The sequence below is a fragment of the Alligator mississippiensis genome, chromosome 13, assembly GCF_030867095.1.
Source record: "Alligator mississippiensis isolate rAllMis1 chromosome 13, rAllMis1, whole genome shotgun sequence".
Lineage (NCBI taxonomy): Eukaryota > Metazoa > Chordata > Crocodylia > Alligatoridae > Alligator > Alligator mississippiensis.
Window position 1 is genome coordinate 12,173,796 of NC_081836.1, and position 137,347 is coordinate 12,311,142.

Sequence of the window (137,347 nt, forward strand, 5' to 3'; positions counted from 1 at the left end):
TTTTCTCTCTATGCTAATGGCAAACTCTCCCTTTCATATGTTCATCAGTCAAACTATTTCCTTCCAAGGATGCGTGGATTCCACTTGGTGGATCGGTTGGCAGGGCTAGCTTTGGAGAGAGGGTAGCATTGGCAAGGCACCGATCTCCAGCAGCCAGTCGGGGGATGAAGAGAAGGCTGCATCTGGAGCGGGTCATTGAGGCCTCAGCATTTTACTGCTATTTTGGCTCTATCTCTGTTTCCCTCTCCCAGCAGGTGTCATTAGGGAGGGCTGCTCTGGTTGCGTATGCCAGAGAGCTGTACACCGCTCCCTCCCACCCCCATATTCATATATTGCTACCTCATTCATTAGCATATCCTCTTGTCTCTATAGTTTTGGGGGTTTTTTTGCTTGTGTGAATTTTTCACTCTAAGTCATAATGAATGCAATCTTCTGTGTACCTACAGCAGTGGGTCAGTGAAGGCAGCTTCCCCAACAGGCCTCAGCCTGATGGTCTTGAGGGGGAAATGTTTGTTGTCCACTCTCTTGGCCTCTCCATATGCCCATTGAAGGGAACGCTTGCCTAGTGGTTAGGTATTAGTTTGCAAGGACTAGATTGGAGTCCATCTTCTGCCACAGACTTCCTAAGTGACCCTGGGCAAGCCACCTAGCCTCTCAGCTCTGCATCTAGAAATGGGATAGTAGCACTGCCCTGCGTCTCATGGTGCTGGGAGAAGAAAGACTAAACAGTGTGAGATGCTCACATACTCCCGTGGTCGGGGCAACGAGCTGCTTAAGCGCAGAAGTTGGAGAAGGAGGGAAAGGTGGTTTGGAAACCAGACCCAAACCATTTCACATAGAGCACTCAGCCGCCACGAGATGGTGATGAGGCTCAGCCCGTGTCCAGCTGGGCTGGAATTACTCTGTCTATCTAGAGGCTCTTTGACTTCATCATCTGAACCACCTTGCCCTCCACACCTCCTGCTTGACTGGGCAGAGATCATTTATTGTGTCTGGACAAACCCATGTGAGTGAGGGGCTGAGGGTAGGCCAGAGGGTGTCGGGAGAGGCGGGCAGCCTGGCACTTTGTTCAGGAGAGCTCTCCTCACAGCAGGCAAAGCTGAAAGCTTCAGGGAAACGGGAAGTGAGTTACTGAAAAACAAGACTCGCAGAGGGATCAAGGGGTAAGTGGAGAAGGAAGAAAGAAGCAGTGACAGTGGAACAAAAAGAAAAAAGACAGAAAGTCCTGATTCTGGATGATGCTAGGCCTTTTCTGGGAGCAGCAAGCTGACCGCAGCTCCCTGCGACTTCAGTGGGATCATGTATTGTTTTTAAGCGACCTTTACAAATAGGACTGGGGCAGGGCAGGAGAGGCCCAGAGCCTGATAGGAGCAGCCCCTAAATGGTAGAGGATGGGGGGAAAAGCAGCCGAGGGGAAGGGGTGAGGGAGAGTCCAGGAGTGCTCTGGCCCTGGCATCCCAGCGCCTTGGAACTTGTGCCAGACTCAGGTGCCCAGGCTGGCAAGCGTTCTCATGTATAGGGGAAGACACTCTCATTTTTGAGTGTCCCTACTTCAAGCACCTCTGGGTTCGCTCAAGCTTGCTGCTTTTACCAGGGGCACTGTGGCGGGCCAGTATGGGGCGCTCCTGCTTTGAGCCACCCACCTCGCTGCGCCCGACCACCTTCCAGGCTCCGAGTGCCTCCCTGGGGGTGCCTCATGTCTGGCTGACCCCCTTCCTGGAGCACACTCATGAACTTGGGGTCACCACTGCCACCACCCAGGAGTCTCGGTCTGTCTACGGCCCTGTGCCCCCTGGGGTACACAGGCCTTGTAGACCTTGAGGGTGCTTGACCACAGTGACTATGGTAGCCAAACTGACAGACAGGTAGTAGAACAATGGCAAGAAAAAACCTGATAGCAGAGTTTGGGAAGAGACTAAGGTGGCATTCTGAGATGGGCACAACCAGGAGCACACGCCTGGGTGCGTCCAGATGAGTGTGCTTGTACAGGGGTGCATGTTTCCCATGGCACAAATAGCAGTGGCACATATTTCTGCTCTTGCATTCACCAAATTGTCCTGGGTGGGGTAGAGGAGGCTGGGGCCAACACCTGTGCTGACCTTAGCAGTCTTACCTGAGGTCCTGGGGGCCTCCTGGGGCAGCAGCAGCACCAGTACAGCCACACGGAACCTGGCCAACAGCCAGTGTGGCTGTGGCTGGCCAGGCTCCATTTCTGGTGGCACATGCTGCTGCCGTGTGTGCCACACTGCTTTTTTTAGCAGCATTTTTTTATGTAGGGATCTCCCAGTGTCAAAATTTGGTACCACGCTGCAAATTAGCAGTGTGGCGAATGGGTGCATGTGCACTGTGTGCAGCTTGCGGGGCCTCAAACAGCTCTGAGACACTGCAGACCACATGTGCACACTTATCTGGATGCACCTCTGGAGTGCAGCCTCCTGGATCATTGCTGCAAGCCCACCCCCCCAGGAGCAAGAGAGCAGAAAGCAAAGGAGCAGCTGACATGGCAAAGAGTGGGATCTACTGGGATGTAGCCTGTGGAAATAACGTAAAAGAATATTAATCTACCCTTAATTATTTAGAGCCAGAGCTAATATTACAGTTCTCCTGGTGCGGGTTAGTGCTTTGGGAGCTGGCTCAGCTCATTCCCAGCTCTCTTGCTATTGATCAGTCTCTCTCAGGCTACCATGGCACTGGGTGGGGGGAGGCTGTGCTGCCTTGGGGCAGATGCTGAGCAAGGTGAAATTTCCCTTCACTCCTAGACTTTACTTTTCTTTCTCCCCTGCCCTCCAGAGAGACAATAAAAATAAAGACACGTAAACCCAGATAGAAAGAATAAAGGCTTCAGCCTGCTGAGGGACTATATTTTAAGGGCTTGGCTGAATTTCACTGTAAGGGCTGCTGACTCCAAGAAATTCTTTTGATCATCTAAATCCTGGCTGGATTAATTCTCCGAATCCCGTTAAACTCCTTCGGATTTACAGGGGATGTCAAACGACAGATCGCTCCACGGCCCCACTGCCCTCAGCCTGGCCATTCAGACCTTGCCAATCCCCAAAGCTGGGGGCAGCCTTAGAGGGATCAGCTTTAATCACTCAGTCATTCTTCAAAGGGCTGAGACATGCCACCCTGGGCACAGGGAGGATTCTGAATTTCTATTCCCCCCCACCTTGAGAGCAAGCCAGGGCCCTTCCCTCAGCTCTTCCTGTGTATAACTAATCCTACTGGGGGCCGCAGGTGTAACAGGGATAGACAGGAGTGTGCGGGGCAGGGTGGCAGTCATTAGACCCAGCATTGTCCCTGCAGGTCTGGAGCAGAGCGCCAGGAAGGGCTAATGGTATTAAGCCCAGTAATGAGTTCCCAGGCTCACCAAGGCATTACAATCCACAGCTCCATTTCATGCCCTGTTTCCACTTTCCCTGGCTTGACTTTTCTGCTCTATTTGTCTGAAATGAGCAGAGATGAAGTGAAATGAATTACAGTCTCTCTCTGCTGCTTGCGCTCTCTCTCAGGGCTGAGCACGGGCATCGGGTGCTGCTGTGGCTGGCTCCCAGCCTGCGACTCCTTCGCTGCCACAGCGCAGAGAGACTCAGCCAGTCGGGGGTAGTGTGTCTCCGCAGCCACTCTCGTGGCCTCCCCTCCTCCTCCTTTTGCTGTTCCTTTCTCCTGCCCCTTCTGACTGTTCCCCTCTGCCATTCCTAAGGAAGGAAGGAATGAGAGAGGTTGGGCTGTCCTAAGTCTGTCCCAAAGGCTTGATCCTGCCAGGTGCTGGGTCCCGTCTTGGAGTATCCTCTGGTGCCGTATGCCCATGGAAGGCAATAGAAAGACTCTGGATGACTTCAGTGGGCTTTGGATCTGGTCCTGAGGATGCTCATCACCTTTTGTGAGTAGGCCCTGAGGTGGCATGGCCCTTTTCTTGGTTCCTAATGCTCCAGCTGCAATAACTTGGCTTGGTCACTGTCTAGCACATGCCCATGTGCCCCTGGACTTTTTTACCTGCCTTGAGGGCTTGGCACCAGAGCTGTGTGTGTCTGAGGCCCATTTCTTTCTTTCTGCCACAGATTTAGCAAGCCTGGAGCCTAAAGGACAAGAAGAGGATGGTCCGTCCCAAGTCTGTCATCCCTTCCTGGCTCCTGGGAAGGACTCCCTCCCCCCTCATGTCCCTGACCAGGCTTTTGGAACAACCAAAGGAGAAGTCATTCCTAGATGCTCCAGCCTAGGTTTTACTGGGGGCTGCTGGGACAAAGGGCTGGGAATTCAGGCGGGGCTGGGTGGTAGCTTGCACAATACACCTCTGGGCAGTGAAGCCAGCAGCTGGGTGCCTTGTCACTGAGAGCCAGATTCATAAAATCCTAGTGACACAACAGTAACCCTGGTGCTGAGGACTTCTCCCTTTGGAATCGGGTTCAGTGCATGCATACTGCAAACACCAGCTAGCTAAATAGCATTGAGCTGTGACCAGGGTCCTCTTATGGGCTGAGCTGTCCCTCCACTTTTGCTATCCCAGCTCCTGAGGCCATGTTGGGAGCTCTGCTGGCAGCCAGGTTACATCAGGACCCCCCCCCCTCCCCCCCGAGTTTTCCAAGCTGCCTTCTCATTTGCAGTGAACACCCACTATATCTTCTCCTCTGTGCTCTCCTCTAGTGGAGGATTCCTCCAGCTTGGGGTTTTAATCCTCTCCATACCAAGGCCTCCAGCTGGGGCAGGCTCATTCCTCCTGCTTGGCTAAATGTGTTTTCAAACGCCAGCCAGGAACTTAGCGGCTGGTAATTACACTTTGACATTAATATTTAAACCACAAACAGAGTTAACACTCTAATACCATCCCCAAAGGCTACTGCTCATTTAAGTTTCATCCTTATGAGACTTAATTATTGTCAGTGATGAATCCTAAAAGGCAAGAGAGATTAAGGCTGGGAGACGCAACCTTCCCTTGATCATTAGCGCCAAGGGATAAGGGCACCATGTCTGAAGAGCACCTGGCTTGTAGTGGAACCATTCATGCTGTCACTGAGGCTTTGGGAGAGTTTTGATCATCAAGCCCGAGTTTTAGGGGATAATTAAAATCCTGGGCACTTACATTGTACCCTTTGTGGAGCTCAGTGCTCTTTGCGGACATCAATGAATTCAGCCTCATGAGAGCCCTTCAAAAGCCTGAATGGCATCATTCCTGCCTTACAGCTGCAGGAGGGAGTTGGGGGATAGGGGTTCAAGTGATTTGCCCAGGGTCTCTTGCATTTCAGCCCTACCCTGCCTCTTAACCATTTTTTGAGTCATGTTTCTAGTGGATCCTCCTCTCAGATCTTCTGTAAGAAGACTCTCACATTTTCAGACCCATTTGTATTGCCACAATTAAATTAAATTACAGGGGCATGAAATAGCCTGCCATTTTAGATGTTCTTTGGCTTTCTGAATGACAGTTTATTGTTTTCAGTCCAAGGGTATGTGTGTGTATAAATGCACGCACGCGCACACACACACACACACACACACTCTCTCTCTCTCTCTAAGCATGCTGAATTATGGCTATTTAAAAAATTGGCTTTCACAAAGGCCAAGTAAATTTGCTCCTCATCTATTTTTACTCTGGACATCTCTATTAACAAGATCATAGTCCCAATGACTGATCGATAGGATAAATGTGAATTGGTTCATCTTGGCCCTTCTGGATGATTTACCTGGGTGTAAGAAGTACCATGTTTATTCTGTGATACTGATACTGCCTAACTCTCATGCAGCTCTTTCTATCCCTAGTCTGGAAGTACTTACAGAAGAGGTCACAATTCACCAGGGACTGGGAGAGCATGAGAATGACTCTTTCGTTTGGTGGTTAGAGCCCTTAGATTGGTCACTCAAGTGCCAGCCCCTCCTGCAAAGAATATTTTGGGGGTCTTAAACAAATCTCTCCCACAGGGCAGATTAAGAGTCTAGTTTAAGACACCCAAAAGTGTGGTGCCTTGGGCATTACCTCCTAGGAAGTGGAAGATGTGGCTTCAGGTGCCCTTGGGCAGGTGAGGATTTGAACCCAGAAGAGAGTCCTAACCACTGGGCTATTGGCAGAGAGTGCTCACGGCACCTTCATTTTGTGAATACTGCCTACGTCTAGCCCTTCATTTCCCTTCCTTTGCGTTTCTTAAGAAAAGCCAGAAATAGAAATGACCTGGTTTCTTGTGGGTGGGATGAACAAAGCATTTAGCTCATCTAAAAGTGAAAAGTTTCACTCTCTGTTTCAGTGAGAAACAAACTAATTCACCCTTCCCCTCTCCCCACCTCCAATCATTTCCAGCCTGATCAGAAGAACTGGCAAGCATTTTATTTTATTTTGTTTTATTGGTTTGGCCCCTGAGCTGGAAAACTCAATGGCTTATGCCACCCTTTTCCTTTCATTATTGCTCTTTTGTAGATGGGCAAACTGAGACACAGGTGAGTGAAGGACCCTGTCCGAGGTCACCCAGGAGAATAACTGAGGACCAAGGAACAAAACCCAGTTGTCTCAAGTACCAGTTTATTGAAGCACCCTATTTCTCACTGGCCCCAAACATGGCAGCTTACTCCAATAATAATGTAGCTTCTGATGCTATTATGGTAGGATGTTGCAGCAAGGAAAAGGAAGACTTTTGTGATTATTTTCCAGGGGTTAGTGTTGCCAGTCTGTCTTCAGTAGAGGCTTACTTGGCATCAGGCAGAGTCTAGGGATCATATCCTCTGGCCTTGCCTAAGCTTATCTCAGCGCAAGGTGTGCAGAAAGAATGGGGTAAGGTAGATGTGCAACTGGGATTGTGCGGAGACCTCTGATGCACACTAGACCAGCCAGCACCAGGGGCTTAAGGGAGAGAGGGCTTCTCATAAGGCTGCATGGTGCAGAGCAGAAATAAGGATCCAGCCCTCCCCCTTGCTGGGGCATTTGTGTCACCGTCTCATATTTTTTCAAGATAAGAACACCCTCAAGATATCTGTGAGGCCAAGGGAGCTAGCCACCCAACCCACCTGACACTGCAGCTCGTTGGATGTTTTATGGGGTGGGTTCTGGCTGGACTGCTCTGAACCCCAAACCCTGAGTGATGAAGGTGAAAGATCTCATACCTCCCTGTGAAGAGCACTGCAGTGTTCTGTAACGGAAATACAACCTCGCTCTCCGAAAGCTCTGTTGTTCAACCCGAGAGCTTCCCTTTTACTAGAGATCTGCTTCTCCTCCTCCTCCCTCCTCAGCCTTCTGTTCCATCAGAAGCCAAACCAGCAGCTTCAGCTTCTGGAAACGAATCCTGTGAATCTCATGCTGCTTGCCAAACTGCATGGAAAAACCCAGCCCTCTCCCGACACCTTCTGTTGTATAGAACATTAATGCCAATAATGAAAAGATAAATAGATGACTCTATCAGGGCTCATTAAACAGCTGCAACTTCAGTAATAACCTCCTGGCCCAAACCCTCTCAGCTTGCCACGTCCCCTGGAAAACTCAATGTGAGTTTAAAAGTCACTTTGCTCTGATGAGGTTTATAGAAACTTGTATGGGGTCGATTGGAGTCTTTTTGAATCTGAAGGGGCAGCTTGTGCAGAGGGATCCCCTCAAGGGGTTTGCAGCAAGTTGGTCTTCCAGGAGTGTGAGACTCAAGTGAGGCTGTGCTAACACCTGTCTCTTGTGTTGGCCTTTGGCATAGGAGAGTTTCTCCCAGCATGAGTCACCTCCAGCTTCCTCTGGGAAAGAATTCATTCCCAGTGCTTTTCCAGTGTCTTCAACTGGGTTCACATTGCAGATGAACATGGCCCAAAATATTGGTCTTACAGATAGGATCCAGGGAGGAGTGTAATCACCTCAACTCCTATCAGCCTGAGGCAAAGCCTTGGTCCTTCCTTCCAGTTCTTTCAGCATTAAAATCTCCTCTTGAGCCAAGTGTGTTTTCTGAGCGTAGAACCGGCCTGCTGTGAGCAAAACAGTGTGAAGAGGGAACTAAATGTTATCTGAGATCTGAGGTGAGGGCTGTTGGGCATTGCTAGAGGGATCTCTGGCAGTCTAAAATAAAAGCACCCTGAGTGATCAGTCATCTGCATTGCAAAATCACTACTTGGCCCAGCATCTTGGGCAGCTTCACTGCACAGAGGAAATACAGTAGAGTGAATGTCCCTGGATGATCTGTTATGGAAACACTCATACTGAAGAAACAGCAGCAGAGAATTTGTCTGACTCCACTGCCACTTCTGTGGATTTACGTCAGTAGCAAATGTGCCCCAACACCTTTGGGCTGATTCTTGGTGACAAATCACTGTTCATTTACGCTCTGAATGCCTCATGCCTCTGAGTGAGTGGCAGTGCACTGGGCAATGATTTAGCAGTCTTCAGGAGCAGGGAAGGAAGACTTCCTAACAGATTTATTTTATTCAAGTCTTCCAAACAAACACCAGCCTCCAGACCTGGTGGCAGTGGGGAATTCAAAGTGCCTGCAAAGAGGTGCCTGGGTGCTACTGATTGAGTTGTTAGAGTCACAACGTCTGAGTCATAACAGGAAATATCTTTTAATATGATGGACCAAATTCTGTCTTGACAGCCCAACAGGTGCCCCCTGAATCTATGGACTTAGGATTGGGTCAGGAATCATAAACTCAAAGAATCAGAGAAAATTAGGTTTGGAAGGGATTTCAGGAGGTCATCTAGTCCAGCATGGGGGGCTCAAAGCAGGACCATCCCCAATTGGACCATCCCAGCCAAGACTTTGTCTAGTTGGGTCTTAGAAACCTCCAAGGGTGGAGAGTCCACCACCTCTCTGGGCAATCTGTTCCAGTGTTTTACTACCCTCCTCGTGAGAAAGTTCTTCCTAATATCTAACCTAAACTTCGTTTACTGCAACTTGTGTGCATTGCTTCTTGTTCTGTCATCTGCCACCACTGAGAACAGTCCAGCTCCATCTGCTTTGTACCACCCTTCAGGGAGTTGAAGGCTGCTATTAAATCCCCTCTCAGTTTTCTCTTCTGCAGACTACATAAGTCCAATTCCCCCAGCTTCTCCTCGTAAATCATGTCCCGCAGCCCTCTAACCATTTTTGTTGCCCTCCACTTGACTCTCTCTAATTTGTCCACATCCTTTTTCTAGTGGGGGGGCCCCCAAAACTGAACACAGAACTCTAGATATGGCCTCACCAGTGCTGAATAGTAGGGCTGTGCGAAGCTTTGGGTGGTGATTCGATTCAGAGGAGATTCGGCCCAGTTCAGTGGCTGATCTCCAAATCCAAATTGAATCAGGGGATCAATAAAAAGGTTTGAATCATTTTGGAAAAGATTCAGAGAGTTTCAGTGATTTGGGCAGTCCCCGATGGCTGCAGCAGGGATCTGGAGCCCGACTCGGAGCTGGTAAGTACTAGGGGTGGAGGAGGGGAGGCTGGGGGGGTGGCAGGGAGGGGACCATGGGGGGACCCCTGCCAGGCCCCATCCCCTGCCTGCTCCCCCAGCCCCCCTGACCCCCACTCAATCCCCAGCCCCCCCATGGCTGCCCCTGCCTGACCCAGCTCCCGACCATTTAAAAAAAAGCCCCCACTCACTGGTCGCTGCTGGGTGGGGGGTGATCCTTACTGCACGCCACTGCCCATGCTGCATGGGGGTGGTGCACAAGCCCCCCAACCCTCCCCCTCGCTCCCCCAGCCCAGGGTTTTGGTTGTTTTTTTTTTCTTAAAGGTCTGGAGCTGGGGCAGGCGGGGCAGCCATGGGGGGACTGGGGGAGTGAGTGGGGGTCAGGGTGCTCATGACAGAGCCCCCCATGCAGCATGGAGCAGTGAGGGGCAGCAGAGATCGCCCCCCACCGGGCAGCACCGGGTGAGCTGGGGCTTTTTTTTCCAAAGTGCCAGGAGCTGGGGCAGGTGGGGCTGGGAGAGCGGGCTGTGTGATTCAGAGATTTGGCCAAATCGATTCGGGACACTGATTCGAATCACCGAATCGAATCACTGTCCCCCAAATCAGCTGAATCCAAAGCGAATACTAGCTGCTTTGCACAGGTCTACTGAATAGAGGGGAATAATTACTTCCCTTGACCTGCTGGCAACACACCTACCAATGCAGCCCAGGATGCCAATAGCCTTCACAACAAGGACACACTGTTGGCTCATATTCAGCTTATTGTCTACTGTAACCCCCAGGTCCTTTGTTGCAGAGCTGCTGCTTAGCCAGTCAGTCCCCAGCCTGTACCGGTGCATGGGATTGTTTCATCCTAAGTGGAGGACTTTGCACTTGTCCTTATTGAACCTCATGAGATTTCTTTTGGTCCAATCCTCCAGGGCAGAATAGGGTCCACACTGTGGTTTTTCAACCAATATGTTGTGGTCAGACTCGGCTCTAGGTTCTGCTGCTGCCGACCCAGATTTAGTGGAATCATACATCAGACTGGAGTGAGAGGAGAATCAGGTTTGATGTTTATTGCCCATGAGGGCAGGGATGACTCTGCTTCCAGTCAAGGCTGCCTTCTCTGGTTCTTGTCCAGGTGCAGTTACATCAGTGCTGCCTGAGTATGAGGTTTGAGTGAAGGTGCATGGAAATACCTGTAGTGGAACTCAGCTGAAATGGCTAAGTCAATCTGGTTTTATTCAGGAAAGCTATGAACCACCTGTTCCCTCGAGTCTGGAGGTGAACTTATGAATCTTTTGAGCTTTGATCAAAATTGGAGCTGGTTTAAAACTGGACACATTTGTTCAGAACTGGGCCTTGGGTGACCTTGGTACTGGGCCTAGGTTTATTCAACAGGTCCACAACCTGTAGCAAACGTGTGGCTGATCTTCGGAGTTTCAAGTTAGTGGGGAAACCCAAAAGCCAGGGAGCTCTACCTGCCTTTGAGATTTTGCCATTTCTATTTTGCATGAATGATTAAAATCAAAGTCAGAAAGCTGAATAACCTCTCCCCGCCCTCCCCCCCAGCCCTGCTTCTCTTGTTTTCATTTCTGAGCTGTATTTTCCCGGTTGTAGGAAACTGTATCATTTGTGATGGGAAACCCAAGCCCCAGGATAGGAGAGAAATCCTCAGACACAACTCTTCCAATTAATTATGGGCTTTGCTAAGAGTCTCAAAGCCTTTAATGAAGGGCAGTGCCGGCTCTACCACCTGCGTCTGAGGGAAGGCAAAGCTGGTGCCATCTGCTCCATCAGCCTCCAATTAATGAGCACATTAACTTCCAAAAAGAGATCCATAAACTTCCACTGCCTGAGGACATGGGAGCTGCTGATGTTCAAAGAGTAGCCTCCACAGATTGCTTTGGCCAACTGCGCTCTATTATCCTCTGCAAAAGCCATCAGAAGGTGCTCATTACTCATTAGCAACACACATGCCATCTTCCAGGGGGTGACGGCTGTGTGGGAGCAGCTTAAGCGCCTCATTTGTGTGGAGGGCACCTTGCAAGTGAGGAGCTCAAAGCACTGCGTGGACAGTGATGAAGCCTCTTGTAAGGCCGGTCCGCCAGATGGTGGAACAACAAACAGTGCCCGTAGCTGGATCCTCTGTTATGCTGCACCATGGTAGCTGACACCATTGCAAAGTGGGTGCCAAATGCTTGTATCCAAGCGATGAGCTGTTCACACTCACTGTGCGCCACTTTAAGTGACAGCACAAGGTGCAAGGGGGCCAGGAGAGTCTATGACTCACCCAGGGAGTCAGTGACAGAGGCAGGAGTGGGACCCAGGAGTCCTGCCCTTCCACCCCTCTTGTCACTGTGAAGTGTCCCTGTTTCATTCTGCCATTGCACTGCATTAATTTTCTCCATATCCTCCCAGTCAAATTAGATTTGTCCTCCCTTTGAGTGTCTAATTAGTCTGTACTTAACATGCACACAAAAAAGCTTGATTTGTGGATACAGGCATTGATGCCCAATCTGTATTTAAATTCATGGGCAAACAGCCTGTGGACAGAAACACAGGCTGACAGAATCAGTCAGGTTCCCACTTTGGGCTGACACTGAGGGTCTGACTCATCCGTGTGGTTGCTCAGTAGGTGGATGGAGTCACACTGGCATGCAGCTGCAATAAAACTGGGCTGACTCAGGCTTTGAGACTTGGGCCCACGCAGTTTTGTTGGAGAAGAGTCGGGGAGCACAGTGGTGTGTTGAGTGCCAATGTCCTAGCTACTGTAGGAGGTCGGTCTGAGCAGAGCCAGTTGCTCTCTCCAGAATTTGCATGGCAACTCTTTAAATTCTCCAATTAACTCACTGGGGGGGCTGGTCACATCACTCCCATTAAAGATGGTCACGCGGCTGAACCCATGTAGCTGTCAGGAGCTGTGCTGCTTTTCTGATGTTCACTGGGAGTGGGGTACATTTCCAGGCTGCTCTGTCTTGTTTAACGTGGGGCTGTAGAAAGGTGCGGGCTGCTAGCATCTTCAGAAAGGGAGAAACAGGCTCCCCAAGTAAACTTGGCATGATGAGGATGGCCAGGTGGAAAGAGGAGGCCAAGCAGGAGAGATGTAAAGTGCTGAGTCTCCCAGGATTGGGGCCAGACCCAGACACAGGTCCTATACAGAGAGGGGGCCTGCAAATGCAAAAAAAAAATACAATTGCAAAAAAAGTTTTAATATTGTGTATATATGTATACCTAATCCCCCCGCTGTCCTATTATTATTATTATTATTTCTGGTGGGGGGGAGCTGGATACTAAAAGTTTACCCGGGGCTGCCAGGAGTCTAGGTATGGCACTGATTGGGGCCTTGTGCCAATGGTTTTGTGAAATGAAAAAACCAGGGGAAACGGGTTTTTGCAGCAGTTGTTTTTAAATCGAACGTTTCCCTGCCAAGTTCAATGTGAAGCACTGATGCAAAGAGCTGCACCCAGGAAGCTGTTTGCAGTGCATCTTTCTTACTGTGAATGACACAATATTTTCTGGAGCATGAACTAGTGGACTGTGTCTATTAACTCACCGCACACGTACCGTCATTTGTTTTGTAGAGCACTCTCGTAGCACAGAGACTTCAGCGCTCAGGCCTGGGGCTAGTACAGGACGACTGGAAAGTGCTGTAGACTACACAATGAGCAGTGTAAGGCCTAATCCTGGGAAGGGCTTAGCCCCCTCTCTTAAGCATGGCGGCAGCCTTGCCTCTCAGCTGAGGGGGCTCAGTCCTTCATGTGAAGTGGCTGGCATCATCTGGGGGTGGTTGCCCTAGGAATCTTGCTGATGGGTGAAGGAGTCAAAATGAAGGGCCACATCTTGATTCAGTACCTCGCTTTTCCAGAAGGCCTGTTGAAATCAATGGGATTTTCTTGCGGGACATAATACATCTTGCTGCACATCAGGGGAACTGTAATTGGCCCTGAGTGAATCGAAAGGATGTAATAAAGAGTAAAAACAGCAACAAAAAAACTTGTGTTTTTTAAAATCTTCATTTCCAGTAATCTAAGCTGGTTTTAGTAACACGAGAATGAATAACTTTGCCTGTCAGTGGAGTTATGCAGAGATGAATCTGGCCCATTGCTTTAATCTTTCCAGAGTCTCTATACATTGAAGCATATTGATCTTTTTTTAATGTATTTTTTGTCCTGTATTTCCTGCAGCATGGGGCAGTGGTGCAGCCACTGGAGCAGTGGCCTGCCAGGGCCTGCGCACTGGTTGATTTCTGGGGGATATAAGCCAGAGCCGCCTATCTCATACTCCAGAACATCTCGCTATTGTCTGTCTATCCATCTATCTTTTTTCTTGCCCTGAGAATTACAATAGTAAAATTACACTTGAACTGAGACGTTCTGGGCCAAGTTACAGCACAGAAATAAAATTCTGTGCGGAGCCATGAAAAGGAAAACCTGTGGGGAAAATACCGAAGCTAAGATTGAAGTGCTGATACGACCTTAACTTTAGTGTCATGCACAGCAATGCTTTAATTTATTCAATCAATTCCAGGGCCCCTAGGCTGCGAAGGGATAATGTGGGGATATTAAATCTGTCCCTCTCGCCAATCTGTCATCAGAGTGTCAGCACGCATTGATTCTTCTAGTCCTGCTTTTATTAACTGTCTCCTCGATGTGGCTTCTCAGTCTATCACACACTAACCTGCAGGCACCTGCCGTGCACTGGACCTTTGGAGAGCCACTAGATTCCCTGCTGACACCAGTCCCTGGCACTGGCAGGGCAGGCACAGATGCCTGCTGTTACATGTGAGTTGTGCATCTAGGAGCTTCTGTGGAAGCAGAGATCTGTGGCTCGTCATGTCCTCTAGTTCCTTGGAATAAGTGTGATGGGTTTCTTCAGAGGAAGGTGCCATGTGTACCTGACAGTGCAGTGTTATCCCATGGCGGGGCCATTTTTCCTTGATAACAGCTGCTGAACTGCTTATACCCCAAAGCCTGGGAACTATTTTCAGTCTTCTATGAGAGGGGTACTTGCAGCTCATTGCAGTGTCAAGCTCTGGGGCTAGTCCTGCTGTATGAGGGATTGACAAGAGTCAAGCCAATTCTGAATGAGGCTCATTTGACCCCAGGCAGACTGTTTGGAAGCAGCCTGTGGTTGAGTTTCAAACCTGCCTAGCTGTTATGATCCCTAGTTTCTGGATGCCCAGCTCCAAACCCTAATTCTGCAAACACTTATACACAAGCTAAGCTTTGTGGTTGCTGCTTATGTTATCTTGTACAGTTACACTTGTGTTCATAGGTTTTAAAGCCAGAAGCAGCCACTATGATGATCCTGTCAGACCACCTATATCACATGCCTGAAAGAACCTCCCCCAGGGAGCTGTGCATCCAGTTCACTGCTCCAGTTTGGCCAGGGCCTGTCCTATAGAAGGGTATCCAGTCTTGACCTAAAGCCTGACAGGAATGGAGAGACCGCCACACCCCTGGGGAGATGTATAGACTTTGATAGAACTTGGTCTAAGACACTTGAAAGTGTCTGTTAATTAGAAAGTGAGAAGCTTTACCCCAGAGCTTTCTGAGATGGGGCCATGTGAAGTGTCTGTAGTGAGTCATCCCAAGCCACCTGGCAAACCTCATCCCTGTGCCTGTTTCCCAGTCCCATGGCCTGTAGCCTTATTGTAGGCAGAAGTCCTTTGCGCCAGTGTGTGAAGCTTACAAGTGCAGCTCAATAGAGCTACAGAGATGACTTCAGGATGTGACACTTGGCTTAGACAGAAGTTAAATTTTTCGTGCAATTGGGCCCCTGAAAGTGCTCTACAGTTGTACCATGACACGTGCAAAATTACAGTGTGCTTTTAAAGTGACCAATCGTGCAAAAAAGTAACCCTCCTCAAATGAGGTATCAGATGAAAGTGCACTTTAGAGTGCCTTAGGAAACTTGTGTTAACTTTTCTTGCTATCAGGGCTGGGCTGATGCAGCCCAGCTGGGGTACTGTGGGGAGCCTGGCTGGGCCAGGCCCGCAAGGCAGCGGGGCTCTGAATCACACCCCACCCACTCCAGGTCAAGCCGGGCAAGCTTGTTGCTTGTGAAAGGAGCAGCTTGCTGCTGCTGGCTTGCCCTCTCTCCTCCCTGCAACCTCCCTCCTTGATGACAGCCCTAGAGCTAGGGGAGGAGTGGGGTAGAGCTGGGGAGAGGGGCTCCTCTGCTTGCTAGGTCAGCTCAATTTCCACCTCCCCACACCCAACAGGCAACTGTCTGTTGGGTTAGGGGGTGGGGGTGCTCTAACTCATGGTGCTTTAAGTAAAGTGCCATGAGTTAGAGTGGTTGGCCTAAACATCTGTCAGCGCTCATTGTGACACTTTGCAGTGGGAGGTGTGGGAGCCCTTTGACATGCAAAGTACCTTCTCCCTGCATTTTGCAAACCCTTCACTTGCAAGGAGTCTTAATAGCCAAGGCTCTGCTTTCCTCCCCTTTCTCTCCTCATTTGTTTGCCTGTGAAATTCCAGGTGGTTCTCACCCCATTTTATCTCCTGTGACTTAAGCAGATCTTTAGGAGCAAGTCATCCCCTAAATTTCATTAACGATCTGTTTATACCAGAAACCTCTGAAATACCAGTAATGTCTGGTCTGATAGCTGTAAAATCCCTCAAATAAAATCAAAGAGCTCCCACTCCTTTCAGAAAGCAGCCTAGAATCAGAGATTTTCTTTGACTTCCCTGCATAGAGAAGATTTTCAAAGTTTTTTTCCCCTCCTATTTGAGGTGAAGAGAGCTAGATACAGTAATAGCATTTCATTTCCCCGTGCTGTACTTCCTGATAGAGTGATAGCTTTGCAAGGGTAGTGCCAGTGTATTGGGAGGCAGCTATGTTCCCCTCGCTGCAAGCCCAGTGGTGGCAGTGATTTACACCAGCTGAAAACCTGGCCTTCAGGAGGAGAATGAGGTGACTCAATTCTGCAGGACTGGGAGCTGTCTTGGCTTCTCAGAAAGATAGATCTTACTGCGGTGGCACCTGATGGACAAGCCCTGATGTGCTCCCCCCCAGTCCTGTCTGTGCTGCCTCCTTCCTCTGCTGTGGCTCTGAAAGAGCGAGGAAATTAGTGGAATAGAAGACTTCCTCATTTGTTTGATTAAAAATTAAATATTAATGGTGATGGGGGATAGTGCTGCCTGCCCAGGTCCCCCCTGGCTTATTGATGGGAGCACCCATTGTAGCCCTATCTCTGCAAAGCGCTGGAGCAGCCAATTAGGTGCAGGCCAACACAGCGCGGGTGCCATGACTGACATTGCCCTAAGGGAAGCACCTCAGACCTAAGCTTTCTCCTAGGAATCTCCCAGTCATTTGAGAATCATTATTTTCTAATTGGCAATAAGGACTCTGGTTGGGAGGCACCCTGTCACTTGAGTTGACCCATTTCCTTTCTCCTCCCCTCTCATGGTCTCTGACCTGCCTGGAAGAGGTTGTTACTCTGAGCACAGCCCAGGTGAGAGTAACTGTACATGTCCGAGAGGATGAGATTGTTGCCCTATCCAGATCTTTTGCAAATACCCCTTAATTGTGCTTTCTGCTAGGGCTGTGCAAAACAGCACCGTTCTGATTCGACTTCCATTTCGACAATTCGACGGAACGGTGTCTTGTTTCGAGTTTCGTTTCGAAAGCACTGTTCCATTTTGTTTCATCAAAACTGTTTTGCTGTTTCGATGTTTCACCCATAGGTTATTATAGGGAAACATAAAATTCAGCAGGCAGGCAGATTGGGGGCTCGCCCGCACCCCCCAGGAGGGCTGCAGGGATTATGCCAGAGTTCTCCTGGGAGTGTGAGGCCCTGATCTGCCTGCTGAATGAGAGAAGTCGGGTGCTGTGCCACCTAGGACCGGCGCTGGGAAGATTGGTGCTGTCGCTGGCCCCAGGCGACAGCACATGGCTCCTGTCATCTGGCAGGCAGATGAGGGACCTGCACCCCTGGGAGGACTCTGGCACAGCCCCTGCAGACCTCCCAGAGGTGCCAGCAGGCCCTGATCTGCCTGCTGGCTGACAGGAGCTGGGTGCTGCCACCTGGGGCAGATCAGCTCATGTGGGGACCCACTACCCTGATCCCAGGGCAGGGGAGGGTCCTCGCACGAGCTGATCTGCCCCGGGCCCTGCACACTCTTCAAGCCGGCACTGGTCCGGGGCCAGAGCAGATCAGCTCAAGCAGGGACCCTCCCCTGCCCCAGGATTGGGGGCAGTGGGTCCCCGCACAAGCTGATCTGCCTCGGCCCTGCTTGCCCCACGCAGCAGCACCTGGCTCCTGTCAGCCTGCAGGCAGATCGGAGGCTGCCAGCACCCCCAGGAGGGCTGTGGAGGCTGTGCTGGAGTCCTCCCAGGGGTGCGTGCCCCCAATCTGCCTGCTGGGTGACAGGAGCTGGGTGCTGCCAGCTGGGACCTGTGCTGAAGCCAGTAAGCTTGGCTTCAAAACTTGAAACGTTTTGAACCTGAACCTTTTGAAATGTTTCAAGTTTCCTTGTTTTGTTTTGAAGCTGTTCAGAAGGCTTTTGTTTCGTTCCAATTTCGCTGTTTCAAGCTCAAAATGCATGGAAACAGCTTCGAAACAAAATGCCGGGCGAAATTTCGCATAGCCCTACTTTCTGCCTTAAGCAACCCGCTGGCTTAAAGCAGCCATATCCCCAGGGCTTGACTCACATCCCATTCTCACTATTGGCTTCTGTGGCCTTTGGGTCCAGCCCTAAGCTAATCAGAGGCTGCAGCAACAGCCCTCAAAGACATTGCTTTCTGGTAAAAGTTGGTCACAACCACTTCAAGGCAAGGACCAAGAGTTAAAGGTGGTGGCCACTCTGCTCGCAGAAAGGCTGCCACAGGCTAGGCTCATGCCAGCTCATATAAGCTACGCAGGGCCTGTCATGGCGTGGGACTGGGGCTGTCTCCAGTCCAGACTGTGCAGATCTGTCCTCCTGCTTTGGTGCCTGGCTATTTTTCAGGGAGGGTCTGACCCAGGGGTGGGCAATTATTTCAGGTGGAAGACCGCTTACTGAGGTTTGGCAAGGTATCGAGGGCTGCATGATAGGCAGCCAGGAGCAGATAAATATTAACTTTCTAAATTTTTTAGGGGCCTCGCGGGTCAGATAGAATGGCCTGGCAGGCCACATGCAGCCCACGGGCTGCATTTTGCCCAGCCCAGTCTGACCAGTAGCAAAACACCGAGGGAGCTCAGTGGGGCAGGAGCTGGCTCATGCTTCCCTGAGCCTTGGTGGAGCATATTGCTGTGCAGAGCTCAGCTGTCAGGTGGCACCGGCTGTGGCTGCATCTCAGTGGTGAGTCTGTGGACATTGCAGAGGGCAGTATTGTGCCTCATGGCCTTCCATTTACTTCCATGGGTTTTGCAGCAATCCCTTTCAGTGTAGCCTTGCGCTGCACCTTGAAGAGGCAGCAATGCCTGCTTCTCTTTGTGCCTGGCCACTGCCTCTCTGGGGCCGTGTCCTGTCCCCGTTGAGAGGTTTGTAGCATTTGCCTCCATGCAGTCTTTAAGTCCCCTGAGACCAAAAGCTGCTATTGGGCCTCATTCCCAACACAGAGCATCCTGCTGGGTCTGAACTGTAAGTGCAGAGCCGCCCGGAGCTGTACGGGGGTTTTGGCACTCTGTATTCACAGCCATCCCTTGTGCAAGGAGTTCACTCAGCCACCAGTCTACGGTGCAGGCGGGCAGCATGACCATAGTGGCAGTTCAGGATGTAGGAGGCATTTGCAGCACATCAATCTCTCACATATAAAATATGGCCATCAGCAGGAAGCAGATTTCTCGTCTGGCCACTTTTTCATCTGGGAAAACCAGCTGGTGCAGAAGTCCCCAGGAAATGAAACATGGATGGAAGTGTGCTTGCCTGGGAAGGGGGGGTGGGGGACCATGCACAGGGGGAAATCAGGTGACAGCCACTCCCTGGCCCTTTCCAAACTCAGTTAGAGGAGGGAGGTGGGGATTGGGATCGGGCTGTTTGCATGGGGAGGGATCAGGGGGAATGAATTTTGGTGTCACAGAGGAGGCCATTTCCAGTCAGTGACTGATGAGAATGGGTGGGGGACTTGTGTGCGCGGCTGTGATGGGTCTGGTTGCTCGTACATTTTAATTAGAAAAGATGCTTCCTAGGAAATGATGCTAGTGATGGGATTTCAGGAGCAAGACATCTGCCGGGCACCAGTGGAGTCTGCAACATCCCTATGACTGGTTAATCATATGGTAATTTGCTTGTAGAAAGGCAGGAGTGTCCCATGGTAGCTGAGGCCTAAGAGACTCGTCCTCAAGTCTCCACTGAGTCCACGTCTGGGCAGGGTACTCAGGCCCAGATCCACAGAAGTGCCTAGGCACCTCTCTTCTCTTTAGGTGCCTGTCTATCTGTCGGTTTTGGCCCTTGTTCCCCATGCCTTAGTTCCTCATCTGTGTTGTGGGGAGAGTGCCTCAAGGACTCTGAGCTTCTCGGAGATTGCAGGAACCGGGGTTGTGAAGAGACAGACTTTGTATGATGGCTTTGGCATGGTTGGAGCCTCACCCCTTTGGTCAGGTGTGATGCTGCACTTGGGCTCAGCTAAAGCCCCTGCCTGAAGTTCTGCCTTTCTTGGACATCAGGGCTGCAGTGTGGGCCCCAGTCCTGTGGATGCCACACTCAGGCTAAATTTCCAGGGGCTTTGATGAGACCAAGTTTTAGTCTATTCAAAGCAGCATCTCCAGGTAGATTAAGAAGTGCAGGATTGGGCTATGGTGCTATAACAGATGACCTCACTGGACAGGGATCACAGAGCATTTCGGGGGAGAAGCAATAACTGGTCCTCGTGCTTCACGCAAGACCGAGATGTGGTGGATGGAAAAGAAGAGCAAAATTCGTATGAGCTCCTTCACTCTCTCTGACTGGCTGATATCCTTAGTACAGGATGTGGCCCTAATTGTCTCCCCTGAGAACAGTTGCAGCCCCAAATTGAATTGCTTGGTTAGGTCATCCCTGCATCTCCTAATCATGTGTGACATTAAGCATTTATTCAATGAAACTCTCTTCTGCAGTGCTAATTATTAAGCATGAAAAGTTGATATTGAACGAGGCCATTGAGCCAAGACAATTCAATAACTAGCAGGGCCGAGCAGAGATTGTTTCAATAAAATAAGTCCTCTGGAGCCAGATGGAGCTCCCAGGATGCCCTGGGTGAACATGACACATGAGACTGTCCTCTGGCTTGTGTTGGCAACTCTAACTGTGCTATTAAAAAGCCATCAAGACACCAGAGTTAGGGGCAAAGAGAAGCAAGAGAGTGAGATGGAGGGAGAACTGCAAGGGATTTCAGACACCAGTCAGGTCAGTGGGGACACGACAAGCAGCAGAATTTCAAAGAGGCTTGTGTGTCTCTGTCATCCCAGTCCTATCAGAGCCACCACAAAGTAAAGGGCAGCGCTGTGCGAGACAGAGAAGTGTCCTGCAGATAGTGCAGCTCAGAGCAAGGCTGGCCCCACATTTCAAGTGTAGTCTCTGACGCCAGCTGGCTCTGCCCCCGAGACACCTGTTCGAGGCATCTTGAACTGTCCCTGAGAAAGTGCCTCACCTGGCCCTGGCAGACAAGGTTCCTTGGGTGAATCTGATATCTTTAATTAGACCAACCCAAATAGTTGGAGAATAGTTAGTAAGCAAGCTTTCGGGTTCAAAAACTCTTCGTCAGGCTAAGGAAGTTTCAGCAGTTGGTGTGTGCAGATTCACCCAAGGAACCTTGTCTGCCTATGTCCTTAGACCAACACAGCTACAACCTACACCCCTGTCACCTGGCCCTGTGCACTGGAGATGCTGCTCCCTGCCTGCTCCTGCAGCATGCGCTCTTCTGGGCATACTCATTCAAATTCTCAGTGCTGCAGCCTCTTGCTGGATACATGCCCCCCCACTTCTCCAATGTGTCTGATTCCCTGCCCCTTCACCAATTGTTACCCCTGCCACCTCCCTAACTATCCTAGACACCCCCAAACACCTCACTAACTACCCCACAGCTGCCTTCAGGAGCAATAAACAGGAGATCTCAATCCAGCCTTTGTGAGGCAGAGATGGTTGATTGGTGCCACCCACTTGACAGCACAGACTCGCAGCAGTGACTGGAGTTTTGGGTGCCCACCGGAGGTGCTTTGAAGGGGCCTCACCCTCAAGAAGTACCGACCACCTGCGCTTTTATCTTAGACCGTATCGTATCAGTTTGAGGGTGGTCACCAGCGCCCCCGGTTGGCGATTGGCCGCTGGTGCCCCCCCCAGACTCAGGAGGCACCAGTTGCCCATGTACACACTCTTTCTTCTGACTTCTGCTTTTGTTTTCTGTATAGCGTCATTGTCTCTGATTATTTTTAGTACTCTTCCCCTCTTGACCCAATCCCCAGAGCAGCTGTTCATCCTCTGCCCCACCTGAAGTCTGCTGGATTTGTGGGTTGTCAGCAACACTCTGAGTCCAGGCCTGGCTTTCTCCCATCTTTCCTCCACACCATATGGGACATCAGCTTCGTCCCCTCTGTCCCAGGGTCTCACTTCCCATTGGGGGTCTGGAAGGAAGTGCCATCCTCTAGCGAGTCGGGTGGCATGTGACATCCAATTACCCAAACAGAATATAATGTAATTTCACCCATGGGCAGTGCTGAAAAGAATGAATTTCCTCCGAGCGTGATGTATGTAGCCGCCTCTGCTATCTCTGTTTGCCGAACCTCCTGCTTCATTCCCGGCTCTCTGGCAAATCTCTAAAGCTCAGAAGACGCTGGAGCACAGCACGTTTCACAGCTGAGGAACCAAGATAAACCACAGACACAGCAGCTTGTTGTTCAAATCCCAGGGCAAACACAGGGAAATTAATGGGTCTATCTATATCCCTCCCTTTTGCTCTTCTGTTTGTCTTTCCCTTTCTTGTTCTCTCCCCTCCTTTCCCCTCCCTTTGTTCTCTTCCTTCTTTGTTTCTTGTTTATGATAAACATAATTCATGCCACAGTGGCATTTAGCCTTGGGAGCTTTGCTTTACATTAGGGAAGCAGTTTGGACAAGACAGGACAGCTAGGGGATATTAGCAAAGAGAACGTGTCAGAGGCTCCGGGAGTGGAAAGGGGAGCTGGGCCTTGGGGAGCCAGGCAGGTCCTGTCTGGAGAGATAAGGATGGTGGGACATAGACCACTCTGGAGAAGAGTTGTCCTGTATGTTGTAAATAACATGGTAGTCCAGAGCTGACAGAGGGATGTATATCCTTCCTGGTCTGATACTTTGGGCCCAATTTTCAAAGTGATTTAGGGACCTGAAGGCATTTAGTGGGATTTTCAGAAATGCTGGAGTTTTGAGGTTCATATCCATCATATCTATCACATGGTGCTGCCTCTAAGGTACCAACCCCCCAGATAAAATGCCTCCCTTTGGGCTGGAAGAGGGTGGCGGGCACACCTGCAAGTCTCTTGTGCTGCCTTGGCACATTTGAACAGCATCTGGTGTCAGGGAGCGCCTCAAGTACTTGCTCCCATGTTGGAGACACCAAGCTGCAACCCTAACCATGCCGGTGCCATCCCCCAACTGCAGTGTTGCAGCTGGCTCCAGAGGATCGGATGCTGCTGACATGCTAAACCAGATCACCCCAGACTCGCCTGATAGCAGACAGATGGGAGCAACAAATTCTGCTGTGATTAATGAATCCCAGAGATGTGGCAGGAAGGAAGAGGAAGGGAGATGGAGACTTGCCGAAGGGGATGGTAAGGAATCCTTAGCAGAGCCCTCTGGTCTTAGAGACGGCGGTGTAATTCTGTTTCAGGCTAGACCTGGACCCAAGCCCAACTCAACCCCTGCCCTTGCTGAGGAACCTTCTTGTTGCAGCAGGGGATCTGATAACCCAGAGCCCACTTCCAGTGTTGGTGCAGCCTCATGGCAGGAGGAGCTGGGAGGGTCCTCTGTGGAGCAGGCCTCCATCTGGGCCTCTGAGAAGCAGACAGCCCAGTCCAGCTCTCACTCACACCAGCATGAGTGTGGGGCTACTCAATTGACTTCCACTTGGAAGGGAGTGAGTGGCTGGTCCAGCCTGCAGAGAGCTCCTTGCACTCTGCTCTTCAGAGGACAGTGTCCCAGGGCACAGGTGCAGGTAGCTGGTCACTGGCTCTTATGGGATGCTGGATAAGTCAGTTGGCCTAGAGCCCTCGAAAGGGGCAGTGAGGGGCTGGGGAGCTGTCTTGCTGTGTGCAGGGATGTAGCATGACCAAAACTCAGCTGTGAGATTGGTCCTTAGGGCAGCTGGGTTGGCGGGGTAAGCTCAGGGTTCACAGGATGGACTGAAGGCTACAGTCCAGCTGGCAGCCTGAACCAGGACTGCCTGGCAGCTGGCTTGAGGCAGAGCTTCCTGTTTTGGATTCACCTAAGTGTCCTCAGGTGAAAGCACCCTAGTCTGGCCCCCTATAACAGGTGGGCATCAAGGCACCTAGCGCTGATGGGGCCGGAGCAGTAATCCAGGCAGCCAGAGTGCCGGTGATGCTGGATCCAAGAGTGATGGTACCACATCTGCTATCACTGTGAGAACCAGCCCTGACCAAGATGCTGACAACAAGGACAGATATCTAGAGATCATAGCCAACCCCGGCAAGAGGAGGCAGCTCTCAAGTGGGGCTAAAGGATAGGACTGGGAGATGCAGTTTGGTGGAGTTAATCAGGAAGCATCTGGGTTTTGTTGCCTTGTTTGATAATATTGGCTTCCAGGAGATGCCCATCTAGCAGGAAGCAGCCGGCCCAGTTGGTTCTTTTGTGAAGCATTGGGCATCATTTGTATTATCCCCTCAGTGTCCAGTTGCTTTGGTTAATTCATGATGTTCCTATTACTGACACCCTGGTTCTGTACATGCCTCAAGGGGGCTGGTAATGGCGATGGAAGACACCTGCCGGTTGTAGCAGTTCCTGGGTAAGTTCCATAGATTTCATAGATTTCATAGACATTAGGGCTGGAAGGGACCTTGGAAGATCAGCGAGTCCAGCCCCCTGCCCCAGGGGCAGGAAGTCAGCTGGGGTCATAGGATCCCAGCAAGATAAGGATCCAACTTTCTCTTGAAGGTGTTCAATGTAGGTGCTTGAACCACCTCCGATGCCAGGCTATTCCAGACCTCGGGGGCTCGGAGAATAAAGAAATTCTTCCTTATGTCCAGCCTGAAATGGTCTTGCAGTAGTTTATAACTGTTTGACCTCGTCATCCCTTGGGGCGCTCTGGTGAACAAATGTTCCCCTAGATACTGGTGGTCACCCCTGATAAACTTATAGGTGGCCATCAGATCACCCCTGAGCCTGCACTTTTCCAGGCTAAAGAGCCCCATAGCTCTCAGTCTGTCATTGTAAGGTCTGTTTTCCTGACCTCTGATCATGTGCGTGGCTCTCCTCTGGACTCTCTCAAGTTTCTCCACATCCTTTTTGAATTGTGGGGCCCAAAACTGGACACAGTACTTCAGCTGCGGCCTCACCAAGGAGAATGACGTCCTGGGATTTGCTTGAGAAGCATCTATGGATGCAAGCCAGTGTTTTGGTCGCTTTACTAGCTGCAGCATTGCATTGAAGGCTCATGTTCATTTTGTGGTCAATGATGACCCCCAAGTCCCTTTCTTCTGTAGTGCTAGCTAGCGTAGCACTGCTGAGCCTGTAAGGATGCTGCAGGTTTTTCCTCCCAAGGTGGAGAACCTTGCATTTTTCAGTGTTAAACACCATCAGGTTCTGGTCCACCTACTTGCTGAGCCTGTCCAGGTCAGCCTGGATCTCCCTCCTGTCTTCAGCAGTGGATGCTTTTTACCCCAGAGTTTGGTGTCATTGGCGAACTTGGCCAGTCCGCTTCTGACTCCAATGTCCACATCATTAATTAAGATGTTGAACAATATGGGTCCAAGGACAGAGCCTTGGCGGACCCCACTGGTCACAGGGTACTACAACGATTGACTTATGTCAACCACCACCCTCTGGATCTGACCACAGAGCCAATTTCCCAGCCAGTGGATCGTGGTGGACCCAAGGCCACAGTTGGCCAGTTTCGCCAAGAGGTGATCATGGGATACCAGATTGAAGGCTTTTTTGAAGTCAAGATATATGACATCAATCTCTTCTCCCTTGTCCAGGTGATAGGTCACTTGGTCATAAAAGGAAGTGAGATTGGTCAAGCAAGACCTACCCACAACAAACCCATGCTGGCTATCCCTCAGGATGTTGGCGTTGGCCAGTCCATTATGGATGGCCTCTTTAATAAACTTTTCTAAGACCTTCCTCAGGGTAGAGGTCAGGCCGGTGGGCCTGTAATTTGCTGGATCCACTTTCCTCCCTTTCTTGAAGATAGGCACCGCATTGGCCTTCCAGTCAGGCACTTCACAAGAGCGCCAGGAGCCCTCAAAGATCTGTGCCAGGGGCTGGGCTATGATGCTCACCAGCTCCTTGAGTATCCTGGGGTGTAGATTGTCAGGGCCGGCTGACTTGAAGGTGTCCAGCCTCTCAAGGTGTTCCTTCACGAGGTCAGCATTGATGGAGGGCAGGGGATCTCCCTCATCCGAACCTCCCTGTCCCGTAGTGGGCATGGGCGTCCCATGGGACTGATGAAAGACTGACGCAAAGTACCCATTTAATAGGTTGGCTTTTTCCTGGGTGTCAGTTGTCAGTTGTCCCATCTGGCTCAGCAGGGGTCCAATGTTGCCCCTGCTTTTCCTCTGGCTCCCCACATATCTGAAAAAGGACTATTTATTGTCCTTGATACTCAAAGCTAGTTGGAATTCAGCTGCAGCCTTGGCTTTCCTGGTTTGCTCTCTGCAGGACTGGACCAGTGCAGAATATTCCTCCTTGGAGGTGAATCCCATCCTCCATCCTTTGTAGGCCTTTCTTTTTAGCCTCAGGAGGTCTGCTAGATCCCTGGAGAGCCAGGGGGCTGCTGTGCCCTCTTGCTGTGCCTCTTTCTGACTTTCTAAACCCAGTTGGAGGACTCTCCACCCTGCAGCCCATGTGTGGGAGCATGGGGCACTGGGAGCAGTCAAGAAAACCAAGTCATAATGATTGGATGAGGCTGTGCCAACACACTGTACCAGAGCCTTTCATTCTTTCAGATCCAACAGGACCAAGTCCTGCCCTGTGCCCGTAGGGCAGGCATGGTTCAGTTAGGTTGGTTTCGATAACAAGTAGCACACCAGGGAGTGTCATGGGCAGCCTCGCACCCAGCCACCCTGGACTTTCCAGCTTGAACCATCCATCACAGCAGAGCCAAACGGTGTGGCCTTCAGTGCACAGCCAGAACTTTCCCCTCTGGATCTGTAGTGAGCATCTGGAACCCCTCTTTTACAGCACCCTCTCCTTACAGAACTGAGTCTATCAAATAGGGCTCCCTGTGCATCCAGTTGTGCTATTGTGAGCTATTCCTGCAGCATCTCTTGAACACAGCTGGCTCTGGACACTGGCAACATACCCAGTGCGAAAGAGAGTCAGTGGAACCAACCCCCATCTCCCCATAGATGCCCACTGCATCATGCACCCTCCTTCCTCTGCAGCCTGCCCCCATGGAGGACACCTGCCCCATGAGAACAGCGCAGTGTGGATTCAGCACTGCCAGCTCTTTGGGCCTGTTTCCCCCGCTCTCTGCCGGTCTCTGTGCTGCCCAGCATCAGCACAAATGGATGGCTCCAGGCACCTTGCGCTCTCTGAAGCGGCGGTGCCTGTTTGATCTGTCATTTGAAAGGGCTCCTGACTGTAGCTGTTTGCTGCGTGTTTGTGTTCCACGCTTCCTTGCCATGTATTTGTCAGGGGTATAATTTGGGACTAATTAGTTCTCAGCGCTTGGGCCTCGGGAAAGAGTGGCAGCACCTGATGGACTGTGTTTGCTAAAGCCAGTATGAGAAGGGAGCACGTCACTCTTTCATCTCATAATACAAATAATTAGAATAACTTAACCCAGGCCCCCTGGGAGGCTGCACCAGCTTGAAACAATCCCTTTCATTGCCTGGCTACTCTGCAGGCACAGCACAGAGGAGCGGAGGGGGCCCCCAAACTCCTGCTTTCAAAAGCTTCCTGCTTTCTAGCTGGGCCTCAGAGGACCCCAGTGCTTTCTGAGGAGCCACAGTTTAGACTCGTGCCTCTTCTCAGACTGAGTGTAGCTGCAAGGAAGAACGACACCAGCCTGGCAATAAGTGACAGGGGTGTAGCCAGGGGTGTGCACGTCACACCTCCCTTGGCTCTGCATGCTGGTGGTTGATGCTCATGGGGACAGTGGGCTCTGTGACCTGCCTACTGGCTCCAGGTTTGAGTGAAGGGCTCAGGAAGAGACTGTGCGGCAGCATCTCTAGTGCTAGGAGGAGCCAAGTCACTGTGAGATCCAGGAGTTCTCCAGTGGTTCGGCATTAGGGATTCCCCTTCCCTGTCCCTATTCAAGTGGTTCCCTGTGTACAAGAGATCCAGCCCCAGCTCCCTGTCATGGTACATATTTCCTGTAGAGAGAGGGTTGAGGTTTTTCCTGCCTCTCCAGGATTTCAAAGCAATATAGCCCTCCCAGCACCGGTAACTCAGGCTCCTCACGCATATTGGATTGCAGCCTTTGGTGATAATTTCCCGAGCCTTTAATATCTGTGCACTATGAGGTTGAGTTACAGTTGCTGTGGGAACCATAACTTTGAATTTCTTGATTTAAAAGAGAAAAAGAATTTATTTATAGTCTTTTTTTTTTTTTTGCTTATGAATCACCTTGTTAATATTGATGAGACGGAAGAAGAAAGGGAAGCCAACTTCTAAACAGAATGCACCACATCAAACAATGATCTGTTTATTTTCCCTTCTGCAAAGCCCCCGTAATAGGCAGAAACCAAACTACAAACGGGAGGGAAAATATGCTTGGAAGTGTGTGGGGAAGAGGAAGGAGCAGACGGTCGGGGAGTTAAATGAAGTTGATGAGAGATCAAACTAGCACATTTACCAGCTCCAGACTGCATTGGAAGTTGCATCTTTGCAAAGGAGCAAGCTCTTGTTGTCAGCCATACTGATGAACCTGTGCCCAGTGCCTCAGTGGGGCCTTTGGGCTGAGGACAAATATGATTCACTGGTTTGGAAAGGGAGCAAGTTACTCACTGCAGGGAGTGCAGCCACTGTCATTCATGCACTGTGAGGATGGCCACAGGAACCGAACCAAGATGCAGGTGTGTTCAGTTATGGGGCTGTGACAGGGCATGGCAGTGAGGCTAGGCCTCTAGGCTAGGGACAGACATTCAAAAAGCCTGAGCCTGAATTGATTCAATATCTTTGCAGGTTAGTTTAACCTGCAACGCTTGAATCGATTTGGAGGTAGATAGACATTCCCTTTTCATTCCAGAAATGCAGGCACGTGCCTGCAGTGGCTCAGGCTAGAAGCTGCGGGGCACTAAAGCAGCCCTCCCTTCCCTTCTACAGTGCTGAGCTGAGGGCAGGGGGGTGGTCAGGCTCTGGCAGGACCTGATTAGGGAGTGGTTCTCTGCCCCCCCACTCACCAGCCCAGCAGGGAGTTGATAACACAGTGTCTATCACCCCTAACTCAGTGTTTATCAGCCCATTAAGAAAACAAAAGAAAAGAAAAGCTTCTCTCATTAGTTCAAGCTCTTCTTAAACAACTTTTTCCAAGGAAGGAATAGAGAGACATTACTAGCTTACTTGTTGATTAGCTCCAAAAAGCCCTAAGTGGACACTGTCCTGTCTGTCTTTGTTTCATCTCCCACAGCATGGACCATAGCCAGCATGTGGTCTGCTAGCTAATGCTGAGAGGTGTCTGTGTAAGGCAGCGGGGACAGGGGAATCCCTGCTTGAGCCGGGAGTGGTGGAGGAAGGAAGGAGGCAGGAGAAAGTCAGGCAGACGCTGCTGTACCTGCAGTCTCTGCCAGAGCTTCAACCAGGGAGCAGACCAGCCCAGCTCTCTGGAGCAGAGAGCCCCACTCAGCCCAGCCCAGAGAGCATGCTGGGATATTGGGGGACTCTGATTTAACTTAAACCAGGAAGGAGTCTGAGACAGACATTGCATAAACCAGTCTGACCCAAATCAGTTAAGTCTGATACTGCGTTCAACCAGGTTTATTTCAAACCAGTTTCAGCCATTTTCAAACTGGTTTATGTGTGCTGAGCATCTGTTTTGTTACAGGTTTAAACCAGTTTCTGATCACTTAAACTGGTTTATGTGTAATGTCTGTCCCTGAGCAAGGAGTTAACTGGTTTCTCTCCCTCACAGGTGCTCAGGGAAGGGGAAACAAGACTGGCTAGTGGAGAGCCCAGGAGAGGCAACTGTGGGAGGGTTTGCCTCCCTGCTCCTGACACCTCCTGGGGGAGGAGGTTGGGTGCTGGTAGTAGAGGTTAACATATGGACTCATGCTGTCTACTTTCTGCCAAGTTGACACAGTGCCTGCTTTATCTTGCCTTCCTGCAGCCACGTTTCCTGAGGCAGCCCTGCCCCTCTCCTCACTGGGGAGTAAAATACATCGGCTTCCCTTTGCTTCCTGAGGGCCAGTGCACTCCATTGTTTGCATCACCTCTGACCTTGGTCCCTTAACCAGTTCCAAGCAGGCCAGCGAGCCTTTAAACTGTGAGTACCTGGAGATCTTTTAGACGCTGCCCTTATTGTTTTGTTCAGATTTGTTTTCTTCTAATTCAAAAACGGGAAAGCTCATTTCCTTATTTTGGTCGAATGGAAATCAGTTGGCAGGTTCAGCTTATCTTAGAACTCTTCCTTCATTTTATTTCCTCTCAGAAGAGGAAGAAAAGCCTCCAGCTCAGCTTTCAGTGGAGAAGGAGATGGAAAAACCGCTCGTTCTTGCAGAGTTAAGAAAACAAGCTGATCCTAATGGCAAAAACGCCCCTGATTATAACTTGGAAAGGATCAAACTAGCCTGATTGGCATATTTTGCTCATCACAAAATGTGATTCATGCTCTGCATTTTGGAGCTCTCTCATCATTTAACTCCAATTAAGACTCCTTTTTTTTTTGTTGTAAATTTGGATTGCAGGATTTTGGCAGGACAAGAATACAAGGAAACCAGTCTCTTCAGATCTTTCAGACTGTGTGAAAACCTTTCTATAAACAATTCAATGTTGACAAGGGAACTTTCCATTTTTCTCCTCATTAGGCTGCAGATTTAGAAAGAGGAAGATCTGTTATTTAGCTCATCTAAGAATAGAATCCTTAATAGCATCTTACATTTCTATAGCATCTTTCATCCCCAAAATGTTTTGCAGGCTACAGATGGGTTTCAGGGCACACTTCATCCCCTCTGGAAGGCAGCCACTTCTGGGGCGGAGCACAGTAGCTTTGGAACGGCTGACACCAATGCTCTGCTAATGGTCAGAGGCTGAAGCGAAGCTGTTAGTCCTGTTTCTCTGTTGCCTTGTGCTTCAAGCTGTCATATACAGCTGTGCCAGGTGAGGGGAAAACTTTGCCGTGCAGCTGCTGGAGCATTTGACAACCACTGTACACAGGTGTGAAAGATGACACAGCCTCAGTTCACAGATACCTTCTGGCAGCTTCGTGCCAGCCAGCTTGCTGCAAAGTAGCCACATGGCAGGCTTAAAGTTGGGCTTAACCTTTCTAAAATGTCACCTGGGCTGGAATTGGGGCTATAAACAGGAAATCTTACAGCTATGTCAACAGCAGAAGACACCAAAGCAAACGGTGCCGGGATAAGCTTCTAATTGGCAGCGAGCCTGGTGGGAGTATGTCTTGCTTTTAACCTCCTGCTTTACCTGGGTAAACACTGCACAGCTGTCTCATGTTCCAGGCGATTAGTGCAGAGGGCAGAGCACCCCCAGGGCCCACCTGCTCCTCTAACAAGTGAGGCCCCCAAAGCCTGCTGTAGGCAGCACACGGCATTTCCAGACCTGCTTGTCCAGGGGCAGGAGTAGGTGCTTGTCTCTGAAGGGAGCTCCCCTGGGCGATCGGGGCTGAACGAGGTCTCTTCAGAGAGGATATTGGAGAGCAGACTGGAGGGCACTGGTGAAAGCTGAGGAACAGAAAAAGGAAGGCTCCACACCCTGTGCTGCCTTGAGGATAGGATCAGGATTGGCTCAGGGACACCAGCGCAGTCTGAGAAGGGCAGCTTGCAAGAGCAGCAGTTGAAGCGCAGGGTCGTCCTTCAGCTCTAGGATCAGCCCGTCTTCGGCTTGCAAGTCTTGTTTCTCAGGCCATTATCATTAGAGCTATTTCTGCACATCTGGGGCTTGGTTCTACAATGGTGTAAATCAGGATAAATCCATGGAAATAAGTGGAGCTCCACTGATTTACACTAGCTAAGCAAGAGGCTGCAGAAGAACAGGGGCAAGTGACTGCAGGGGACAGATTCTCTTCCTCTCCTCCCATGTTGCAGGGAAAGGGACCGGCGCAGGAATGGGGCTCGGCTCAGGCCCTGCTGCTCAGATACGGGGATCCCTGGAGCAGGCCAGCCCCTGCTGCTGCGGTGCACCAGCCCTTTTCTTTCACTGCCTCAATCATGTCTACTTCAAATATTTGTTTTCAAAGAAACGTGAAAGGAAAGGAAACTTCCCATCCTTCCTGGCTTGGGGCGGGGTTGGGACAGGCTAGAGGGCTGGGAAACAGTGTTCTCAGCCTGTAGATTAAGGAGTATGAATATGTATGAAGCTCTAATTGGCTCCCCCACGTAAACCAAGGTGCCTAAAGGCCCAGGCGTCCTGGCTAATTGTTGTAGACAATTAATAACTTGGATTCTGCTAATTCCATATCTTGCTGTGTGGTTCATTAGAAGCAAGGTGGGGGGGGAGGGAGGGAGATCCTCTATAAAAGCTACTCAAGAGTCCTGGGAAGGTTTTGAGTTTCAAAACTGTGAGGAATAGAAAGTAATGGATAGGCCAGTGCCAGTCCCAGATTTAGGGATGATCAGAGTAGTCAAGTCCTTGCTTCTACACCTCTTGCTATATCCACTCATATCCTTCTGTGCATCCATTCATCCATCCAACTCTGTCTCTTAGCCAGTGCCTGTATGCTGTGGCCATGGAAGTCTCCAAAGACCCACTCTTTCATATAAGAAGCCCTTGGTTCTGGCTCCTCTCTGGCAGCAGGAGTTTGTTAATAGGTCCATGGGCTCAACGAGGAACCAGTATTTCCAGGAGATCTGAGCCAGTGCGGTTGATGTGCATGGGAATCTGGAGAAGGTAGGAGGAAGCAGGGTTGTGAGTGTAAGGCAGTGGTTCTCAACCTTTTTAGACACAAGGTACTTATCAGTAGATGCAAGGCATCCTTTGGAACATGCCAACTCTTAGTTTTCACTCAGTTCTAGACTGCAGAAAGCTACCAGAGCAATTCCTCTGTGGCAAAGCACACAGAAAGACCACAAAAGGTTGGAATACATTTAACACTATGGATTCCTGTTTGACATTTCTGAGTTTATCTAGTGGATCGTGTTTACACACCTAACAGTGCTAATGTTGTGTGGTGCCCTGCAGCACCCTTGAAAGGATTTCAAGGCACCCCAGGGTGCCATGGCACCATGGTTGAATATCACTGCTATAAGGAAAAGCAGTTGGCTTCTTAGCGTCCCTCCATCACTGGTTCACTATCTCTGCATCTTCATGGGCCTTATTCCTCACACCTGTGAAATGGGGATAATGATGTGGGCAGCTTCAGGGCATCTGGTTGATTCTCTGTCACCTCACAATAGCTGGAGGTTTCAAGCCCAGCAGAAAGCACCCCGATACCTGGTTGGTGAGTGGGTCCAACTGGGATTGCCCAGGAAGGCAGAAGCTGCCTGCGCCAGGCCCTCAGGGGAGCTCCCAGCCTCTTCAGTGGATCCAAAGAGTGTACATGAGGTTGGGGGGACATCTGCCAGGGCTGGCAGCGCTTCCCCCTATGCCGCGGGGAGGTCTGGCATGTATCCTGAGCCTGACTCCTTTCTGAAGTAGTCTGAGGAGCGATGGGCCCTGGTTTTCAGCTTCTAATAAAGTTCATTTTCCCTGGGTTTAATTTATGTGTCACAGTGGCATTCATCAAATGCAAACGGCACCTGAGAGAGCGCAGCTCACCGGTGAAATGGATGGCACTCCGCACTGAGGATTCACAGGCAGTGCGAAGCACATTAGGCCTGACAGCTCCCCATTATTCATGGTGCTTGGACAAACACCCCCCGTTCATGCCATCTCCTCCTCCTGCCTTCTCTGGCCTGCCAGCAGCCCTAGCCTTGGAGTCTAATGGCCTCCTGAGCATTCCTGAGCTCGCTGGGCTTTTAACAGCCAGCTTCTGTGCTTCCGAGTGCAGTTGATTTCCTTTTCCTTTCTCTTTTAAATAAAGTTGCTCTAGAGATTCACATGAGATGGAAACAGGGCTCCCACAGCTGTATCACTTCTGTCTGTTTGGTACATCGCTCCCTGCAGCATCTGAGTACTAGATTCACGCTGCACTTTCACTCCTGTCATCTTCCCTTGTTCCCCTGCAACTGGCTCCCGCACACTGCTGCCTTCTCTCCCCCTCCTCTTCTCTCCTCCTTGCTCCTCCTCGTCATCTCTCCATCCTGGAGAGCCAGTGGGTGATCTGTCAGTCAACTATTGACAGCAATGTCCCAGACATGAAATCAGGAGGTGACATCTCACGTCTGACAGACCTGTCAGCCTCACTGTGGGAAGCCCTATGGAGAGGAGAGGTTCCTTTCCCTCCCCTCACGGCACAAGGGCTTCCCGCGTGCAGCCAAGGAGCTTCTGCAAGTTCTGCATGAGCACAGCTCCTCGGGGGACAGTGCTACTGGCACGGCCCTGGGGGAAGAGTTCACGCTGTAGTTTGGAGCAGGGTTCTCTGAACTGCTACAGGAGAATGGGGACTCAGACTGGCTCCCTGCTAAGATGCAAGTGCAAAATAAAGAGGGAAGTTATTATAAATAAATTAAGTGGACAGGCTGCCAGTGGGCAGTCTCATTGCTTTCATCTGAAGCCATGATTAAGATAAAAACATCCACGCTACCCACAAGCTCTGGTGATCCTGGCTGCTTGCCCATCTGTCGGAAGGAGGCTGCCTGGGCCACATTTCCATAATGACCACTGTCTCCCCATGTAGGAAGCAGACCACTTTAGCCTTCTGGTTGGAAGGAGACAAAGTCAGCTTTTCTCAGGGGTGCGGCGAAAGGGCCAGGCTGCCTCGTGGAGCAGAGTAGCCTCCGCAACTTGGGGGTTAAGTTTTTGGGCTTGCAAACCTCTCCTGGGGTTTTAGAGCGTAGTCCCCCTTTCCACGGACAGCATTGCTCTTCCACGGGGCCACTGAATGCCCTGTGTGCTGCCACCTGCACAGTTAACCTGGCTCCTGCTTTCAGCTGGCCAAGGCAAAACAATGAACAAAGGGAAGCAAACACGTGCAGAGCTAAAACTGCTCCACAGAAACTGGCCCACAGATGTGTCAGGCAAGGGGCAGAGTATCAGACTACAGGCAGCCCTGGACTTACAACATTTCGAGTTGTGCTGTTTTGCACTTACGACGTTTCTACATTGACACCCCGTTTCAACTTTCTGATGTCACTTTTGACTTTACAACGCTTGATCCGACACCACACCACGCCAACAAACAAGTTCGCTGCATCGCCCATCTCCTGTCTGTCCAAACTTCCTTGGACGCTTTCCTTAAGAAAGCAGACAAGACGCCAGAAAAACCTGCAGCCAGGACTTCTGAGAAGACTCCAGCCAAGAACCCTTCAAAAAGTCCAGCCAAGTCACCTCAAAGAAGTCCTTCCAAATCAATATGACTGCTATTTACAATATAAATATGTTAATGTAGCTATATTACTCGTCTATAATTGATTGAGTACAAAATTCTGGGTTATTTTTGGTGAAAATAGGGCATCAGGCTTTGGTTCAGAAACCAATCGCCCATTTATAACATTGTTTCCTATGGGAAAATCAGTTCCGACTTGCAACATTTCGACTAAAGATGCGGTTCTCAGGAAGCAATTGTGTTGTAAGTCTGAGGACATCCTACATGTCATCTGATCATTCTTCTCTCCCTCCATCTGTCTGCCTGTACATCTGTCTTCATCTAGGGCACACCTTATCCATGGCATTTATGTACTACCTGTCCCTACACTGCCTAGGTGATTGGGGGAATGTCATATACACACGGCACATCATCTCTCTATTCAGAAAGCTCCACTTATGGGCACTTCTCTCCTTTTCTGAGATACCAACAAAAGATAGGCCTGCCACGCTCTCCCCATCTTGAGACCCCAGTTACTTAAGTGCATCCCTGACTGGTCCCCCGGCCCCTCTCCTCCTTGCTCGTTGGTAGACAACCGGCAAGGTTTTCTCAGTTCCTTCTGCCACTTCAGCCCTTTGAGCCAGAGCTCGAGCTGCCTTCAGAATAGAAACATTTGCACCAAACAAACCCCAAAGCTTGGCTGTGACTAATGAGAAGGTTTGGCTCGTGCTTCCTGCTTGCTCTGAGGAAGGAAACAGCGCCGGCTGTTATTCTGTTTCATCATCTGAGGCAGGCTGCTTTTGTTGGCGAGGTGGAAGGACACTGAGATGAAAGGAACATTTAGCTGCTTAGCATCCCGATGTATAAATAGCCGTGTCTATGATAACACTGCCAGAGTAGCTCAGAGCAGGGACAAAAGGTTTATGAGCCACATGGTTACCACATAAACTTCCCCGCTATACTCCGTGCCTCCGTATAGAGTGAGTCATGCCCTCTGGTGCTGTGGACTGGTCTAATTCTGCAGAAGTCAGTGGAGGTGGGTTGAATTACCCCAACAGAGGATTTGGCCTGTGTGCTTTCCACTGGCAATCCTCCCAAAAGGATAAAGCAGCCAAAAAGCACAAGCAAGTGCATTTGGATGGGCACTTGGGCAGGATAGACAAGCTGAAGCCCTCTTCTGTCTATGCACTGTGACTGCAGTGCCTCTCATGGGAGCCATCACTTGCAGTTCTTCTGGGCCTGATTTTCAAAGGGCCTGAACCCAAACTGTTTCCCTTCACTCTAGCTGGATTTGCACTCAGCTGCTCTGAAAATCAGGACCATGATGATGTGTGGTAGAGACTGGGATTGACAACCTACGACTGGCAGGAGCACCTGGGCATTCCTGTTCTTTTCCTTTCTCCTCCCCTCCCTGCTTTCTTTTTTCACTTGCCATTGTCACCAGATTTGTCCTCCTACACTGTCATTTGCCACATGTATCTGCAGAATTTTGTAGCAATGTAAGTGAAGACTGCTGGCTGTGCTTGCAAGAGAGAGCAGGGAGAGTAGGCTAACAGCAGCTGACCCTTGTTTTAGGGTCACTATTGCATTTTTGGGTAACTCCCCAAAATGTAATAGATGCTCTGCAAACATAGAAGAGGAGGTGGGACTGGATCTCCCAAAGAGCGCATGGCCAGTTTTCCCAGGTTCTGCATCCAAGAGGCACCTGGCTTTTTTTTTTTTTAAAGAAATTTTTCATGTTCCAAGCCAAATCAGCCAAATCAAGTCCAAATCCGTGAGTCGGTCCAGAACCATAAGTGGCCCTACAACTGGCAAACATCCTCCATCCCCACCAGGGGCTTCAGATATTTCCAAAGTCTCCTGGCAGGGATCCTACATGAAGGTCCAAGCCCGAAGGCCTGGAGTTCGGATGCCCCCAAGTTTTATCTGCCCTCAGCCATATGGCTGCAGGAGCAAGCTAGAGAGGAGCCTCCCATTTCCATAAAGTGGGTTTTAAGCCCCAACATTTCGGTGGGTACTAAACCATGCCAGAAAAACAGTTATCCCAGGGAACACTTAAGGAGAACTGCCTTCTTGGGCCCAGATACATGGTGTTTCCCTGGGCACCTGGCATGCTGGATTCTTTTGAATAGCAGCGATGGGCACAAGATGCAGAGCAGTGAAGACCTGCCCCCTCAGTCCCTCCCTCTCCTGAGCAGCTTATACTGAAGAACATAGAGCAAGCTCAGTTCTACCCTCCCTTCTATTAAAGTTAACCGAGCAGCACAGGTATAAGTGGGGGCTCTGTCGCCCATTCCCATCCCTGTGTGTGATAGCAACTGCAGACAGCAATCACTAGCAAATTGCTCTTCGGACATGGCTTTTTGTCAGCTCCATCACTCAACACCCCCCTCTCCCCCCACAAACTCAACAGACAGTCATATAGTGGCTGGAATTTTCCACACTCTGTCTCAGTGGAGAGGTGAGGTCCTGTCGGAAAGGCTGAGCCAAATTGGTTCTGCCGGTTTTGAGTTATGCAAGTGGTGTGGGGAAAGAAACCCTTTTTCCATATGTTCCGATTGCAGTGTTTGTGCTCCCATCACTCAGAGCAGGCTGAGGCTGGAAATGTCAAGCTTGGCTTGTTTTATTGCCCTTGCTGGGGGAGCAAGTGCAATCCGAGCTTGAGAGGAAGCTGCTTGGTGACAAAGTTAGAAGTGTTTAAAGGGGCCTGTGCAGACTCACGTGGTAGGTCGTTTTGTCTGAGGTCCCCATTTCCCCAAACTAGTGTTGTTTAGCATAATGGGTACTTGCAGATCCAGCCCTTGGCTATACACCAGTTTGCACCAGTTTGGTTCAGTCAGCCTTGTTCAACTGGCACAAACCCTGCAGGGGGCTGTTTAATCTTATACCTGCTCCAACGGGCACAACCCAATGCAAAGTGAGCCTGGCTTGTGCTAAACCAGGAGCATCCACCCCGCGTTGTGGACTGGTGAAACTCACACCTCGCATGGAACGAGGGTAGTTCTGTGTGTGGACAAGTCTCAAGGCAGGTTATTTAGTCAGTTTAGTGCAAACAGTGAGTGTTTGTGTGTGGACACAGCTGAGGACATGCAGGCGTTGTTGAGTGAAGGTGCCTCGCTATCCCCATGGGTCTGACCTTCTACATGCAGCTGATAGGCTTCAGCTCCTGCCCTGCCACCGTCACCAGCCTTCCCCATTGCCATCAGACCTGGCTCCTTGCCTACCAGCTGGTATACACCTTCTCTTATCCTAGGGCACAGAATCTCATCAGCCTGCAGGGAGCTGTTACTTTTCAGTGATGGTTGGTGCAGCTCTTACACCTGGAGGTGGTGTGGCTGTTTTTTCTTCTCAGTCCCCACCTGGTTCTCTTTGTCCTGCCTCTCCTGCTTCCTCCCCAGTTCACAGCTCTCTCCTGCTCTTATTCCCTAACATCTGCCTGCCTCTCCTTTATTTGTTTCTGCTCTTCTTTACCACCTTGTGGCTAACTGCACCTTCTCCTCCACCCCAGCCTTGGGCCCTCTGCTCCTGCCCCCATTCTTGGATGACCCCACCGTTCTGGCTTCCTCCATGCTCCTTTGGAGCCCCTGCTGGCTGCCGCTCTGTCTAACAAATGCCCCCCTGTTGTCACCTCTGAATAACCATGGGGAAAAGGGTTGCAGGGAAGAGTATGGTTGCTCCATTTAAGGACTTCTAAGTTAAGGACAGCAGGTATTAAAGCACCTTCCTTGTGGATTGGGCCATTAAGATGCTTAAATCAGGCTAAATGTATTCACTCAGTTTCCTTCCTTCCTTCCTTCCTTGAAAATGAAACACAAAACCTTTCATTACTGCAGCCAGAGACTGGGAAACCCCAAGAGAGCACATTCCCCACTTTAAGGATTCTAGTCCCGTTGGCTGGGCCTTCCTGCACATATGGACACTTTCCTTCAGTAAATGTCAGCCTTGCTATATTACACTTTATAGGATGGTGCCATAAAACAAACAGGATAGGCCATGGGGCTGAGTTAGTGCTTGATGCACAGCCCACTGAAGTCAAAAGGGGCCATTTCATTGACTTGAGGCAGCGCGAGGCCCTCATTCTGCAAAGCTTTATTGATGTATTGAAGTCCAATTGGTTTCAATGAGACTTTAAGCACGCACTTACTGCATACTGTGCTGAATAGGAGCCAGGACATCCTGGAAATGGTTAGGGGGCTGGAGCACATGACTTATGAGGAGAGGCTGAGGGAACTGGGCTTGTTTAGTCTGCAGAAGATAAGATGGAGCGGGGATTTAAAAGCGATCTTCAACTGCCTGAACAGGGGTTTCAAAGAAGATGGAGATAACATGTTCTCAGTGGTGGCAGATGACAGAACAAAAATCAATGGTCTCAAGTTGCAGCAAGACATTTAGGTTAGATATTAGGGAAAACTTTCTCATGAACAGGGTAGTAAAGCACTGGAACAGGGTACCCAGAAAGGCTGTGGCACCTCCATCCTTGGAAGTTTTTGAAATCCGGCTAGACAAAACTTTGGCTGGGATGATCTAGTTGGGGCTGGTCCTGCTTTGAGCAGGAGGCTGCACTAGATGTGACTTCCTGAGATCCCGTCCAACCCTCATTTTCTGTGATTCTAGGAAATCATAGTATTTTCAGGTCTGGGAGCCTCAAGGTTGACTCCTCTTATGGATAGTCGAAATATTTCCATTTAAACTTTTTTTTTGAGCGAAGATTGAATTTTTTTACTAATTTTTTTTCCTCCTTTCTTCTATTTTTCTTCCTCTTTTTGATGGAATATTGCAATACTGTGTTAAAAACAAATGCCTCCAAGCTGAAATGTTTCTGGAATATTTTGTTTCTCAGACATAATTTTTCAGGATTGTGAATCTCTGCTGAGGAATCTAAAACTTCCATGGGAGAATAAAACCTTTCCCCTGAGCTGTCCCTCTATCATATCAGGACAACTACCTCTGCTTTAGGGCTGATTGGATGAAGTACTGAGGACACACTAGTTCTAATTCTCACTACTCGTCTTTCAATGGTTAAAACATTTGGAATCCTCACTTAAGAGCCCTGGTTTAAAAATTCTGGCCTGTAATGTCTGCAAGGTGCCAGTCATAGAAGAGGGGCCATGGTGAGCGTGATTTGCTGGTGTCACTGAATGAACAGGATGTGGGATGGCAGGCTCTATGAAGACCGTGAAATGTGGAGAGAGACAGCTGGCTTGCAGCTTTTGTGTGGTGTTTATGGCTCATTGTGATGTGATTCCATGGTGCTTTGCATTATGAAAAAAAGCAGAATAGAGTTGGGGTTTTTTTGTGATGCCCTGACTTGAGAAGGCATAAAACCCCTGCATGTATGCAATACAAGGGGCCAAAGTCAGCTCACTGGAGTGTCTATAATTCATCAGGAAATACTTTCCAGGGGGCTTGTAATATTTTGCCCTATGGTGCGTGCTGACTGAGATGATCCAAGGCTCCAGCCACATGTGGTCGGGCAGCTGTTAGGGCATTACTGTTAGAGAAACTGCGGTTGAGGGGTTCAGTGAACAGCTCTCCCACTGGGGTGACTGGGTGGCTCCAGGGACTGGTAATGGAGCAGGGAGTGCTTTGCCTCTGAGTCTCCAGCTCACATCTGTCCCTGGTAGGTAATGAGGCAAAGGCAGCACCAGTTGAGAGCTTGATAACAGACTCTGGGGGGAAAAAAAAGCTTGGTGAAGAATTCTCCATCTCGTTTCCAAGGGTCAGACTCAGACCTGGCTATCCAGCACTTTACTGGTAGCCTCATTGCACACAATGGGAGTGACCTACTAGACAGGGTGAGAGGAGAAGGATGTGGCCCTGGCAGGACAGGTGTGGGTATCATAGGGCTGAGAAGCCAACTGAGGCCATGTCCGCATGACACAAAGTAGTGCCATGCTGGGCCACAAAGTCACCATTAAGAGACAAGCTGAACCCACTCTGTCCGTACTAGCCCGAGCTGGAAGTAGTGCAGCTTCTGAAGTGCAGAGCTTACCAGTGTGTGCTCAGAACTGCACTAACAGAGCTACGCTACTTTGGTTTGTGGGCTAGTGCAGTGGTTTTCAACCTTTTTTTATTTGTGGACCCCTAAAAAATTTTGAATGGAGGTGCGGAGCCCTGTAGATATTTCAAAATTTCAGCAGACCACAGGTGGAAAACCACTGGGCTGAGATACATTCTGGGACTGGGTTCCCCTCCCTTCGCTCTACAGAGCACCCTTTGCCACAGGATAAAGACAGATCTCTAGAGCAATGGTTTTCAACCTATGGCCCATGGACCTCTGGGGGTCTGCTGACTATGTATAAGATGACTTTGATCAAGCAAATGTATGTGAATACCCATACTTACAATTCAAAGGGATCCGCACCTCCATTTGACATTTCCAATGGGGTCTGCACCTCTATTTGACATTTCCAATGGGGTCTGCACTTCCATTTGACATTTTTTAGGGATCTGCAAATGAAAAAAGGCTGCAAACCACTGCTTTGGAGGTAACAGAAGACAAATAGCCCATGATAGCAAGCACCCACACTTTCCCCTGCCCTGAACTTAACCAGTGTGTTACATTATAATAGGCAATGAGGGAGGAACAGGAGTGGGTTAGAGCCAACAGTCAAGCCACACAGGGCAGAGGAAGATGAGTCAAAGCCATAGCGAGTATTTTCATTGTCCGCTAGCATCTGCTCAAACTGCTGATGCAGCTGCTCTGTTGGTTTTCAGCTTGTAATGACCTAGAACATCTAAGCTGCGTAATATGCAAAGGAAGGCAAATGTTTTTAACCCCTCCAGTGCATTTTATGTAGATGGGGATACTGAAGCACACAGACAGAGTTGCCCCAGTGTGGCAGTGGCAGAGGACAGGGCCTCTTCCCAAGTGCCCAGTCTCCATGCTGCTTGCTGGAATACCCCAGCTCTGTGAACAGGGAGTTTGTGAGGAAACAATAAAGCTTTGCTGCACAGGTCTTTTTATTTTTACAGTGCCTTTCAGAAGCCCAAGCCTGATTTGCATTTTAAAACCCCCAGTTATGGCTCCAGAAAATGCTATTCAGATGTTCCCAGAGCTCAGGAGTGAAAAATTCTCACTCACTCCCACTCGGTTCTTCTTCTCTAAAATATAGTTTGGGCCAAATTGCGCAGTACTTAACGCTAGTGTTTATGCTATGCATATTCATTACCTCCCTGGGACTGCGAGACTCCAGGGGCAAAGGAAGCCCAGGCAGCCTGGTAGCTCTACCCGCTCCACCACGCTGCGCTTTGAGAAAACACGCTGGGGTGGGGGGACTTGTTTGGTTACGATGCCAGCCAAGGGATACTAATGGAATTGCGGAGCCTTTGGGAAGCACTGGTGAAACTCCATTAAACATCACAGTGAAGGCCTTTTAAACAAACAATGTGCGTAAAGCCATTAAAGTGACTTAACTGCAAGGAAAAGGCCTTATACTCAGCTGGATTTTGCAGCACACTTTGCCTTTTCTCTCCTGTTCCATTTCTAGTTCTTCTGATGCACTTTTCCCAGGGTGTCCCTTGTCCCAGGAACTCCGGGACATGGGGCTTCCTTTTTTTTCACTAAAGGACCTTACTGGCCAGCAGCACAAGAGCTTCAGGGAGTCGTTCAGCTCATCCACCCTGGCTGCAGATGGTGTTCGAACAGGAGCGACCCCACTCCTGCTGCTACTGCTCCTTGGCATTGGGGCTTCCCAGGAGAGGACAAGCTAGCATCCAAGTTCTGTCTGAGCACTGGGGCTGGCTCTGGGGCTGCACACAGAGGCCGGTGTCATGCATCGCTTCAGCAGCTGTGGCTGGCGGCTGCAAGCTCGCTGCCCTTCAGATGGTGCCATCTGGCTTTTATGAAAGATATGAGGGAAATGTTATCCTAGTATGGAGGCAGCCTGGCTGGCTCTGGGCTGTCGTCTCTGTGCTCAATGGGGAAGGCACCGTCTCTGTTTCTAGTGCAGTGAGTGCTACTGCTGCCTGAATGAGGAGGGATGGGGATAGGAATCCAGTCCTGTGCTGCAGTACTGGTATAGGGCACTTGTTCCTGCCTGAGGGCTGTTCAGTGGCCTACAAGGAAAGGGGTGGGTGCAGTCCCTAGCAGAGAGACATCCAGGGTGCAACCACCATCCTAGCTTTTGGCCCACCATTACTGTGAAACCCAGCAGGCTCTTTGAGGCTTGGGTGAGCCATGCAGACCATGCTTCCCCCATGCAGCTAGATACAGTCCCACCAGGTCCAAGCTAAAACATATAGATGTACAGCCTGGTGGGTGCTGGACCCACTTGCAAAGGATCCTGGGATACTTTGTTGGCCATGTTGGAAGCAAAACCTGCCCGTGCTTGTGGGCTTTTTCATGGCTTGATTATGGAGGTGACTCCCTGCTCTTCTCCATGACCTCATCTCCTCTCGATTAAGCTCACTGCTTTATTCAAACAGCCTCATTCCTTCCCATTTCCCCTGGCTCTGAATCATGGCTTGGAGTCATAAGTGAGAGTAAGCACTGCTTCTTTGATTGGCAGATGGATAAAGCTGTTCAAACAGCAGTGCTCTGAACTCCCAGGGCCCAGGTAAACCCGGAGCCAATCTACTGACTTCCGTGGGATTACTCCAGATTGACGTTAGCAAAGCCATGAGCAGAATCCAACCCGCAGACAGGAGCCCGCTCCTTTTCACACTCCCACAATCTCACACTCACTCATGCGGACCATCACTCTCCTCTCCAAACGCCTCTCTCCAACAGGCAGGCACGCACACGCATTCATGCAAACACTTGTAGCCGCATGTACCCTCCAGGGACGCAGGTCCATGCACGCTCGCACACACACACACGCACGCACACACACACACGCGCGCGCACGCACACGCACACACACGTCCCTCTCCATGTCTGACTCCCATGGTGCCTACATTGTTCAGTAGGAGCTCCGTGCATTTCCCAGTCCTCTCATCTGTATGGCTTGCTGTTTGGGAACAAGCTTAGAAGTCTTTCAGGCAAGCAGGCAATAATAGAGCTCATGGAAGTTGAATGTCCCCCAGATAAAATTTACAAAGCCTGAGAGAGGCTGCTTGACGTTATTTAACGCTTTGGTAATGAGCACCTGAGCAGGGAAGATTGCCTAGGTAGCTTTGTTCTGCATAGAAGAGCAGTCAGAATTTCAAAAAGAAGCCGTAAGCATAAGCACACCCAATGGCCAGCTGCTTTGATTTCAGCACGGAGGCCAGTCATGATGGGGGGTAAGCTGGGAGAGATGGCTTGGAAGGAAGTGGGCATCGGTAGAGGTGGCAGATGTCACTACTCAGAAGCCCTAAGGTCCCTCCTCCCTATCCCCAGCCCTCAAGGAGATTTCATAGCAAAGAATGGCTTTAGATCCACTGGCAATCCTTTTCCTGCTCTGTGTACACACATCTATGTATGTGCTTATGCATTTTGCTAATGAATACTGTGATACAATGCTAATGCCTCCACTTTTTGTGTGTGCACATGCATGTGTATGTGTGTGCATGTGCGTGCATATGCAATAAAGATTGCAACAAAGTACACTACTTGTGTGTGTGTGTGTGTGTTAATGAAAACTGCAGCCCATTACTATTACCTCCTGTGTGTATGCATGTATTTTGTTAATGCAGGTTGGGATACCATTCTGATGTGTGTGTGCATATGGTATAGTCAGTGTTACTAAGCTTAACATTGGTCATTTTGGCAAAGTGAACTGTTTTATTGAAGTGATGGTTTTGACAGGAAGGGAAGAGCTAGCTGGGAGGTTGGGGTGCTGCTCTAGGATGCCAAGTACTGAAGTTCAAGTGCCTTTTCTGCCTGATCTGAAGTGGTGGAGAATGAAATATTCTGCAGAGCATAGGGCTCAGACCAGTGTCTCCCTCATTATTAGGCAGCAGAACACACACAGATCGGTTCACACGAGCACATTGCAAAGGGCTTGTTTTCCTTCCAGTGCAGAGCACAAACAGATTTTGAAATCTTAAAAGCTGCTGTGAAATGAAGCTCTTCTTGTGAGCTTGGTGCATTTCTTATACTGGTGAGTGTTTTAAGGATGGAAGAGTTTCTGTGTATAATCTTGTTGTGTATATGGATTGGGGTTTATAACTGAGTTTTAATGTCTGCCTGTGCAGCTTGTAGAACATGCACTATGAGATGCTTAAGAGGTTGCTGGACTGTGGGGCAGTACTCACATCAGCTTAAATGGTTGGAAAAGGGTTTTTTTTCCCTCCCATTTATATATTGCAAGCCTTATGAATTAAGGGGTACTTAAGGTTCCACTACAGTTCTGGTGCATATGTGAGCATCAAGGGAAAGTGTTTGCATGTATTGTACATGTTTGTATTTTGTGGTAATTGTGTACACAGTTCTATTCTCTACTTCTGTGAAGTTGGTGCGTACAAGCATGCATTATGAGTGTGGCAGGTCACGTGTACATGAGGTGGCATGTGAGTATGGGTTTACATGTTTGCCCGCATGAATGTTATGAGACTTGTCACGCAGCAGATGCCCGAGTGACGGTGGGGTTTGATGTGAGAGAAGGGTATACATATGTGCCTGTTACACTCGGAGGGTTGCTGGAGCTATTGCTTTGTTATAGTCTGAATACTTCTGTGCAGCATTGAATGATATCTCCCTGTTGTTTACTGGGCTCTCTGGGTGATTGACTGAGTGCTGTCCCTCACATCAGCGTGGGCTCAGCTCACATTACTGGAGAAGTTAGAGAAAGCGATTTTTCCATTTACTCGATGCTCACTGTTTCCAACAGAACAGCTAAACCCTTGATGCTACCTTCTCTGCAGAAACTTCCAGCACCAGCAGAAAGGCACTAAACCAGAGGGATGCAATTTGTATTTCAGGAGCCTCATTAAATTCAGATTCACTGGAGTCTCAGCAAGCAAGAGGATGGTCTGGCCTTTCCTGTGTGCCTTCCTCTTCACTCTGGGTACCACAATGGGAAGAATCCAATATCCCTCATTTGACCCCCCGGCTAGGAAGCGATGACACAGCCGATGAGCTCGTGGTACTATGCTGCTCCACATATGTTCTGTGTGATCAGGTTGGTATACAGGTGTCCAGGGGTTGCATGTAGACACTATCAAAGGCTCTGGCTTAAGTTGATGACGGATGAAACCAGGGTTCGAATTACATTTTGACTCGGGGGGGTCTGCAAAAAAAATTGGACTACCCATCACAATGCCCTAATAAAATTGGAGACCCCCGGTTTATGATTTTCAAATCGTACAGGGGGCCTCTCATCTCTTACAGGGGGCCTCAGTCCCCCCAAACTCCCCCATAATTCAAACCCTGGATGAAACACAAAGCATTTGTATTTTAGGACCCCTACTTTAAATCCGAACTAAGCCAGAAATGATTAAAAGCTGTTACCAGCAGATGGCTGAAGTCGCTTCTGTAACATGAGGTTGCTCTTGCAGGCGTTAGCACCACTCTAACTGGCACCTTCCCTGGCAGCCCCAGCAGAGAGGCTGAGAGGCAAATGGGAATGAAGCCTGATCTGCTCCGTCTCCATAATCGAGTCACGTCACACTGCTCCTGCACATGCTTTACACAAATGTAGGACTCCAGGGTCCAGTGCTGCCATTACGGCAGCTCCCGCCACTGCTAAGGAAACCCCAGCACTTAAACGAGACTCATTAGCTTCCAAGGCAAATATACCTTGAGTGAGAGGAGAAGCTGCACAGGTGCCTAGGTACATGGGGGACTGGCGTGAATTTGAAAAGGATTCCTGCACCTCTTGGGCTAGTGAGCATGCTGTCCCCTCTCTCTTCGTTAAACATCTTATTCAGTGGACACAGCCCCCCCTAAAGAAAACTGCGTTTTTCTAGATCATTTCACTACCCATGGGTCGCGCCCAAAAGTGGGCTGCAAAAATATATGAAAGGGTCACAGACAAACTTTAAAAATGGATCAAGAAACTTAAAAAACAGATTCTCCTTTAAAGGAGAAAAAAATGGGGGTGAGTGTGGCTTTTCCCTTGCAGGCTGGCAGAGCTCCTGCCTGCAAGGGGCTGCGCGGGCCTCCCTGCCCCGACCTGCTCCCCACGCACTGGGGGCACCGGGTTGGCGCTGTCCATCCATGTCTACAAACGGGTACGAAAAAGGTGAAGAACCGCCGCTCCAGATGGACCTTTGCGGAGTGGGCGCTCGCTCAGGGGCGAGGGGATGGGCTCAGAAAAAGACCCGTGTGAACAACCCAGAGCCCCGGCTGCAACACTAGGGCAGGAGGGTCCCGAGGGAATGCAGTTGTATTTCAGGAGCCTCATTAAATTCAAATTCATTGGAAAGTCAGCAAGAGGCCGGTCTGGCCCAGGGCAGGGCAGGGCAGGATCTGCGGCTCCCTGGGCACCTGCCCAGAATGGGCTCGTGTCAGGGGTGGATCTTGATGGGCATGTCGAGGCTGCTACAGAGCAGCCCCCGCCGCCCGCTGTATAGGCAGGCTGTACCACCGCCGCGCCCCGTTCGGGGGACAGCCGAGCCGAGCCGAGCCGAGCCGGCCGGGCGCTCGCCCCTCCCCGCCCGCCCGCCCGTGCCTGCCGCCGCGCTCGGTGCGCCGGGGCTGCGGGCGGCGGCGGGCGGCGCTGCGCCGAGCCGAGCCGAGGCGAGCCGAGCCGCGCCGCGCTCCCCCGGCCTCCCCGCCGCGGCGATGGTAGGAGCCGAGCGGCGGCGATAAAAGGCGGCGGCGGCGGCGGCGCGGGGCAGCCGGAGCCCGCGCGGGCAGGGCGCGGGGACCGCGGAGCAGCGCCCACCCGCCCGCCCGCCCGGCGGGGCCAGGTAAGCGCTGCCCGGGGGAGAGGGAGCCGCTCCGGCCGCCGGCACCATCCGCTCCGCTCGGGGTCGGGCAGCGCCTGCTCGCCGGGGTGCGATGGGCACAAGTGGCAGCCCCCCTCCCGTCTGCCTGGCAGCTGCAGCCTGGGCCTTGCTGGGGCTGCCTGGACTTGGGCAAGCACCCGGGCCCCGCGCGGTGCCAGGGGCAAGGGGAGCAGCGTCCTGTACCTGGGCTGGAGGCAGCCAGATGCCCCCCCAAACTGCGCGGTGCCAGTCTGCGCCCCTGGGATCTGAGACCTTTGGCTGGCGCCCCGGGGTGCCAGCGAGGAGGAGACGAGCACCAGTCCCTGCATGTGCCCCACCGCTCTTCTCGCCCAAGGCCAGCGCACGAGTGCGCCGGGCGGTTATCGCACTTCCACTTAGGCAATTATTGGGACCGTGTTTTGACAGTTGAACGCGTCCTGTTAGGGTTTAATGCGCTACACCAGCAAATAAAATCCTTTTTTAAAATTTTTTTTCTTGCAACAAGGCTGAGGCATGCCTGGCTTTTGCAGCTGGAGGAGGTGACTTCAGTTAAGTGGGTTGAGGAGGTGTGTGTTGGGAGGATAATTCTATCAATTTGGTGCTATTATGCCATAATTGGAATATATTTTGAATGACAGAATAAACTCACGAGCGCGCACAACTCATATGCTCAGGCACAATCTCCGCGCTACCCAACTCTGTTTTTGATGCGTTTTAGGCAACAACAACAAAAGGTTAGTTTTTGAAACTTGGTTTCCTTCTTTGCTATGAAAGCAAACTTAGCTTGGGACCCCTCCACCTTGCCTCTTGAAGAGCTCCCTCTCCCCCTCTGGCCCCCAGTGACTCCTGTCAAGCACTGATAAAGATATTATCTTCGGCAGCAGCTTCCCTCAGGTTGCTCTTTTAAGCTCTGTATCTAGCTGGAATCCTAGCAACACAGCGACTGTATTGTGGGGACATGTTTCAATAGCTGGATTTCTTTTATCATACTGGGAGCATCTTCAGAGGTTAGAGTCATCAAGACAGTCTCTTTAGCACCTTGCAGAGGCTTATAGACTGATGGGCTCTGAGTACAGAATAAAATAGAGTTGAGCTGGTAAAAAAAGGAATAGATGGAATAGATCCATTTACTGTGGTGAAAGGTGCCTTCCTCCCCACTCCCTCTGCAAAAGACTGCTGTTCCCAGGGACGGTACTTCACTTGGGTGGGGGAATTCATATCTAATAGAAAAATCATTCAGGGGGAAAAGAGCCATCAGTATTAGTGACTGTTCCTCCTAGATGCATGCAGGGAAAGCTAAGGGACAAATGGCCCAAAGTGCTGTATAATGGTACAATATAAGAGGACCTGACTGGCATTGGGGAAAATTGTATCTGTACTGTTCCAGTCACCCGTTATGATGAAGAATGATTCAGTTTCTGTGGCATAAGGGAGTGTATTCATCCGTGGTGTAAAAAAAGCCTGAAGTTGCCCGTTACACCACTGGTAGACTTGTCTTGCTTGGCTGGAGTCTTCCTATAGCAGCACCTTGCCGTGTAAATAACGCCTGTGCTTTTTAGTGGAGTAAGGCAGTATTGACTATGGGTATGAGTGGAAGAATGTGACCACCTATGTTTAGTTTTTGGGTGTTGTAGGACTGAGGTCCTGATTTCCTGTGGGCAAAACCTCGGTTTGATTTAGCTGGATTTTTGTCCTAGGTTTTGCTAACCTGCAGTTGGGGAAGTTGTTTTTGGCACACAAGGAAAAAACCCCATCAATAATAATAATACCTTCCATAGCTCCTTCCACCCAAAGTCCTCTGATGCTCATGAAATAATCATCAGCCGTGTCCTGTGAGGCAGGTAAGAAGAGATGACCAATTACTGTAGCACTCTGAACAGTCGTGCTTTTATTATTCATGAATTGGAGATCAGAAAGCTGAGAGCAGGTATGATTTTTTAGCACATCGTACAGTGCAAGTACGTGTGGGAGTGGGTTTAGAGTTGTGCCTGTGTTACTGTATTGTGGGTGTGGGCATGAATTTTCTGCCCCTGGGTGAGGGGCTGATGTGAACGTGTACCTGATACTCGGTGCATATGCATACGCACAAAATCCTCTTGTGATACCAGTGCTCTGAGATAAGTACTGCTTGTACAAAGGCTTGCCTGTTGGGTACAAGTGCTTAATGAATAAGCTTCACTGAAATTGGAGAGGGATCGGAGTTCATGCCTTGACTGCATATGGAAAATCTGGATAAGCCGTGATTTTTATTTCTGAAGTTTTGAGCTGGTCCTACTGTGACTCTCCATGTCCCCATGTGATGGTGCTGTAGCCTCTAAGCATGCCAACAGGGCGGGAATCCGGGCATGACTTTTTCCAACACAGAGCATTTAGTGTACAGTTGGTCTAATCCTCTAATCTTATCAAGGGCTGACATAAATTAGAACTCAATAGATTAATTTGTTTAAAAAAATCAAAACAACCCCATTGTATTTGCCCATGTAGCAGATACGATTTTTCCTTTCATTCGCTTGATAGGCTTATGTCTGCAGCCATGGCTTGTTTAAAAGTATCTCCTTGTCAATACAGGATCATGGTGAAAGGCGTTCCCGTAAGTGGCTCTCTGTGTTTGATGGGTCTATCTGCTGTTTGTTTCGGCAGGTTTTTTAAGTTTCAGAACCAAAGCCGGCAAAGTCTGGGGATAAAGTGAGTCGGGGATCCCCGCTGCTGAGAACGTCCTGCCAGTGCTGGGGTGGCAGGTGAAGGAAATCAGTGGGCATTAGGGTGCCTAGCGCCTCTCTGGATCAGGCCTCGCTTTGGCATCTTGCATGCTTTGCTTCTGTGAGAAGCGGGCAGTGTCCCTGCTCTGCCTAATACTGAGAGATGGCTGTAACCGCCACCAGGTGAACATTTGCAAGCCATGAATACGGCCATGAGAGTGCAGACATAGACAAGGGTCTCTCTGTTCCCGGTCCCTGTGATGAGCCTGAGCAATGCAACACTCCTAGTGCTTCCTTATCTCTCCTGGGAGGGAGCAGAGGGCTGCAGTCTCTGATAGATTTCCTACCACAGTGCCCGTTCATCTCTGCAGTTATAGCAGGAGTGTTCCTCACTGTCCAGTTTATATGTGTGAGGGCTGAATCCTGCCTCCCTTATGCATGCTGAGCAGCACCTTGCTCCATGAATAACTCCCCTGAGTTCAATTAGACTTGTTGAAGAATACGGGACTGCCTGGCACTGTGATCCCAAACTCTGAGGTCACTGGCAGTCTCGGTTGCTGTTAACAGGCTTTGCTGTGGGGAAGAGGTGCAAAGCCTAGCCCCAGATGAATCCCTGAAGGATATAAAGATGATTGCACCTAATCTGATTTCCCCCCCCCCCCCCCCCCCGAAGTTATAGGCCCTTCCATTGATTTCAGTGGGAGCTGGGTTGTGCTCTGAGACCCCCATTCAGGATATACTTAAGCACATGCCTCACTATGAGCCTGGGATTCAGACCACTGCTGGAAATGTGCTTAAACGTGGATGTGTGGCCAAGATATTTTCTCGACACATTTTTTTTGGGAGGGGGGTTACAATAAGATTATTCATGAGCCAATGGCACATGGTGTTGCCCTTCACCTTCCCTGATAGCTCCTCAAGGTAGATTTTCGGAGAACGCTGCGTAGCTACTGAGTCCTATAAAATATTCTTTTTTAAGAAGAGAAAAGATTAATAACTGGAGTACTATGCCAGGAACAGGAGAAAAATATCCGCATAAGAAGTCTGTCAAAACAAGCCACAAATATGTAATTTTGGTTGCTTAGGATCCGCAGAGCTTTTCTATAGAATAAATAAATAAATAAAAATGCAAAACAAATGACAGAAATGGAAGTGATCCAGCCTTTGGAAGCCTCCCTGTAGAGGAATAGCAATGCATACTGGAAAGGAAAGGAGATCCCATTTCTCTTCCAGCCAGCTTGCAAAGGAGCAAATATGGATATAACCTAAATATTGGGGATGCCTTTTGGAGGGTCTCCAGAAAATGCTGGTTAAACCCACCTCATTCATCAGGAATGGACTGGGCTTGTTCTAATTGCTGGAAGCTTGGGCCTGAATGCTGCATGTCACTTCTGCTCAGCGAAACCCTGAAGTGCATGATTAATATTTCGGGCATGGGTTTGAGACTAAAGTACGTTCCCCAAGTTAAGCATGGTTATGTGCATCTCTGCATAGAGCATCTGGATGTGTTTGTGCAGTGTGTGTTGCAGTGGGGACCCCAGTCTTGGCTAGGTACTCTACATGCCATCCCATTACAAATATTATTGTATGTGCTACTAATACCCCTATGACTCCTGTTGCTCCCAGTGGTCGTGGGATTGGGTCCGGAAAGAACAGATTTTCTTTCTTGTGTCAAACCAGACCTGGATGCAGGAGTATAGGGGGTGAAATTACTCTTGGTTTATCTTTGACCGTCTTGGAGGGAGACCTAAATCTGCTTTGGAGTAGATAGGCTGTCTGCATCCCACCTGGAATAGAGTAGCAAAGGCCACATGGGTGCTGCTTGCATCCTATTGTTCAGATATGGTGAAATCAAAGCTAGGCAGTCTCTGGACTCTTGTGTGTGGAGTCTTCAGGATCTTCTGTAGCTAGATGAGGTCTCAGGTGAATGGGGTAGCTGCTCCTACCATCCTCCTTCATCCCCTGCATTTGGGCTTTTCTCCAGGAAATGAGACATTGGAGACACTCCAGCCCTTTGTCTGTGCATGGAGCTGAAAGCAAAATTCTGGGCCTCATTCTGCTTTTCATGCTCAGGCAGAACTGTTTATTTCAATAGCCTGCCCCAAATGAGGACAGCAGGGTCCACTCTGTGGGGGCAGCAGTGAATGTATCCAGTTTTGGGGGCATTCACACTGAGCACATACTCTCCCTGCACAGCATGGGGATTCTGTGGTGGCTAAAGTGGGGCTAGCGAGCCATGACCTTCTGGCTAAGATGGGTCCTCCTTGTCCTGTTTTCATTAGAGCCATTGCTTTCAGGATTGGGTGCTCTGTGGATCACATCCTCTCCTTGCAGATGTTCACCATGGGGTCTCTGCTGTCTTACTCAGAACTCCCTTCCATCCTGGAGGTGCCAGAAAGGGAGTCTGGCCCTTGAGCTCTGTGGCTTTTCCAGCCCCACATTTTGACCCCATAATCCCTTCCCTGCCTGGGCCATGTTGGTGGCTGTGTGCCCTCGCCCATCAAACCGCTCCTTTAGGAGGTGGTGGTGGCAGCAATGGGTGACCGTGTTCGGAGCAGTGCAGTACTATCATTCATTGGAAACCCTCTGTGGTGGCTGTGCTTTCTGGTGGGGAGGGTAGCTGGAGACCTGCTAACCTGGAGTGCAGTCAGTGTGGTTTTTTTTTTCCTCCTGCAAATAATGGCTTGTTTTGTCCTCTGTCTCTGTAGCAGGGCAATCCTTGCATTTCAGACCCTGGGGAACTTGACTGATTTTTGATTCAATATTAGACTATACTATAGTTGAGTAACACTGTGGAGAAGTTCTCCCCAGTCTCCCCCACAGACTTCAAGACCAGGGATCTTGACTCGGGGTGGAATGGAGCAGACTGAAGGCTGAGACCTCGATGGGCACCAGGGCTGATGGGGCACTGTCAAGTTGGGTGCCCGCCTGCGAGGGTCATGAGGGGACCCCAGCACCTTCATGTAGCTTGTGGGAGCAGCCTTCTGCGGTTGCAAGCAGCAGGGAATGAAAGCACATTTACTGTTTAGTTCAGGACAGGAGAGAAACCGTAACTTGGCAGTCCTTAAAGATCACTGTGGGGTAGCAGGGAGGCTGCAGGGTGTTGGACTGGCTTTGCTGCTCTGTCTTGGTGGGGCTGGTGTCAGAAGGCCACACAGGTCAGATGCCAGAGGGATGTGGGAGGGGGCTGCCTGTCATTGGGCTCGGGGAAAAGGGTGTACCTCTGGGCTTGCTGCACCCCAGCAGTTCTGCAAGCAGTGACTCTCGCACAAACTGACAGTGCCTGCATTTCCCATGCCCAGGCTTCGGTGGGAAGGGGCTCTGGCGTCTGTGCAACCCAAACAGCTGTGGCATTGTGCCTTGTTCATCGGAGACTGAACAATCGAGCCGTACTTCCTGCCTGGCCTCCTTGCACGGAGGCATCCAGCTTTTTCTTTGTGATATTAATTTGGCTCCGAGACCACAGTGAGTGTGGCTGGTGGGGTACAATAATGGGGCTAGGGGAGCTGCGAGTCAGCCGACTGCGGCTGTTTCCGGATACGAGTTGTTTACACTGCAGTCAGCCGCCCGCATATCGGTCCGTGATGGCGTGTGGAACAGCCGTATTCTTCGCAGGTCTTGGGATGAAATGGGCATGATCCAGCTGGCCTCTGGGCCAGGCAGCAGAGTTCATATTGAAAAGCCTGTGATACAGGCTGCCACCTGCCTGGCCTCCAAGCTCTGCATTTGCTTGTGGGGTCTGGGTGGCTCTGCACTGTGCAGCTCGGGTGTGGGAAGTGGCTTCTTTTGCTCCTTTGTTACCTATGGCTTGGATTCAGCATGGAGGGTTTGACCTCCGTGTTGTGGGGAAGGGGAGTAAGAGGGAGCCTTTGAGATCTGTAGGGTCCTCACCCGGATCTGGGTGCTCCACGCCTTGCAGGATGGAGTCCTGATGTGGCACAACCCATGTCCACCCCTGTGGATGACCCAGGCTGCCCTGGCGGGCAGACACATCGTGCGATCAGACATGTGGAGCCCTCTACTCCCGTGGGAGCAGCAGGTGCTGGTTCTTGCCGCAGAGCAGATGTTCTGTGCACAAGGGCGGGCAGAAGGCAACCTGTACATGTAGCCCCTTGCAGAGGTACTGCATGTCCCCATCTGACTGGGACTGTCGGGCTCCGTGACAAGAGGAACGTCTGCCTCGACTCTCTCCCTCCAGCAGCTGGCTGGGGTCTCCTTCCCCTTCTCCATCCCCCAAGCCTAGGCATTGGCAACATCCTACTGATTTTGAAAACCTACCTTGTTTTCCTTTTTGCAAACAGGAGAGTGTCTCTTCCTCCCCCTCTAACTGTGGGGGAGTAATGCTCCTAGCAAAAACCTCCAAGCATTCCTGTGTCAGCCTGGCAGAAAAGCAGGGTGCCGTGGCTCTTAGCATGGGGAATATGCCTGCTGCAAGCTGGGGAGCCAGGCATATAGCTGGGTTTAGGGTGAGATCCAGCTCCCAGAGCCCTTTGTTCCCATGTAGGATTCTTTTTTTTTCCTGGGAGAAGAGGAGCGAGGCTGGGATGTTTTCCCTGCCATCTGCCTCAAGACATCAGGCTTGCAAGCTGGCGCCGATCGTGCCTTCCCTTTGCCAAGCCTTGTTACCAGAGAATGCTCCTCTCGAACCAAAGCAGCGCCTGTTACACACACACTGGCAGAGGTGGAGGGGGCAGTACCTGCAGGAGGCAAAAGACTCACACTGGCAGACATCTGGTTTTCAGGCTGCTGATAATGCCGAATCTGTTTTGAGATGGGGGAGAGGCAGAAGTGAGGCTCATCTGCGCACAGACCAGGCTCCAGGCTATTATTGCACCTGAGGCCTGAGTCTGATCTCGCCCACTCCATCATAAATCCAGATGACAGCAGCAGAGTCCCTTTGGAGCTGCACCAGGATGGATCAGTGCAGGATCTGGCCCTCAGGATCCTTGGACAGGAGAGACTGTGCAGCAGATTTCAGTGAAGGCGGCCTGAGGTTGCCAGCCTCGTTCTTCCTAGTCTGCATTAAGAAGTAGTTGCTAGCTAGTAGGAGAGTCCTCCTTTATTTATGCTGAGTTTGAATGGAGGCCAGGGCTCTGAGAGCTCTTGAGTTGTAATCCCAGCTCTGCAGCCTGTCTGACCTTGGGCAAGTCACCACCCACCTTCCTGGGGCATGTTTCCTTCTTCACAAACAGGATAATGGCTCTTTCCTGACTGGAGAATTCATTAGTTAAATGACTTGTGAAATGCTTCATATTATCAAGCAGAGAAAGTGACTGGGATCTGCATCATACCCCAGGTGTGCAGAATATCTGCCCTGTCCCAATGAAGACCAGCATCTGCCTCGCTGGATGCTCCCTGGAGCCAGGAGGAGGGCACCTACTGGAGTGGACAGGCCTCTGTTCCTGCTACTTAATGGGTTAGTATATTAGGGACTGATTTGGACTGTTGCTTTCCTCTGGCGAATGAACACTAAGCTGCCTCTGGCTGCAAGGTAGATATCTGTTTACACAGGTAGGATGTGGTGCAGGGACTGAGAGATCTGCATGGCTGTCTCTGCCAGCGCCAGTGCCCAGCAGTGTTTCCAGCTGTAATGCTACACATGCCACAGCCCGTGAGTGGCGGCTGCTGCCTGGTGTCTGGCTGCATTGTGCCCATCCAGCGGACTCTTCCTACCTGCCCTGTTTTCTCCTCTCTCCTGCCGCATGGAAAGCTTTATGGATGCTGCAGGCCAGATTGAATGCCGGTACAAGTAGGTGCAGCTCCATTGACTTTAATAGTGTCGCACCTGCTCATGCCCACAGCAAACTCAATAAATAATAATAACATATTGCCCTGCCACCATGCATACCAATCAAGGATTGTTCGGCCCCATATGCTGTTTGTTTTGCCACCTGCAAGGGTATATGTCGGGGTCAGAGGAGCACAGGGCTGGGAGAGGTGTCCTGAGCTATGGAGCTCACTGCCTGCACTTGCCCCCCAGAACGTACTTGCAGGGACCTCGGGTTTGCACAGTGACGGTCAAGAAGGCACTCGGAGTCTGGGCATTGCAAAACTTTGCTGGGTACTAATTGCTGTTTTGTGCTCTGCTGTGCCTGGGCTTTGAAAGAAGGATGTGCCTAGTGATGACCACAGAGGATGTGGAGTTGGGGACCCTGTGCTGAAGTGGGTGATCTAGGGCAGATCTCCTGGATTGTTGTATTAGAAATGACTGTCAGTTTTGATTGCCTCTGTTTCTGGGGACTTCATCTGGGCTCCATTAGCTGGAGCGATGGGACCCTTGCTTTGGAAAATCAGGTGCAAGGGGCCTAGACTGGATACCCCAAAATGGAGGCACCTACAACTGTGGGGGCTGCTTGATTATTGTTGTTTTAATAATACCTGTGTCTCGTCTCACTCCCATGGAAGCTGATGGGCGTTTGGGCTCTTTTTCTGAAGGAGCAGAAATGTCTCTGGCCTGCTGGTTAATTCATTGCTAAGCTGGGGTATAGCATAACCTACCCTGCCAGGGGCATGGGAATGCGGTCCGTGTTTGCAAGGGACTGGGCTGCCTCTCTTCAAAGCTGCTGGATTTAGCAATGCAAAGCATCCTTTGCTCCCAGATGGACTGGCTGTATGCTGCGGGTTTTTTCTTGGCTGTGTCTCCGGCCCAGCATTGTGAGGGGACCCTTTTCTATGTGCACTGACAGAGCTGGTGCTGAAAAAATCTTGGTTGTCCCTCTTTTTGCAGCTGTGGTTTCCTGTGCTATTAGCTTCCCTGTGCATCATCTTGTCCACCTTTTCTAAGTAGCTGCATCCCTTCCTGGGAAGAAGGAATGGCAAAGTCTTCCTAGAGCCAACTGGGAGAAATGTGTTTTAAAAGCATATGAGATAAAACAAAAAGCAAGTCTCACTCCACACCAACCCAGACTCTGTCTCTTGCAATTCCTTTCTTTCCCCTCCCAGGCCCTGCCTGCTTTCTCCCCACCTAACAGCTTGTGCCGGGCTTAATTTCCAAGCCAATTTTGATGGCTGAGTTGAAATGGAAAGGTGGACAGGCCCGCAAGAGCATGAAAGTCACTCGATTAAAACAGTGGGCTCCATTTAAACAGCAGGCAGAGAGTCTGGACAATCCAGACAGTAGCTCATTTCAGAAGCCAAATCTATTTTGCCAGAGAGCTCACGCTGTTGCTCAAAACGAGCAAAAAAACGGCTCTTTCCAGTCAGTGCCGGCTGCCCAGATCTCCCTAGTACAGGGCGGGCAAAATGCGGCCTGGGGGCCAGATGCGGCCTGCCAGGCCATTCAGTCCGGCCCACGGGACCCCTAAATATTAATTTTATAAATTTTTATCTGCCCTGGCTGCCTGTCATGTGGCCCTCGATGGCTTGCTGAAACTCAGTAAGCAGCCCTCTGCCCAAAATAATTGCCTGCCCCTGCTCTGGTACCAGGGCTTGGGAAGAGATCAGTCCCAGGGTCCTTTAAAACCACTGGGCTCTTCAGTGGCTTGTCCTGTTGCAAACTTCCCGTTTGCGTAGGGTTTCAGACAGGCTTTTAACAGACGTTTCCCGGAGTTACTTTTGCAATTGAAGTCTCCCTGGAGCCAGGAATTCTTGTTTAGATTCATGATTTAAACATGCCAATGAATCTAAATTTCTAAGAGCTGCTCCCTTCCTTTCCCTTGCCTGTCCTTCCATTGCTCTGTATTGAGTCACGTGTAGCATCCTGAAAGAGGCAGTAATTGAGCAACTGAGCTGTGATCTTCGGGGCTGCTCTCTTTTTTTGTCATCAGTGTCAGCACACTCGGGCGTAGAGCACGATAAGAACTCCACAGCCCCGCACGTGGCAGTAAAGCACCAGCTGGGAGCAGGTTGCACAAGTAGGTAAGTGTTTTATCCCCCGAGGAACTGTTTAAACTGTAGATAAGAAGTTCCCTTCTTGTAAACCTGATGTTGCTACACAGAGCAGAATCCTCTGTGGAAGTTACCGTTTCATAATTGGGGAGTTCGCAGAGCAGCTTTGCCTGTAACTGGTGCAATAGAAGTGTTGGACCCTTTTCCAGATCCAAGGGATGCAGAACTGAGCCACGGGCAGGGGCCGTGGAGTAAGTTCCACTGAGGTGGCCTTTCACTTGCAGAGCCCTCTTGTTTGGCCTGTAGTTTATCGCTTGGTAGGAGGTGGGGGTGCAGTGGTGTGGTTGTGCCCCACTTTGATTTTTTTGCATCACCTAAACTGTCAGTGGCATTTGTATTTGGGTAGCAGCAAGGGAATCACTTGGCTCATTATCATTTCCCCCATTCCTGCTAATCTCTCTTCACTCCACAGGTGTTAATGACCCTCTCTTTCTTAATGGTCTTGACATTCCACTATTCAATCTATCCTTTCTTCTGCAATTTTGTTATTTGTTAACCATTCTTGGCAATCTGTTTTCTGTTTCACTGCCCTGCAGAATGTTTTTAGCTCTAGCTCAAAACCTTAACTTGGCTGTGGTAATAGCAAACTCAGGTGTAGAAATGGCTGAAAGGTGAAGTATTGGAGGCACTATCAAGACACTGGAGAGGACTAGATTTTTGGTTTACAAATCTGATGTAAATGTAACTATACTGCAAGATTAATGAAACAATATCTTTGGACTCTTTTTGCCTGATACATTGTGTGCATTTAAACTTAATATAAAAATCAAACAAAGCAGTGCACATTTCAATAAATTTAAATTTGTTTTTGCTTTGATCTTAAACTGAATAATATAGCGCTAGGCCCCTAGCATTTCAGTACAGCTTCTAGTTTCTGTTTAACTGGAGAAAAGTGTGCTGTTACATGTGATGATACATGACTACCTGCATTTCCATTTTTCAGTATCCTAGATCTGTCTATGGTAGAAGGAGAACAGTTTTCTGGCCCAAAGCCTTGGCATGTGTTCATTACGGTGAGGGGGTTCACCAGGATGACTTTGATTTCAGACGTGGTATCCTCTCCCACAGACTGTGGATCAAACCCCCATCCAAGCATGTTTTCTCTTAGCTCCATTTCTGTCATTAGGGGCTGGATCCAGTGATTCTGTTGCCTTGGACAAACAAATGGGGACCTGTTGCCAGAGAAGCTGGGCACCCGCAGCACCGGTTGCCAACAGGAGCCACTGGGGATGATCAGTCACTCTGAAAATCTGGTTGTGCTGTTTTGCCTGTTGTGCCCTGTGTGCAGCAGGATCCACACTGCTCATAGATCTGCACAGCTCCCTGCCGTCTGGGTAGGGGCACTGTGCCGCTACACCCTGCTGCCTTGACTGTGCTCTGCAGAACTGAGAAGACCGGGTGGAGAAAAGAAATGGGAGTGCACGCTTAGTAGTAGCACTGACAGGGTAGGTAGGGGCTGTGCTGGACAGAAGTTGCTTCTCCTGCCTCCTGGACCCGGCTGTTGTCACCCTACAGCTTCCACGCTCCCTAGACCTTTCCCCCTAGCACCAGCCTCTCTCTCCAGGGCTCCTACCCAGGCCAGTGGTGGTGCTCCTCTTTGCAGTGTCCCCCCTCTGCTGTGGGAAGGATCCTGGGCACCAAATGAGGTTTCCATGCCTCTGAAGCCTACTTGCTCATTCCAGCTGCCTGCTCCTCCTCCAGCTGGCTGCATGGCCATGCTCGTTGAGCTGTGGTAACATTTATTGCGAGTTTCTGCATGGCTGGCAGCAGGTGTTAAGCCCTTGCTGTGGCTAGGAAGTTGCATGGGCACCAAGGGCCCCTATCCCTTCCCTCCTTTCCTAGGAAGTTCTCCCTGAGTTATGGAAAGCCTTGTCCTCTCCCGGGTAGCCCCACTTCCAGCTTGCTGCCTGCACATTGCCAGGCGGTGGGGAGGGCTGGCGAGGGAGCTATGCCTGCTGCGCCCGTGCCTCGTAGGTGCCCAGAACCCAGTTCCAGGCTGCTGCAGGGGCTCCTGCTGAGGCAAACCCAGGCTTTGGCCCAGTGCTTCCCCACCCAGATGCAATGAGGCATTGCTGGGGACCAGATCCTGCCCTTCACACTAAAACCATGAGCTGCTGCCACTCGGGCTCAGGGGGCAGCTCTGTCAATTGGGGTATAGTCTTGTCCTACTTGGATCAGGTGTTAGATTGGAGCCACAGGGGGGTATGCTGGGTTACACTGGGATATAAGAGAATCACTGGGCCCTTTTGAGGGGCTGCATCTCGAATGAGGGACCCTGGTGTGTGCGAGACATGTCCCTGCAACCTGGACTTCCTTCGCAAGCCCCTAAGACTGAGGAGACCCTGGTGGGCTCTCGGGCCACATGCTGGAGAGTGGGTCCTAGGGTCTGTTGGGCTGAAAAGGCCGGGCAGAGGGGCTGCATTATCTACAGCTCTTTTCCAAGTTAGTTCCCGTAGGCAAGTGGTTCTAGGGAGGGGAGTCTTGGTTTAACCCCTGAGCTACTGTGGACTGAGCAGGCTTGTCCGGGGGGGGGGACACTTGTGCAGATCTGCCTCTGGGGTTGGCATTGCTTCCCCTAGCAAGGAGCAGGTGCCTTGGGAGCCAGGTCAGAGCTCTGCTCACTACCAGGAAGCAGCAGAGCCTGGAGTGGCTCCTGTGGTCACTGTGACGCAGACTGGGGAGCTGGCACACGCAGGCTGGAATACCAAATGCGTCACAAGGGCTGACAACAAAGCACCGCCTTTTCGGGGGGAGGGAGGCACAAAGGTGGGTGGGGATTATCATTGAAGAAGCAGGCAAGTGTTTGGGACATGCTGTTTTATTCAGGGGCTCATCCCTTTGCTTTGGGAGCCTCTGTCCGTTCTAGGTGTGATAATGCGAGGTTTCTGCATACAGCAGCCATGAGACTTCAGTGATGCACAAAGGCTTAGCGGTGATCATAGGAGCTCGGGTACTCACTGAAGCGCTGCCATCTGTATGCAGTTAACGAGCTCATTCTCCCAGGCCCACAGCAGGTGGGCTTTGTAGCACCTTTGAAATCTGTGTCAGGGCACCTGAAGGCAGGCACCGGAGCTGGGAGCTGGCGCTCCACTTTGTAACATCAAGGTGCCAGGGCTTAGACAGGATCTCTGCACCTTCTGAGCAGAGCTAGGCAGGCAGTTCAGGAAGCGTGTCGGCACTGGCTTTCTCCGTGCTGGAGCACAGGACCCTGCAAGTGCCACATGCTCGAGTGATGGTGGGGCCTCATCATTAGATGAGTCCGGCCTTGCAATCAGTACTGTGGAAGGGCCCAGAGGGTGCCTCAGAGATTAACTCTAGGGCCACATTTGAACCCCCTCATTGCTAGCAGTAGTAACCTAGAGAGACTGATTTTTATCAGGTGACTTAATTATGCTCTGAAATTATGCTAATAGCAAGCACTGCTGAGGCCTGGGAAGTGCTCCTTCTGAGCAGAACTGCGGGACACCCTCACTCACTGATGTCACTCCTGTTGGCCTCATGGTAATGCCCAGAGATTGCTCTTGTCCTAGCTGCTGGGTAGACCCATCTGCACACAGAGCTGAAAGGGACCCGGGTCCTGTGCATGAGCCCCTGGGGTGCAGTAGAATGAGTAGGGCTGAGCATTGCTTTCTTTAGCTTGACCACATACTAACTGCTTGGGGTGATATTTCCCATGCTGGTCTCTACCACAGCCTGAGCGGATTTTCCCGGCTAAACTTTAGCCAGAACCATTTAGCCATTTCCAATGATGAGACCTGGGAGAAATTTCTGTGCCTCAGTTGTCTGTCTGTGAAATGGGCATAATGTCCTTCCCTCACCTCCAAGAGATGTGGTTGTGTAAGTGAATTCATTGCTATTAGTAAAGCGTCCTGAGGCTCTGCTGAGGCACGGCAAGGTGAAGCCCACGAGGAAATCTGAAATTCCATCCTTAGGCGGGGGTTGAACAGTGTCCGGCAAAGGAGGCATGGAGCCGCAGGCTGAGAAAATGAGGATAACGGCATCCTGAAGATCTGTGCTCTGAGTGAGCGCCATCCCTTCTGTGCATTCAACTTGGCACAGGCCTTTAGGTAAACCACCTGTCAAGAAGATGGCTGAATGAAGGTTGTGCTGTCCACCTGCCATCTGGCATTTCCTCCCTTTTGGAGGGCTTGTGCTTGCAGCTTTAATTGTTGCCTTATAGATTTTTTCCCTATACGTAGTTATGAGGAGGTCTAATTGCCACAGGGCTGGCAGTGGTAGGTGGATGCAGAGTACCACTGACATTGTCAGATCAAAGGATAGCAACCATCTTGCTTGCCTCGTGAAGCCAGGGCCTTGTCTCCCTGGCCCATTTCTAGCGGCTCTGATCTTAACCAGGTGCAAATGCTCCCATGAGGAGTGTGAGATGTGCTGGTCGGCAGGAAGGAGAGATGGAACAGCCATTGATTGGATAGAGAAGGGCTTAATTAGGACAGCACTTGTACCTGATACTGCACAGAGGCTGGGAGTTTAACCAGCTTTCCCTGTCTGTTCACTTCCTATTCTGGTCTCATTCCTCCCTTGGTCAATTAGAACTGCAGAGGATGGTGACTTAAGAACAATAATAATAATAAGAAAAATCTGATGGAAATTGTCTGCCTTCTCTCCCAGTAAAAACGTGTTCATATTGGCACACTGCAGTCTTGACAGCAGTGCATGGCCGGGGCATCTTGATGTCTTGATCTGCAAAGTGCCTGGGGGCTGGCGGTGCATCTGCTCCTCTTTCAAAGGATCCGAAGCAAGCAGGGAGGGACAGCAAAGGGCCAAGAATGGAAACTGAGTGTGCCACGCTGCTGAGATGTGCCCTACATAGGGTGGCCATCATAGAGGACGTTCCGGTTTTCTGCTACTCCATCCTCTATTGATACAAAACTCGACGCCTTTATGTCCTCTAGTTTTCTCTTCAAGAGAAAAATAAAGGACATAAAGGTGTCCCGTTTCGTATCATAGAGGACAGTCTGGTTGTCCTCTACTGATGGCCACCCTACAGCAGGGGAAGAGGACTGGTATGCATTGGTGTGCTAGGGAGGGGGTGGCCTGCTAGCTCTGTTTCAGGAGGAAGGAGACCTGGGCCTTGGCTTGCAAGGCACTTATGTACCTACCATCAAGCAGGCATGCAGACCATCACATCGGTGTCCCGCTGGGTCAGGTCTCTGGGTCCTCTTCCCAGCTGAGACCCAGCCAGCAGAGCCCTCAGGAGGTTGGATCTAACCCACCCTCCTGCTCCAGGCAGAATCAGTCCCATCTGAACCAGCTCAGACAGATGTTTGTCTGATTTGTCCTTGAGACCTTCTAGTGATGGAGTGTCCACATCCTCACCCTAACACGTGGCATAAGCAGGGGAATGGGGCATTGGTAATGGGGAGCTGGCGGGAAGGTGTCAGGTTAAATGGAGATGCAATGCAGCCTGATGGCTTCACACTGGGCTGGGGTTGGGGCTGGGTCAGTGCCCAGGTGCGTAGGTGCCCCGGTAAGTCACCTAAGCACTTGGCTCTGTTTCCTGAGCTCCATTTCCTCTACTGGGGCATGGGATGGCCATGCCCTGAGATCTGTGGATGAAACATGCTGGGTAGAGGGTGCCTGGCACTACCCACTGGAGACCTGGGCTGTGCATATGGATTACTGGTACTACTGCACCTCTTCCTGAGCTGCAGGACAGCCATGGGGCCCAGTTCTGTTATACTGGGGCCCTTCAAGTGGAGAACCAGTGAACCCCTCTCTCAAGCTCTGCGGCGTGGCTCATGCAGTGCAGGATGGACTTGAGCCCCGGGACCGTGGCTGCATTTCGTCCATGCCCTCTGCAATGGGGGCCGCCCTGTCTAGTCCACTCTGCAAGGTGGCTGCTCGTGAGCTGCAGGCTGCTAGAAAGGGTTTGTGAGCTGTGTGCAAGGAAGCAAAAAAACCTCTCTCTCTCTCTGTCTCTGTCTTTTCTCCTTCTCTCAGAGACTTTATTTACCTGACGAGGAGGCCAAGAGCTGCCTTCAGCATAGACCCTGTGAGTTTCAGGAATACAAATGGGGCTGTGGAAGGCTCCGCTGTGCTCGGAGCCCTGCCTGGGGGAGCAGCCAATGTGCAGTTTAATTATTTTGTCGATAGGAATCTCGCCTATGACAGGATTTGTTGCTGCCTCCTCCTTCAAGCCTTTCTCTTTTTTCCCGGCTGCTTTTTCCCCGTGCCGGCACACGAGCCTCCCTTTTTCTTGCAAGAGGAACAACTAGGTAATTGAAATGGAACACTGGCAAGGAGGTTTTAATCTGAAAGTCGGCATTAATTAGTCAGGTCGGGTGTAATTAGCTTCTGTGCCTGTCACCATCGCTCTCTGACTCGGCAGTGACTGGCTTTGTATTTCTGGGTGTAGCAGGGGTCGAGCGTTCCCGGTCATGTGGGCATCGTGCAGGGCTTTGCTGGGCCTGGATGTGAATGTTCAATGGCACCATCCGATCCTGAGGGTGCAGACTCAGAGGAGGGGGGGTCTGCCCAGGCTGCAGGATTTGGTGTTGTCTCTTCTTTCCCGTCGGGTGTTGAGCCCATTTCAAGTGCTGGAGAAATAATTACTCCTGCTGTGGTGCTTCCCAGCTCCGCAGTGTCTTAAACATTTAATTAATCCATTATTCCAATCAGGCTGGTAAATTGCAACAAGACATCAGAGAAGCCATGGTTGGACTGCTGGCACGAGGCATGGCGGGGGGCAGGGTTGGAGGATGTGGAGGCTGGGACATGCCTGCCCCTGTCCCTTGGCTGTCACCTGTACCCATGCAGAGGGGCTGTGGGCTCTGGGGGGGCTTCACCCCTGCTCTGCCCAATGTGATGTGTATTCTTGGCTCCTCCTGCCTCAGTGCCCCTTTGTCTGCAAAGCTCCAGAGCCAGTCCCGCAGGCAGGGACTTCTGTGCTGCCCTGGGCCTCTTCTGAGCCTGTTGGGATGGCCTGTCCCTTCAGTGTCACAGCCTTTCCCAGCCCCCACTTGCAGCTGTTCCTTGGGGCTCTGCTTGACTCCCAGGGGGAGGACACGAGGTCTTGATTTGCTTGAATCTGGACCCCTCTCTCCCTACCCCGCACAGCTTGAGCTCTGCCTGCACTCCCTGCTGAGTCAGCAACACAGCTGGCGCTCTCTGCTATTTCCCCTGACCTCTAGTGACATTTGGCTGGCTGGCAAAGCCTGGTGGCATGAGTTTGAGTGGGGGACAGGGTGGGCGAATCTGGCTAATCCTGATTGGGATACGGAAAGCTAGATCTCTGTGTTGGTGGCTGTCCCCAGGCAGCTGCTCTCCAGATGTGCACAGACACAGCTTCCTCTCTGCCCCCTGGGTAAGGTGGGGGAACCTGGGGACGGGCCACTCGTGACCTGCACCCCTGTGCTAGCTAGGGGGAGGGCTGACATGGGCATGGGCAGCCTTCTCTGCATGTAGCTTGGTGCTGGGGAGTCTTGGCAGCCGTGGGGGGACAGGAAGGTGGCTTGCCAAGCCAGAAGCCATGCTCACGGCTGGGCTGGCGGCCAGGGTAGAGTGGCATTAGCCAGCTGCGTGACAACACAACTCCGCTCAGTGCAGAGGGATCCAGTGAGACCTCTTCCTTCCCCTGCACTGCTCGGGTGCTAGATCCATGCCCGCAGCACATACAGATGCTGGGGCTTGCTTACACAGCTTGTGCTGGTGGGAGCTAGGTAGGACTGTGCAGGAGGAAGTGAATGGTGATGGAGCAGCACAGCAAATTTCCAGCCACTTGGCAAGCAGGTTTGCACCCTGGGCTGCCAGCTTTGGGGGGCAGGTTCCCCAGTGGCCACAGAGGGGGAGGCCAAGTCAGTGGCAGGCTGAGGGACAAGGGCTGTCCCTGAAGGCTTCTCCCTGCTGCAGATGGAAGGAGCATTTGACCGCACAACTGCTCATGCCTGTTCTCACAGGTGCCAGCTGGGAACCAGGGTGCCCTCGTGCTGCAAGCCGCAGTGACAGACCCATTCATTTTCAGGGAATGCGCACATGTGCTCTCTCTCCTCCGAGCTACGCAGGCAGGATGAGTCAGGGCATGGCAACGATAACCAAGGGGCTGCTATCTGGCAGAGAGGCTGCTGGGGATGCCGAAGGACACCTGAGCTCCTCGCTTGCTGCCAACCTGACTAGGCTGTTCCAGGCTTGCAGTCCTTTGTGGCCAAGCCTGCTGGGCACTGTCCCAGTGCAGCTCGCCCTTCAGGGGGACCATCCCAGTCTGGTTCTAGCGCATCTCTCATGTGCTTTCTCCCAAGACATGGGTTATTGTGCATCTCTCCTCCCCCAGCCAGACCAGGGTTGATCTTCCAGCAGGATCTTGGCTCTGAGCCACCAACCCTTCGGGGTACAGGAGGAAGGGGCCTGTGGGCTCAGCTTGGGATGGGGAAGGGACAGTGTTGGAAAGCCCAGTGCTATCACTACCTCCCCTGGTTTTGCCTCCAACCCCAGCCCCAACCAGGTTGTGCTCTGAGCACTGCCAACACATCCCAGCTCTATCTAGCATGAGCTTCCCCAGACACCTGCCCTTTGCCCTCCCAAATCCCACCCTCCCTCCTGCACACAGCAGGTGGTTGGGCTGACTCCACTTGGTTCCACATTGGTGAGTGTAATCCTGGAGCAGTGACTCCACCAGCTTTAGCGGAGTTACCTGGGTTTATCCAGGGATAAGCAGACTTAGCTTCTGGACCCAGACCTCTGCCAAGAGGATGGAGTTATGAGACATCCTGAGAGCATTAGTTTCTCCCTTCCCCATCCAAAGATGCTTCCCTCTTCTCCATGCTAGGGCTGAAGGGCTGGGGGGAATTCTGGAGATGACAGATTTCTGGACTTTTTTTTCTCTCCATCTCTGTTTCTCCCTCGTGCTTTCCTTTCTAGTCACGTCCGGGCTCTTCTGTTTCAGGATTACAATCTCTTCTCTCCTTCTCCGCAGCAGCTCAATAAATAGGGCATGATTATGGCTCTTCACCTTGCTTCCCCGATAAGAGTTTTAAAAATATTATATACATGTACTCAGCTGGGGCTGCTGCCAGCTGTGGGGGAAATGGGGCTCATGGCAGCTTGAGCAGAACATCCGTGTCCTTTGCCTGCCAGCAGTAGTAAGCTGTTCTCTCTTAGCAGGCCAGCTCTAGGGGGTTGTGACCCACCAGACTGTTATTTTGTTTGCAAGAGTGGGGTGCAGACAGCCCTGGGCTAGGAGCCTGGGTGGGGAGAACTGATCATACTGGGGGCTGAGTGAGCAGAGTGCATGTGACCAGGCTAATGCTCCACTGTGGCCTTGATACTGAAGGATTGCTGGTGCCACACACTGCCTTCCACAAAACTGGTAGGGGCAAGGCCTGCACAGGGGCAGGCAAGCCCAGCACTGCGGGGAGAGGGCAAGATGAATTTTGTGTGCTGATGCAGAGGGCTTGGAAAAACCACCTGGTGCCATGGCTCACAGGAGACTTTCTTTGGCCATCTACCCATGTGTGTATTATAGATTTTGAAGCTTTTGTTTCAAGTCACTGACCCTTCCTCCTGTTTACTTCTTGTAGTGTGAAAGAGTGTGGGGTCCCCAGCCCTGACCGGGGCCTGGCTGTGCTGGCTTTGGCACAAATGACTGCCAGCTGGATATGGCTGCCCTTACAGGTGTGCCTGGGAGGTGGCGCCAAGCAGGGGTGGGTGCTCCCCTGCCCACACCACACAACCCCAGGGGTCTTTAAAAAGAGGCTTGATAATTACCTAGCTGGGGTCATATGAGCTTAAACTTACCAGGGGTCATATGAGCCCAGTATTCATTCCTGCCCAAGGCAGGGGGGTCGGACTTCGTGATCTGTTCAGGTCCCTTCCAACCCTATACCTATGAACCTAACCCCTCTGCAGAGTCAGGGCATGCCCACAGCCGTGGTGGCCTTCCACCCAGTGCAGGACAGTGGGGCCGAGCTGGAGAATGCCATCTTCTTTTCCGTTCCTACCACTGGCAATTGCTGTTGTTTTCTATAGGTATGGATGGCATAAACAACAGTGGCTGCCTTCTGCAGATCAGAGCACTCAGCTGCTTGGGGTCGGGCCTGCTTGCATCAGAGGCATGGGGTCAACTGCTGAATAACTCCGGGGCCTGTATCTTTGGGGTCCTGTGCCTGCAGCTGTCCTGGATATTAGAGGCACATTTCCTGTGCTGCACAGACACAGCCAGGCTGTGAGGCTCCCACCCTTTGCCCCTTCCCCTTGCTGGGTGGCTTGGGCAACCTGGGCCATGACAGCAGGCTGTGCACGGTGCATGTACATGCGTGGGCTTGTGTGCTCTCCTGGGGAACAAAGCAATAAATACTACAAGGAGAGTCTGCTTCCATCACTGCCAAGGGGAGCAAAGGGTCCTGTCCATTCTTCATCCCACAGCACAAGCTGTCTCTGGGCACTGGGGAAGGGTCAGGGAACTGCAGCCGCACCACTACTGTGGCTCTATGTATGCACATGATAGCATGTCCCCTTCAGGCTCCATGACCCCTGTCCTTAGGGAGGAGTGAGTGCTGGACACAGAACAGCATGGCCGTGGTGGCCTGCTTTGGCATCCTGTTTCTGATGCATTCGTCACCTGACTCTGGGGGCTGGTGTCAGTGCAGTTGGTGGCTGTGATCTCCTTGCAGCTGGACAGGATCAGGGCTCTCAGGAGGGCAGGCAGATGTGCAGATTGGGATGGCTTGTTAACCCTGTCTCCCTCTTGCTTTGGCACAGGCATTGGCCATGGATGCTGAGGACAACCCCTTGTTGCAGGATGCTTGGCTGGAGGAGGAGGAGGAGGAGGCTGCCTTCAACCCTCCAAAGAGGAGTATGGGCCCCCAGCTATGCGGGAAGTGTCAGTGGAGCCCCAAGCTGCTGCCTACTATGCTGCCGGTATCCGGCTTCTGGAACACAGTTGGCTGGATGTTCACCAACCCCTACTGTGCTGGCTTTATCCTTTTCTTGGGCTGTGCCATCCCGGCTGCCCTGGCCACGGCCATGTTCCTGCACTATCCGGCACTGGACATTGACATCTCCTACAATGCCTTTGAGATCCGCAACCACGAGTCCTCGCAGCGCTTTGATGCCCTCACCCTGGCCCTCAAGTCCCAGTTCGGCTCGTGGGGCCGCAGCCGCCGGGACCTGGCTGACTTCACCTCGGAGACCCTGCAGCGGCTCCTCTTTGAGCAACTTCAGCAGCTGCACCTCAATGCCTCCCACCTTGGGGGGGGCACCCGGCTGAAGCGCAGTGCCACACCGCCTGCAGCCAGAGGCAGGACTAGGCCCACCACCCACCAGAGCCCAGCCAACCAAAGCTCCCGCGTGCCCCGGGGCGCCTCGCGCTGGGACTACTCCAGTGCCTATGTCAGTGCCAACACACAAACACATGCACACTGGCGCATTGAGCTCATCTTTCTGGCCCGGGGGGATGCTGAAAACAACATTTTCACCACTGAGCGCCTGGTCACCATCCATGAGATTGAGCGCAAGATCATGGACCACCCCCGGTTTCGGGAGTTCTGCTGGAAGCCCCATGAGGTCCTGAAGGACCTGCCTCTGGGCTCCTACTCTTACTGCTCCCCACCCAGCTCCCTCATGACGTACTTCTTCCCCACAGAAAAGGGCGGCAAGATCTACTATGACGGCATGGGGCAGGACCTGGCTGACATCCAAGGTGAGCTGTGTGCAGCCTGGGTGATGGGGCCAAGGGACCCAGGTGATGCTGTGCTGTTAGAGGGAAGGGCGCTGAGCAGGGAGGGGAAACATTTCCAGCTATGTGAGGCTATTGCAGAGAGGAAGGCTGTGAGCTTTGCCCCAGCTCTGCTGTGAGTTGGACAGGCCTAAAGGGCTTAGATTGGAGCAGGGGAGGGGTAGCTTGGAAACAGGAGACCCTTTCTAACTATGAGGCTGGCAGAGCCCTGGAATGGATTGACTGCCCAGGGTGGAGGGATCCCCATAGCCGGTTTTTAAGAGCAGGTTGGGCCAGGACCTGCCAGGAGTAGTTGGGGTATTGGGGCAGGGGCTGCACACGCCGATCCCCTGCTTGCCAGGGTTCTACGATGGTCGCATCCAGCGTGTGTTTGAGCAGCATCCAGCAGGCTGCAGGCCCTGCTGGAGCACAACCAGGAACAGTCATCACCACATACGCTAGGCAAGGATTTCCTGGGTTGGCTGTGAGGGCCCACAGCCTCCCCTCTGCCTTCTGTCCTGTTCCTTTTGGCTGCTCCCCTTGGGACTGTGCCCTGGCCAGGTAGCAATGCAAGGCTGGGGGCTCTGATCCTCTTGGGCCTGTTGCAGTGGTTCAGGGCCTTGTGCTAGCCATCCTGCTGCTGAGTTGGTAGCCTGGCTGGACCCTTCACAAATAGACCAGGAGCCTCTTGGGCTGGTCCTCCATGGCCTGGCACCTCTTAGGATCACTCATGCCAGCACAGAAAGGGTGCATGTGCTGTTTTCTGCCTGGGGCTCAGGATGATGCATGGTGCTGCGTGATGGAGGAGCGGCCCTGTCTGCAGCTGAGCACCTGCCTCATCCCAGTTCAGGCAGTGGTCTTTTTCCCCCATAACTCATTGACTGTGTCCACTGCCAGGGTAGCATGGAGGGGCTCCTAGTGCCAGTGGGACTAATAGCACGGGGTGGCCATGGCTGAGGGGTTGCTCTGCAAGTCATCCCCAGAATGTGCTGCTTTTAGCAGATCCCTCTTCCCTGGTGCTGTGGTGGGGGGTGGAGGTGGCTGTGGAGCTGGAAGTGACTCATGGCTGTGCCGTGGGAGGGACATGACTGTGGGAAGGAGCTTTTTTGTGTCTGCCAGGCACATGCTGCAGCTGAAAGTCAATGGGAGCCAAGCAGGGAGTAGGCAAGCTGCTAACTCCCTCTGTTCCCAGCTCCAAAGCAGGCCCAGGGCTCTGCTCTGTCCTCACAGGCTCCTGCATCCTGAAGTTTGGGGCGGGGGGTGTCACAGAGCCTGTGACTCTGTGCTGCCAGCTCTGCTCTGCACAGTGCACTGGGAGGAACTGTTTCTTCCTCATGGGACCCTGTTTTGCAGGAATGCCTGCCCCCTCTGTGCTTGGGTTGGGGCAGGGCCTTGTTTCAGCAATTGTTTTAGGCTTGTGCAGTGTGTGCTGCTGTTTGGAGTCCCTCCAGTGTGCCACCTAGCACGTTCTTCCCAGTTGTACCCTCAGTCCCATCACACCGCAGAGCTGGTGGGCGACAGCAGAGATGTGGCTTCTGCCTTCTGTCCCGTGGCACATTTAGCTCCAGCCTTGCTTCCTGGGTGTACCAGGCTGGGAGGATGGGCTGGAGCCCAGCTTGGGGGTGTGGTGGGTACACACAAAGGAGGGCATTGGGTGGGAATCGAGCAGATTACTGCACTGAGGATACTTTGCTCGGATCCCCTGTCTGTAACAGGGTGGAGGATGTGGCCAGCTCTGGTAGTCCAGATTGATTCGGCCTGCCCCTGTGCTCAGAGCAGCTATGGCTCTGTGCTGACTGTGCATGGCAGCATGGTGGGCCGAGGAGCTGCATGGAGAGGGCACGTGAGTCAGGGCAATGAGGCTTCCATAGCCCTGCCTGACCTCTTGCAAGGCAGTGCCATCCAGGGCAGCCCTTAGAAGCTGTAGATGGCTGGAAGAGGTCCCCTGAGCCAGCAGGTGCTCTTGACTTCACCAGTATTGGGCCCCTCCTGTAGTCATGCTCCTTCAGCTGTGTCTAACAAAGTCCATGCTGGTCCCTCCCACAGGGTCACTGGAGCTGGCCATGACCCACCCTGAGTTCTACTGGTACGTGGACGAAGGGCTGTCTGCAGAAAACATGAAGAGCTCCCTCCTGCGGAGTGAGATCCTCTTCGGGGCCCCGCTGCCCAACTACTACTCGGTGGAGGACCGGTGGGAGGAGCAGCGCCACAAGTTCCAGAGCTTTGTGGTCACCTATGTGGCCATGCTGGCCAAGCAGTCCACCAGGTGAGGCAGGTGCCTAGGGGCCTGGGGAAGGCAGGAGTTTGAGGAGATGCTGAAGAAGCATGTCAGGTGTACATGGAGTTCATTTGCATTCCCTGCACGATGGTGCTTGGGGGCTTCTGCAGGGGTAAAGCTGAGTGGAGGTATCCAGCTGTGTTTGGGGGCATCAGGAGCGCTGGATGTGGCTGTGGGTCTCAGGCGAGTGTCTGGTGTGGCTGCATCTCCTGCCTTGGCCAGCAACCAAAGCATGATGCTTCGGGGGAAGCAGAAGAAGCCTGCACAGTGTTTGTACTTCACATGCTTCCTACGCACCTCGCTAGCATGCTCCTCCTGCACCACAGTTGTGTTCCTGAGACATCGAGATGCCAGGCAGAGCTGGATTGCAGCTTCAGCTAGCCAGTGCAGGGGACACCCAGCAGCAGTCGTGCTGGCAGAGACATCAACCTGTGCCACGGCCATTGGGGTGGTACTTGCATGGCATGCTGGTGCTGATGCTCTGCTGCCACAGCTTCACAGTATGTGATGCCAAAGCTGACCAGGCTAAAGCTAGTGCAGATCTGTGGACACAAGCTACAAGCCCCTCTCCTCCTCCAGTGCAGATGCGCCTGACAACAGCCAGCGTCACAGGCTGGAGGAGCAGCTCCCACTCTCATTCCTGGGCATAAAGTGGGAGGCAGCTCCACAGCACAGGTTTAGGGTCACACCAGTGTGGTTTATAGTGGGATAGACAATGGGGTCCAGCATGGGTGTGCAGAGGAGCCCCAGCCAGTGGGTTCATTTGGGGCAGGCACAGGCCATGGCCCGAGGTGTGGCTGCTCCCACCTGGCCTCAAAGCCAGGAAGGGATTCATCAAGCTCCTCTCCAGTTCCCTTCCACCCATCCAATCCCAGCAGAACTGTCTCCATTTATATCAGCTCTCCGTTTGACCCAGGCTGGTCTCTTAAAAGTGGTGTAGCAGTCCTCACTGGAGGTTGTGGGGTCTGCTCCTCCTCCATTTCACTCCACCTGTGAGCACTGGTGCTGATGGGGCAGTGGGTGGGGTTGCCCAGTGTGCTGCATGGGCTCCCTTCTCTACAGTGCTGCACCGTGGCTGGGTTGGGGAGACTGGGGCTCTGTTCCCACGTTCACTGGGCAAGCCTCACTACCAGCCTACGCAGGGAGAGTGCAATTGCTGAGTCCCGGACAGCAGCTCTGGGAATGGGATAGCTGGAAGGAGAGCACTCCATCCTGCCACCTGCCTGCATCTGCTGCCACTCCTCCATCCCCTGCTCTACTGAATCTCAGTCGCTCCTGGGCAGAGGAGACTCTGATCTTCAAAAGCCAAGCGAAATGCAGCCAGTCCTTGTCAGCTCTGAATGGCAAGCAGCCGCGGAGTCCTCCCGGCCAGGAGCCGGGGGCGGGGGGTTGCAATTACGGGGAGCAGCACCAGGAGCCGGGGAGCAGATGAGCTGTTGCGAAGACTGGATTATGGGCAGGCTCCTGTGGTGCTGGGTTATTGTGCTCCTGGCTTTAATTATCTTGGATTACCTCCGCTCTGAGCCAGCTTCCAGCAGCAGAGGCCGGTAAATTGCCCAGCTCTCACTAGGCCGGCACTCTGGCTGCATCCGCTGGTTATTACCTTTGTGCTTAATATAATAAGCAATGATTAAGATTCCAGATGGAATTGGCTTTGGGGGCTTCAGGAGCTATTTACTGATGGCAAGAACTCAATGCTGCAGGCTGCTGGGCACCAGAGGAATTGTACCAGCATTAGACCCGCTCTTGCTATTCAAGCTCCCTCTTCTTGCGCAGACCCCACCTGCTTCTCCTCCCAGTCCCATGCCATTCCAGTGCCCCACCTGCTACCTGGGAACATGGCCGAGTGCCCAGACTGGTGCCCTTCTGTCTTTTTGGAGGAGAAGCTGCATTCAGTAGGTGCCCTCACTGTCCATTCACTTCCATGCTATTCCTTTTTCTCCCCCCCTCTACCCAGCAAGGTGCAGGTGCTGTATGGTGGGACAGATTTGTTCGACTACGAGGTGAGGAAGACTTTCAACAATGACATGCTGCTGGCCTTCATCAGCAGCAGCTGCATTGCAGTCTTGGTCTACATCCTCACCTCTTGCTCAGGTAAAGGGTGCTTCCATCTCCCTTCCTGCTGGGCCTGATGGGTGCAGGGAAGTCCCTGGCTTGTGTGATGAACCCACGTGTGCCCTTTGATCCTTGCTAACTGGGTGGGGGTGGAAGGCTTCATGTACCATTGCTGGTTCCCTGCCCCATACTTTCACATCGAGGACATGGATGCCACTGCTGGCAGCCCTAGGCTCTGACTTTAGGTTCCCAAACAGGTGCCATTTCCAGAGGTGCTGAGACTTGCTTTCCCCCTCGATGCCCATCAGAGCTGGGGGTGCTCAGTACCTCCATAAATCAGGATCTGGCATTTCCAGCTGAACAAATGAAAATAAAAAGGAGGGGCAGGAGCTCCTTCCTCTGACTCTGGGAGCCACCCTCATCCCAGGACCAGAGCTGGGATCCCTAGTCTCTAGACCAACTCAGGCACTGTGGAGGTGCGCCCTGGTGCTCAGTCTTGGCGTCTCCTCCCTCTTGCTCTCCCCTGCAGTGTTCCTATCCTTCTTTGGCATTGCCAGCATTGGGCTGAGCTGCCTGGTGGCCCTGTTCCTGTACCATGTCGTTTTTGGGATCCAGTACCTGGGCATTCTGAATGGCGTGGCTGCCTTTGTCATCGTGGGCATTGGTAAGAGGCTCCCTTTCAGAGTGCTGCCAGTGCGGCCAGGCCCCACCTGCACTGGGAGGTCATCTCACCCAGTGCGGGGAAGGCTGGTGCAGAGGGAGAAGGGGGATGGGGCAGGCAGCCTGTGGGACAAGGCCTCCCCTTCCCAGAGCCGCTGCACTTGCACTTTGGGGGCTGGAGCCTTTTCTGGGGGTGGTTGCCTCGCTGCACTGCCTGCCGGGAGTGGCCCTGTTTGAGCATCTCTGTCCCCTCCCAGGTGTGGATGATGTCTTTGTCTTCATAAACACCTACCGCCAAGCTACCCACCTCAAGGACCTGCGGCTCCGCATGATCCACACTGTCCAGACAGCGGGCAAGGCCACCTTCTTCACCTCCTTGACCACTGCTGCGGCCTATGCTGCCAACATCTTCTCGCAGGTAAGCTGCTGGGGTGGGATGGTCTGCCCCCTCTGCCTTCCCACTGCAACCCCTGCTTTTGTGAGGTAGCCAGGCAGAGGAGCCATAGGAACGTACCTCCAGCGAGGCCATTGGCGTGGCCGCTCTCAGCCCTCTATGTTCCTGTCCCAATTGTCTCTCTGTGCAGATCCCAGCTGTACATGACTTTGGGCTTTTCATGTCACTGATCGTGTCCTGCTGCTGGGTGGCGGTGCTCTTCACCATGCCGGCTGCGCTTGGGATCTGGACTCTCTACTTGTCTCCATTGGAGAGCTCCTGTCAGGCCAGGTGAGAGCCCCCCAGGCTGGCAGAGGCACTGTGACTTGTACATCTTGAGGAACATTCCCAGCATCCAGTCCTTGAGCTGCGGGCATGCAGACCCTGCAGGCAGGCAGGCAGGCAGCCTAGCTTTTGAGATGCAGATCTGTACCTGCTTGGGCCCTTGCATTTCTCCTCTTCCCTCCCATTAGCATGGCTCTGGACTTGGCCAGGTGTAATTCCTTAGCAGAACAGCACACACCTGAAATGCTGTCACACAGGGGTCCTGAGGCCAGCCTGCCCCATATGCCCAGTCCAACCTCCTGGTGATCCGCTGTCAGCCTGGCCTTGTCCACCCCGCACAGCAGCCATGGAATTGATCGTGTGGCTTTGGCTGTGGACTTCCAGGCCGAGTGGGTGGAGCACTCTGCTGATGCTCTGCCCAGGTCTGGGTGGCAGCTGGCTGCAGGGTACAGGGCCACTTACACTGGGTGATTCCCTCCCTGCTGTAGCTGCAGTCAGAGGTGCACGAAGAAGAGCTCCTTGCACACTGCTGATGACCTGTTCATCGTCTCAGAGGCTGCAGCTGGGCCAGCCCGGGACACCCTCCCGTACCTCGATGATGACATCCCACTGCTCAACGTGGAGGAGGACTCGCGTAGGTGCTTGGGGTCCCTCTCAGGACAGGAAATGTCTGCTAGTGGCTGTCCTGACATCTCTCCCAGGAGTGCTGCTGGTTTGTGGAGGCCTTGCACAAGTCACGATGCCCCACTGTGCCTCAGTTGCCCCACATGTGACTTGAGTTCATGTTGGATTGGGCTGTTAAGTGGCCTCCAGGGGAGCTAGGAAGTAGCCAGCTGGATAAGAAACCTCAAGCCAGTGCCTTAACCACAAGCTCTTCCTCCCAGCTCTAGTTGGTGCAAAGAGTGTTTCTTTGCAAAGGGTTTGGGATTCAAAACCTCCAGATATCACTGCCCGACTGAACCTGCAGCCCCGGGTTCAGGGCTCTTAGGTGATGCCTCTGGCCTCTCTCCACAGTGACTCCAGAGATCGGGGATGTGCCCTTGGTGTCAGTGCTGCCAGAGAGCTTGCAGGGTCCCACTGAGAAGAGCAGCCGCGGTCACCTGATAGCCCACCTGCAGGAGCTGCTTCAGCACTGGGTGCTGTGGTCTGCTGTGAAGAGCCGATGGGTGATCATGGGTAAGATGGGCAGGAGATGCCCTTCCTCAGGGCACTTCACACCCTGGCCCCTCTGCACACAAGTGCTGGCAACACCAGCCATGTACTCCTTGCTCAGACATTGTCTCACCCTGCCAGCCTTCCCCAGGTGTCATGGAGCTCCCCTCTGGGGTTTGGCAGACACAGCTGCGCTGCTCCCGTGTGGTTAGTGAAGTGGCTTCTGGGCAGCACTCTGTCCCTGGGCAGCTGGGGACCCAGATTCTCTGTGCTTGGAGGTTTCCTGAGGGGCCTGCCTTGCCCCCTCTCCCACTGCCCTGGGCGCACATCTCTGGAAAGCCCCCAGAGATGCCGGGAGTGTGAGAGTCATGCTGAGTCCCACATGCTGGCTGTGCCTCTCATTGCAGGGCTCTTTGTCCTAGTCCTCATCCTGTCCATATTCTTCGCTAGCCGCCTCCGCCCCGCTAGCCGCGCTCCCATCCTGTTCCGGCCCGACACCAACATCCAGGTGTTGCTGGACCTCAAGTACAACCTGAGCGCCGAGGGCATCTCCTGCGTCACTTGCTCAGGTGAGGGCTCCTCATGGTGTGACCTGGGCTGGGGACTGAGATATGTATTAAGCAAAGCTTTTCCTTTGTTTCTGCCCATGGTGCTGTTCAACCTTGACAACTGGTGTCTTCCCCTCCTCCAAGCCCCCCTCCTCAGCATGTTGCTCAGGGCCAGTCAAGGCAATGTCCATGTGATACCAGTGCAGGCTGGCAGGGTCCTCTGTGTGTTCTCTGTCTCTACAGGGTGCACTGGTGTGGCTGGTCCCTGATCAGGCCCCTGGTCCTTTCCCCCCTGACTAACCTTGTGGGACAGGTTTGTTTCAGGAAAAGCCCCACAGCTTGCAGAACAACATCCGGACCTCCTTGGAGAAGAAGAAGCGGGGCTCGGGGCTTCCCTGGGGGAGCAGAGGGGGCACGGGTGAGGCTGCACAGCCAGGTAAGTTCACAAAGGCTCAAACACCTGCTGGTACTCTCTCTGGCTTTAGGCAGGGTGTGTGCTCTGAGGTGCCTCAGGTCCCCCCTAGTAAAGATGGCAGCTGAGTGCACTCTTGGCAGATGAGAGATGAGAGAGAGCTGCAGACACCCCCACCAAGCCCTAGACGAATGTTGTATGGTTCAGTGGGTGAGGAGCTCCTGGGAACATCCTGCCCTTGGATGACCTCTAAGCAGTCAGTGTGCCCACTGCTTCTGCTCCCCAGCCCCCACAGGGACCAAGACTTGCAGCAGAGAGGCCTTTGGGAGGAACTGCTTAGCAGAGTGGCAGCAGGGTCCAGTAGCCTGAGCACACGGCTAGGACTAGGAGCCTTTGGGCCTTGTTCCTTGCTCCCATGGCTTAGGGCTTGATAGTCCCACCAGCTACTCAGGGGGCTTTTGAGGATGACTGGTTAAGGGGCCAGCTCCCAACTGAGCATAAATCAGCATCACCCATGGAAGTCTGTGGAGTTATGAGAGTTACACCAGCCACTTGTTCTGAAAGCCCTTTGGGAAGGGGCCTTGCTGTCAGGAGGGTCGTGCTGGGGAGGGAAGAATGTCAGGGAAGCCTGTGTTTGCACCTTTGTGGATGACTGCCCTCCGTGCAATTGTGCTGTGCCCTCTAGATCTCCAGGGGACTGTATACATCTCCAAGTCCAAGAGCAAGGGCAGGCCAGCCATCTACAGGTTCTCACTCAACGCCAGCGTTCCTGCGCCCTGGCAGTTGGTGTCCCCGGGAGATGGCGAGGTGCCCTCATTCCAGGTGAGTGTGTTTAGGGAAGGTGGAGCACGGCCCATCCCAGGTGACCAGCTCACACGTCTCACCTCCACTGTGCAGGGGCCTGGGGGGGGTCACAGGGCAGTGCTCGCCCTGTAGGCAGTTCAGCTGTCACCAGTACTACTTCTGCCGTCCCTGGTAGCCACCTATTGGAACACTTTGTGCCTGGTCTTGAGACATCATTCCACTGCGGACACTTCTGTGGGAGCTGGGGGTAGCTCAGTCCCAAGGAAGATCAAAGCAGGCTATGGGAAGCCAGGCTTCCTCTGCTGAGCCAACCCCGCGGAAGCTCCCATGCCATTTGAGCCGAACCTTTGCTCTCTGTCTGCATACACTGGACAGCAGATGCGTGGCCAAACCAAACCACTCAACTCTGCTGGAAGTCGGGCACTGACTATAACTCTGCTCCCCATGTGCTGGGAAGCAAGCAGGGTGCAAGGATGGGGTCATAATGCCAATGGTCTGACCCATCCCATCCAGGCCCACTCTGGGACTGGGCCAGGCCAGGGCCCAGGGGAGGGTGTGATACTAAGGCATGCTCAGCTGCGGCCCTGTGGAGTTAAGTGTCTGTTTTCATTAATCCATTGCTTAGGTGTATAGAGCGCCTTTCGGTAACTTCACCAGGAAGCTGACCGCTTGTGTGTCCACAGTAGGGCTGCTTACGCAGAAGAGCCCCAGGAAGTGGATGATGACCACCTTGTCCTGTGACACCAAGAGAGGCTGGAAGTTCGACTTCAGTTTCTACGTGGCGGCCAAAGAGCAGCAACGCACACGGTAACTGCCGGGGGGTGGGGGCATGGAGCTGGGGAGGGGCACAGCAGTGGCCAGTGCAAGGGGGGGAGACGGGACGCCTGGGTTCCTTTCCTTTCCTAAGCCGTGTCACCTCTCTGGGCCTCGGAGAAGGCTACAATGCACTGCTGCCCTGTGCTAGGCAGAATCAGATGCTTGAGGCCTTGCAGCCTCTCCACTGCTCCAATCTGCTAGAGATTTTCCACCAGGCCATCATGAGCAGAACAGCACCATCTGCAAAGCCTGGGTGTGTTGCAATGCCCCTCCCCTACCCGGGACAGGTCCTGGGCATCCCAGATGGAAAGTGCAGTCCAGACTGGTAGGACTACGGATGTAGCAAGCACCTTCCAGGCAGAGGTGGGGGTGTGATGGAGGTACTGCATGATAAACCAGTCATTCCCTCCAGCTCCTTGTCTCTCGCCCATCCTTCTGCCCAGACCATCTGCCCTGTTCTTTCCCTGCCTCTCCTTGTCCTGGCACATTCCCTGTTGCAAAGCCTCAGTGCTGTCTTGCACTGTCAGACCTTGACCCAGCTGCTAGTAGGTGGCGTGGGGGCCCTGCCTTTCCACCTGCTCAGAATATCCCATAATGGGCTTTGTTTGCTATACAGGAAGCTGTACTTCGCCCAGTCACACAAGCCCCCGTACCACGGCAGAGTGTGTGTGGCACCCCCTGGCTGTCTGCTCAGCTCCAGTCCAGACGGTCCCACCAAGGGTATCCTCTATGTGCCCAGTGAGAAAGGTAAGTGAGGTGGAAGTGTAGGGCCAAGGGCTGGGTCCATAGGCATTAACTTTTAATTTTTGCCGGGGTGGTGGGGGGAGGCTATGAAGATGCCCCCTCCACAGTGGATGGCCAGAGCAGAGCTAAGTGGGGGCAGATGCTGGCTATCTGCTGCGGGCTTGGGGTCACCACCCTCCTGCCCTCTTCCTAGGAGCCCCACACCAGCCATGCCACCATGGCAAGGTACCCCCTGCCTACCCAGCACCAGTGGGACTGGGATTTGATGTTCCCATTTCAGGGCCTCTTCCTGAAGGGGACCAGGGCTTTCAGGCCCCCATATATTTATCACCTATGGCTGGATCTGTCTAGCTACAGCTGCTCAAGGAGGGCTGGCCTGTCTACCGTGACCTCCTTCCTTGCTTGCCTGTGTGTTTAACCTCCCCTCTTCTTGCTCTGACAGCAGCCCCAAAGGTGAAACCCTCTACCACATCGGGGTTTAACCCTTGCATGAACGCAGGCTGTGGGAAGCCAGCTGTGCGGCCTCTGGTGGACACGGGAGCCATGGTGTTCGTGGTGTTTGGCATCCAAGGGGTGAACCGCACCCGGCGCCCAGATAACCACGTCATTGGAGACATGGTACACGCACTTTCCCGGGAGTCACAAGCACAAAGCCCAGCTAGCTCTCCCCACTGCTGCCCCGAGAGAATAGTGGAGGCAGGAACGCTGGGATAAGGCTCGGAGGAGAGCCCACCCACATCTTACTGTGCCTGCCCGACAGAAATCAGAGCTCCTTGCTCCAAGTGCTCCAACACTATCCCAGCCCCAGAGCTAGTAACTGTGAGACCAGGCAGCCTCTCCATGGGGTTTAGAGGCAAATCAACCTAGCTGCGAGCTCCACAGCCCTCGCTCTGTAATTATTGCCTCCCCCGCTGCGAGGTATTAGCATAAATAAATATGGATCAGCCTTGCGAGGGAGAGCCTGCTGAGGGTGACTTGCCCCAGGGCAGCTTAGTTCCTAAGCCAGATAGCCTGACATGTGACTGCCACTTCCCCAGTGCACCTCTGCTAATCACTGTCACTGGAGAGATGCCCCAGAGCTGCTGGCCCCTCAAGGATGGGCCAGGCAGAGCACCCATCCTTCTTCCCAGAGCCGAGTGGGATGCAGCCAGGGCACTTGGGGCCAAAGGACTGCTGCTTGCCAAAGGGGCAAGGCACTTTGGTGCAGTCTGCCTTGGTGTCCAGCAGGCAGTTTGAGCTCTTTTTGCTAGCCTGGTTTTTGGGTTTGAATCCTGGCCAGTCGGGCCAGTCTGTAGGCTGTGCAATACCTCGCATCTGGCTTTTCCCTTACAGGGATAAGCTCCATTGCCCTACAGTCCTTTATACTGGTAGAGCTGTGCTCATGCTAGGGGCTGTACTAGTGGACCTGAACCAGGGCAGACCAATTGGGGTGAGGTTTGTGTGTGGACAGGCCTTGAGCCCTGTGGGTGGGAGAGTCCAGTTTAGGTGGCTGGGCTGGGGTTTGGACACTGCTATGACCTGGCAGTGTTGTGAGGGTAGGGAGCACTCCTGCCAAGCTGTTAGCGCCACAGCATCTTCTTCCCAGTCAGGATAGCGGTGTGTGGAGCTGGGAGGCTCAGGCAGTGCCCAGCATTGGGGCCACTCCTCGCTCAGCTCACGGTTGTGTGGTTGGTCACATTGCCAGTGATGGGACATGTGCCTCACGTGTCCCGCTCTCGCTGTTGTGTCTCCTTGTGAAAGGGCAGCGTCATCTATGATGACAGCTTCGACCTCTTCAAAGAGATTGGCAGCCTGTGCCGCATCTGCAAGGCCATCGCCGCCAATGCCGAACTGGTGAAGCCTGGAGGGGCCCAGTGCCTGCCCTCGGGTATGTAGGGCAGAGACTATCTGTTCCCACCCCGGGAATTCATGGGCTTTCAGGGAAAGGCCAAGTCTGTGCTGAGGGCTGGCTTGGAGAGTCCCAGAACACCTATGTGCTCCCTGCCCCCCCGTCTGGGTACAGACCTCCCCTGAAACCCGTCCCCTGCACCTGCCCTGCAGACTGCTCACCCCATAGCTCTGTTTGCTTGGCCTGGGGGCACCAGGGAAGTGCTTTGTGCAGCCAAGCTCCCACTCTGCTCACAGCGGGGTTTTACCAACCTGTTGCTTTGCCCAGCAAGGCTGCAGATGGGAACAGCAGCCCAGGTATCTCCCAGCTTCCTCTCTCCCAGGGCATCTCAGCCCTCTCCTCCTTCACTGAACACAGGGCTGGCAGCGCTCTCAGCCTTCCCCATGAGCATCAGAGCAGCTTTGCTAATGATGGCGGAGCCCCTCCCGGCTTGCCCTGGCATTAGTAGGAGAGGACCAGGCCTGTCACTCAGGCAGGGGGTGGCTGATACTAAGTTGATGATCCCCCCCCCCCGCCCCCTACTCCAGGGGAGCAGCCGTGCCCCTTTGGCAGGCACAGGTACAGCAGCAGGGTGGAGCCAGCTGGAAGTGGACGCCTGTCTGGGTATCCTGGGATGGTTTCAGAAGAGGAGGCCAAGGCTGTGGTTGCTGCCTGCTGGGAGCCAGCTCCCTGCCCTATCCGTCCTGTGTTCTCAACTGTGCTGCTCCTCCTGCTTGCCCATGGGTCCCCCTGTGCTGGGTCTTGGCACTGTCCCCTGGCTTGGCAGCTTCACCGTCTAATATGGCCTCATGCTTGTTCAGGGACTGTTTGGGGCCCTGTCCTGAATGCCTGGCATCTGCTCCTCCCTGAGTTAGTGGGAGATGAGAGTGCTGGGTCCTAGGGAGTGAGGGGCTCCATGGTGTGGTACATTGAGTCCCCTGTGGTGGGCAGAGAGACTGCAAAGAGAAGCAGCTGTTCTTAAGCAAGAACTGCAACTGTCTCTTCTGTCCCCCCTGCTCCTGTGTCCCTGCCCCTTCCCTACCCCTTGCTCTCTCTTCCTCTTCAGGTTACAGCATCTCCTCCTTTCTGCAGATGTTGCACCCTGAGTGCAAGAACATCCCTGAGCCGAACCTGCTGCCCGGGCAGCTCTCCCACGGGGCGGTGGGGGTGAAGGATGGCAAGGTGCAGTGGATCTCCATGGCCTTTGAATCGGTGAGGGCGCCGCCCTGGGCTCCTGGCCTGCCCCACCTGCCAGCTGGCAACAGAAAGCTGGCCCTGGCAGTTCGGGTAGAGACCATGCTGTCCCCACAAGGGAGTGGATCCCTTTGGCAGCCTGGGCTGTGCAGGGGCACCTGGAAAGAGTCCTGGCTCTGAGCTGGGTGGGGACACAGTCACCCCTATCGCTGAGACAAAGCCCCAAGGAGGGGGACAAGGCAGAGGGGAAGGTGCAGATCGATACGACCACTCCTCCTGCTGGGACTCAGAATGAGGTAGCCCCCTAGCCTGGAGGAGCATGGGGCATCGCTGCTCTGCCAACCCAGAAATGACCCACTCTCTTCCTCACAGACGACTTACAAGGGCAAGTCATCCTTCCAGACCTACTCAGACTACCTCAAGTGGGAGACGTTCCTGCAGCAGCAGCTCCAGCTCCTGCCTGAGGAATCTGCCCTGCGCCGCGGCTTCCAGACCTGCGAGCACTGGAAGCAAATCTTCATGGAGATCATAGGTAGGTGGCCTCAGCCTCCTTCCCCCCCTGCACCATGCCCTGCCTCTACTCACCTGAGCTTTTTCCTGACACCTGCACCCCATGTTGCCTTGGGCTTGCACCCCCATGCCTGGCCAAGAGCAGTCTGCCCCTGGTCAGACACTGAATGAGGGGAGGTCTCTGCCCCAAAGAGCTTGCAAAGTAAACAAGACAGAGTAGAGTGAGGGCAGGAGGGGAAACTAAGGCACTGGCAGAGAGCAACTTGCCTGAGATCACACAGTAGCTCGGTGATGCAGGTGGAAACCTCCTGATCCCTGGCCCCATGCATCTTCCCCTAACCTAGTGCCCCTCAGTATCCTGGCCAGCCAGGGCTTCAACAGGGTGAACCCCACAGCTGCGCCCTGCCCACCTCTGATAGGTCTTGCTCCCACCTGATGCCATGACCATGCTGGGGGTGGGGTTGTCTTGCAGGAGTACAGAGTGCCCTGTATGGCCTCATCCTCTCGCTGGTCATCTGTGTGGCGGCGGTTGCTGTCTTCACCACCCACATCCTCCTCCTGCTGCCTGTGCTGCTGAGCATCCTAGGTAAGAGCATGCCCCCAGCAGGTTGTACTGAACATCTCCTGCAGGAGCCAGTGCCAGGGCTCCATTCTGCTTTGATACAGCTCTGCCTACTCCTGATTTCCACCCAGGTCACTTCTCTGGGCTTAATTTTTCTCTCCCTTCCACCCACATAACTGCTGGGGTCACTCCTGTCTGACCCAGGCATGAGGGGGAGGAACCACTTGCCCTGACCGTGCCAAAGGGCTGCATTGCAATAGAAGACTCTTGTGCCTAATTTCTCGAGCATTTCATCTCCATAATCCCTTCTATTTGTTTAAATAAGGGTTTGAGCTACACAAACTCCATCCCTGCCTCTTATGTATAATAATGTGATTAAGTCCCACATGCTTCGAATAACAATTGCTCTCTATTCCAAAGCACAGCGCCACCTCTGCTGTTTCCAAGCTGTGGGGGGGCCTGGGTAAAGCTGCATATGTTAGTGGGTTTGTTAGTGTTTTAAACAAATTTGTAAATAGGCTCCCTGTCCCTGGCTGGGCTTTGACAATATTATGGACTAAGCATGTTGCTAAACTTCTCAGTATAAAAATCAAATCTATCATTTTAAAACCACTTAGTCTCCCACTCATGGCTGACAGATAAACAGTGCTCATTGCCTGAAAGGGAAGCGTGCGCACTGTGCAGAATATCAGCGAGCAAACCGAGGGAGCGGGTAGGTGAATACATGCACACATGTATGCACACAGGCGTGGATGCACATACGCACGTGGACATACACACTGCATACAATGCTAGCGAGCAAACTGAGAAAGTGGGTAGGTGAATGCACACACACGGATTCATAGTTGGTAGGCTCGGAAGGGACCTCAACAGCCCGACCCCCTGCCTAGTCAGGAAAAAGTGCTGGGGTCAGACACTGCACAGAATGCCAGTAAGAGAATGGGTAGGTGAATACGTGTGTGCACATGCACCAGCAAGCAAACCACAGGAGCCTTTTTCATGTGGCAGGTATAGGAATACACACACACATACTTGTGCATGCCCACGCGGTGCGCAGAACTCCGACAAACAAACCAAGGAAGCCTCTTTCATGTTGTGGGAGGGAGGGGATGTGAGTACATGTGTGTGCGCGCACGCACACACCCCCTGTGCTCTTTGCCAAGCATTCTTTTGGCTTTCCAGCATGCTCATTCCTAGCAGTCTGTCTGGCTCTCCTTCTCCCCAGCCTTCTATCAAATCTAGGCTCCTGGTCCCCCATCAGCACAGCACACAGATGCTTAATGAGCTGGGAGTGCAGGCCAGGTCCCCTACCCTGGTGTAGAGAGGCTCTGCCCCTTTCCACCCCACATGGGGAGGAGAAGGTATGACTCAGATAGGTCAGGGCAGTCTGTAAGCATACTACATAGACAGTTCCCTGCATCCCCTATTGAGCTCAGTGGAGCTGCACTGGCTGGGGCTGGTCCTCAGTGAGAGTCTGGAGTTTGCTTGACATTCCTCTCTGGCTTCTCTGTGCAGGGGTGGTCTGCCTGGTGGTGACCATCATGTACTGGTCCGGCTGGGAGATGGGTGCAGTTGAGGCCATTTCCCTCTCCATCCTTGTGGGCTCCTCAGTGGATTACTGTGTGCACCTGGTGGAGGGCTACCTGCTGGCAGGAGAGAGCCTGCCACTCCACCAGGCTGAGGTGAGTTCCCTTATACTTGCCAGAGGGGGTGTGGGGCCATGGCAGGGTTCAGAGTACCCTTCCTCCCTATGCCTCCTGCAAAGGGCAGGGAGAGCCAGGGCCTGCCCCAGCCATGAGGCTGGAGTAGGGGAGCTCCCAGCACTCTGCCCCTGGGGTGGAGGAGCTGGTGTAGCTGAATCCAAATGCTGCTTCGTAGGCCCTGCCTGTACTGGGGCAGTATGACAGATGCCCTATTGTATGCTCCCACTCAGTGTGACTGATGCTGGTGCAGCTCCCACCAGGTCTGTGCCATTGGCTGGCAGAACTGCAGCCACCTTGGCAGCTAGAAGCTCCCGCTCAGGCATGGGCACAACCTCCTGTGCCCAAGGGCTGCCTGCTAACCTCACTGCCCTGATCCCCAGGACCCCACTGCCTGCCGCCAGTGGAGGACGATGGAAGCTGTGCGGCATGTGGGTGTGGCCATCGTCTCCAGTGCCGTCACCACCGTGATCGCCACAGTCCCGCTCTTCTTCTGCATCATCGCACCCTTTGCCAAATTCGGGAAGATTGTGGCCCTCAACACAGGTGTCTCCATCCTGTACACGCTGACTGTGAGCACCGCCCTGCTCAGCATCCTGGGCCCTGGCACCTTCACCCGGAGCAGGACTTCCTTCCTCAAAGCCCTGGCGGGGGTACTTCTTGCTGGCCTTGCCGGCCTGGGCGTCTGCCTGGCGCTTCTGGAGAGCGGATTCAAGATCTCACTGCCCAACGGGATGACCCTATAGTGTGCCCCCTCCCCCCCACCCCAACCTTGCGATCCACACCCCCCCTCCTTTTTTTTTAAAGGATATATTTTGTAAAACAGAGAAAGCCCAAACAGACGCTCCTTTTTCCCAGAAGGTTTTTCACTCCAGATGCACTTTATTTTCTAATGGGTTTGGCTTGGACCTCCTATTTATTTCAGTGGATGGATGAATCATGTGGGTGCCCAGAGGGGCATCTGGGCTGGCAACAGCAGAGAGAGGAGGAGGAGGAGTCCCTCTCCTCTCGGTCTGCTTGGTTTGTTAAGGAGCTGAGCATCTGGAGCCCTGGAAGGTAAATGCAGCCCTCGGGAGGTTGGTGGCTGGGCCCTTTCCCCAGCACTGCTCCCCTGGCTGGCTTGCTGATGGGGGCAGGGATGGGGTCCAGCTCTCAGGGCACCAGGCTCCCCTGAGCAGGAGCCAATGCATCGCATCCCCCGTGAGCCTTCAACATGGGACTCCAGTGAAGTGTATGGGTGAACCGTACCTCCTGGGCCAGACCATGGCTGGTGCAAGCCAGCTGGTGTCACTTCCACTTCCCCATGCTGCACTAATTATGGGGCAAGGAGGAGGTGTCTTCAGGAGTGCTGGGGATGGGTCCATCCAGATAGGTCAAGGGTCAGCAATGCCAGAAGAAACTCTGGCTGTCACAGGCCCAACTCCTTCCACAGGGATCTGAGCTGTGCAGTAGCTGGGCCAAAGATTTCAGGTGTGGCCCTTCGGGGCACCGGTTTGTGTCGGTGTCACTGGAAACAGCTGTGGGGTGTCCTCTCTGTAGTCCTAGCACAGAGCAGTTGGGGGCTGCTGGGTATGACTGCAGTGTGGCACTCCCTGGGGTCACCGGCATGTCTGTCTACCCCCTACCCCATCTCTGTCATGTCACGTGTGGGCAGGGTCCATCTTGCCCAGGGAGCTGCTCTCCATGGGACTCTCCAGGTCTGCCAGCTGGCTGGCAGCTGCGGAAAGCATCTCCCGTCATCCCCAAGTCTCCTCCTCAGCAGGGGATGCTGCGACATGCCCACCCTCCAGCAGCAGCAATAGGGAAAGAGCCGTTGGTCAGTCACAGCAGTGAGCTTTTATCCTGGGAGTGAGCTGGCCATTGGGAGCAGCATGACTCGCTCAGCCAGGGGTGAGCGTGGATGATGATGATGAGGGCTCTCCCACACCACTGCTTGCTCAGAGCAGATGTTTCCTATTAAAGGAAAATGAAGTTGCAGCCAAGCGCCATTAGCAGGGACATCTTAGGCATCGCTGGCTCCATCATATTCTTAAAGTGGAAATAACAGAGTGTGCATTGTTATGTGGCAGCCAGGGCTGTGGCATGGTGGGGAGCTCAGGCCCATGGGCATCTGCAGGAAACATTCCCTGCCCTGGGGAGGGATCCCACACTGCTCTCCTGCCCATCCAGGGCCTGGCTGCTACCCTCAGCTGTGGTGAGTAGTAAGGAAGGAGCTCTAGGGAGAGCCGAGGGGGTAGGGAGTGAAGCAGCCCGAGGACTGGTGATGGAGCCAGGCCTTGGGGAAGGGCAAGGAGCAGTAGGACAAAGGGAAGCTACAGCTGCGGGGAGTCAAGGTGCCTCCTGCCTTAGCACAGACAGGGGCTGTTGTGTGTGTGCCAGCACTGTACCTCAGCTGGGAGGACTCCTGGCTGGGCTTGGCATATGCCTGAACCTAACTTCAGGAGCACAGGGCTCTGTTAAGGAGGTGGTGGCGGGTGCAGTTCAGCCCATACTGGGAGGGCAGCTGCTGTCTGTTAGCACACGGTGGAAACCCCTTCAAGGAGCTCAAACCCTGGGCTGCTGGTGTGGGGGAGCTTTCCACGTCCTAGCACAGAGAGGGGTGTTGGGAGATCACAAGCATGTCTGGTCACCACTGAAGGGGTGTCCAGAAGCGGATGTGTCGGAGCAGTAGGTATTGCCGCAGGGACTAGTCCAGTCCCAGGTATAACCTGTACAATAGGCATTAGACCCGATCCAGCACAGCAGACCAATTGTGACAGTGTCAGACCCAGAAAACTCAGCCAAGTGGTGGTAAGAGGCTAGCCTATTAGTGCCTAGTTAAGCGGTTGGCTGTGAGGAGTCCAGGGCTGATGCTTCAGACTCAGACCAGGGCAGCACAGTCTTTTCTTGTGAGACGCTCTCGTTTTGTGCTGCGGCCTTGCCAGCCCACGGCTGGGGGGCCTGTCACTCTGCCTTCCCCTGTGGCACGGCTGGGTGTGATGGCTCTGTGATGCCGTTCCTTGGGGGATACCAGAGTCTTTGGCTTTTATGCTGCTTCCCCATAGAAAACAAATGTATTGGGGCAGTTCTTGCATAGCAGAAGTCTGTGTCCTGTCCAGCTCTCACTAGGAGTCTTCAGCACCCAGTCAGAGCCAGCAGTCAGGAAGCATTGCTAGTCGTTAACCTAGCATGGCCATGCTGCCTTGAACTGAGAGCTGCTTGTATTACTTTGAGGGCCCAAGTGAAATCACAGCTTTGCGAGGCTAGTTGCTCTACAGTAGTGGTTCTCAACCATGTTGGACTCAAGCCACCCAGGCTCGTGACACCCTCAAAAAATGTCAGCTTAGTTTTCACTTGTTGTTTGACTACAGAAAAATAATAGAGCAATTCTTCTGTTGCAAAGAACTCGGAGAGGCGACGGCAGAGCAGAATGCTTTTAACACAGTGATTTCTGTTTGAAATGTCTGGGTTCGTCACTGATATGTCTTTGAGGGCGTACTGTGTCCAGTTTTACCGCTCTCCCCCTCCACTACAGAAAGCATGTGGCCAAATTGCAGTCCAGTGGAGGGCAACGAAAATGTTTAAGTGGCTGGGGCACATGACTTATGAGAGGTTGAGGGAACTTCAATATGGGCTGATTTAGTCTGCAGAAGAGAAGACTGAGGGGAGATTTAATAGCAGCTTTCAACCACCTGTAGGGAGGCTCCAAAGTGGATGCAGCTGGACTGTTCTCAGCAGGGGCAGACCACAGAACAAGGAGCAATGGGCTCAAGTTGCAGCAAGGGAAGTTTAGGTTGGATATTAGGAAGAACGTTCTCACTAGGAGGGTAGTAAAACACTGGAACAAAGAGGTTGTATAATCTCCATGCTTGGAGGTTTTTAAAACCCGGCTAGACAAAGCCTTGGCTGGGATGATCTAGTTGGGGATGGTCCTGCTCTGAGCAGGGGGCTGGACTAGATGACCTCTTGAAGTCCCTTCTAACCCTAACTTTCTATGACTGTATGAAGCATGTTTGCACACATAACAGTGCTAACAGTGTGTGGCACCCTATGACACCCTTAAACAGATCTCAAGGCACCCCAGGGTGCTGCAGCACCCTGGTTGAGAATCACTGCTTTGGAGGTGTGTGTTTTGGTAGAGATGGTCCTGAGCTCTGGGGCTGAGGGGTAGGATGATCCCTGTCCCAGCAGCCTCACAGTCTAAACAGACTTAAGTGTAGGAGAAAGAGGGACTTGTCCCTAGTGACACAGACTCCTATATCAAAAACTGACTCCTATATCATCCAGTGGGCAGGGTTGGGCCATATCTCAGCATCTTTGTGGCAGCTGCAGGAGTTGTGAACCTTGTTTGGGGCCTGAAGGCCTCCAGAGAGGATTTCCCCAGCAGGCAATGTGCTCTGTCCTGGTGGCACCCAGTGAGCAGCCAGGGAATACCTTCTTGGGAACAAAAATGGGGAGAAGTTGCCACTTGCTGGAGCACAGCTAGGCATGGGAGCACTCAAGTCAAGAGTGGGGCCCTGGGACCTGCCCACTGGTAGGCGGGGGTCAGGAGGAAAGACATCTCAGTCCCTGACCTGCTCAGTGCACGCTCATTTTTCACGGCAGCATGGCCTACTCCCCCAGCTGGGCACAGGAGTCCTGTTATTTACTGCAGCCATCAGTGTCCTCCTGGCTGGGGCAGCACTGATTGATTTGTAGCTGAGCAGGGCGAGCACTGTAGCACCTGTGACTCCTTTCTACATAGCTGCTCAGCAGGGAGGCAGTAAATCCTCTGCTCACCTATTTCAGCCTGTGGCCAGCGGTGCTCCAGGCTGAGGCCCTGCTTGGAGTAGTAAAGCAATTCTGTCTTGGTAGGACAGGGTGTAGGGAGAGCTGGGAGATGGGAGTAGGAGCTGGATGACCCCTGACAGCACAGAGAGCTGGGGGTGGGAGACAAGTGCCCAGGAGGAGCAAAGGCAGCTTTGAGAGGTGAGGGAAGGGTGTTGGCTTTGGGGAGAGGGAAGCAGGTGGGGCCAGGGCCTGGGGTCACCAGCGCTGCAGGTGCCAGGAGAAGGGAGGTGGGAAGGGGTCCCCCTTACTGCCTGCCCCATGGAGTGATGTAGCACAATTCCCCCTGCAACGTACCCATGTTTCTTTTGTAGGGCGTCTCCTGCCCCCACGTTTGTAGTGCCCCTTGGTTTTGGAGACTGTTGTAAATAAAAGATTTTGACATTCACACTGGGGCCTCCCGTGGTTTGTCCTCCCTTGTGCTCAGGTCTGTGTTCACCCGGCGTAGGACTGCTTACCCTGACAAGCTTGCAGGCCTTTGGACCAGCTGCAGCTCTCAACAGAGCATGGCCTGTTTCTCCAACCCTTGCACATGCTGTCACCAGCAGCACAAGCTCCCTGGAGCAGACTCCAGTTTACCCACCCACGTGACATTCCCTTTGCACCGGTGCAAGTGGCTGTGGCAGGCACATGGTACATCGGGACCGATGCTGGTTGCCCCAGTCTGTGCCTGTCTTTTACTCCTGAGGCTCCCTGCTGTTTGAGTGGATGGGGTTTCATTGCAGCAGGGGATGCTGCAGGGGAGAGATGGGCCCCTTCTCCATCACCAACTTCTCTCCGGGACAATGAAGAACCCTCCTGGGATTGCTGCAGGGAGCTCTTCGGCTGTGCACTGTATTCCAGGGATCAGCAAATGGGTGAGGGATGGGGATTGCATGGGGCAGACTGGCCAGCTGTTCGCCTTGGTATCATGTTCCAGTCTGGTACCTCCTCTTCAGCGGACATCAACCACTGATCGCATCCCCTGATCCCCAGGCACTTTGCAACTCTGTGCAGAGGTGCAGCACCCCGTGTGACACAGGTGCACTCCCTGTTCTACAGATGGGGAAACTGAGGCGCACATGCTTCAAGTGACTTCAGCAAGGCCCTGTCCCCTGGCAATTGCTTCCTCAGGAAGGGGCAGGGATTATTGGTCCGGGATGTTGGGGGTGCAAGGGATGTTGGTCTGCCCTGCTGCCTGCCTCACACGCAAGCCAGCCCCTCAGGCCAGGCAGTGCCAGAAGGCAGTCCCCAGAGGTGCGCTTGGACTGGGAGGCTGGACTGGGGAGGAAGTCCAGCACCATGTAATCCAGCCTGGGTTCTGCTCCTTCAGCACGTGGTCGGCTGTCCCTTGGGGATGGTGACTGCACCGGGGGATAGCGAGTCTGTGGTGACCCTGCTGGTGTGTGCGGTTCCTTAAGGCCTGGCTGAGAGGGGCTGCTTGTCTTGGCCATGCCTGGAACAACCCAGCCTGGCCCCTCGTGGGGGAAAGCTCCTCTTCCCCATGCTGTGCTGCAGCCCCAGCAGAGCCAATACCCAGTACTAGTGCTCAGAGCGCTGGCAGCCTCTTGGGTGGGTCCATGGGAAGGTGCCCCAGGTACGGCCTGTGGAAGCTGTCTGTTCCCATGGGGGTCCCTGCGGAAAGCCCGGTTGCGGGGGTGCTGTGTGAATAAGGATGTGGCTCCTTTAAACAGGTAGAAGCCTCCTCCTGGAGGCAGTGGGTAGGGCCAGGCTCAGGTGTGGGGCTTGAGCTGGGTGCCCAGACCCGGGAAGGAGAAGCTGTAGTATAGTACATGGATGGAGCTGCCCTGCGTGTGCTGCAACCCCTGGCGTGCCCCTTGCTGGGGGCCCTGCTCCATGGTAGGTGCTATAAGCCCTTGCTGCATGCGGGGGGGACTGAATAGGGCAGGGTGGGAAGGGTCCTGCATTTGCTTCTTGTAGCAGAAAGCTAGGTGGTGCTGAGTATCCTCTGCAGCTTGGAAATGCCTCCTGGAAGGGGGCCGAGGGTCGGCTTGGTGGCAAAGCCCTGTCCCCCTGGCGCTTTGCTGTGTGGTTGGTTTGTGGGTGGAGAGGGAGCTGCTCCGTCTCAGCGTGGGATGAAGACTGGCAAGGAGCTGCGATTTTTCCTTCCTGTGTTGGTTGTGGCGGGCGGCGTGGGCTGGAAGCTGCTTGTGCGAGCGAGCGTGAGGTGCTGGTGCTGGTGCGGAGTCAGGCTGGCTCAATGCATGTCCCTCTTCTGCCTTCTCCCATGCCTGGAGCAGCCCTGGCACTGGGGCCCAGCTGGATTCAAGGCCAGGTGCCCTGTAGCACAATTCCCCATGTGAATGTGATGCACTGTGTGTGCGCACAGAGGTGACCTGTCCCTGCCTTTCTCCCACTACTAGGCAGCAGTCTTCCCCCAGCCAGGTGCAGGGACTCTGCTTGATGAGGCCACTGCTCCATTAATCAGGGCTCCTGGGGCAGCTACTGAGCAGCACCTGGCAGCTCCTGAGGGTAGAGTGGTCTGAGGGGCAGGCGGGCAGGCAGGGGGCAGTGTGGATGGTAGTTGAGGCTGAGGAGTGAGGGACCAGGGGTGTTTGCTGGCAGCTCTCCTGCCTCAGCCCCCCCAGCACTGCCCAAAGCTTGTAGTCCTGTTGAATGGGTGGGGAAACTGAGGCACACTCAACTGCGTTCACACAGTGGCAGAACGACCTGCTGAGTCGCACTGACCCAGAGCTGGAGGGTAGCAGTGACCAGGCTGCAGCTCCTGAGGAAAAGGCAGTGGGAGCCAGGCCGGAGCAACGCTTGCAGGGAAGATTTTGGCACAGAGGTGCAGCGCCGCACTGGGGCCTGCCCGTGTGCTCCGCATCCATGAAATATGCTCAGTGGCAGCCTTTCCAGCAGACTCTGGGCTGTGGCAGGGTGGTAGGTTTCCTGTCCGCTCAGGATGGGTGGCCGTGGAGGTATGTGCCTGGTTCTCTGAACACCCCATGCACAGCACCCCATTGGCATCTCTTATTCTGAAGATTTCCTGTGAGCTCGTGTCAATCCTGCCCCCAGCAGCACAAGGGGCTTTGAGACCAAACCGGATGCCTTGGCCAGCTGGTCCTTAGGGCTGAGGAATCCTGGTTAGATCACTGGCTCCCTGGTGAAGCGGCAGAGGTGGTCCTTTTGGAAAGCAGCCTGCTCACCTGGTTGCAATGTCTTGCTTTTGCTCAGGGTCTGATATGCTGATTAGCAATTCAGGCCTGTAATTCATTTTCATCCCTGGGTCGGATCTTTCTTGTCACCCATGGTTGGGCTGCAGACAGGCAGCAGCTTTGTTCCAGGGGATATTAAATTGGCATGCTCTGTGCTGGGCAGGTGGGGCTGGCTTAGAAGGGAGTTGGGAGGGAGATGGGAATGGTGCTGAATGGTCCCTGGTAGCTCTGGATTTTGCATGTATCCCAGATTTCCTGGCTGCGCTCTGGGGAGCATTGGTGTGTCTGGATGGAGTTTCCAACAGGAGCAACTTACACCTGGTGTGGATCAGGCAGGCACAGGTGCTTGGAGCAGGTTGTGGGGTGGGGAGAGCTGTTGTACCATGGGCCTGACCCCAACCCTGGCATGCCCCTGTGGGTGGCTTTGCATCAGGCCTTGGTTCAGGGCTCTGACAGCATAGTGGAGCCAGTAACAGAAGCTGTAGGTCCAATTCTGTCTGGTTGGCTGAGTGGAGAGATCGGTACTGCCACGTGCTCCTAGGACTCTGCCCTGCCCCGGGGACTGGCCTCATGATCCCTGTGTACTTGGGCACACACCATGCCAGGCACAGCCCTGCCAACCCTGGGCCTGTGGGGTCGGTAGGGTATCAGCAGGTATCTGCATTGACCAGGGACTGAGCTGAGTCTCATCTCTTCCCACCTGTTTTCACATAGCTCACACTCAGCATCTGAGCCCCTTGGGAGCCATCTTCTCCCTCTGTCAGCAGCCACGCAGGTCAGGCAGGGGCTGACTCACTTTCTTCCTCTCCACAGCAGAGCATGACCTGGCGGGTGACCAGCTCTGGCACACAAATGGCTCTTGAAGAAAAATAGCTGAGCTTGCAGTGGGCAGGGGAGAGGGGGAGGCCAGCAAGGATGGCAGGAACAGCTTAGCACTGAGACTGGTCTCTGCAGGGAACAGCAAGGAAAGGGGCTGGATTGAGGGCAAAAGAGGCTTAGATCGGGCACACCATGGATAGGGCCTGGGAGATCACCGCAGGGTCCCACTTCCACCTTGCAAAGCCGGGGTCTCTCAGCCTTAGCTACGATGCTGGAGGGCAGATCTCAGTCACTTTGCAGCAATGCAGGTCAAGGTGGGGAGAGGGGGGAACCAACTCCAAAATGCAGCTGTGGTTTGGTGAAGTACATGTGTCCACTACTCAACAGCCATGCAGAACAGGTTCATTTGGGCTGTGGGGGAGGTTGAGTCCCACTGCAAATGGAGTTGGGAGCAGAGGTAGGGCTGGCAACCCAGCCTCTCCCCTGGAGAAGGACAATGGGTGCACTATGCCAAGGTTTGCCAGGGGGCTGCATGCTGTGTTGGGTTAGTCCATGGAGCTGCCAGAACGGGTGGGTCCAGCTGCCCGCACAGCTCTGGTGCAGCTGACACAATCCAGCAGAGACGGAGAGCCTGCTCTTTGGGACAGCTGGGCAGGGTGGGCACGAGCAGGTGGCTGAGTCAGCCATGGCAGCTGTGCAATGTCCTTGTGTGACGGCTGCCAGCAGAGGGAGGGCAGCTCGCAAGAGCTTGAATCTTCAGCCCAAATAGCAGCTTCTGGGCATTTTGAGAGACAAGCTGAGTTGAATGGCTGGCCAGTTGCAGCTCCAACGGAGATGGGTCCTGCATAGTCGGGGGAGGTGCAGTCACAGCTGGGGAAGGGGACAAAACTGTAGACCAGGGGCGGGCAATTATTTTGGGCAGAGGGCTGTTTACTGAGTTTTGGCAAGCCAATGAGGGCTTCATAACAGGCAGCCAGGGGGAGATAAATATTAATTTTCTAAATTTTTTAGGGGCCTTGCGGGCCGCATAAAATGACCTGGTGGGCCACATCTGGCCCCTGGGCTACATTTTGCCCACCCCTGCTGTAGACCAAAGGGAGGAAGCCATTAAAACAGGGTCTGGAGGGAGAGGGCAAGGCGAATGGCTCTGAACTCTGCAGGCAGCCATGATGTCTGGTACTCAAGTGGAGCAGCATGTCCCTAGGACACCAAGTGCTTGGCCAAGGAAGTCAGCATCATTCTTCCCATTTCACAGTCAGGGAAACTGAGGAGCAGTGACAGGAAGGGACATGGCCAGGGTCACCCAGCTGGCCAGTGGCAGAGCTGTGAACCAAGCACTAAGTCCTTGTGGAGCATATTAGTTATTAGACCACAGGAGAGATGCATTTCCCTCAAGAAATCCAAGCAGCCAAATCAGTGCCCTCCACAAAGGGAGAAGCCTGGGGCTCGGCAGGCCTGTTGTCACACAGGCACGGCGGGATTAGGCCTAGCAATTGCATGTCTGGGACACTGCAAGAAAAAAACAGGACCAGTGGTGCCGGTCGCAGGTTACTAACTAGGGCTCGGAGCAGGAACGCTGGCCTCTGAGGTGCCCGCAGGGACTGGCCAGCCCAAGCCAGTCCTATGGGTGGTGCCAAAGTAGAAAGCCCGGGAGAGAATCGGTGGGTGGCTGGACAAGGAGCTGCTAAGGGCTTGGGGGGAAGTGAAATGACTGCCCTGCTCCAGTCTGCAATGCCCAGGGGGCAAAGACTTCTGGGGGCCAAGTACTAGGGCTGGCAAGTGCGGGGCCTGCCTTGCCAGCCAGCCTGAGAGGTCTGGGAAGGTGAGGAGGCTGGACTTCCATGAAGCCCCGGAGCAGTCAGACAGGGTGGGGAGGGACACCAGCTGAGGGGGAGAGTTACTGTGGATGCAGGAGGAATATGCTCCAGGCCATGATCTGTGCTTGTCTATGCTGCACCCAGGGCTCTTACTGAGCTGCATAAGTCTCCTGGGAGCCTGGGCACGAGGCAAGAGGAGCAGACCCCAGGACTCCCAAGCTTCAGGGGAGGGCTCTGTCCACTGGCCTGTGCTCCTCTGTGACCTCCTTCCCCAAAGAGGCAGGACCCTGCTGGACCTGACACCAGTTGGGCTCTCTCTGGAGCCCAGGACACCCACCGGGGCAGGGATCAAGGCCGGTGGAGAGCAGGGAATGCAGACTTGGGTCTGAGCTGCTTGCATGCCATCTCCACCTGAGCCCCGCTCTGTGCAGGGGGTAGCTGATGGTGAATCAGTGCTGTAGCCAGCCCTCCCACTACCCTCAGGGGAACTCACCACCATATTACAGTGCCCAGGCTTCAGAACTTCATCCTGAGCGTGCCACTTGCTGAACAGGCCCATTTCTAAGTGGCTGTGTTAAATACATGAGCTACACTTACACCTGGGAGCTCCGCTGCAGCACAGCACAGAAGGCTCCAGCATTGCAACAGGCACAGCAGGACACCCCTTCTTCCCCCCAGCTCTATTCTGGGCACAGCTGCTCACAGCCCACGGAAATGAAAATGCAATTTGTTGTCAGCCGTGAAGGTGTGGAACAACAGCGGTGATAAATCATGCTATTTCATCTCTGCTTTGATCAAGTGCCTGGGTGGGGTTTGTTGCAGATGCTGAAGTCTGTGGGGCTTTGCTGGGGTTGTGAAATGAAAATGATTCTGTCTAGTATGCAAGGAGGGACCCTGGTGAGATCTACAGAAAGATGTTGCCAGAAAAAGATCCTGCTCCCCTCCCCAATGCACATGCATGTACACGCACACACACTCTGGACTATCAATGAGCAGCTTCAAATGGCTCTGAGGTTCCCACATCTAGCCGAGCTAGCATTGCTCTGTGCTGGGCAGGGACGTCCTCCTGAGAGCAGGTTTCCTCAAGAGTCCCAGCCCTTCTGCTTCTGGCTGGAACCACTGTAGAAATGCCCAATTGTGCAGGATATCCTGATGTGGAGGCAGAGCATCAGCTCCCACCAGCCAGAATATGCCCGAGTCTTGGGGTTGGTATGAGCACAGAAGCTGGTGAAAGTCTTTGGAGGGGATCTGACCCGAGTCCCCTGTCTTCATGTGTCCCGGTTGGAGGGCACCTACAAAGGCTGATCCTCCCAGTGGGATCTGCAGGGTGTTTCGGGGTGAGGCCCTGCTCTTTGGATTGAGACACAGGTGGAGGAGTATTACTCAGGGTACAGCCCTGTTCTCCACCAGAGGCTGAGCCCCACGGCAGGCTGCTGGCTGATGCAGTAACTCCCCTGAAGCCAATAACTCCTGTGGAAAGCAATAGAAAACTCCCCCTCGCTTCAGCAGAAATGGCATCTGGGCTCCTCTCCTACCAGAATTGGCCCAGCTGATGGGCTTGTTGCCTGGAGATGTGCAGCCACACTTCATCGCTCACCCATGCACCCTCCATATGGGCTTGGCAGTGGCTCCTCCCTGAGCTGGCTGTGCCAGGCAGGGGTAGTCTGGGAGTGGGCATTGCCTGCTTGGGCTGCTCACTGAGCATTTTATGTGATGATGCTGAAGCAGGAAGGGATGAAGCTGCTTGTTTTATGCTGGCCCTGCCCTCCACCCCTGGAAGGCCCAGAGGTCACCAGCACAGCTGCCTTTGGCACTGGGGGCAGAAGACTGGGCTCTGCTTCCTTGGAGCTGGGAGGCTTGGCAATCAGGACAAACCCATGGATCTGACTCTTCTTCCTCTGAGTCCACGGCCTCACAAGAGCGCTTGGTTGGAGCTGCCTGGCTAAGCAACTAATCCTTCCTCCCAGGACCTGCAGCAGGCATTCCTGGAGAAACACCTCTGCAGCCGTGGCCAAGCTCATCCTCCTCCCTCTTATCTACTAAAACCATTTCTAACCACCGGGGAGCAAACATGGGGCCCAGATCCCTCCACCACATCCGGGAGCTAGCTCTATGCTGCGGATCTGATGTGACAGGCCAAGTCTAGTCCTGAGGTAACATCCTGGATGTCAGCGCAGGAACACAGCAGCAAACCTGTGTCTAATCCTAGCTGGGTCTCATGGAGCATGTGGGGAAGGATGGATTGTCCCCTTTTCTGCTGGTCTCCATGTGGCTGGATGCCTGGAGTTATTGCCTGTTACTTGAAGCACAGTAGCAGGCAGCATTTTTGAAAATTTTTCATGTTCAGGTCAAATCAGCCAGATCAGGTTAAAATCATTCAAGAACCATATGTGGCCCTGCTACTGGCAAGTATCCTCCACCCCAGCCTGGGGCTTCAGATGCTTCCAAATCCTTTGGCTGGCATCCTATGTGCAAGCCTAAGCCTGGAGGCTTGGGGTTTGGATGCCTCCGTGTTTTGCTTGGCCTCAGGCATAAGGTCGCAGGAGCAAGCTAGGGAGGAGTCTCCCATTTCCATAAAGTCGGTGTGTAGCCAAGATCCTCCTACTGGAAGCTGGCCAGTGGGAAGCTAACTATGAGGCTCTCGTAGGAAGCCCTGTCTGCAAGCAGACAAGGGTGCAACCCTCCACTGCACAGTGCTATTTTAATTGCATTACCTCACTCAGGGTATTTCCCCTGCCAGGTAAGTCACAGGCAGCAACTGCATCTTTTTTGCAAAAAAAAATAATTAATTTCTATTATATATTACCTCCAACACTTTGCCAAATGACCCTTGTGGTTCACTTCGCAAATCAAAGCACACTTTGATAGTTAAATCATTAAAAACCAATTACACAGTGCTCATCGCATACCTATCTGTGCACCCACACACCCATCTCCATACCCTGCTGCCTGGGACTGAGGATGCTTTGGGAGGTGTAGAAACAGGCCTTGCTCTGGGGAGTCTCAGCCCCAATAGACCAAATGTGGCTGGGAGGAATGTGTTAGCTCAAGAGGTGGGAGCTGGCCCCTCGTTTCTGCTTGAAATGCAGGCCCCTGCTGTAAGGGCACGGTTGCCCTTCCCCTCTGACAAGCAATTCGCTGGCGGATCACGCCCCTGCCTATCAGTCCCTTCCTGTCTGAGACTGGGCATAAAGCCAGTGCCAGGTGGGCTCTGTTTCCCTGTCCCAATGGTTAGGTTGTGACCAATGCATTTTGCAGGTCTGGATCATGCCCTGCCCTCTGCATCCCCACCCACTTAACCTGTGCCTGGATCCTTCTCTTGCAGCAGCTCCCCCAGTAAACACCACTACCAGCTGCGTGGGGCTGGCAGAGCCCAGCCCGAGACCCCTCTGGGGCCAATGCTGGGTCACCATGGGCACGTGGGGGAGGCTGCCAGTATTTATTAGAGCTTAAAAGTTGCTGTCGCTCCTCCAAATGGCATGTTTACGGCGCTGACACCAACAGCTGTCCCAGTCAGCTAGAACATAACGAATGGGCACGCGGGCTGGAATGTTATTTTGCTGCGAGGGGGTGATACATCTTATTGCTAAACAATGCAGCGGGTGATGGATGGTGGCACGTCTCTTCCCTTTCTCTCCCTCTTGATGATTGCACTGAGAAATAAACATCAAGCAGAAGATGTGCCTGCTGCCTCGGAAAGGCTGTCTGTCCTGCCATGGGGGGGACCTCTGTAGGGCCCTGCCAGGGTCCCTATTCCAAAGGGCTGGGTCTGCTGCCTTGTCTCTGAGATGGGCTGCTTGGGGAAGAGAGGAGGCAAGCTTAGGGGGTGAGACGAGGAAGGAGATCAAGGCCACAGAGGGGAGACACAGAAAACAGCAAAGTGGTAGTGGGAGTCTGGACATTTGGGTCTGGAAGCTGCAGAACTCATTCCAGGCTGCATAACCCACCTGGCAGTCGGACAGGGTGATGCTCGGCTCTGCTGAACTCTGCAACCTAGAAAGCCACAGGGAACTGTCTCTGTGGGCAGATTGCAGCCAAGCTGGCATCCCTGGCTGCCCCGGGGCTGTGACTAGGGGGTGTGGGTGAACCAGTGGCATGGACCTGGCAGTGTCAGGGCTGTCTCTGGGTCGGGTTGTGACTTGGAGATGCTCTTTCTCCCTTGGTTTGTCTTTTGCCTCATCACTGCTGGGGGTCCTCATTTTCTTTCCTCCTGGGTTTTTCTGTTGCCTGAAAGATGCTTGTGTGTGGATCAGCTCGGATCCATGGTGGTGGGTAGCTGAGTTGGATTGGTTGGATTCTGTGCACTTGAAGTTGAGGGCTAGGTAATATACCCATGGTTTGGTTTGGGGCAGGGATAGGCAACCCCCAGCATGCGAGCCAGAGCATGGCATGCAAAGGCATTTTGCTTGGCATGTGTGCCTGGGGACGGATGGCAGGCAAGGGGCTGGGGCTGCGATGCCACAAGGATTAGGCCTCTCATGGCCTCCCCCCTCCACCTCCCACTGTCCACTCCTGGCACGCCAACATCTTACAAGTCGAGGTTGTGGGTGTTTTTGGCGCTCTGCCCAAAAACGTTGCCAACCCCTGGTTTGGGGTCTTGCTGGTGCCATTCAGGTCCCGTATGAAGCTCTGGGCATCCTGGGGGAGGATGGGGAGATACCTGCAGGCAGGGGGGCATCACACATTGAATGGCTTCTGTTGCCCTAAGGGATTTGTGTCAGAAGGTGTAAGTGATGGTGACCTCCCCAAGGACAGAGCTAGAGCCAGCTCCGTCCACGGGAATCTGCACTGCATTGGTGGAATGTGTTTGGATTTAACTTGGCTTAGGTAATAGCTGACCTCTTGAGTATTAACTGGCCCTGGCTGGGGACAGGCCTGTTTTGGCATGTAAATGAGGGGCCTGGGTCCAAGTCAGGGCAGAGATGTTGAGAGCTTCTGGATTGAGGCCTGAAGAGGCCGAGTGAAGCAGCATGTGGCTCGGGGTTTCTGTCTTTGAGGCGTGACTTGCAACCCTCTTCCATGCACAGGGTCTTCCCTCCTCCTTTCACAAGCTTAATCCAGAGACCGTGGGATTCTTCTTCTGTCCAAGTTTCCTCTTCAGTGGAAATAATAAGATGAAGCTGGTGCTGTGATTTTGCACCACACAAACCTATCTTAGAGCAGATCCAGGCAGAGCAAGGCAAGGTGGTGGAAGCTGCCCCCCTGCCCCCCCACCCCCAGTCCTTCTGAAGCTCTCCAGACCTGGACACGGAGCAGCACAGTCAGGCTGGGCTGGGTAAACGGGGCTTGGCATGCCGTCTGCATTGCTGTCGTGTGAAATGCCAGCCTTGGGAAGCCAATTAAAGCTTATTTAAATTATTAGCATATCAGCAGGCAGGAATTCTTCTGATTGGATTGGCTTCACCGGGGGACCGGGGAACGGGGCCAGCGTGCAACTGGCAATTTTTCTTTTTAACTAAATTGCATTCATCAGCCGACCTGCCAGAGCATTGTTGGGAGCTGCTAGAGAAAGGAAAGGGCAGGGCCGGATCCTACGCGCGGCGCAAAGCTGGCGGTGCACCGGGGAGCCTGCCGGAGCTGTGCCGGGTTGTGCCCACGGAGGATCCAGCCCCGCTGTTGGGGAGCAGAGAAAACAAACAAAACAGCCTGGCTCTGGCGGGTGAGACGAGCTCTCAGAAGCAGCAGCAAAGCTTTGTTTCTTGACACGTGCTCCCCGGCGCGTGTTTATATTTAGCATCTCTCCAGCTAAAGGGGCGGTGGGGAGGGAAAGGCCATGCTTGCTGCCGGCGGGGGGGTCTTGTCGGTCGGGCAGATGGCAAACTCTGGGTAAGTGAAGCGTGAGTCAGAGGGGACACCCTGAGGCTGCAGGGGCTGTTTATATCACCACCATAGCACCGAGAGGCCCTGGGGAAGGTGGGGACTCCACTGTGCTAGGTGCTGTACAAATACAGCAAGGGGGACTCCTCCCTAGCTTGCTCCTGTGGACATACAGCTGAAGGCAAGTGAAACTTGGGTGCATCCGAACCCCAAGCCCCCGGCCTTGGCCCTGCACATAGGCTGCCCACCAAAGGATTCGGAAGCATCTGAAGCCCCAGGCAGGGGTGGAGGATGCTTCCTGGTAGCAGGGCCACATACGGTTCTTGACTGGCTCACGGGTTTGGAATCGATTTGGCTGATGTGACTTTGGACACAAAGCATTTTCCTTAAAAAACCCCCAAAACCCAAAACAAAACAGAGGCAGGATAGTCCCTACCTTATGCGTATCACACGAGGCTGTGATACGAGCTCATTGGAGGGAGTGGGAGTCTTGCGCTGCACTTCCACAGATTGGGTCTAGGTTGGACAAAGATGGGAAGGATATCAGCTCATTTCCCAGGCAGGGAGCTGGCTGGCCCGAGGTCACATGAGGACACTGGAGTGACTGAAGCCCCCATGCTGAGTTCAGCAGGGTACTCCTGGGTCTCAGTTGCTGTCCATGAGGCCACTGGCTATTGACCTTGAAATCACCTTTGATGAGAATGGCTGGACCAAAACCAGAAGAGCTTCAAGGCCTTTTTCTACCTCCCTCATCAGAGCTTTAGGAGCCTTAAAAATCTGCCCTCTTCCCTTCCATAGGATATGGATCAGGAAGGGAGAGACTGGAAAGTGTGTGCTTATGGGATGCACCCAGAGGGTGCTGGTGGACGGGTCGTTTTCAACCTAGAAAAATGTGGGCAGTGGAGTTCCTTGGACCAGTGCTGTTCAGTATGTTCATCAGTGACTTGGATGAGGGCATGGAAAGCACTCTGTCCAAATTCATGGACAACACCAAATTATGGGGCAAAGTAAACACACTGGAGGGCAGGGAGCGGATTCAGGTGGATTTGGACAGATTGAGAAAGTGGGTAGAACAAAATAGGATGCAGTTTAACAAACAAGTGTAAAGTGCTGCATCTAGGGAGAAGGAATCCTCAACACACCTACAGGCTGGGAGGTGACTTTCTAAGCAACAGAAAGGGATCTCAAAGTCATAGTTGACTCCAAAATGAACGAGTCATCAGTGTAATGAAGTGATAAGTAAAGCCAACTGCACTTTCATGCATTAGTAGGTGCATCAGGAACAGGTCTGAGGAGGTGATACTTTCCCTCTATGCAGCACTGGTCAGGCGGCAGCTGGAGTACTGCATCCGGTTGTGGGCACTGCACTTCAAGAGGGATGTAGATAACCTTGAGAGGTCCAGGGGAGGGCTACTCGCATGGTTAAGGGCCTCCAGGTAAGATCCGACGAGGAGAGATGGAGGGGCCTGAATCTCTTCAGCCTCAGCAAAAGAAGGCTGAGCGGGGATCTTGTGGTTGTCTACAAATTCGTTGTGGGGTGGGTGGGTGGGTGGGGGGGAAGCAGCAAGGAATGGGGGACACTGTTTACCAGGGCGCCCCTTGGAGTTACTAGGAACAATGGCCATAAACTGACAGAGAGCAGATTTAGATTAAACATTAGGAAAAAAAATCTTTATGGTGAGGGCTGCCAGAATCTGGAATGGGCTTCCAGGGGAGGTGGTGCTCTCCCCTACCCTGGGGGTCTTTAAGAAGAGACTAGACAAGCACCTAGCTGGAGTCATCTGATCCCAGTGCTCTTTCCTGCCCAGGGCAGGGGGTTGGACTCAACAATCTAGTAAGGTCCCTTCCAATCCTTTAAAAAACAACAAAAAACTATTAAATCTATGTAAGAACAGGGAAGTACTGAGCGGTAGCAACAAAATGGTCTTGCCTTTATAGGCTGAATCCCAGGATGGATGGAAGCTCTGGATATGGATCATGGTGAACAGATCCACTTCTCTGGCTCGGTGGAACTTCCCGCCCCACAGGTAAAGTGGGCCTGTGCTGATTTGAGACTCTGGAATAAAACTCCCCAGTGTCTGGTTCAAGTGCCAAGCTTGCAACTTGGCCTGACCACCGCCTGGGTAAACACAGAGCATCTTGGGCAGCTGGAGAAAAGGCAAGCCCAGCCTCAAAGCCCTACACCACACTCCATCCCACCTTACCTGCTTCTGCAGAACATGTTGCAGGAGTTGGATGGGTCGGTTTCGACCTGGAAGGGTGTGGGCAGTGGGGTCCTGCAGGGCTCGGTCCTTGGACCGATACTCTTCAACGTCTTCATCAGTGACTTGGACGAGGGAGTGAAGTGTACTCTGTCCAAGTTTGCAGATGACACAAAGCTATGGGGAGATGTGGACACGCTGGAGGGCAGGGAACAGCTGCAGGCAGACCTGGATAGGTTGGACAAGTGGGCAGAAAACAACAGGATGCAGTTCAACAAGGAGAAATGCAAAGTGCTGCACCTAGGGAGGAAAAATGTCCAGCACACCTACAGCCTAGGGAATGACCTGCTGGGTGGCACAGAGGTGGAAAGGGATCTTGGAGTCCTAGTGGACTCCAAGATGAACATGAGTCGGCAGTGTGACGAAGCCATCAAAAAAGCCAATGGCACTTTATCGTGCATCAGCAGATGCATGACGAACAGGTCCAAGGAGGTGATACTTCCCCTCTATCGGGCGCTGGTCAGACCGCAGTTGGAGTACTGCGTGCAATTCTGGGTGCACACTTCAAGAAGGATGCGGATAACCTGGAGAGGGTCCAGAGAAGGGCAACTCGTATGGTTAAGGGCCTGCAGACCAAGCCCTACGAGGAGAGACTAGAGAAACTGGACCTTTTCAGCCTCCGCAAGAGAAGGTTGAGAGGCGACCCTGTGGCTGCCTATAAGTTCATCACGGGGGCACAGAAGGGAATTGGTGAGTATTTATTCACCAAGGCTCCCCTGGGGGTTACAAGAAACAATGGGCACAAGCTAGCAGAGAGCAGATTTAGACTGGACATTAGGAAGAACTTCTTCACAGTTCGAGTGGCCAAGGTCTGGAACGGGTTCCCAAGGGAGGTGGTGCTCTCCCCTACCCTGGGGGTCTTCAAGAGGAGGTTAGACGAGTATCTAGCTGGGGTCATCTAGACCCAGCACTCTTTCCTGCTTATGCAGGGGGTCGGACTCGATGATCTATTGAGGTCCCTTCTGACCCTAACATCTATGAATCTATATGCAAGCGCCTGAGCTGAAAGAGCTGGTTGTTCAAAAGTGCTGAGTGTGACCTGCCTAGGAGCACCTGGGAAAATCCCTGAGAAACAGTTGCTTACTCAGGCACTTAATTCTCCATGCAGACTGTGAACTTTAAGCCCTCTTTCTCTTGACACCCTTGGCTCGCTTTTGCAACTGTACACCCTGCATTGGCTCAGCTGGGTCCATTACTGGCCACCGTGGTAGCTGACAGCCCAGCCGCCTCCTACCATTCTCTCTTCCCCTTGAATTTGTCTAACAAGACGGAGTAAATAGCCACAGAAACCAGTGCTTAAGAATGTATTGAACGCTTCTAATTGCAGCTAAAATTAAATTATTGTGTCCCCGTCCTCCCTCCCTCATTCCCATCAAGGTTATTGAAAGCTCCTGCTCTCACTCCTGACTCTTCACATATGGTTACCAGTTGAGCCAAGCGAATAATTTGCAAGGAATAATTTATTCAGTGACTGCTCCCGCTCTTTCAGCCTGGTGAATATCTGATAGCAGATCACAGTTTGCTCAGATTTATTTGCTATTTAGAGCAATTTAATCGATAGTTCTTCATACCTTTCTTTTTTTTTTTTCTCTGTGGATTGGTATAAATAGTCCAAATTTTAGCTGTGTTGCTTAGTTACAATTGGACAGATACATTGTCTAGAATGAATTTTTGTTGCTGGAGCAGATGAGTGCACAGGCAATCCTGGTACAAATCCCTGGGTGTGGGAAATTTTAGAATCTGTTGGGGTCTTTTTTGCAAGTGGGAATGAAACTCTAGGATAATCCAGTAGCGTGCAATAGGCTGCAAGGGAGGTCTCCGTGGTCTGGCCTTCAAAACAGACCTGCTGAAGTTGTTGAGTACTCCTGCGACAGCACCCTGTTGCCAGTGAAGGAGTCACAATTTGGTCCCTAGACAAAGACTTTGACATTTATTCCTAGCTATTGTTTTTGACTGGTAAGGATATATTGCTCAGCTATTTGGCAGTGGAGTGAGTTTTCCCTTGTGCAGTGTACCAGTGCAAAGTCTGGGTCTACAAGAAGTCCCAGGTTGTCTGCACAGCAACAAGTGTTGCCTCCAAAAGTGCAAATGTGGTTGAAACAAGTTCTGTTTAAAAATATTCTGTGACTATCACTTCCCTCTTTTTTTTCCTCTTCCCATGACTTCCCTTGCTCTAATTATGGGGATGAATGCATAAACCCTCACTCTGAAGTGTTTGCGAGAGTGGGCTTATACTTGTTTTGCTCGTGCTTTTGGCATCAGAGCTGTCTTAGTAAGCGGGTTGTAATGGTTTCTCACCAAGACATGTGGATTATGAAGCTTTCAAGTAACTCACATCTGGAAAAGCCTATTAATAAAACAAAAAAATTCTGGTGTGGCAGTCTCCTAAATTAACAATTTATAGATAATTTACAGTGCTTGTGTCATTAGGCAAATGTACTTTAAATTGATTTCAAATTAGTGGGTTAATGATTTCCCCCAGGTATCATTTTAATGGGCAACATGTATGGTGTGTAGCTTTCTTTTTTTTTCAATACAGGGGTAGGTGTGTGATACCAGACTCTTGCTTCTGTAATTGAAGCAATAATTGAGCTGGTGGCCACATTCAAATACAGTATTGATCTGAATAAAAGAATGTGCTGACTGTCTCCGTCAGCTCGGAGAGGGAAGAAAAGGACTCTGGAAAATACTGCAGCCGTGGCATATTTTATTTAATAACTTCCTTTTGGTTTATGTTTAACTCCAGGTAGTGTGCTAATGCAGCCAATTGATTTGGTATTGTTAAATAACCTTGCAATTTATAGCACCATTAAAAGTTATTCAGCTGAGCTATAATCATAGCTATAAGGGAACAATACTCCTCAACATTGGTAAAGAACTCAGTGCCTGCTTTATGACTTGCTTGCTCCTGAATGAAAAACCAACCCAAAGATACAAGTTTAGGGCAAAGGTTAGAAGAGGCAGAGAGAAATTAGTCTAATGTTTCAGTGATGCCATGTATAAGTTTGCTGAGGGGCTGAGATGGTCCTTCCAAAATGACCAAGGCAGCATTGTCCAGAAGAGAAGGGTTTGTCTGAGTTTTCCTTTCAAACATGTCACTGACCTCAAGTGAGCCATTTCAATGTGGCTGGGGGGGAAAAAAGCCCACATACTAGCATCCAGCCTTGCTGGAAGGGTTTCTGGGAGCTCTCTTGGACAGACACTGGCCACTATGTGCTCATAGGGCATCCAAATGTTGGAGTCCTTGGTGCCACTGTTTATACATATATCTGTTGGACCAATTCTTTTGACTCTGGGCCATGTACTGATCTCTCTCCAGTGTAAATCCAAAGCAAACTCTTTGTTGAAACATAGAATCAAAGAACTGGAAGGGACCTGCAAGATCAAGTCTGGTCCCCTGTCACGGGCAGAAGGTTATTGGGCTCAAATGAGTTCAACGAGATGCTAATCCAGCCTCCTCTTGAACACCCCCAAGGATGGCAAGATGACTCCAGCAAGAGGGGCATCAAGATGCTTTTTGAAGACTGCATCACCTCTGGGGGGAGTCTGTTCTAAACCCTCGGCACTCGACTTGGGAAGAAGTGCTTTCTTATATCCAGTCTGAAGCAATCTTCAATCAGTTTGTGCCCATTATTTCTTGTCCTCCCTTGAGGGGCCTTGGTGAATAGATGCTCCCCAGACCCTGATGAATCAATATATGTCTCCCATCCTCCTAGGACTTGAAGCATCAGACGTGTCAATGAATACACTTGCCAAGAAGTAAGGCATTGTCATCGTCGCTGTGCAGTTGAGGAGCCAAGAGGAAGTATGGGACTGCCCCAAGTCTAAGGCAGGGCCTCCACAAGCCTGTGAATTCTGGCTCGTGCAGTAGCTTTCTGGAGGGTGAGGCTGACAGTGCCTTACTGTGATGGACAGCAATGACGGTATGAATTGGAGCATCCTAGGCCGGGGCCTGAGGAGTGCTATTCAGCACCGCAACCGGAGATTTTGTTCAGAGGGCTGCAGAGGATTATATTTTCAGCACTGCGGACAGTGACTCATGAATTAAACTGCCATGGAAATTGCTTTGGTTGGCAGTACATATTTGTGGAGTGCAATCTCCCTATGGCTCACTGTTTACACAGACTCTATTACTTTCCAGCTTTTGTATAGCAAAATTAAATTCCTCCCGAGTTAAAAATTTATGTTGGATGAAAAGCGTGGGCCATTGGAAATGGGAGAGAATCTTCCCGTCCCTCCTCCCTGCCTTGCCCCCTGCTTTGCCCTTCTGTTCTGGACTTTGTTCCCATAAATACCACCCTGAGCTCCAAACTCCTAGGAGATACGGCGCATAATTGGTTGTCACTGGTGCCATTTCAGAGGTGGGGAAGATGTTTTTGAATCAGGACGGTCCCTATAAAGATGAAATGTACACTAAGTATGTGAGAAGCCATTATCGCATCCCTTTGCGTCTTCCAGGTGTTGGAAGGAACTGGCAGGGACAGATTTATGAGGGAGGATTGTCTCACAATATGTTATTTAGGCTTCAAGGACACTGAAAAATTCTATCACTTACTGCGCAGAGCCACTGCTGTCGGTACACAATTCAGCTCATAATTATAGTCTTTCATCTTATTAGCATATGTAAGAGTTTTATATAAGTTTTATCCAAACATTCTTAATTTATTAGGTGTTCTCTTTGTGTCTGTTGTGCCTCTGGGACATAAGGAATACTCTTCAGTTGTTTTTTTTTAATGTAAATTAGACCTTAAAGATGCACATAAATCTGAAGACATGCGTCTACCATTTAAAAATGATGCCATAAGACATGCACAAAGAGGAGCTTCATGATTTACTGCTCCATCTCCACACAATGCAATACAATTTATTTTTATATATATCTTCTTTCATGGAAAATATAACAACATGTTTTTACAGTACGAGTCAATGTTAAGTTATGGGGGTACGTTACAGGAGGTGGATTCAAGGTAGCTGGGGGGGAGAAGAGTGCAAAGAGGAAGCGCCATGGTGCTTTGGGGGAAAGGATGGCAGTGGGGGTGCCGAGAGGTGGTGAGCTAGAGGAAAGGGTAGAGCAGATCCCAGTGTCTATGCTCCGCATAAGGGCCTCAGGTGGAAACAGGCCTCACGCTGGCCCGCGCCCCGGGGGCGGGAGTTGCACAGAGTGGGCTGAGCAGTGGTGAGGGATGGATGGATCTGCGGGATGGATATGAGGTTCAGGTTTGAGCTCTGAGAGCACTGGGGCAGCCTGCAAAGCATGCTCCAGAGCTGGTTTGGGAGCCATGGTGGTGAGAATGGAGGTTATCTGGCTCCAAGGTGGCTGCAGCAGGTTGGACCCTGGGCAGGGCCCGTAGAGCTCAGAGTATCCCCCTGGGCTCTGCAAGGGTGTGACGCCACTCCTAGAGACATCCCTGATAAATCGCACTCCAGTCTCCGTGGGTGCTGGGCATTTGCTGAGAGGATAGCTCAGCCTATCAAGCAGATAGCAGTGGCCTCTTGTGAACCTTGGCAGGTGGCTGTGTGGCTTTCTGGGCTGTGCTGATAGCCGCCTCCTATGCAAATCCCTTCCCCCTTAAGATTCCTGCTATTCATTCCTGCCTCCTAGACTCTAGACACAAATTGCGAGTCCGCAGGAATTGTGACCTGATGGGACCATCTGTTTTGTGCACGGTGCAGCTCCCTGGCAGGTGGGATGTGCGCTGGATGCAGAGAAGGGGGCTGTGGCTCCCAGATGCTTCTGTTGCTGACATTTATTTGCCTCCATAATACATAAAAACAGTTTTATTGGCAATCCTGCCTCAAACCAAGCTATTGGTTTTATTTTTCTCCACCAAGGTGGGGGAGACAACAGAAAATCCTTGTTCCAGGCACTGTCACAGCATTCCTTGAATCATAGATGAACAGACAGAGATCACTGCCCTGTCCTGAGCACTCCAGTGGTCATGTCTCAGCAGTGTGGAGGGGGCTGCATGCTGTGAATGCTCTAGAGCAGGGCTGCAGGGGTCATAGAGACATACGAGGAATCTGAGCCCAGTTCCACGTAACCCAAAGGCAAGGCTTCCCCTGCCTGAATCAGTCCCCACCAGAGAAAGCCCTTTCTCCAAAGTGCTGCCTTTGTATGCGTGCAGCTGTGAGCACCATGAGGAGCAATTTCTGCCATGCACCTCTCCCAAGAGCTGCACAATATGATTCTGCAGGCAGCTGCCACCAAGCCTGAAAGTAAAAGCCTCACTGCTATGGATGGAAGGGAATCTGATCACCAGCTCTCCGCCCTATTCCAACTGCCCCTTTTGTCTGCCAGAGCGGAAGTCGTGCAGTTTAAAAATGCCAGCAGCACCGTCCTTCCCCTGACATCTCTCAGCCTTGAGCAGAGTGCACTCCACTGGGCCGGGTTTCTGAGAGAACAGCGTGCAGCTGAGATGAGTGGAGAGCGCTGGGAGGTGGGGAAAGGAGTTTGTTCTGCTTCTGCTCTCTGCACGTCTCCCAGCGGGGCCAGGTGGTTTGCTGGCACTGGGGCAGGGGCTGAGTGGCTGGATATGTAAATGAAGTCTTATTTTCATTGGGGATCTTGGTAATGAGAAGAAACCATTAACTTCACCAAGGCTCATCTCTTTCAATCCTCAGCCTCCCTTCGGAGATTAGCTGCTCATTTTTTAGATGACGCCAGTGACTTTTACTTAAGAGCTTGGCTTGCGGGGGATGAGGGATGCAGGACAGGGCTGTTCTGATGCTTTCTTTCACCTCTGCATTAGAGAAGTCTTTTCCTCGCCCTTCCTAGATGAATGGCTGCCACCGCTTCTCTGCCCACATCACACATGTATAACCCCAGCAGTGAAGAACTGAGGCTGGGTTCCTCTGTTGCTGAATGCACTGGGGCTGCACAAGTCTAACAATGGCAGGAACTGGCATGTGGAAAGCTGTCTGGGCAAGTCAGTATCATGGGTGAAACCCTTGGAGGCCAGTGACTGGGAAGAGTCATATAAGTGCCACTGCTCTCTGCAGTGGGGTCTTGCTGATAGAGGCCCCTGGGGATCCAGCCCACTGGGGCCTGGGCAGGCAGCACCCGGGCAGGGTAGCTCTGCTCCATGGGAGCCAAGGACATGGGGGAAGGCAGTGGGGGAGACCCTGCCAGGCAGGGCAGTGACAGGTGTGGGAGGAGGAGGAGCTCTGTGCTTTCCTCTCATGTCTACAGCGGCATTATGCCTAGTCTCCTCCTCTGCCTGGCCCCTGCCCCAGCGCTGGACCCTGGTGGGACTTCCTCAAGAGCTTCCCACTGTGATGGGGCCCCTCCTAATACTGCCCTCCCCACCCCTGCCCAGAGCAGGCAGAGCCCTGGCAGAGGTGCCAGTCAGTGTGGGTAGGGGCAGGGAATGCCCAGGGTGGATCTGACCTGGGTCCCTCTGCTATGGCCCCATCTAGGAAGCTGTGCTTACCCCTGACACTGCCTTCCTGTAAGGTCTCCTTCTCCGTCTGACTGCAACCTTTAAGCCGGGCCCCTGGCCAGCCCAGCTGTCCAGATGTCACCTGCTAGGACTGGATCTAAACGCACGAGCTTCTGCTGCTTGAGCTCAGCTTTTGCCTCTGGACTATCCATCGATTCATAGATTGTAAGGCTGGAAGGGACCTCAGGAGATCATTGGGTCCAGCCCCCTGCACCAGGCAGGAAAGACAGGAAGATGACTATCCAGTCTCCTCTTGAAGATTCCCTCTAAGCTCATGAAAGCCTGCATTTGCATGACGATGTCCCTATCTCTGAGTCAGCCATGAAGGGGCTGAACAGGCCACGACCAAGGGTCTTAGCACTTTTCCTTCACACCTAGAGCAGCTAAGCACATGCTTCTTCACCCTCCCATGTCCCCTCAGCTCCCTGACTCTGGTGCAGACCAGTGGTTTGTGGCTTCAGCTTGTCCTTCCAGCTCTGGTGTGCGCTCAGGTTTCCAGCTCTCAGTCCCAGCACCGGGGCTGTGCAACTCTCAAAGGGCTCTGTGTCCGCAGGGGCCAGCGGCTCTTCTGTGCTCAGTCTGGGGATGTTGCACACACGTTGCCCTCTCCTAGTTGTTGCCCTTCTCTAAAATGCAGGGCACTGGGACTGAAAGCCCCTACCTGCTCCCCGCCTGGAGAGAGCCATCACAGCCTTGCACACTCAAGCCTTGGGCCCCGCCTGCCTCCCAGCAGCCACTGTTGGAGGGCAGCAGTTTCTTTTAGGGCCATTTGGTGTAGTGGAGTCTGGTGACCTCAATCAATCCAGAGCCCTGCTGCATGAGAGGCTGTAGCAGCCTTGTGAATAGCTGTCCTTGACTTGTAGCTTCCCTTCATTTCAGCTCCACAAAGGCTTCTGAGGGAGTAAGTGTGTGTGCACGTGCAATTTCTGTTGTCAGAGCGAGCCGGCCAGATTCTCAGCTGGAGCAAACCGGTGTTGCTTTCTGTATGTCAAATCACAGGGAAGGATCCAGCCCTGTGACTCTCGCTCGTCACAGCCAAAGCTGCCATCTCTGCAGCGTTCTCCCCACCGGTATGGGGCCAGATGCTATCGCCGCTCGGCCAGGCTCTCCCAGGGAGAGGAAGGACAATAGGCTCTTTATTCTCCTTTCCCTGTGAAGCCTTCAGAGCCCAGCAGCGTGTCGTGTGCTGGCTCCCTGACAGAAGCACAAACAATTACCGTTGCGTGAAAGCCATGGCTGCACATGCTTTAATGGCACTGCAAATTACACTCATAAATTTGGAGCCCAGCTAATTGTTGTTTTATGGAGTCGATGTTCTTTAAAGAAAAAAAAACCCCAGAAATCTGTAAACACTGGGGTGCCCCGCTGAGCAGGAGGCGATTAGTCTGAGATGGAGCAGTGGCCTGCTGCCACTGGGAAGCAGCGAGCCAACTTCTCAAGGGCACTTTCCTCATCAATATGGTGTTGGGCAGGGGGAGCCAATGGGAGACACCAAACTGCAACCCCCCTGCCATGACCTGGGGCTTTCTGCCTGGCCTTGTAGTGACATTCCTGCGCCATCACCCATACAATGCAACAGGTGAGAGGGGAGGAGAAGGGGTGTGATGGCTGCTTTGCCATGGAGATGAGAGAGGTGGAGATGAGAGGCTGGCCAGACTGGACTGTGGTGGCTGATGCTGCACAGTGTCTGAAGCAGGGGTGAGGATGCTGGGCCCTAATCCATGTCCTTGGCCTGTCCCATGGGGTTGCTTCTGAGCCCACCCTACCCACCCTCTCCCGCTCACATGGGCCAAACCCAGCGATGCTGCAGAGATGGATGCCCCGCAGGGGTCTCAAGCAGCCACAAAGGGGCACCCCGGGAGCAGCTGCACCACAGCATTTCCAGCTTTGGCTCCTGTGAGCTGCAATTGGGGGTGGAGGATGCTTAGGAGCAGCCCTCTTGGGACATGTGAGGGCATGGGGAGGGCACATCCTAAATGTACAGGGGGTCTGAGTCCCACTCCAGTGTTTTCCCCACTCCACAGGCTTTCTGCTGCCATCTGTGGTGGCAGGACAAGCCCTGCGGTCCTACCTGGGGTGAGCCATGGTTGGATTTCAGTGCTCTTCCTCTCTCCATCCCACAGTCACCCATCGCCAGAATCTCCTCGGCCATCATCACCTCCCAGGGGACTTGGCTTTGAGGGGTGGGTGATCCCACTGAGACAGCTTCTTGCCCTTATGATATAGTCCATGCTGGCAGCCTCTTGTCCCCTCGCTGCCTGGCTTGCCGCCACCGCCTCCCTGGATGTTTTCCTAATTGCATTCTCTGCACTCGATTGGTTGGAGCGATTGAATGCTAATGCAGGCGGGTGGCTTTTACGATGATTTATTGTATTTTAATCGCTGTTTCGGCATGCGGTGACTTGGCAGGGCAGGGGGACTTTATAAATAACGCACCTGCGCTTTATGCTCCCTGGAGGTCGGGTTCTGATTGCCTTTACTCTGCTGCAGGCAATGTGGCTCCACTCCATGGAGGCCAGTGCAGCAGGGATCAGCGTCTGGCCAGGTGCATCAAATTGCCGAGGCTGTGACTTTGCTGGGGATTTTAACACGGTGCCGTGAATGTATTTTAATATCTGTAACCTTCGCAGCCAGCCCTGCTTCTGCTGAACGCACAGAATTTCTTACCACATTACAGTTGTCAGAAAGGTTGTTTGTGGCAGAGGCTGATATACTGCGTGGCGGGTTCTTTTTTTTCCTTTCTGGCTTTGCTTCGTCTCGCTACAGCCTAGCTCTGCTTTCAGAGGAGGGGGAAGGGGCTAACGGAGCATTCAGCAAATACCCCAGGGAAGAGAGCCCTTGGAAACCAGACCTGAGCAGGAGAGGGCAGGCCACTGTCATTCTAGGTAATAACGCTTAGCGCACAGTGCTGCCCTCATGCCAGGCACTTAGACCTTCCCTTCAGCACCTGCTTGAAGCAGGCAAGCAGGTCAGATCCAGAGACTTCCCTGCTTTGTTAAAATGTGCTTTGTCTAGATGAGGCTGAGACAGAGTAAGAGAGAGGTAGTCGTGGCATTGTCACCCTAAGCCCAAATCTGAGTCTCACAAAGAATATGGGCATGGACATTGCTGACTTGACTACAGACGAGCCAGTTCCTGCTCCTGGGGGACTTAGGAAAAAAACCCCTCCCAGTCCTTGTCCCAGCAGTCTTGTCAGCAAAGACCTGATGATGCCACGCTTCTCTGTGCTTCCTGGTAAGTAGGGGCCTCATCCCTTTGCACATTCGAGGCACAACCTCGGAGCAAAGACTGCTCCTCCTTAAACAGAGATGCAGCTCCCATTAATAACACCCCAGTAATTAAACTTAACCTCTATTGATACCCAGTGCAATTTGGCCCAGACTTACCTTAAGGGCAGTGGACAAGCTCATCACTGCACAGCAAAGGGGGTTGGTTTGAGGCATAACGAGAGGTGTCCTGGGGTCAAGCCCCAGCTGAGAAGTTAAACTGCTCCTTCAGTGTGGTCTGGGGTTTTGTGTCCTGCTCATAGTAACGCCCATCTTAATGACCACCTTACAAGTCCTTTTGCCCACTTTAAAGGCAGCCAAACTGTTTGAAATGGAAGGTGTTGAGCAAGGCTTTCATGTTGCCAGTTCTTTTCCCCTCCAGCAGCACAGAGACTTGTGCAGGGAGAAAACACCATCTTGAAATCTGTCAGATAGGGCTAACGCTTGAGGTGGTCCGGAGCTGTTCTGCTGCTCTTGGAGTCTGCTTTGAAGGAAGCAGGACCAAAGGGACACATGAAAGGAGAGGGAAGAACAGCAAAGGGAAAAGGCAGCTTCTGTCTCCGGTCCTGACTTCTCTTGCTGCTGGAAAATTGCAGTCCCTGGCATGTGGCCTGACCAAGAGTGCCAGGTGGAACGCTGCCGGAGCCTGCTTTGCAGCATGGGATGAAGGATGTTCTGAGATGTGGCAGGGAAAGCAGAGCAGGGACATGAGCCTGATCCCCTGCATCCCTGGAGTACATCCGAGTCCCCAGGAGAAGAGTGGTTTGGGGTGGGGGTATGGAGCTGTGCTCTCCAGACTCCCTGGGCTGCCCCCAGAAGTCAATACAGCTGGCTCAGTTATGAAAAACATGCTGAATCGACAAGGTTTTTTGGGTCATTTTCCCCCCCAAAATATCCAAGTTTCTGTTCTGCCAGAAACCCAGAGAATTGTTGTTGTTTCAGACTGGAACGGAGGCAACAGAATGGGAGTTTGAAGGTGCATGTCCCTCCTCATCCCTCCACCAGCTCCACAACACGCTTTGAAATCTGGTGATGAAAGGTCCCGTCTAGCGTTACTCCAAGTGCGATCCCTCACCTGGCTTGCACCTGTGCGCTAGGGCTGCGCGACTCACAAAAGGCCAGTCTGCCAGAGTCGGTCGCAGCATAATGAATGCTAATAAAAGCCATAACCTTGCACAACACCGTCCTGTCTCCTCTTTACGCTGCATGTTGGGGGAAAGTCATGTTGGAGAACTTGTAACGTCTGGCCAAGACATAAAAGCCATTTTCTTCTGCCTGCAAAGCCAAGTTCAATTAGTTACGGTGTGCCTGCTTTGAAGTGGCAGAAGTTAATATTAATGGAATACAAGCATTCTTCTATAAAGCAAGAATCTAAGCATTCTTCTATAAACATGTAGCTATGTTAAGCCTGATATCTTACAAGCTCCCAGCGGCGCATCATTGCAAAACAGGGAATTCTAGTTTCTCAATGATGTGTGTATGGATGTGCACTAATATATGGGGAGAGATGCACGCACACATATAATTATAATTATATTATATAATATCTATATAATTAGAGCTGTTTACTAGGTTGACTTTTTGGGAAAAAATAGAATTGTTCCTTAAAAGGCAAAAATAATTGCAGTGGAAATCTCACCCCCTCCGTTCCCGCACCAAAAAAAAAAATCAAAACAGTTTCTACCAGCTAAATTATTTCTCCGTCACAAATACCTGCTGTGCATGGAGATGTATATGTACTTGCATAAAAGATAACCCCCCCACACACACATACACAGTGCATATCATATGCAAAATGTGGGCCTTCGACCTGCCACTCATGCAGGACTGAGTGCTTCCTGTCCTGCTCCCTTCCTAGGTGTCAAATCATTCTCAAGTGGTGGTTGTGTTTGAGGCTGAAGAAGTAGGGGGCTATGCTGTTGACTGGTTTCAAAGTTGCTGTGGGGTCTGGTGGGATTGAAGTGGTCATCTGTATAGCTGCATTACACCAATATATAACTGCTTATGATGGTAGAGGTTGCTTCACTTTGCCCAACTGAAATCCACTCTATGTGAATAAAGCCCCTTTGCAGGAACAAGAGGGCATCCACATTTTCTGGCATAACTGTGTTTGAGTTAAAAATCACAGCCTACATGAGCATGGCTTAGCTGGTTGCAGCTTTTTAAGTATGGAGCAGCCTTCAGTGAATAGTGTGGCTGAGCCTGTGAGAGGACAAGGGCCCCAATTCAGCACCGGCCTTAGAGCTAGGGGAAGTCCAGAACTTGTGCATCACAGACAGTTGCACTGGCCTCGGTTTTCATCCGACATTAGAACTGGAAAAAATGCCCACCTTTGAACAGAACAGTTGTAACATTTAAGAAGTTTTTGCTCTGGAAATGTTTTGCTGGTGGAAAGCTTCATTTGCAGTTCAGCTTAATTAATGATTCTCAGAACACTTTACTGATGAAGATTTTCCATCTAGCTCCAATTTAAACTCATGCTTTAAACATAAGCATCCCCTTCTTATTCAGCCAAATGCTTGAGCCTGTACATCAGTCCCCTTGACCTGAATTAATTAGTTCCAATGCAGAGGTAGCTTTTCAAATAAACTTGATTTTTGTGATTGGAAAATATACAATGCCTACCTTCTTCAGCACTCCACCATGTATCCAACCCCTTCGCAGCCCATGATAACCCTAGAACGAATGCCTTTAAGCATAAGCATATCGTCTGGGCTGAATGCGTGGTGCTGTCATGTATATTGTATTGCTGAGATAAAGGCATGAATCCCTGGCTATTCTGCATGAGCCGTGGGAGGGAGGAAGGTCGTAGGGGAAAACAGGCTCCTACGCATTTACTGAGGTCACGGCATCAAGTTCACTCTAAACCTGCCTCCAGTTGCTTGAGTAATAAATGCCAGCCACTCCATACAAAGGGAGAAGGGAAATGAAGGGACAGGAGAGGTAATGTAGCTGCTATCCCCATTCCAAAGGGGAAGCACCTCTCGCTCTACCATTGAAAACAAATACAGTCAGCTCTGTCTAAATAACCAGCAGCAAGCACACCAGCAAGTAAATAAAAACCTCTCCAGAGGTGACTTTTCTACAAGGGCACTTGGTTGCATGTATTTGCTTCTGCTAAACAGCTAGATGCAGTCACGTTAGCAAGCACAAGGCCGGAGTCTGAGCCACTCCACAGCAAAAACACAATGGCTGTAGCTAAAGAGACCGGTTAGACTAAGTGGGTTACTGGTTGTGGCTGCTCCAGAGGAAAGGTGGCAAATCAGGCAGTGCAAGTTAGGTGCTCTGCTGCCCTTGGGCAGCAGCTCATGGGATCTATATGGGAGCAAGCTTTTCTGTCTCTTAGGAGATGCAAGTCAGCAAGTGGCAGGGTGTAGGTGGGGCTTTGGCTCTGTCCCTGCTTGCTATATGATGGGAGGTGGAGAGCTGGGTAATCCGGTGTGCAGCAGAGCAGCACTGTGGGATGTGGGAGCTACCCAAATCAGTGCTTCTCCGGTGGAAACAGGTCATCGCAGCCCTCAGTACAGAGCTCACGGCTTGATGACACAGTTCAGTCCCCAAACAGCCCCTCTGGTCTTTGTCTGGGTGCTTCTATGAGTTTGCCTTCATCTTGCTTAGTTGCCTGTGCATGCACAAGCATATGCAGGTGTGCACTTCCCACAACTGCTTGGGCCACTGAGTTGTACCAGGCCATGGAAGCATGCTTCAAAGCTTGCCCATGGGAGATCTTGTTCCAGAAAAGTTTGCACACCTGGCTAATGAGGGAGCATAGACAATCTCATGGGATCATGCAAGAGTAGGACTGGAAAGGCCCTCCAGAGGTCATCAAGACCTACCCCCTACCTGAGACAGGATCATCCCTAGCCATCCCATCCCATACAGATCCTCGTTTAGTGTCCTGCTGCTGCAAGCATTGCTAAAATAAGCTTGAGAGATCCAAGGAAGAAGGTCTTTCCCTCCCCACGACCTCTGCTCCCCCCACCCCTGCTACAGAGGAAGACAAGCTCCCTGCAGTCTTCATCAATCTGACCATGAGCTAAAATTCCTTCCTGATCCCAAATGTAGCCCTCAGTCTGATTCTGAGTGGAGGGGCAAGACCTTTTGTTAGGAAGCTCCAGGTTTTAGCCCCAGCCAGAGCATTGGTACAACCCAGTCAAAATCCCCAGCCTTGACTGTAGCCAACACCCAATGCCTCTGAATATGGTGTCAGGATTGGGCCCCAGAGCTGGGGAAACATAGCTGGCTGCCTGGATGGCTCAAGGTCAGGTGCTGTGGACTATTGGTGTGTCGAGTTCAAGCCCTGGAGACCTCCTGGAGTGGTAGAAGGCAGCAGGGGTAGCTGGCAGTACACCTGACCCAGGGCCATGTCAACCCATTCATTCCTATGGCAGGTTGACCTGTAGTCTGGGAAGCTCCACACAGGCCCCAGGTCAAGCCACTGCATTCTTATGGGAGGTTGACCTTGGGTCTGCAAAACCCTGGCCATACCCCAGTCAACCCACTTGTTACCACGGCAGGTTGACCTGGAGTCCAAAGAGCCCTGTTCCACGTCCAGGTCAACCACATGCACATCTACGGGAAGCTGAGCTGGGGTCTGGAAGCCCTGGCCAGCCTTCATATGACTTGCTTAAACAGCACCCTTCCAATTTCAGTTCTTGCTGGTCAAGGGAGTGGAATAACTTTGGGGTTAAATGAGAAGCTGCCACCTGCTTCTGGATGCTCCAGGACAAGAGGAGGGGTGAAACCCATGGGCACTGCGAGCAGAGGCTCAGCCCCTCCATCCCATGCTGTCTGCCGTGCCTACCCCTTCCTGTGGGCTGGTGTGATGGTGGGCTACAGAAAGCTTGATGCTTCTGATAGCAGGATTCCTGGGGGCCAGAAATGGGCAGGGGCCTAAGGGGGCTGTGTGGGGTTGAGTGGAGTCCGCTGGATTCACCCCACATCAGCATGTTGTCACCGCCTGCCTGCAGGGATGAGCAGGGAAGCCTGACCCAGGCCCCCTGCTCAGCCCCCAACCAGCCATTGGGTGTGGAAGCCACTGAGTGCCCCCCAGGCTCCTTTCCTGTGCAGGCCTGAGGGTTGGCCAGGGCCTGGTGCTGGTACCATCCCAGTGGGCTTTGCCCTGGGGACTCGCTCTGCAGCTTGCTCTTGCTCCCATCCCAGGATAATGACTCCCATCAGGCTCTTGCCGTCTTGCTAAACTGAAGTGAACAGGGGGAAAGAAGGTCTAAGGACAGAGTGCAGCTGTGACCACCCCCAGGCCTGCCCAGGTGGGAGCCGACGTTGCCCCTTCTCCCCACCAGCCCTCCAGCCAGGCCCAGGGAGATGAACAGGAGCTGATATGCAAAGCGCCTCCTTGACATTTCCTTGTCTCCCCTCCTCAGCCGCTGAAATTGCCAGTTTATAGCAGGGAACAGCAGGGAGCGCCGGGATGATTTCTCCTTTGACATTTAAATTGCAGACAACATTTCCAATTAAATTTCCTTTCCACGCTCACGCTCAGTGTTGGTTCAGGTGTTGCAGCCTCAGTGTTTTATTAGGCTGACGATTACCCATTGCCGGGCGGTTTGCTGTTCAGAGCTTGCTGGCATTTTGTTAGAAAAGGCGCCAAGAGCATCCCCTGCTCCTAACCTTTGGGAGAGGCTGGGACTGATGAACGGCCCCCTTCCTTGCCTGCTCTGGTGTGGCGGGATCTGCACCCCCGCCTAACTGACCCTGCACACGCTGTGAACCCCAGGCTCTCTATACATAGCAATGCTTCGCCTCTCGCTCTGGGGCTCTCTACTAGATCAGAGAGCAGTAAAGTCTCTGGGAGCCATGAGATCTCCACTGGTGTCGCCTTTCACAGGGAGGAGGCCCTTGGTTTAGCACCTGGCCTTGGCAGTTCTTAATGGCTCTATTTCCCCTCCGTGTCACTTTGTCAGGCAGATAAAGGCTCTTTTTCTCTTTCTTTTTCCCATCAGGAGGAGAGATGTTTCTTGTCAGGGTTTTTAATCTCTCGGGCTGTGCTGATAAACTGTAGTATACAGCTACAGGAGGAGAAAGGCATGGAAAGGGAGGAGGTTGGAGGAGGGAGAGGGATGGAAAGGAGGGGCAGGCTGAGCATGGAGGAAGTGCAGGTAAGTGTGCGCATGGGCAGTACAGTGCTACTACTTGGTGCCATGTGTTTCAAGCCCTCCGGTCTGCCTCAGGAGTCAAGGCTGATGGGAGCAGATTCCCACATGGTGACAGAATCCTACCCCTGGCTGAGATGCAACCCACGGGCCCCCCAGTTCACGGTGTGTCTAGATCTGGTCCATGGCCTGAATGAATGAATGAATCTGGGGGCGAGAGGGGGAGAGGACAAGGAAAAGAGGATGCCTCCAACTCCCTCCCCAGCATGGCTTGGGAGCAGGATGTGATGCTCAGCTGTCCCTAGGGAAGAGCCATCTTCGTACTAACCTTGGATAGGCTGCGACTCCTGCAGCAGGAGGACCCTGGAGTGATTTAAGGAATGTAGCAAGGCCAGGGCAGTCTCACTGGATTTGCACTGGGATAATGGGGGGCAGAGTTGGTCCTGTAACCTTAGTGACAATCTGTGGAAGCCCCTTGGGGGAACCCTTTTCACCCCTCTCATGCACTTCTTCCCGCATTGTACTGGACGTCCCCAGCCCCAGTGCCCTAGCTGGAGGGCTGCATGCTACAGCCTGGCTTGCACAGGAGCTGGTTCCCAAGTCCCATGGCCTCAGCCAGGTTCTACTGAGTTCTTTCCACCTGGCTTGTCTGGGCTGTATTGGAGGAGGCATCTCTGATGCCTGTGCCACGGGTCAGCCAAGCAGGCCAGGTAGCTTCGGTTTATAGAGGACCGTGCAAAGGTATATGAAGGGAGCCAGAAAGCAGCATGAGTGAGGTTGCTGTCTGCACAGATAAGAGCTGGGCTGATAGCAAGACGTGCTGCTTCTCAGTCTTGTATACCCACAGGTACCAGGTGGCTTCATCAGAAGTGCTCCTCTCTACAGCCCCCACACCTTTTATTAAGCTAGAGTTCCTCCACATTCTCACTTCCACAGTGCTGCCAGCAGCCAATTTCCTGGCCAGAAGTGGCTGCCAGGCAGGGAGGGGCGTGTGAGAGAATTCATGTACAGCACAAGGATGGACTGTTTTCTCAAGTGCTTTTGCATCTTTTGGGCCAGGAAGCCGCTCACCAGTGCAAGCAGCCTGGTTCTCTTTGGAAACCAGGCGAAATGGCATCCATATCAGTTGAGTTGCCCAGAGGTGAATCAAACCTGCGTAGTCCTGGCATCATGTACCTGCATCCATGGGCTGTATGTGAATGCAAGATTTCAGTGGCTTTTTGCATCTGTGTATAACACCTCCCTGACTGAGATTCTCAGAACCCTTTACAAGCTTTAATTGCCTGCTGCTCTCACTATCTCCCCGTGGAGTCATATAATCCCCTGGTTTACAGACGAGTGCTCTGAGGCACAAGTGAGGCGAAGGTTCAAGATAAGAGCTATGTGCAGAATGGCAATTGGGTTTCCTGAGACGTTTGATGCTCAGCACCGTTTGATCCTGAATGGAGCCCCCAAATTTATGAATCCTCTGCAAAACAGAATTGTCGTTCTCAGTCTAGCTTTACTGGGGTCCCCAGCTCCAGGTCTGACCGGCACCTTGCAGAACAACTAGGAGCACAACCACCTGCTTTTGTAGAGTGCATGTGGGAATGAATGTATGATCCCCGGGGACAACTAGCAACGGCACATATTTGTCTCAAGTTGTAGCAAGAGAAGCTTAGATTAGATCAGCGGTTCCCAGTCTGTGGTACGGGTACCATCAGTGGTACACAGACAACCTGTCAGTGGTACTCGTTAACAGATGTATTATAATTACTTTATATGACAAAAATTTGCTGGTGGTACTTAAAGTTGTATTGTTTTAAATTGGCAGTGCACAATCTGTCGTAGTTTGGGAACTGCTGGGACAGATATTAAGAAAAACTTTCTCATGCGGAGGGTAATAAAGCACTGAAACAGGTTACCCAGAGAGGTTGTGGCATCTCAATCCTTGCAGGTTTTTAAGACCTGGCTAGACAAAGCCTTGGCTGGGGTGATCTAGTTGAGGAAGATCCTGCTTGAAGCAGGGGGTTGGACTAGGTGACCTCTTGAGGTCCCTTCCAATCTTAATTTTCTTTGATTGCTAATGATTCTATGGTACTTGTTGAATCTTGGGAGGGATTGTACCTTTGGAGAAGGAGGGAGAGCCTGGTGGTTACAGCACGGCCCTGAGAGCTAGGACATCAGCATTCAACACTTGGCTCTGAGTCTTTGAGTCCTGCAGAGAATTTTTGTGACCCCTTTGTCCCCAGTGGCACCAGTCGAAGTCTACCTGTGTTATTTCCATGGGGTAAGTAGTTACCGACAGGTTCATACTTTGGTGCTTAATAGTGATGTGTCTTGATTTCCTGCTGGAACAGCAAGGTTTTGCCTTTCTACCCCTCTTACTTTCACAACAGGATTATGAGGAGGAGCAGTCTTATTATGAGGCTGTATAGCACCTAGCACAACTGGGGCAACCACAATAACAGTGTGACCAAGATCTGCGTATTAAGCTTTCTCAGCACCTCTTCAAAAGTTCACTACTTCATCCGCTTAATCTTGTGATTGTTCTCTTCCTCACTCGGTCACCTCTCTCTGCTACGGAGGGTGATAACAAGAACTGTACACAGCCCGAAGCTTATGGCTTTTATTGTCCTGACATTAAACATCCATCAAAATATCAGAGAGGAGTTGGGTTACTGATAGCATATGTATGGCACAGGTCTCATGAAAATAAGAGGTTATTACTAAGAATCGCTAGGATAGAAGAAAATCCTTTGCCAGTAGCAATGCATAGTTAATTCACCGAATACTGCAATGAGCAGTGTAGGCTAAAAGAAATTGAAAGGGAAAAATATATTTTGGGCAAAGCCTAAATGTTGCTTAGGTTCTTTTTAATTTGAAACGTGTAGACTTTTTTCTTTTCTTTTGAAACCATGCTTCACTATTTAGCTTGATTTCATTAAAAAAAAATAGCTGTGAGAGGGTGGGGAAATGCAAGGAAATGAAATGTGCTTTGATCCAAACCAGAATTTGGGGGAAGGGATGAACTTTAAAAACAATTCATGTAATATTTTGGAGGGTTGACCGGACACAAAATGTTGAGTCCAGGGGTCAAATCAAAGAAACCATCAATAGCTCACACAGTCTTATTTCCAGGTTACCACCAGTCTGGAGGGAGGGGGAGCCATTCTTTGCTCCAGCCAAGAAGTGAGCCCCCGGGGCACGACCATGGCTGGGGTGTCAAGGGGCTGGTGGAACATGATGAGATTAGGCAGAGCAGTTCTGGGACCCAGCTGGATTTAGCTGGTCATAGCAGGAGGGGTCGAGGAGGGCTCTGCCTGTCACTGATAAGTAAAAGAACAAGCTCAGAACTGCAGGTCAAGAAGCGGCAGCTGCCATTACCCAGGAAGCCCTGATAACATAATCCTTTGCTAATACCCACATAATTCCAGCACCTGCGGTCAGGGGAGGGAGAGAGCTCGGAAAGCTGAGCTAAGGGAGAGGTGAGGTGGGAGGGAGAAGAGGTCGGAGGAGTGAAGGCCCTGAATGGGGGTGAAGAAGAGGGCTGTGGGGACTTGGTTAGAGGAAGATGTGAGGGTGCTCAGAAAGGGGGTCCCTGTAATTACCAGGACTGCTCTGGTTCTAGTTTCGGGGCTGCATCCTCAGCTACTGAATCCCAGGTGTCTGCCTGTCCGGGGAGGCACTGGGCAGCCCGTAGCGGGCAGAGGGCTCCTCTGGGCTGGCTGAGCGCTCGGGTTCAGTTCCATTTAGAAAGTCCCGTCAGGAAGCAGCAGCTTTTTAACAGAGGATCTTCCCTCCCCTGCAGCTTACCAAGTGTGGTGCCTGCTCTGGCCCGGGGGCCTGGCCTGACAGCTCTCTCCCAGCTGCTGCTCCCATAGGCGGAGGGAGAAAAAATAATTGGGGGGCTGAGTGTGCAAGCGGCTGGTTCAGGGCACCCGGCATGGGGAGAGGGTGGCAGCTCCCGCCGCTGCATGCACCCCAGGAGGGCATGGGGGGCACATGCCCCTGGATCTGTGTAGGGGGAAATGGGCTGATGCTGCGGGCTGGAGTCAAGGCTGCTCTTCCTGGGGCGGGGGGAGGGGGGTGTTGGGCAGCGGTGCTGGGAGTGGGGATGGGGTAGGGTAAGGTGAATTTTGGGGTGGCTACAGCCTGCTCCATAGCCCCCCTGCCGCCTGCCTTGAGCGCAGCCTGGCCCGGCTGCAAAGAGCCTGGCACAGCCCTGGCCCCAGCCTGCCTCCCCCCATGCAGATCCAGAGGCACAAGCCCCTGTACCCTCCCGGGGTGCATGTAGCAGCAGGAGCCATGTCCTCCAGATGAGCCGCTCACGGCTCTGTCCCACACCCTGCTTGCCCCACTCCCTCCCTCACCTCTGCATTCGTGTCCCTCCCTGCCCCTGCTGCAGCCATTGGAAGCCCGCGGCTGGGCTGCCTTGTGGCCCTACTGCACCTCATTAACCAGTACAACTAGGAAATAGCCCTGCAGTACTGCTGGCAGTCCCAGCTTCCCCACAGCTCACAGCAGGGGTCTCCAGCAGTGGTGACTTATGAGACATCAGATCTCACTGTCCCACAGGCTGTGGTCAGAAAGCTGGGATGCATCCAGCCCCTGAGCCAGTGGCACCTGGCTTCTTATGAGCTATTAGCCCAGGGAGGGCATCCAGCCCTAGGTCATACTCCCCTCTTCAGGGCTCTGGAGGCTCTGGGAAGACTTCCTAAAAGGACCCAGGCTGCTGCATCAGGTCAGCATTGATCAGCCTTTGGCTAGATGTGCCATAGCCGCTGGAGCCAGGACTGCTGGGGGTTATTGATTCCTGGCTCTGTGACCCCAGACTGGTTGCTTGGAAGGAGAGATGAGCTTGTGCTGCTGGGCCTGAAGAGCTCATAGTGCTTGGGTCTGCGACTGCTTCATCTTGTGACTGGACCTGTCAGTGCCACGGTTTCCCATCTGTGAACGGGAAGAGTGACCCTTCCTTGGTGAGCCTTGCTTATCCAGTCTGAGCTCTGTGAACAACCCCCAGTGCTGCGGGCTCTGACAGCAGCATAGCTACCAGCAACCTTGCCTCTAGGTGCTTCCAGTGCCGCTCAGTCCTGAAACTTCAGAAGCGGGTGCTGACATTGAGGTAGTGTCACAAGAGCCCCGGGGACCATGCCTCTTTCCAGGTGCTAAATGAGCTACTCCCCCCCCCCCCCCCCATAGTGCCAGCTGAAGTCAGCCAGAGCTTTTCCTATCTGAACTAGCCATGCTAATACAAACCTGTATGGCCGAAGTTGACTTTTTGGCACTCATTATAGTGGTAAATACCCGTCTTGCCCAGTCCCCCTCTTCCAGGGATGGAAAGAGCAGTCCTTTCTGTGATGAATCATGTGCAGGCCTGATCCAGAGCCTGCTGGGGCCAATGCGGGGTCTTGTCATGGACTCCCAGAGACTCGGGCTGAGGCAAGGGAGGCAGCCTCTGAGGGCCCGTGTGCCTTCCTGTTTGTTGTGTGACATTAGAAACAGCCATGGGTGAAAATCTGAAATCCTCCTGCCCCTCCTTGTGCCCTTCCCCCACCCCTTCTTATGAAAATATTGCCCTCCAAATCCAATCCCACAGCCCATTATTCACGAGGTCTTTACTGTTTAATTTAATCGCCAAATGTCAGCCAAATGCCATTTATCCTGCCTGCTCACGGGAGATTTACCTATTTATTTTACATTTCAAATGAATTGCTCATTATTCTGTCATTCTGGGATTTTATTCTGTAATTTATTTTGCCGCCCCTGACAAGTTGAAAATGAGCCCTGGGTCTCTGCTCCGTTGTGCATTTTAATCGGCCTTTATCTCTGGGCCCCACAGTTCAGCTGCTCACCTCTGGAGCCCAGGGGCCCGACCCCATCTCCCTCCGCTGCCGAAGAGAGAAAGCCGGCGACCTGCTTTCTTCCCAGCTCTTGCGGTGTTCCCTCCACAGCTTCCCTCACTGCTCAGCTTTTAATGAGCCTCTTTGCTAGGCCACAACCTGCTCTGGGGGCTCATGGCTTAGGACTGGCACTCGCCAGCATGGCAGCAATGCAAGCAACACCAGCAAAATTCGGCTCCCTGCTATGGAGCCCTGGCTTAGGAAACAGCCCTACTCAGGATGGCTGAACGGCGTGTGGAGGCCAGACTTGCATGGCACCAGGAGGTGGGCATGGTCCCACTCTGTGGGCCTAGCCCGGAGAGGTGGCAGGGGTCTTTCCTTCGAAGTGCTGCACTAATGAGGGGGCCTATGGTGTGGACGTTTCTCGGTGCCCTTTGTGGACTGAATGCAGTGAAGGACTGGGTGGCTCCATGGGCAGAGACTTGAGAGTCCAGGCTTTTGTTCTTGCCCTTCTCTGTGCTTCTGAATTTCCTCTCCTGCCTTCCTTCACTGGAGACTGGAAGCACTTTGGGGCAGAGACTCTCTCCTGCAGCGTCTAGACAGCACCTAGCACAGTGTAGCCTCAGTCTCAGCAGAGACCTGTAGGCATTCTGTACTGGCTTTTATGAATAACAGATGCACCCTGAATCCCAAGAGCAAGGGTTTAAAAAATGGGGGAAGGCTGAAATGTTCAGGCCCCAGGGCATCCACTAGCCTCCAGCTAAATGGCGTTAGCTTGGCTAGGGTCCCAGTGCTGCCTGCACCTCCCTCTGAAATACATGGCACTGCTCACTCCTGGAGCTGCAGTGCTGGGCCCCTGCTCTGATGCAGCAGCAGCATCCCTAGGCCCTCGGGATGCCCAAACGGGGTCACGTTGTCTCCGCTCCTCTCATTTGGCTGCACAGATCCATCCATCCCTGTTCAGGTCCCAATTTTACTCCCTGATTTAAATCCCGTGTGCATGCACTTACCAGTACTGACACCAGGTCGCTGTTTGCTTGGAGCATCTGTCCTCTTTATTGTGAGACCCTCCCCCCGCCCACCTCCAGGTGCTCAGTCTCTTCCTCCTTCCCCAGCCAGAGCAACATTGTTGAAAACCAATTTTCTGCCGGGATTAGCTCCTTATCCGCCAATCGAGCACTCTGCTCGCTTGCTGTCTTTGCTGCCCTCTGTGCTGCTCAGACCCTTGGGCTCTGCATGTGGCCCCTTTACCATCCAGCTGGAGATGAGCTCTTCAGTGCCAAAAAGCGATGGATTTGTTAAAAAGATTCACAAGAGGCCAAACTCCGGCAGGCGTTGAGAGTGGTAGTGAGGCATTCAGAGGACATTACCAGGGAATTCAATCTCTGAGCTCATTTCTCAGTGGAAAATAAGCCAAGCGCTCTCCGCTCAGCAAGAGCCAAGAGCAGAAAGCCCCACTGGGTTCAGTGTTCGCCTGACGCTCTCCTTACCCCTCTGACACCAGTCCAAAGCATCTCATTGATTTTTTGCTTTGGCCCGTCTGAGCTGAGTGGTATCAAATCACTGCTGTTCACTGGCCTGAGTTATTGCCAGCTATTTCGAGTTAAGTTTCCTAGCAGCAAGGGGAGGTTTGGTTGGGGTTGACTAGTTCTTCCCCACATCCGCATCCTTTTTCTCTAGCCTGGTCCCAGGGCACTGCCCACCCCTCACACTGGTATCCAGGCAACAAATAGCCTGGGGGATTGAGATCTCTTTACGGGAATATTGCAGCATCCCAGGAAGGAATAAAAAAGCCTGTTAGGCCTAAGAAGGGTTAAGTTAAGTCAGTGCTTTGATGGTCCTCATAGGTGCTATTGGAAGTGGTACAGTGATCCATAGTATCTGATGGCATCTACCGTCTTCCAACCTGCATTGAATCACCAGATTTGGGGTGGGGGGTCCATGTGGAGCTGGGGGCACCATGCTGTTGGAGGGTTTTACAAATTGTCCATGTATCTGAGGTTGTCTTGAGGCTCCACTGCTGCGGTGTCCAGGGACCTGGCACTCAGGAATGAAGCAAGGAGACTAAGTGACTAAGATGGCAACGGAGGTCTGTGGAGCCCAATGCCCCAAGCTGTCAAATGGAGCTCTAACCACTAGACATCCATCTCTGTTAAGGTCACTTATGTTCCTGGAGCTGTGCTCAGACCTGAGTCCGGTTCAGGTGCCAACATGCTACCAAACTTGCTCTGTTATTTCCAGCTAATATTCCGGCTAGGGAGCACCTGTCACCAACTCCATCTGCAGGTCCGTTCTCTGCGCTCTGTTCTCCGTGTATTAGCACTTAGCACACCCTTCCTTGTTACTCAGTCAAACTCACATAATATACTGCACGTAGTTCCCAGGTAAATGATTTCCTTGAGGCCCCATCACTCCTGTTCTCCTCTGCACATCAGCTTGTTAGAGATGCCAAGGCAGGAAGACACTTGCATTTGATCTCGGCACTGGAGCCTTACCAGCTGGGTGGGTGGAGGGAGCTTGCCTATTTGGTTCAGAGCAACTACTAGCCACAGCCTGCCGCTGGCCGAGAGCAGGTTCTGTACCAAGGACCTCAGAGGCCAGGGGAGACCAAATGGCAGCAAGCAGGTCCCCATGATTCTGTGTGCAGCACAGCCGGGATGGACCTTTGCAAAGGCTCTCCACTGAATCGGCCAGCCTGGCCACCCTGCACCACCCACTTGTGTTTCCAGAAAATTTCCTTGCTGCTTTCTTGCACAGCACTCCTCCTGCTTCAGAGAAATCCTCAAACACCCCCAAAACCACCTCATTGTCCCCTTCTATTTCTCTTTGCTCAGATGCCTACAAGCCCCTGGACTGTGCTTGGAAAGCCAGTGAGCTGCCAGCCATGCTGTCCACTCTAATTTTTTTGTTACTCCCCCGTCTCTCCATCATCCTCCATCCCTTTGTTGTCTCCTACCTTAGATCGTCAGCTTTTTGGGGAACAACCACCTTCTCGTTCTGTGTTGTGATCGGGCTTTCTTCGCGCTATGGCAATGCAAGCAGTAGTAAGTCAATTAAATGGGAGCAGGGAGGGGCCTGCTGGGTATGTCAGCTTTGTGTCCAGTTTCCAAAGCTTTCCACATCTCCCAAAGCTGTGATCCTTATGCCATGCTTTTCACTGGCAATCTAGTTCTCTGTCAGGAGCAGATGAGGGGCCATGATACTTCTTTCCTCCTCTTGACATGAGCCACAGACACGCGCTGAGCCCTGGGTTATGTGAACAGGGCTCACCGAGGCTCAAGGTTTCTTAACCTTGATATCACTCTTATTTATTTTTGGCTCTGAGTACTCCTGACTCAGCTCTAACTGAATTTGTATCCTAGCATTTTTCCTCATTATCCCTTCTGACTCATCCGTGTCAGTGTTTAATTGGAGATTAATTGGGAAAAATGGTGGTGTGGTGCTGTCTTGGAGAAAAGGAGCATTCATACGCATCTTTCACAGCTCTGGCAACTGCCAGGGAGGAGTCCAGCTATATTCCTGCGTTTGTCTCCCCTTCCCCTTGATTCCTTTCAAAGGCAGCTTAGATTAGTCTGAGTCTTAATAGACATGTCTCCCCGCATCCCGGTGATCAGCAGAATACCCCTGTCAAAGCAGCAGCATCCTACCTCTCCTTAGGCTGCCTTGTGAGGTTAAATCTTGGCCCCTTTGAGTGGCTTCTTGTTGAGGGCAGGTCTTGACAGTCTGTGATGACTGGCCTGGGTGTTGCCTCTGCAACTGGACCCACTCCTGCATGCGTGATCGCTGGAAAAGGGCTCCGGCCGTCATGTTCAAAGCCAGGGCCCAACCTTCCCCAGGCTGGGAGGTGCCCAGATATAGGTGAAGGGGCAGTCTGCAACCACCTTGGCAGTAATTCTCATCCACCAAGTGGATGAGGACTGCACTGGGCAGACAGTGGAGTCCCATCTTGTAAGACGACTCCAGTGAGAGGCATTTTCCCGAGCTGAAACCAAGTCAAAATCTGCATGTTTGCACAGAGAGAAAAGCCAGATAAAAAGGGTTGGGCCCAGTTATTAAGATTTGGATAAGATTTGTCAAGATTTGGATAAGTTTTAATTTAAAATGGATAATGTTTAGTTGAAGGTTTTAAAACAAAAGTTGCTTTGAACTGGAAGCTCTACATTTCCTGCTTAGAAAACTGGCCTGGTGATAATTCATGGTTTCCGCAAAAATTTTGAAGTTGAAAAATCCCATCTGACCCCTCCTGCTCTTCCAGTGGAGTGATTTCTGTTGGAATATGCTGGGATTTTTCCACTGAAATCTTTGCGAAGCACCTGGCCAGCTCCAGAGCCACAGACCTTGATGGTACCCACGGGGACAACACCCTGAAAAGTGGGGTTGATGCTTCTGTGCATGTTACACAGCAGTCTTATTTCTGCTGTCCTTGGGAGATCCTCTGCTAGGTCTGCCCTAGGCAGGAAGAGGCAATTGCTGATCCGCCCTCAGGCAAGGTGCCATGTCTGGTTCTAGCCTAGTTCCTCGGCCAAGCAGCAGGGAAGTCTTCCAGCCAGCCCAGAGCACAGTGCGAGGCTTGTATAAGCAGCTGCCCCTCAGACTGGCAGTCAGCAGGAGATGATCTTCCCAACGTGACTCTTTCCCAGTCCCACGGTGCTACTTGATTAACAGTCTCTTTTACGTTTCTGAGCAGGGAAAGTGTGCAAATAGCAGCAGGGCAGGAGGGTGTTTGGTGAGGAGAGACGCCCGCCATCCCTGGCTAGGAGTGCTAAGCCAGGGGCCCTCAGAGTAACCCTGGCTCTGCTCTCTCCTGTGCCAGAGTGAAGGAGATGATAAATGGAGGTTTATTCCGGCAACTGCTACATTATCCATTAACAAGCAGTTAATGGAGCAGAGATTCAATAACAATCACTCATGCCGGATGGGATGTTTGCATTGGAATGTCTCTGCCAGATGCAGAAATTAAGATCTCCCCAGGGTGAAGGAGGCGTTTTGTGGAGTGGGGAAGTGTCACTTTAGTGAAGCTTTTGGGGAGCCTGGGATTAAATGAACATAGAGGTTTGAATTCCCAACTAAGGTCCCTGTAATGAGGAGCGGCTTTGATGCACCTTTGGCATACAACCTGGCCGAGGAAAACCTCCTGCCATTCCTTGCTTTGCTTGTACTGCCTGCATTGGCTGAGGGGCACGGCTGTGACCCTTTGCCCCCTCAATGGAGACTTATGGGTGGGGACTGGATGGAGACCACAGCTGTGTGAAGCCCCTACCATATGGGGGCGGTGGCATCTCACATGTGCTGACACTGCAAATGCCCGTGCAAGGGGCAGAGCCTTGGGGAATTGGGCCCTGGGGGAGACATTGAAATTCCTGTCTGCTGCAGATGTGCTTAGTAGCAAAAAAAAAAGCCTTCTTGGCACTTGAACCTGCTGCCAATTTTAACCGTCCATGCACTAGAGAAAATGAACCCATTTGAAGTATGAAGCACCTTGTTCCTGTTTCTCTATAAAAATTCCCATTCCTGTTGGATCTACTTGAGCAGTCTTATTACGGAGAGCACCAGGTGGAAAATAGAGAGGCTTGCAACATCTCCCTTTACTGGCAATGTGCTGTGAAAAGCTTTGGTCGGTTTTAAAAGGAGCAAAGAGACCTACTTTTACTGCCAAAGGAAAGTGCGTTCTTTCTGGCAATTGACGTTTAAATACCAGGCAAGAGATTGATTTTAATAGAGGTAATTTGGACCAAAGGAATTGATTTTCCTATCAAAACGTATTGGATGACAATGGTAAAATATCGCACCTCGGTATTTGCATAACGTCTTTCATCTGAGCCCATTGCAAGGGATCATTAGCAAAGGCTTGGGAGGGAGAGGGCACTTTCCCCGTTTTGTAGGAGGAAGGAACCACGAAACTCAAATCTTCAGCCTGACATCTTCAGAAGCACCCCGTTCTTTGTACGTGCCTTCAGTTTTGGAGGAGCCCAATTAAAATGCGTCGGGCCCCGTTAGCAAGGCACATGCAACCCCTGAGCCTTGAAGAAAGGAAGTGGGTCCTTAGCACTTTTGCTGCTCAAGCCCTTCCAGCTCAGCATGCATAAATGGAGACATCTAAAGTGAAAAGTTTTTGCACCTACATGACTCATCTGAGGTCATACAGCATGAAAGTGATAAAACAGAGTCTCAAACCCCGGCATCTGTCTTCCCCCTCCTCTTACCATTGCATCCTTTCCCAGCAGGATTAAATTAATGGAAAGTGAGTTGGTCTTGTATCAATTGTTACTTCATGGGGCAGCGGGGGCATCATCTGCTAAACCCAGATCTGACAGAATTGCTCCATTACAGGCCTCAAGGACAGCTCTTCCATGTTCACCCTGAGGATGTTTGGCCTTCTTCGGTCTCTCCAAGGAGTACAGGCAGGGACGAGTATGCCAGAGGAATCTGTTGTCTGCAGAGAAGTCCCAGTGCTTTTTCTGCGGTGGTAGCTCATCATGAGCATCAAATTTGCCTCTCACTGTGAGCCCAGAAGATGCAGGTGCTTAGACATTGATTTTGCTTCTCTCCCCTTTCCTCAATGTACAATCCTGCTCAGACCCCAGTTGGGAGGTGGAGCAGTGCCGAGACCGTAGCAAATGTCAAGTACAAGGAGGAACACGAGTTGGGAAAGAGCTGATCATGTATTTGACTTCATTTGTTACCACGGGCTTAGAGCAAGGCTCCTTGGTCTCTTGTTAGGCCTTTGCAGGTGAAGGCAGGGGAGGGAAGGGGAAAGGGAAGAATGGAAATTCTTGTTTGGGTTTTACTTGGTTTTGTTTAACCAGCAATCCTTTCAGCTTTATCTCCCTGGCCCGGCTGGTCACATAGCACATTGATTTATCTGTGTCTCCACATTTTACAATGGCTTCTCTTAATAGAAGGCACTTGATTCAGTCGATAAGAAGTGGGCTGGAGACCTCAGACCAATACTGGATCATTACAACGTCACCAGTGACATTTCAGGTGACAGGTTTCCCATTAACCTGACAGACCCTGGTTGGCTGATGTGCCCTTTGACTGGTGGTGCCTGCGGGTTTTTTTCTTTATCTGTGCACATGTGGGATTCCTTGCGGCAGGGGTCTGCTGGGATGGGGAGGCCGAGCAATGAAAGCAGGTAAGTGGGTAGGTTTTGAGAAAGCCAAGGCTTCTCCATAGAAGGAACAGTGCTGCCACTGCCACAGTCTCAGCAGATGCATTGCTGACTTCAGAGCTTGTATCTCTCCATCACGTTGTAAACTTAATACCATTTGGCAGTGATTAATTAATGCATTATCAGCTATACCATGCCAGAATGCTGCCCAGACACCCCAGATGGTGCTACTGCGTGACTATGTGAGGGGAGGGAGGAGAGGACTTCCTTCGATTCTAACTGTGAGTGGGTAAGAGCATCACCACTGTGCAGTAAGCACTTATTTGTAAGGGGCTGGATGTCCACTGGTCCCCTGGTGGTAAAAGATGGCTGCATACAGATGGCAGTGATTGCAGCTTATGAGCATGTTTGCTGCTTGGTACACAACAATTGCCGTTGATGAGTGTAGGCTGGGCTCTGCAAACGCTGTCTGTGCCATTGGCCTAATTTGTCGTTTGTTGTTTAATTTGTTTCCCTCTTATTTTATTCTTTTTAAATGGTTGATGCTAATGAATTATGTATATGATGGCTCTGAGCTATTCTATAATTCTGGGCATCCCTGCATCATTGAGATTGTTCAGCTCTCGGAAGCACAATGCGAGTGCTGTGGTCTCGACAGATGGACCCAGACCCAGCAAAAATGATGCTCATTGATTTGTTACCATTGTAAAAGTGGTTTCTGAGCTGAACTCTGTGTTAGTAAAAGGGGCTGTGCCAAAGCCACTGAACTAATGGAAAGACTCAGAGGTTTCAGTAGAGTGTGGAAGATGCTGTTAGGGGCTGCAGAGATGCCAAATGGCCTTAGCTCATCTTGATACCACTTGGAACCACGGGGGCTTAGCACTTTGCATAGTCCCATCCTTAGAGGATACTGCTTCATAAATGCTGGAGTGATGTACTGTTGTCATCTGAAGTTAAACCTGCTCTACTGTAGGTGAGCGAGGACTGCAAAGAGAAAATCCTGGTTCCAAAACTGATTGGAACTTCCCCCAAATTTGGGAGTGGGTAGGTCAGGGAGGCTGGCCCAGGCCCATATCAACGCAGTATTGTTGTAATCAGCTCACTCTGGTACTGTTCTTCAAACACAAACAGAGCTATACAAGCATGAGACGGTCCTCCTGGCCTAGGTCCTGCCAAGTGAGACGTTCTGTGTCCCCTCTGCTCTGACCTTTCCAGTATGTGGTAAGGGTGCTCCATGCCCTTCTGCTTTGAATCCTCCTACAGCGACCACAGGGTAGGTGTGGGACATGTGCTGGGTGGGTGCAAACCACGGACCAGAGCAGCAATGTGATGCATCTTCCCTGGCACCAAATGCTGGGGGGAGCCTCTTGCTGTCCCTGCTTTGCTGTCTCTCTGGGTCCCTGTAGGAAAAGCAGACCACCAGTCTCCCAAAGATGCCAAAGGAAAGTTCCTCTAATAGAACAGGTTGCCAAACCTTGCATGCAGCAACTACTTTGCACCCTGCCTGTCTGAGAACAGCTTGGTGTCCACTAGTCGCTTTCTCTGGCTGATCTCTGTAGTGCCTACAGGGTGCAGTTGTGCCATGCTCCCTCGTTCTGCTTTCATCCTCCAGCTTGCTGCCCTTCCCTGGCTGCCTGGGAGAGTGTTGCTGCCCTTCCCAGGCTGCCTGGGAGAGTGTTGCTTCCATTGCATGAACAAAGTGAGAAGGTTCAGTCCCTTGCGCAGTCCTTGGCATGCACGTGCTCAAGCTGGGAATTGATATCCTTGTCTGTGCCAGGTTCTGACACCACCCTGGGTCCTCGCAACATGTGGCATACTGAATGAAACATGCTACCACCTTCCTTCCCAGCATCTGGAGTCCAGCCGGTATAGCCTTCTGCTGTATATTCTTTGCATCCCAGAGGTGGGGCAAGACTCTGGAAGAGCCTCTCTAGGCGACTCCTTTCAGACTTCTGGGGCTGCAAACACAGGATTAGAAGGAGCCTCTAGGGCCCATGAAGTTCAGCCCCATTTTACAGGCAATCCATGACTCAAGGGTTTTCCAAAATCCTCACCTGGGACCTTCTCCCACATGGACAAGGAACCAGACCCAGAACACCGAGATGACCCTATAACAGGTCTTGAGTAAAAGCAGAGGGCACGAGAGTGCTGCTAGTGCCTGGCCACTGCAGTGGCCTGGAAGTAGTTGTTTGATACGTGCTCAGAAGATCCTAGCATGGGGACCAAGCCCCATGCTAAAGAAGGAGGTAAATCCCCCACTGCCCTGGCCCTCTGACCTAGAGGATCCAAGCCAGGCCGTCTGGTTGTAGAACATCATCGATGCCTTTGCTCTTTGCTTTGATGTGTGGTCCAGCCGGGCCAAAGCTGGCCTGCCCTGGACCCGTCAGGCTACCTTGATGCTGTCCTCAAATGAGTAAGTGGAGCACAGGCCTGCCCCCTTGTTACTTGCTCTCCTTCCTCAGCTGTCACTTCTGCCTCTTCGCAGCCCTTGTACATGTCTGTCTGGCTCGTTATGTTCCATCGCAGCTGCCACCCGGCAGTGTCTCTTCAATACGAACAACCTGTGCGTTCCTTGCAAGCTGTCACTCTTCATGCAAAGGAACCCAGGCTTGTTTTCCTCCCAGCCGTGCCAGGGAGAGTGCTTGCATCTACTCACATGGGGAGCCAGAGCTTGTGCGTGTGCTTCCCCATGCATACGTTCCCATAAGGTAGCCGGGCCCTTGCCCTTTGTTCATCTGGTCCCTTTTCTCCCAGGTACTCAGCACAGGAATCAAGTCAGTGACAGGTATTGACCCTGTGCAATGTCTTAGATCAGTTAAGTGGTCAGCGCTGTGTCTCTGGATACCCAGAGCTCCTTCAGTCAAAGCCCTGAGACTTGTGAGTGAAGTGTATAACTGTGAGC

The 137,347-nt window shown here is 52.3% G+C and overlaps 1 protein-coding gene and 1 long non-coding RNA gene across 4 annotated transcripts; both read left to right on the forward strand.

Moving 5' to 3' along the window:
- The first annotated feature begins 47,628 nt into the window (after positions 1–47,628).
- On the forward strand, positions 47,629–91,210 carry DISP3 (dispatched RND transporter family member 3). Of its 3 annotated transcripts, none has more exons than XM_014610365.3 (21): positions 47,629–47,724; positions 69,042–69,981; positions 72,043–72,262; positions 74,232–74,368; positions 74,859–74,993; positions 75,247–75,407; positions 75,574–75,713; positions 76,196–76,341; positions 76,722–76,883; positions 77,267–77,428; positions 77,721–77,843; positions 78,505–78,641; positions 79,249–79,430; positions 80,056–80,186; positions 80,626–80,801; positions 81,924–82,050; positions 83,117–83,262; positions 83,617–83,776; positions 84,227–84,340; positions 85,832–85,998; positions 86,400–91,210. In XM_014610365.3, exons 2-21 carry the CDS (start codon positions 69,051–69,053, stop codon positions 86,760–86,762), a joined length of 4,020 nt encoding a protein of 1,339 aa, XP_014465851.2. In that variant the 5' UTR covers positions 47,629–47,724; positions 69,042–69,050; the 3' UTR covers positions 86,763–91,210. The 3 variants fall into 3 exon arrangements, with proteins under 3 accessions (XP_014465851.2, XP_059572647.1, XP_059572648.1); XM_059716664.1 differs by having other exon boundaries at positions 83,117–83,232; XM_059716665.1 differs by lacking the exon at positions 81,924–82,050 and having other exon boundaries at positions 83,143–83,262.
- A 1,385-nt stretch (positions 91,211–92,595) lies between these two features.
- LOC132244651 (uncharacterized) lies at positions 92,596–116,580 on the forward strand. Its single transcript, XR_009456350.1, has 2 exons — positions 92,596–92,661; positions 116,342–116,580. It is a non-coding gene; the product is annotated as an uncharacterized LOC132244651 (long non-coding RNA).
- The last annotated feature ends 20,767 nt before the right edge of the window (positions 116,581–137,347 follow it).

Coding starts and splice junctions, on each gene's coding strand:
- DISP3 (XM_014610365.3), top strand. CDS start 69,051: ATGGATGCTGAGGACAACCCCTTGTTGCAGGATGCTTGGCTGGAGGAG. Junction 72,263..74,231: donor CTGGCCAAGCAGTCCACCAG/GTGAGGCAGGTG, acceptor CCCTCTACCCAG/CAAGGTGCAGGTGCTGTATG. Junction 83,777..84,226: donor AATCTTCATGGAGATCATAG/GTAGGTGGCCTC, acceptor GTTGTCTTGCAG/GAGTACAGAGTGCCCTGTAT.